The 144,179-nt window shown below is 39.6% G+C and overlaps 1 protein-coding gene across 1 annotated transcript; it reads left to right on the forward strand.

Moving 5' to 3' along the window:
- Positions 1 to 9,420: 9,420 nt before the first annotated feature.
- BARD1 (BRCA1 associated RING domain 1) lies at positions 9,421 to 100,997 on the forward strand. The gene is made up of 11 exons (XM_005909590.3): positions 9,421 to 9,689; positions 23,335 to 23,391; positions 28,354 to 28,502; positions 39,245 to 40,197; positions 54,525 to 54,605; positions 56,294 to 56,466; positions 75,453 to 75,561; positions 84,335 to 84,467; positions 85,224 to 85,316; positions 96,121 to 96,218; positions 97,599 to 100,997. The coding sequence occupies exons 1-11, from the start codon at positions 9,547 to 9,549 to the stop codon at positions 97,929 to 97,931; spliced, it is 2,322 nt and encodes a 773-aa protein (XP_005909652.1). The 5' UTR covers positions 9,421 to 9,546; the 3' UTR covers positions 97,932 to 100,997.
- The last annotated feature ends 43,182 nt before the right edge of the window (positions 100,998 to 144,179 follow it).

The raw sequence follows: 144,179 nt of genomic DNA on the forward strand, positions 1-144,179 counted from the left end.
CCAACCTAGGGATGAAACCTATGTCTCTTGTGTCTCCTATGTTGGCAGGCAGGTTCTTTACCACTGTGCCACTTGGGAAGCCCAAAGTAGAATTATAGATGGTAATCACAGTGAAGAGGGGCTGGGCGTGGAGAGAGCAGAATGGGTAAGTAGGCTAGAGCAAGCCAATTTGTATCATTCAGATTACCTCCTGGTACCAGAGTGTTACACTGGGGTAGGATGAATAATTTTGGAAGAGTCTAAGGTTCTGGGGAATAATGCTTAATTGGAAGAAGAGAATGAAAGACTAGGAGTGAAATGAAGCAGCAAACCTAAACTCAAGAATTCAGGAGGTCCTTGCAGGGAAACAGAAAGGGACATAAGATACTATTTTGTTGTTCAGTTGCTAAGTTGTGTCTGACTCTTTGTGATTCCATGCACTGCAGCCTGCTAGGCTTCCCTGTCCTTCACGTCTCCTGGAGTTTTCTCAAACTCGGGTCCATTGAGTTGGTGATGCCCTCCAACCATCTCATCCTCTGTCATCCCCTTCTCCTCCTGCCCTCAATCTTTCCCAGCATCAGGGTCTTTTGTAATGGGTTGCCTCTTCGCATCAGGTGGCCAAAGTATTAGAGTTTCAGCTTCAGCATCAGTCCTTCCAGTGAATATTCAGGGTTGATTTCCGTTTGGATTAACTGGTTTGATCTCCTTGCAGTCCAAGGGACTCCTTGTCTTTTCCAGCACCACAATGCAAAAACTTCAATTATTTGCTGCTCAGACTTCTTTATGGTCCAACTCTCACATCTGTGCATGACTACTGGAAAAACCATAGCTTTGACTATACAGACCTTTGTCAGCAAAGTGATGTCTCTGCTCTTTAATACGCCATCTGCTGCTGCTGCTAAGTTGCTTCAGTCGTGTCCGACTCTGTGCGACCCCATGGACTGCAGCCTACCAGGCATGGGATTTTCAAAGCAAGAGTACTGGAGTGGGGTGCCATTGCCTTCTCCGTTAATATGCCATCTAGGTTTTCATTTCAGAGAAGGCAATGGCACCCACTCCAGTACTCTTGCCTGGAGAATCCCATGGATGGAGGAGCCTTGTAGGCTGTAGTCCATGGGGAAGCTAAGAGTCGGACACGACTGAGCGACTTCACTTTCACTTATCACTTTCATGCATTGGAGAAGGAAATGGCAACCCACTCCAGGTTCTTGCCTGGAGAATCCCAGGGATGGGGGAGCCTGGTGGGCTGCCGTCTATGGGGTCGCACAGAGTTGGACACGACTGAAGCGACTTAGCAGCAGCAGCAGCAACAGGTTTTCATTTAGGTTTGTCATAGCTTTTCTTCCAAGGAGCAAGCATCTTTTAATTTAATGGCTGCAGTCATAGTCCGTAGTGATTTTGGAGCCCAAGAAAATAAAATCTGTCACTGTTTCCTTTATTTCCCTGTCTATTTGCCATGAAGTGATGTGAAGATACCATTTCGCCCTTTTAAAGCAGAGAAGGGATATTGTTAATGCCCTAAGCTAAGACTCCACTGGAATCCTATAAGTGGACTAGATTTCCCAGGGGAGGTTTTCTTTGGGAGCAGAATTTCAGGATTTCACACATTGTTCGTGGACCTCATCCTGAAAGGTTGCTCATCTTTTTACCTGCACGCCCAGTGGACGTGTGAGAAAAAACTGGCTCTTGAAATTCAGGATCCAGGGCTGGGAGGAAGAATTGGTTTAAAAACACATATCCCATCTCAACTAAAAGCTAAGTATCAGCCAGCTGAACTGCAGAACTGCAGGGTTGGGAGTAAGGGAATGGAAGGGGAAGTGGCTGATGGAAGAATAACTTTGCCTATTCTCTTGACCAGTTAACTGTGGCCACCACAAAACAGCTGCCAATAATTTGTGAGGTTAGAGGGTGGGAGGTATTGGAGCAGTGGTGGTGGTTTAGTCACTAAGTTGTGTCCAAATCTTGTGACCACATGGACCGTAGCCCTCCAGCCTCCTCTGTCTATAGGATTTCCCAAGCAAAAATACTGGAGTGGGTTGTCTTTTCCTTCTCCTGGGGATCTTCCTGACTCAGAGACTGAACCTGGGCCTCTTACATTGCAGGCAATCTCCTGCATTCCTGGGAGATTCTTTACTGACTGAGCCACTGGGGAAGACCTATGGAGCAGTGGTAGAGGGAAGGAAAAAGGAAACAAATAGGAGAAAGAGCTCATTGCACCTACATCATTATTCACTTAATAGCACTATGAATAGACCAGTAACAATTATTTGGTTCTCAAAGCATTTGACCAAAATGTGAAATCTTCATTTACACTGATCACAAAGTAAAGTATGCTCTGATAAAAAATAAAAGGCATCTGATAAAAGTATTCAATGTGTTTTAGGATAAAGGCAAAATGATAGGATACTGAAAGAGAAACTCCTCAGGTCAGTATGTGCCCAATATGCTACTGGAGATCAGTGGAGAAATAACTCCAGAAAGAATGAAGGGATGGAGCCAAAGCAAAAAGAATACCCAGCTGTGGATGTGACTGGTGATAGAAGCAAGGTCTGATGCTGTAAAGAGCAATATTGTATAGGAACCTGGAATGTCAGGTCCATGAATCAAGGCAAACTGGAAAGTGGTCAAACAAGAGATGGCAAGAGTGAATGTCGACATTCTAGGAGTGAGCAAACTAAAATGGACTGGAATGGGTGAATTTAACTCAGATGACCATTATATCTACTACTGTGGGCAGGAATCCCTCAAAAGAAATGGAGTAGCCATCATGGTCAACAAGAGTCTGAAATGCAGTACTTGGATGCAATCTCAAAAACAACAGAATGATCTCTGTTCGTTTCCAAGGCAAACCATTCAATATCACAGTAATCCAAGTCTATGCCCCAACCAGTAACGCTGAACAAGCTTAAGTTGAACGGTTCTATGAAGACCTACAAGACCTTTTAGAACTAACACCCAAAAAAGATGGCCTTTTCATTATAGGGGACTAGAATGCAAAAGTAGGAAGTCAAGAAACACCTGGAGTAACAGCCAAATTTGGCCTTGGGATACGGAATGAAGCAGGGCAAAGACTAATAGAGTTTTGCCAAGAAAATGCACTGGTCATAACAAACACCCTCTTCCAACAATACAAGAGAAGACTCTATACATGGACATCACCAGATGGTCAACACTGAAATCAGATTGATTATATTCTTTGCAGCCAAAGATGGAGAAGCTCTATACAGTCAGCAAAAACAAGACCAGGAGCTGACTGTGGCTCAGATCATGAACTCCTTATTGCCAAATTCAGACTGAAATTGAAGAAAGTAGGGAAAACCACTAGACCATTCAGGTATGACCGAAATCAAATCCCTTATGATTATACAGTGGAAGTGAGAAATAGATTTAAGGGTCTAGATCTGATAGATAGAGTGCCTGATGAACTATGGATTGAGGTTCATGACATTGTACAGGAGACAGGGATCAAGACCATCCCCATGGAAAAGAAATGCAAAAAAGCAAAATGGTTGTCTGGGGAGGGCTTACAAATAGCTGTGAAAAGAAGGGAAGCAAAAAGCAAAGGAGAAAAGGAAAGATATAAGCATCTGAATGCAGAGTTCCAAAGAATAGCAAGAAGAGATAAGAAAGCCTTCTTCAGCAATCAATGCAAAGAAATAGAGGAAAACAACAGAATGGGAAAGACCAGACATCTCTTCAAGAAAATTAGAGATACCAAAGAAACATTTCATGCGAAGATGAGCTCGATAAAGGACAGAAATGGTATGGACCTAACAGAAGCAGAAGATATTAAGAAGAGATGGCAAGAATACACAGAAGAACTGTACAAAAAAGATCTTCACGACCCAGATAATCACGATGGTGTGATCACTGACCTAGAGCCAGATGTCCTGGAATGTGAAGTCAAGTGGGCCTTAGAAAGCATCACTACGAACAAAGCTAGTGGAGGTGATGGAATTCCAGTTGAGCTCTTTCAAATCCTGAAAGATGATGCTGTGCAAGTGCCGCACTCAATATGCCAGCAAATTTGGAAAATTCAGCAGTGGCCACAGGACTGGAAAAGGTCAGTTTTCATTCCAATCCCAAAGAAAGGCAATGCCAAAGAATGCTCAAACTACCACACAGTTGCACTCATCTCACACGCTAGTAAAGTAATACTCAAAATTCTCCAAGCCAGGCTTCAGCAATAGGTGAACCGTGAACTTCCTGATGTTCAAGCTGGTTTTAGAAAAGGCAGAGGAACCAGAGATCAAATTGCCAACATCTGCTGGATCATGGAAAAAGCAAGAGAGTTCCAGAAAAACATCTATTTCTGCTTTATTGACTATGCCAAAGCCTTTGACTGTGTGGATCACAATAAACTGTGGAAAATTCTGAAAGAGATGGGAATACCAGACCACCTGACCTGCCTCTTGAGAAATCTGTATGCAGGTCAGGAAGCAACAGTTAGAACTGGACATGGAACAACAGACTGGTTCCTAATAGGAAAAGGAGTTCGTCAAGGCTGTATATTGTCACCCTGCTTATTTAACTTCTATGCAGAGTACATCATGAGAAGCGCTGGACTGGAAGAAGCACAAGCTGGAATCAAGATTGCCGGGAGAAATATCAATAACCTCAGATATGCAGATGACACCACCCTTATGGCAGAAAGTGAAGAGGAACTAAAAAGCTTCTTGCTGAAAGTGAAAGTGGAGAATGAAAAAGTTGGCTTAAAGCTCAACATTCAGAAAACGAAGATCATGGCATCCGGTCCCATCACTTCATGGGAAATAGATGGGGAAAGAGTGGAAACAGTGTCAGACTTTATTTTATGGGGCTCCAAAATCACTTCAGATGGTGACTGAAGCCATGAAATTAAAAGACGCTTACTCCTTGGAAGGAAAATTATGACCAACCTAGATAGCATATTCAAAAGCAGAGACATTACTTTACCAACAAAGGTTCGTCTAGTCAAAGCATTTATGGATGTGAGAGTTGGACTGTGAAGAAGGCTGAGTGCTGAAGAATTGTTGCTTTTGAACTGTGGTGTTGGAGAAGACTCTTGAGAATCCCTTGGACTGCAAGGAGATCCAACCAGTCCATTCTGAAGGAGATCAGCCCTGGGATTTCTTTGGAAGGAATGATGCTAAAGCTGAAACTCCAGTACTTTGGCCACCTCATGCGAAGAGTTGACTCATTGGAAAAGACTCTGATGCTGGGAGGGATTGGGGGCAGGAGGAGAAGGGGACGACAGAGGATGAGATGGCTGGATGGCATCACTGACTGGATGGACGTGAGTCTGAGTGAACTCCGGGAGTTGGTGATGGACAGGGAGGCCTGGCGAGTCGGACATGACTGAGTGACTGAACTGACTGAACTGAAAGCATTCACAGTACCAGTCATCTTCACATTGGTTTTGGGTACTTATGATGTAGGTGATTTTACATTTATCTCATTTAATAATCTGACAATTCTACAGGATAAATCCCTATTTTGCAAATAAGGAAACAAATTCTCAGAGAACTTAAGACTTGGTTTAAATCACACAATTATTCAGTATAGGAAGTGGGATTAGAAGTAGGATTGTTTGAGATGAATGGAAAAAGATGGGCTGGTACATATCTACAATGGAATATCACTCAGCCATAATAAAGAAAGCAATAATGCCATTAGGAGCAACATGGAAGGATCTAGAGATCATCAACTAAGTGAAGTCAGAAAGAGAAAGACAAATATTATATGATAACACTTTGTGTAATCTAGAGTACAACATAAATGAAACAGAAACAGGCATTAAGAACAGTCTTGTGGATACCAAGGGGAGGGGGTTTGGGGGGAGGGACTGAGACTTTGGGGTTAACAGATGTAGATGCAAACTATTACATATAGAATGAATAAACAATAAGGTCCTACTTCATGGCACAGGGCATTATACTCAGTATCCTGTGATAAACCATAATGGAAAAGAACATAAAAAAGGATATATATATATATATGAAAAGTGTGGAAAGTGTCAGTCTCTTTCCAAATGTGTTCCACAGTTGTGTCCGACTCTTTTCCACCTCATGGACTGGAGCTGCCAATTCCAGAGTTCCTCTGTCCATGGAATTCTCCAGGCAAGAATACTGGAGTGGATAGCCATTCCCTTCTCCAGGGGATGTTCCTGACCCAGGGTTCAAACCTGGGTCTCCTGAATGACAGGCAGATCCTTTACCTTCTGAGTCACCAGGGAAGCCACAGAAGAAATTAATACAACATTGTAAATCAACTATACTTCATTAAAATTTTTAAAATTATAATAAAAAAAAAAAAGACTGGCTCCTGAAATTGCCAACTAATTCTCTAAGTTCATTTAACATTTTAAGTTTGCTAAACAATAAACTGTGGCAAATTCTGAAAGAGATGGGAATACCAGACCACCTGACCTGCCTCTTGAGAAACCTGTATGCAGGTCAGGAAGCAACAGTTAGACTGGACATGGAACAACAGACTGGTCCAAGTAGGAAAAGGAGTACGTCAAGGCTGTATATTGTCACCCTGCTTGTTTAACTTCTATGCAGAGTACATCATGAGAAACGCTGGGCTGGTGGAAGCACAAGCTAGAATCAAGATTGCCGGGAGAAATATCAATAACCTCAGATGTGCTGTGATTCATGGGCCCGCAAAGAGTCGGACACGACTGAGCGACTGTTCTGATCTGATCTGTTGCAGATGACACCATCCTTATGGCAGAAAGTGAAGAAGAACTAAAGAGCCTCTTGATGAAAGTGAAAGAGGAGAGTGAAAAAGTTAGCTTAAAGCTCAACATTCAGAAAACTAAGATCATGGCATCTGATCCCATCACTTCATGGCATATAGATGGGGAAACAGTGGAAACAGTGGCTGACTTTATTTTTGCTGCTGCTGCTAAATCGCTTCAGTTGTGTCTGACTCTGTGCGACCCCATAGACGGCAGCCCACCAGGCTTCCCCGTCCCTGGGATTCTCCAGGCAAGAATACTGGAGTGGGTTGCCATTTCCTTCTCCAATGCATGACAGTAAAAAGTGAAAGTGAAGTCGGTCAGTCATGTCCGACTCTTAGCGACTATTTTTGGGGGCTCCAAAATCACTGCAGATGGTGATTGCAGCCATGAAATTAAAAGACGCTTGCTCCTTGGAAGGAAAGTTATGACCAACCTAGACAGCATATTAAAAAGCAGAGACATTACTTTGCCAACAAAGGTCCTTCTAGTCAAGGCTATGGTTTTTCCAGTGGTCATATATCGATATAAGAGTTGGACTGTGAAGAAAGCTGAGAGCTGAAGAATTGATGCTTTTGAACTATGGTATTGGAGAAGACTCTTGAGAGTCCCTTGGACTGCAAGGAGATCCAACCAGTCCATCCTAAAGGAGATCAGTCCTGGGTGTTCATTGGAGGGACTGATGTTGAAGCTGAAGCTCCAATACTTCGGTCACCTGATGTGGAGAGCTGACTCATTTGAAAAGACTCTGATGCTGGGAAAGATTGAGGGCCGAAGAAGGGGACGACAGAGGATGAGATGGTTGGATGGCATCGCCGACTTGATGGAAATGGGTTTGGGTGGACCCCAGGAGTTGGAGATGGACAGGGAGGCCTGGTGTGCTGTGGTTCATGGGGTAGTAAAGAGTCGGATACGACTGAGCAACTGAACTGAACTGAAAGCTTGTTTTGTCTGTAAATTCTAAACAATGCCTAACATGGTTAAAAATCAAGGATTAACTTCTTGGCTACCCGTAAACTTAAATATATTAATAAATGCATGCTCAATTGCTCACTTGTGCCTGACTGTGCAACCCCACAGACTGCAGCCCACCAGGCTCCTCTGCCCATGGGATTATCCCAGCAAGAATACTGGAATGGGTTGCCATATCCTCCTCCAGGGTATATTAATAAATGTTTTAGGCCACAATGGAAAAAATTATTATAAGAAAGAATATACTTATAAAATTTTTGAAATTTATAACATATATAATGTAAATATATACTTATAAACAAATGAATAATAATATATTTTACATATACTTTATATGGCTTCCCTGGTGGCTCAGACAGTAAAGAATCCACCTTCAATGTGGGAGACCTGGGTCCGATTCCTGGGTTGGGAAGATCCCCTGGGGGAGGGCCTGGCTACCCACTCCAGTATTCTTGCCTGGAGAATCCTATGGACAGAGGAGCCTGGTGGGCTACAATCCATGGGGATGCAAAGAGTCAGACAGGACTGAGTGACTAAGCACATAATTTATATATATTCAAATGTGTGTATATTTATATATATAATATGTGCTTAGTTTCTCGTGCTATCATAGGTCAGTTAAAATCTTCAGTTTTCTCCTTCCAGTTCTACTAACCATGGGTTTATTTGGGAATGTTTTAGACAGTTGCAGTGTAAAGATTGAAGGGGACTTGGGGGGACACCGGGGAATCAGCTAGAAGGTGATGGGGAAAATCTAGGCTAAAATGATACAACTGGACCTGTTGTGAAGACAGAAATGGTAAAATTTGAGAGTAAGTTGGGGGGGAAAATGCAAAGATTTGGCAGTGGAGTGGATGGGGGCGGGGTGAAGGGGTGAGTAGTAGTTAGTGTCTGTGTATATCTAAGTGAAGTTGCTTAGTCGTATGCAACTCTGTGCAATCCCATGGACCGTAGCCTAACAGGCTCCTCTGTCCGTGGAATTTTCCAGGCAAGAGTACTGGAGTGGGTAGCTATTTCCTTCTCTAGGGGATCTTCCTGACCCGGAATTCGAACCCAGGTCTCTCGCATTGCAGGTGGACGCTGTACCCTCTGAACCACCGCTAAGCCCCTCTGTATGTAAGGCGATCACAGATAAGCCTGGGGTGGGGGTGGAAGAGGAAGTAGGGAAAGAAAAGAAAGATACTTTCTTAGGAATCAAGAGTGGCATCTTCAGTGTCACAGCAAAGCTTTTCCAAACAAAGCAACTGTCGAAATAGCACTCCTTATAGGGCTTCCCTGGTGGCTCAGACGGTAAAGAATTCGCCTGCCAATGAGGAGACCCAGGTTCCATCCCTGGGTCCGGAAGATCCCCTGGAGGAGGGCATGGCAACCCACTCCAGTTATCTTGCCTGATAAATTCCATGGACAGAGCCTGGCGGGCTACAGTCCACGGGGGTTGCAAAGAGTTAGATACGACTGAGCGAGTAACATAGATAATACTTAAAACTTCTCGGCTTGTGACTTTCCATTGATTAAATTCAGTTAAAGTTCCTTAGAATCTTCTCAGTTTTTTTGCATTTATACCTCCTGATGGCCTGTGGCCCCGCCCCCTTTCCCGCCAACACAAGGGTCCTGCGGCGGCCGCTCCCCCTGCTTAGGCCCCGCCCCACCAGCTAGCGTGCCCTGGCTTTTGGCGCGTTTCGGCCTTGCTCCGCCCACCCCGCGCGCCCCGCCCACCCGCGCGCCCCGCCCCCTAGGCGTCCCTCTGGCCCAGACCTAGGAACTGCTTGGGCTTGGGTCGAGGAGTCAGGTCTCCGGTGTCCGGTGTCTCGGAGGCTGCCCGACTTCTTTCAGCCTTCTGCCTTCGGAGGAGCCTACCCCGCGAGGCCGGGGCGATGCAGGGGAACCGGCAGCCGAGGGTCCGCTCCGGGAACCAGCCTCATCCCGCGCCCGCCATGAAGCCGGCCGGTCGCGGGGCCTGGGCCCACAGCCGCGCCGCGCTTGACCGGCTGGAGAAGCTGCTGCGCTGCTCACGCTGGTAAAGACCGACTCTCGAGGGGGCTTGCCGGGAGGGCCGCGGCGCGGCCAGGGGTCTCCTTCAAGCCTCCGATTTCCTCCTTTCATTCCCGCTCCCCTTCCCGCCCCCTATTTGGGCGGGCGAGTATGTTAATACCTGCCCAGGGATCTGGCCTGCTGCAGTTTAGGGGGTCGCAAAGAGTTCCACGTGACTTACGACTGAACAGCAACAGGGATCTGGTGTTCGTTCTCCCCAGTCTGGCCCCCATTCAATCCTTTCCGGGCGACTTTCTGCCTTTCAGTTGCACCAAACACCATCTAAGATGGTAGTTTTTGAACTTTAGCGGGCAAAAGAGTCTAGAGGTGTGGCTAAAGAGGAGGATCCCAGTTCCCGCCTCCAGAGTTTGAATCGGTTGGGCTGAGGCATCTGCACTGTTCACCTTGCCCCTGGTTCTTGCGTCCAGGTTAATTTCAGAACCTTAGTCCCAGGGCTGTAATGTTTGAAGAGGCCCGCTAAATATAAAGCAGCAGTCACTTTGCTGAACTGGCTCTTTTGATGAGTTCTCCGCCGCAGCCTTATTTGGGGAGGGGGAGTTTTGGGTACCCTTGTTGGGAATTGACTGGAAGATGCCAGTGTAATGGACACTGCCAATTGCGCATTCAATTCCACATTTCCTTGGTTTGATCAAAGACTGTGTGGCTTGGGATTCCAGCTCCTAGAGATGCTGTGTGTTATTAACTTTTGCTTGTTTTCCTTCATACTGTTAGACACCATGGGAATCCTTTCATTTCAAGGTTTTCATTCCATCATTTTTATGACTGGTACTCCTTGCTTCTCCTTTTCCTGTAGCTTCTCCTAATATAGAGGTCAAGAAGGTTTATAAAACCAGAAAAGGGTTTATGTCACTTTTCCTGCTCAAAAATCATTTATTGAGCCCCTACTGCGTGCACAGCTCAGCATTTCTGCATCACTATCACTCTGGCAGCTTTTCTTTCTGCTTGTGACTGTTCTATCATATTTCTTTTTTGGACTTTGTTTTCTCACTGTGATTTCCAACTTGGAGAACTTAGTTGTACAGAAAGCATAAGTAATATAGCAACTTTTTCAAACTGAAAGGACTTAACTGTCAGTTTTGTACTTACATTTTGTTTTACAAAAACTTTAAAACGTGATGAAATGACATCGTGACACTCTAGAAAAGTGGCATGTTTGTATATGAAGACATTCTGATTGTGTGTATTTTCCCATAGCTCACAGGTCATCCATCTGAGAATAAAAAATTTCAAACAAACCGGCTCTGCCGGCTGTTAAAACAGAAGCAACTGTAGTCACACCTTTAAAAGTCAATGAAAGTTAGACATTCAGATGGTACATTTCAGTATGGAAGGCTCGAGTGTAGCAGCATGTTGCTTCACTAGACAGAGTTCCAACTGTTGGGGTGGCCATTGTGGTGATTATCATAGAACAAGTGATTGACAGTAGTTGCCTTTTTTTTTTTTTTGGCTACATTCGGTCTTAGTCGCTTCATGTGGGACCTTTTTCTTTTTTCGTTTTGTTATGGGAGATCTTTCCTTGGTGGCACATGGGGTCAGTAGTTGAGTCACTTGTGGGCTTAGTTGCTGCAAAACTTGTGGGATCTTAGCTACCCAACCAGGGATGGAACCACATTCCCTGCATTGCAAGGCAGATGCTTAACCACTGGACATCAGGAAAGTCCTACAAGTGTCTTATAAAAATACAAAAATACAGTCTGCTTGCTGAATGGTTTGGGAGGAAGGTGGACAAAAGAGGTAATCTATAGGAATAATCTATTGGTTGTCCTGAAATCTAATAAAGCCAGTTTTAGTTTTGTACCCTACCATTATTTTTCCAGTTTTACTAAAGTGAGCAAACAATAAGAGCCAAAAAAGACTGAAAGTAGACATCAGTAACTAGGTCCAGACTTTTAATACAACTCATCCTGCATGGTTAATAATATTTAACTCCAGTGATTGAAAACACAAAATTAATATGTAAATGACTGATGGATTAACTAAATCTTAGCTATTCCTTTTGTGCTTATTTTAACATAGGGCTCTGCAAACTCTCTAAGGGTCATATGGTATATATTTAAGGCTTTGCTGGCCACACTCTGTTCTTTTGTTTTTTACAACCCTTAAAAACATAAATTCTTAGCTCAAAGGCTGTACAAAAACAGGCTTGATTTGGTGCATAGGCAATAGTTTGCAAAACTATTTTAAAACATCTTAAGGTTAAAAAATCCTTTTTGATGGAAAATTTAGTGTCAAATGGGGTTTAGAGTTTAGAAATGATTGATGTTCCTCTTCCTGTCACTGCACATTTGACATTGTCTGTCTTGCCTGGAAAATCCCATGGATGGAGGAGCCCGGTAGGCTGCAGTCTATGGGGTCGCTAAGAGTCGGACACAACTGAGCGACTTCACTTTCACTTTTCAATTTTCTGCATTGGAGAAGGAAATGGCAACCCACTCCGGTGTTCTTGCCTGGAGAATCCCAGGGACGGAGGAGCTTGGTGGGCTGCTGTCTATGGGGTCGCACAGAGTCGGACATGACTGAAGCAACTTAGCTGTAGCAGTAGCCGTGGCGAGTAAAGTATGGGAGAAAACCAGCCCAGTCTTCCCACTTAATGCTTTGCCTAGTGGCTGTATCATAGCTTGAAAGGAGCAACTCAGGATGCCCTGTTTCTTGCTTTTGCTAGGCATCATTCAAAACAAAGTCATATTATCTGCAATTGTATGTCAGTATGTCCTTTTTATAGAGCTTCACAGTTTTGCTCAGTGGGCTAGTGATTACCCCAATTACCCTCACATTCAGCTTGCAGCTGTTATCCATCTCCCGTTCCCAGCTGTCACCTGTCCTGTGTAGAACATTGTATCTCTTTTGGAGAACGGGCATTACTGGTGGGTGAGGGTGGATTGGCTACATTACAGGGCATCCTTTCTTGACCTTTAACATGAGTATGACTTCAAGGCAAAGCTGATGAAATTGTTTAAGAGGCCAGATGTGACATTGGTGTTAAGTGCCTGCCTCGCAACCAAATAGTAGCTATTTACAGATTTGGAAAAATGCAACAGGAAGACTGTCATTTGAGAGGCTGACAGAAAGCATGAGAATAATGTGTTCCTAAAGAAAGCAGGAATTAGGAAATGTAGTGTGAAAGCCCAGGTGTCATTTGACGCTATTTTGTGAGTTAAAATAATAAGATACCTCTTGATATATTTTTGGTGGGGGTTGGAGTTTAGCATCTACCACAATTTTAACTTGGAATTCTAGTGACTTTTAAAAAAATTGAAGTGTAGTTGATTTACAGCGTAGTGTTAGTGTCTGGTGTACAGCAAAGTGATTCAGTTATCATATATGCACATTTTTTTCATATTTTCCATTATGGTTTATTACCATAAACCATTGATATTGAATATTCTCTGTGTTGTACTATAGATCCTTAATCTAATGATTTTTTAAAATCAACTTTTAGTAAAAAGTAAAAATGTAGTTTCGTGTTTTTTAAGATAGGCGATTTTATTTTTCTAAATTACCTCTGGTCATTTTACTAATAGTAAAGGTGATTGACATTGTTTTGAAGTTGCATAGCTTAGTGGTTAAGAGAATGGATTTTGGATCCTGGCTTCAAATCCTGGCTCAGCGATTTTGGACAAATTATTTCATCTTTATATGTTTCCTTTTCTTCATCTGTGAGATGAGTTAGTAGTTTTTACTTTGTAAGTTTGTTAAGGAAATTAAATGAGTTAATATTTATAAGGTACTTAGAGCAGTGTGTGTTCTGTTTGAATTGCTATACTGATGCTTGTAAAATAAAGGATAGAATTCCCGATGCCAGCATCAGGAATTTGTCTTTCTTCATTAGTTCTGATTGTTCAGAGGCGTTTTTACAGGCCATTGATCCTTTGTTGGGATGATTCTTGCCTTCATAGTTAGGACAATGAGCAACCGCTGAGGTACTACCTGTGTGTTCTGACGCCCTGAGGCTTTCCACCCTCAAGGAGGGTATCTTGAGCTGTAAGAGGTGAAATGTGTTACCCTAACACACAATCACATCTGAAGTGACTTACCTTACCTTACCTTACCTCACCTAACACACAATCCAGGGTAAATTAGGGGATGCAGAAATGAGTACTTGTGTGGGGCTAATGGAGGAAAGCTTCCTGGGCTTTTGAATTGGGGTTTAGATAGATTTTTATAGGTGGAGCGGATAGAAGATTATAGCAAATGAAAATATGCTGAAAAGTAAATAGAATAACAAGGGAGTGAGTCAGGTGGGCAGAGTTAAGACAAGGTCAGATCCTAGATTAGAAGCATTGTTACTCCCTAAGGAGAGCTGCCTGTGTAACTTTCCCTGAACTCTGGCCTCCTCATAAGTAAAATGAGGAAAATGGATGACTTGATTTTTCAAACTCTTTTCTGTTCTCAGATTCTGGAATTATTAGCATGTTTTGGATACAAAATATCATTTAAAACTTTAGTTAAGTTGGATATACACATAGAAAAAGGCACAAACCATTGTACCATGTCCTCCAAATTGTGGGATTTATTTACTTCTGTGGTATTTTGATTTCTTTGATTGGCACTTTTCTCTTTCAGTTGTACTACACATTTCATACGGGTAGGTTCACATTTGCAGCCACAGTGTTGGACATATAGTTTCTAAGTGTTTGTTAAATTAAGATATTAAAGCATCTAGGTTAAGATTACATTGCAGGTGGAAGTCCCGGAGGACCTGGTTAGTCCATTTGAAATGCCAGGAATCCTCCATAGGTTCCTGGGGGATAATTACCCATAATAAACAGTGACTAAGGCTTCATCATCACATCTGGTCCCATCATTTCATGGCAAATAGATGGGGAAACAATGGAAGACAAGGACAGACGTTATTTTCTTGGGCACCCGAATCACTGCAGATGGTGACTGCACTTACGAAATTAAAAGGTGCTTGCTCCTTGGAAGAAAAGCTGTGACAAACTTAGACAGCATGTTAAAAAGCAGAGACATTACTTTGCTGACAAAGGTCTGTATAGTCAAAGCTATGGTTTTTCCAGTGGTCATGTACAGATGTGAGAGTTGGACCATAAGGAAGGCTGAAAGCTGAAGAATTGATGCTTTTGAATTGTGGTGCTGGAGAAGACTCTTGAGAGTCCCTTGGACTGCAGGGAGATCAAACCAGTCCATCCTAAAGGAAGTCAGTCCTGAATATTCATTGGGAGGACTGATGCTGAAGCTCCAACACTTTGGCCATCTGATCCAAAGAGCCCAATCATTGGAAAAGACCCTGATGCTGGGAAAGATTGAGGGCAGGAGGAGAAGAGGACAACAGAGTATAAGATGGTTGGATGGCATAACAGACTCGATGGACATGGGTTTGAGGGAGTTGGTGATGGACAGGGAAGCCTGGCATGCTGCAGTCCCATGAGGTTGCAAAGAGCTGGACAGGAGTTAGCAACTGAACAAAACAACAACAACAAGGCTTCAGGGCAGATGTAAAGGTGCAGGTCTTCCCCCTAGGGATTTAGAGCTAGAACCAGGACATGCACAGTCCTGTAACAGGCTACACAGACCTGGTGTTATATAGGGCTGCTGAGGAAACTTACCAGACACATTGAGCACCTTTTAGTTACTGACCTCTGTAGCAGAGGAGATGGTCTTGCAAGTAAAGTTACTGTTATGCAGGTCTGGGCCTGAGGAGTTTCAGGCTCAGAGTGCAAATTTGAAAGTTACCAGCAAATACATGGCAATTGAAAACATACTCCTGAAGTAAGTGGGAAAGAGGGTATAAAAATGTCGACTTAAAAAATAGTCACAACCTAGAATTTGAGAGTTTTGTTTTATTCGGTGGGAATTTTTAGGACTTCAAGCACAGGAGACGGCAGGTCAGGTAACCCTGAGAGAATTGCTTGGGGGCTGGGAGGAGTCAGTTTACACAGAAGTTTGCAACAAAAGGCGGGTAGTCTGAATATCAGAAGTATTTTTGTGAATTAAAACCAGATATCTCAGGTTAAGGAATTTAGCACTTTTCTATGTATGGGAAGATGCAAGTCTGGGCTCACTGAAGTCTTTCCTTTCAGAGGCATCTCAGCTATTTGGGGCCAGTAGCCTCTGGGCTCGCTGTAGGGAGTGGCTGCAGGCTACTGACTGCTGGGTTGGAGGTATTGTTTTCCTTCCTGGTTGCCCTTCAGGCTCAGACATTCAGGGTTGAAATCGCTGATGACTGTGATTCTTGTTTACTGATGTGGCAGGAATAGTTCATCTATCAAAGGTGAATGCCTGTGTCTAAGCCTTGAAACTCAGTATTTAAACATCAAGTAGGGGAAAGAAGTGAAGTGAAGTCAAGTCGCTCAGTCGTGTCCGACTCTTTGCAACCCCACTGACTGTAGCCTACCAGGCTCCTCTGTCCATGGGATTTTCTAGGCAAGAATACTGGGGTTGCCATTTCCTTCTCCAGGAGATCTTCCCGACCCAGGAATTGAATCTGGGTCTCCCGCATTATAGGCAGATGCTTTACCGTCTGAGCCACCTGGTAGGGGAAGTGATACTTTACGAACAGGAGTATCAGCAGTTTTAGATACTGTTTTGTTTCGATAGAAAGGGAATATATGGGAAGACAAAATAACCGAAACTATTTGAGTTGGATATACATGATATTCTCTGTGGCTTATCTGTCTCATAATAGTAGATTCTATTCTGTTAAGACATTAAGGTATAGAATTCTATTAACCCCTTTGATGTTTGACTCATTGATTTATTCAGTATTTATTGACACTAAATAATTAGATATGCAGATGACACACACTTATGGCAGAAAGCTAAGAACTGAAGAGTCTCTTGATGAAAGTGAAAGAGGAGAGTGAAAAAGTTGGCTTGAAGCTCAGCATTCAGTAAACAAAGATCATGGCATCCGGTCCCATCACTTCATGGCAAATAGATGGTGAAACAATGGAAACTGTTGGGGGGAGAGACTTTATTTTGGGGGGCTCCAAAATCACTGTAGATGGTGACTGGAGCCATGAAATTAAAAGATGCTTGCTCCTTGGAAGAAAAGTTAAGACCAACCTAGACAGCATATTAAAAAGCAGAGACATTACTTTGCCAGCAAAGGTCTATCTAGTCAAAGCTGTGGTTTTTCCAGTAGTCATATATGGATGTGACAGTTGGACTGTAAAGAAAGCTGAGTGCTGAAGAATTGATGCTTTTGAACTGTGGTGTTGGAGAAGACTCTTGAGAGTCCCTTGGACTGCAAGGAGATCCAGTCTGTCCATGTCCATCCTAAAGGAAATCAGTCCTGAATATTCATTGGAAGGACTGATGTTGAAGCTGAAACTCCAATACTTTGGCCACCTGATGCGAAGAACTGACTCATTTGAAAAGACCTTGATGCTGGGAAAGATTGAAGGCGGGAGAAGGGGACGACAGAGGATGAGATGGTTGGGTGGTATCACCAACTCAATGGACATGAGTGTGAGTAAGCTCCGGGAGTTGGTGATGGACCCAGAGGTCTGGTGTGCTATAGTCCATGGGGCCACAAAGAGTCGGACACAACTGAGCAACTGAACTGAATAATTAGACACGAATTATTATTTTTCCCTGTGATTTACTTGAATCTGACATACAGAATAATTGTGCAAAGTAATATGCTTTCCTGTCATTGTCCATATTCCTTTATTTGCTAACAATTTTATTTTTTCCCCTTAAGAAAAAAACCCAGATTGTTTAATTAACTTGGTGAGCCTCTGTATTTTGGTAAGTGTGTTGGTCTACGCTTAAAAATAGCATGGGGATTTTCTGAAATGCATGAGCACTGTAGTAGCTGTCTAAATCAGCTAAATCAGGTCCAGCTCTTTTGTGACCCCATTGACTGTAGCCCTCCAGGCTCCTCTGTCCATGGAATTTCCCAGGCAAGAATGCTGGAGTAGGTTGCTATTTTCTCCTCCAGGGCATCTTCCGGACCCAGGGATTGAACCCAAGTCTCCTACTTGTCAGGCGGATTCTTTACCACTGAGCCACCAGGGAAGCCCAGTAGCTATCTTGCCTAATACTAAATAGCAGTTGATATCTCATGGAAATTTAGGGACCAGTTCAGTTTAGAAATAGGTCTGCCTCAGTATTGTGATCTCAACTGAATTTACTTTCTTTTTCTTCTTTGCAAAGAAAATTTTCTGTCAGTAAGACCTTAAAAAAAAAAAAGTCTGTTTTCCCTACTTATTTCTTCACTTAGTTATAATCCTCTGATTACAGGTCTTTCTAAATCAACTACATGTAAAGTAACAAAAGTATGATGGCAGATGGAAAAAAGTAAAGTAGCTGAATTTTCAAGGTGCAGAAATCCTGTTACCATGCAAATGTATTTTCTTATTCCTCTGGACTTTTTCCCCTGTGTATCAGACAAAATACAGGGTGAGGATAAAATAGAATTGCTAATATAAATGCATTTTTGTATGTAGTCTTCTGCTTGATTCATTCACTAAGGATTTATTGAAATCACATAGCACCATGCTAGGTAGGTAATGGTGTGCTGGGGAGCTCAGAAAAAATGAAAGTCAAGATTTCTTGTCCGTAGGACTATGATCTATTTGGAGACTTAAAAAAAAAAAAAAAGGAAGATAAAATATAGAATACTTAGTTTTCAGCATTGGTTTCCAGAGCCCCCGCTTGATGCCACGTGTGGAACTTTAGAATATTTTGTACTTAAGACACATGTTAACTTGGCTTATAAAGCTACCTAACTAGATTAGTAAGCCACTGGTGACTCAGACGGTAAAGCGTCTGCCTACAATGTGGGAGACCCGGGTTCAATCCTTGGGTCGGGAAGATCTCCTGGAGAAGGAAATGGCAACCCACTCCAGTATTCTTGCCTGGAAAATCCCATGGATGGAGGAGCCTGATGGGCTACAAGTCCAAGGGGTCGCAGAGTCGGACATGACTGAGGGACTTCACTTTCACTAGGAAGGAGTATAATGCAGTCAGCTTTGTGTCCTGTGCGTGTCTGCTGCGGGGTCCAGATTCTGCAGAAGAGAATGGTATGGAAACAAAATTCCAAGTGTTTCTATGCTTCTTTGTTTAGTGTCACTTTTATTCTGTCATCCTGGAGAGTATTTGGAAAATGTGTTGGAAGAGGAAGAACTGTTGATATATTCTAGACTGGGGACAGTCTGAGCAGTCCTGGGCTTGGCACTGGACTTAAGGTGTTGGAGAAATGTTAACAGACACTGACAGGTGTGATAAAAGCAGTTTTTGCTTTGGAGTAACCAAATTGTGAAGCACTGTTTAAAATTGGGTTTTAAAACCTGAAAGTAATACATGTATGTGCCAAAGAATTAAAATAACACAGTATACAGTCATTCAATATTTGTTAAATGAATGACAAGTAAGTCTGAACCTTCTTCAAGGACCCACTGTGATCAATTACTTGTGTGTCCCTTAAGTGGTTCTCTATTTGTATAAGCACTTTGTACCCCAGATGAGAGGAAACCAATGATCAGGTAGATGTATCATGATTTATTTAACCATTTCCTTGGTAGAAATTTAGTTTCCAGTCTTGTGTTATGTAAACACAAGACTTTGCCTAGCGTGAATGTCCTTGTCCATGAGTCTTTACATTTAAAACTTTTAAATTGAAATTATGCCTGAACACGGTTGACAAAATCAGTGGGACAAAGACTGTACTACTGTAATGAAACATTCTTTTGCCTCATTCCTATTACCTTTGAGTTCTGTACTCTAGGTACAGCCTCTTTCATCTCTTAATTCTTTTAACTTCCACATGACCAAATGTGTTTCTATTGCTAGTTCTAGATTTTTTTTTCTGTTTTGGACATTATTTGTTAATTCCCTAACTTCCTACTCTGAAAGATGACTTTTCTGATTACAGTGATCAACTTTCTACTGTGGAAGATGACTGATATCGTATTCAAAGTACAAAATAATTTTTAGTCATTCACTGTGAAGACCTAATGTCCATTGTCTCCCTTGAGATGACTTATGCTATTCTGAATTCTTTAAAAAAATATGTATGTATATATATCTAATATTTTATCTTAGTCTCTGGAAGCTTTTGGTGTCTTATTTAGATAGATATCTTTACTATTTTGAAGTTTCAGTTTTGGAAGCATCTGAGATTATCTGAAAAATAAATTTCTGGCAGTAGAATAGTTGAGTTAAAGTTTGGCACATTTAAAATTTTGATAGGTATCGTCTGGTTGTAATAAGGATTCTTTTATTCCAGAGCATCTTCTCAGCGAAGCTCTAGACATTTGAGAAAGTCTCACTTTTGACAGAAATCAGTGTCACCCTCTGTGTATCGAATCTATTGTTTGAGCTCTTCCGTTAGAATTCTTTTGAACTACTCCCAGCTTTGGCTATAACACTCCTCTCCCTGCTCCTTGCCCTAACTCACACATGCATGTACTTTTCATTCACTCTCCCAGTGTCTTTTCTCATTTATTAGTAGCAATAAAAAATATTTTCAAGGTCATTAATTAAAATAATTATTATAGTTGACCAGTTATTCATAGTACTAGATTCATTGCTAATTGCACAGTAGTATCTTGTTGCTAGGGTAAAGGGTTAGAACTGTAGATCAAGAAATTCAGAGTCATTTTAGGCAGGAAATTTAAGTTTATAAATAGAATCAAGTGATTGAGTCAAGTATTGGCAGAGAGAGCCAGAAGGCTGTGGGCTGCATCCTGAGGGTACACCTCCATTGAGAAATAGGAAAAGAAGCAGCTAAGGAAGTATTGAACTCAGCAAATTAAGAAAATTAAAACTCAGGGAAGGTTTCAGGAAAGAAGGTGAAGTTGATGTTATTTCACAGGAATGTTGGGAAGAATGAGGACCAAAACATGTTTTGGTGAGCAGTGTGAACAGTGATGGGAGTTAAAGCTAGGAAGAAAAGGCAGATTAGCTAAGGGGTCCCCGACCTCCAGGATCTAATGCCTGATGATCAGATATGCAGCTGATGTAATAATAATAGAAATAAAATGCACAATAAATGTAATGCTCTTGAATCATCCCCAGACCCCACCCACTCCCCGACTAGTGCATGGAAAAATTGCCCTCCACAAAACTAGTCCCTGATGCTGTAAATGGTTGGGGACTCCTGGATTTGCTGGTGAAAATGAAAGTGGGAGTGAAATCACTCAGTCGTGTCCAACTCTTTGCGACCCCATGGACTGTAGCCTACTAGGCTTCTCCGTCCGTGGGATTCTCCAGGCAAGAATACTGGAGTGGGTTACCATTTCCTTCTCCAGGGGATCTTCCAGACCCAGGGATCAAACCCGGGTCTCCCACATTGGAGGCAGACGCTTTAGCCTCTGAGCCACCAGGGAAGCCAGGGAAGGATTTGCTGGTGAGATTCTTTATTTAAGATCTTATACAAGAAAGGGAAGAGGTAGGGCGGAAGGTAGAGTGGAGGGTGGGGTCTAAAGGGTTTTTTTTTTTAATGTTGCAGGAGAGATTAACTTTGCATGTTTAGATGCAGCTAGAAGATGGCAATGGCACCCCACTCCAGTACTTCTGCCTAGAAAATCCCATGGATGGAGGAGCCTGGTAGGCTGCAGTCCATGGGGTCTCGAAGAGTCCGACACAACTGAGCAACTTCACTTTCACTTTTCACTTTCATGCATTGGAGAAGGAAATGGCAACCCACTCCAGTGTTCTTGCCTGGAGAATCCCAGGGACAGGGGAGCCTGGTGGGCTGCCATCTATGGGGTCGCACAAAGTCGGACACGACTGAAGTGACTTAGCAGCAGCAGCAGCAGCAGATGAAAGGTGGCTATAGTCATGTGAATTGACTCTTTTAGAAAGCAGAGAAGATATGGGATCCAAGGACAACTCTGAACCTGGAGGGTGGGGAAGTAGGAATAAATCTGGTGGCTTCAGTAAGCTTAATGGGATTTAGAGCTTGGGCATTGCTTTAATAGTCTATTCATTTGTTTACTCACAGAACATCTACATCATTTTGGTAGAGATACAAGGTGAGGAAACTACCTGATGAGTTTTAGAGACAAGTTTGTATATATTTCTGTCTTTTTATAGTGGTTATTCAGAGCCTGAGTGCCGGCATAGAAAGAGCTGACTGGGGGGCCTGTCTAGCATTGTAGATCGGCATTCTTGAGTGTCTGAGAGGTTAGTAGAATTAGGGTGATGATGCTGAAGCATGTAAAACTCTGTGGCCTGGGCTGGTAGGGAATCCAAGCAGCTAATACTGAATGGAAGTCTCTCCAGATGGAGAGCAATCTGAATGTGGAGGTTTGGTCAGGGTGAAAGAGAAGGGGGATATTATGATAAGAGGACTTTTGGTCACACCACTTTTGATATCTCAGAAGCAGAGCTTGTAATGAAGTAGAGTTTAACACACTTATTCGGAGATCAGAGGTTAGGTTTTGTAGCTCAAAGAATGAACAGAAATTATAGGACTAGCATGAGCATTGTAGCAGAGATGTTCTGAATTGCCAGAAGTTGCTGGCACAAGTCATATTTTTATCACTATGTTCTATGTAGTGTGATAGAGGAATCAGATATTCTGAGTTTTTAAAAAGTGATGGGTTTTATAATGTCAGTGAGCACCATTTTTCAATATCTTGAGAATAACATTGTGGGTGTGCTCTGTTTTTAGCACTCTTGCTGAAAACTCAATTTCACTTTAATGTTCATATCTATTAAAATGTGCAGTGTGATGCATCTGATCTTTCAAGAAATGTAGAAAACTATTTTTATTGATATGTGAGATGTGTGCAGAGATAATTGTATAATAATGATGTAAATACCTAAAGGTCCTAGGGTTAGTGTAATAAACCAAAAAAAGTTCATTTTTAAAAAGCTTTACTTCTCCTGATTTTTCTTGCCACATTACACCCTCTGACTTTAATGACTTGATCTGTGTTTATTAGTTAAGTAGCTTTACCTTCTTAGGATTATCAAACTTAGCAGGTGTTTTTTGATGGACAATGCTGGGGATACTTAATTTTCTGCAGACTGCCAACCTGATGATTCCTATTCCCAGTTGCTTTAAAGAATAAAACAATTTCCTGTAAATAGAAAGAATAGCTGCAATTCTGAAAAGACATCTGTAAAAAATAGATGTCTACTTGACAACAACTGGAAAGCAATTTTTTTTTTTTTTAATGGGAAACCATAAATTTTTATGGTCAAGGGGACCAGATGCCCTATTTTTCTATGACAGTCTTGGTTTCCACCTGCTATTCTATCCAGTTATCACTACCCTTTACTCTCAGAAGTATTTTCATTTGGACAGTTCAGTGTATAGTCATTCTATTTGTGAGTCTCATTTTGAGATTTATGGTCTACACTTTGAATCATGAATTGAAAGAAGTGGCCAGTGGTTGGTTTTACTTGAAAGAGATACTGAGCAAAGTTGCTTCTTTCTATGATTTCACAGCATATGCATTATAAAAAGTGTTACAGTTTGTCCTGAGTTTGGTAGTTGCTATTTGAATTCAGCAGATGTGTGATGATACAATATTTAATCGGGGAGTTACAGCCTTTCAAATGAATATGACCTTAATATCTTATGTTTTGAGAAACAAGTACAGTAGTGTTGGGTCTTGGACTTGTGAAATGTTGGGTAAAAAATGTTTAACAGTGACCTAAGTCTTGATTATTTTTCTTTCTTCAAACAGCACTAATATTCTGAGGGAGCCTGTGTGCTTAGGCGGATGTGAGCACATCTTCTGTAGGTAAGTAATGATGGCTTATGATAGATAGACACACACATTTAATGTAAGTGTATTTTTTACTAAGGTAATAGTCACGTGACCATGTTGATACTGGTATTACTTTCTGTTGTATAATTCTCATGGACTGCAAAATGACTTACTGTACATTATCTCCTTTTGATCCTTTTATCTGTCTTAATTTACAAATCAGAAGCTAAAAGGTCAAAGAGGATAACTTATTGACAGGTACAAAGCTTAGAAAATAGCTTTACTAAGTTTGGGGAGAAAATTAATTACTATATAATTCAAATATGCCTCTCTTACTCTTCCAGTTAGTTTTAAATCTAGGCCTCTGCAAACTGTGAAACCTAAGTTCTTATCATTTACTGTATTAGTTTCTGAAGGCTGCCATAACAGGGTGCCAAAAACCGGGTGACTTTGAGAACAACAGAAATTTATTGTCTCACAGTTATGGAGGCTAGAAGTCTGATAGCGAGGTGTTAGTGAGGTTGGTCCCTTCTGAGGGAGGTAAGGGAGTATCTGTACCATGCCTCTCGCCTACCTTCTGGTAGAAAATCTTTGGTTTCTGGCAATGATCCTTTTAGAGATACATCACTCTGCTGTTAGCCTGCAAGTTCACACGGCAGTCTCCCTTGTGTGCCTTTTGTTGTTGTTGAGTCACCAAGTCGTGTCCGACTCGACAATTTCATGGATTGCAGTAGGCTAGGCCTCCCTGTCCCTCACCTTTTCCCAGAGTTTGCCCAAGTTCATGCCCATTACATTGGTGATGCCATCCAGCCATCTCATCTTCTGTCGCCCTCTTCTCCTTCCACCTTCAATTTTTCCCAGCATCAGAGTCTTTTCCAATGAGTGGGCTGTCCACATCAGGTGGCCAGAGTAGCCTATTTGTGTCTAAATGTCCACTTTTTATAAGACTAAGAATCTGGTTATATTGGATTAGAGTGCTCACCCTAATGATCTCATCTACCCTAGATCATTTACGAAGACCTTGTTTCCAGATAAGATCACAGGTCCTGGGGTTTAAGACTTAAGCATCTTTATGTGGGGGGACACAATTCAAGCCATAACAGTTGCTATGAAATTATATCCACTAAAGCCCTGGCTGAGAGGTTAGAGATTTTCATCTCATCTTATTTCTTATTCAAGAGGAAATCAATTAAAGGAGTGAATGTCTTGGTTTAATTGTCTGTGAGACAGGCTTAATATAGCCTCCTTTGAATCAACCTTTTAATTATTTCAAGTTACGACTGTGATTATCTGGCATGAGCAAACTGTGATATGAAGTTTAAGCACATATGAAAGTAATTTACCGTGTGACTTGGGTGCGCTGGGGACTGTGGGAGGCGGCTATGGTTAGGGTCTGGATTTTGTTTCTATGTAGAAACATAGGTCTGCTCCATGGGGCACATCCAGCAGGAGGATGGAGTAGGAAAGAGTATCTCTTGCCTACCTGATAACTCCATTTGGATGATGAAGTGGGATTCCAGGCTTGGTATGTTGAGAGCAGATCTGTTGCTCGTTCTTGTCTTTACCCTGTTCCTGCCTCGGTAATCTTCATAGCAGTAAACGGTGCCATTGGAATAAATGGTACCAAAGTTGCTCAAAGCAGAAACAAGTAGGCACGCCTGGCTGCTATTTTTCTTGCTTATCCCATATCATAAAGTTGTCAGTTTCACCTGAAAATGTACCCTAAGTCTTTCATTTTCCCACTTTTCTATTTCCTGTTTATGCTTTTGTCCAAGCCACCATCAAATGATCTCTCCCTGGCCTATTGTAAAAACGCTCAGAACTGGTCCCCTTCTCCATTTTCTACATTCTTGTGATTGATCTTTTGAAAATCTGAATCACATTCATATCATTAAAATATGATAACCACTCTTAAAATCCTTCAGTGGTTTCCTTTTATAATCAGAATATTCTGCTGGGGTCCACAAGACTCTGCACAGGGCAGAGTCTCTGACTGCCTCTCGGACCACACTGTTCAGCCACCTTCTCCTTTTGGTTCGTTAAACATGTCAAAATCACTCCTGCCCCAGGACTTTTGCACTCACAGATTTTTCCATCTGAACTGCACTTCTGCCAGATTTTTGTGAGGCTAGATTTTCATCAGTTGTATTTCAGCTCAAGTATTACCTCCTCCAAAAGGCCTCCCATAATGCCTGTCTAAAATTTGTCTGCTCCCTGCCTCCACTCTGGAATAAGCAGATTTATTTCATTTCAGGATTGTACTCACTGTATATAATAGATCAGTTACACATCTAGAGCATAACAAACTTGAAATTGTATGTAGAGCATGTGTATATGTGTGTGTTCCATACCTTTAATTGGATTCTGAAGGGATCTGTATGTAAGACACCTGTTTGTCTGTGTTCCATACCTCTAATTGGATTCTGAAGGGATCTGTGATTTAAAACAACCAATGAAAGATTAAGAGAGACATGAGAACTATCTTAAAAGAGAAAATGGTCATCTGTATGTGAACAGAAGAAAGAACTGATTCAGTGTAGTTTTGATTCATTTTCATTATATGTTGCCAAGAATTAGGGTAGCTGTTTGTGTTTCTTGAAGATATTAAAGCTGTTGACCAGTGCTGTAAATGCCATGTTTTGTTTTCATTTTGGGGCGCTGTTCTATGTGGAATCTCAGTTTCCTAACCAGGAATTGAACCTGGGCTGTGGCAGTGAATGCCTGGAATCCTAACCACTAGGCTACCAGGGAACTCTTGCCATGCAGATTTTTTAATTAATCAATTAATTTTAATTGGAGGCTAATTACAATATTGTGGTGGTTTTTGCCATGTATTGGCATGAATCACCCACGGGTGTACATGTGTCCCCTGATCCTGAACCCCACTCCCTTCTCCCTCCCCACCCCATCCCTCTGGGTTGTCCCAAAGCACTGGCTTTGAGTGCCCTGCTTCATGCATCGAACTTGCACTGGTCAACTGTTTTACATATAGTAATATACATGTTTCAATGCTATTCTCAAGTCATCCTACCCTCGCCTTCTCTGACCGCCATGAGGTTTTAAAAGATGGCTTTAATATGTCGCAGTGCAGCTGAAGCCTTGGAGTCAAGGGAAGGTTGGCAGAACACAGGTCTTTATCTTACTGACACGTTCTGGCAGCTTCAGAATATCATACTTTCATGCCAGTCCCTGATAAAAGTAGTTCATGAACTCTCAGATGTAAGTCTTCAAGATATGTGGCAGGAGGACCCAGACATTTTGGGCTCAAACCACTTTGCATTCTTGAAAATTGAGCCCCTCAAAGAGCTTTTGTTTATGGGTGTGTGTTTTTCCCATGTAAAACTGAGACATTTAAACAATACTAATTCATTTAAAAATAACGATAATAAAAACATTGCATAGTAATATTAAAGAACCCTTTTTAAGGGAAAATAACTTTGGCAAACCAAAGAAAAAATGGCAAGGTGGCACTGTTTTTACGTTTTTGCAAATTTTTTTGTTTTGCTGAGTAGCTGGTGCTAAGTCGCGTCAGTCATGTCCAACTCTGTGCGACCCCGTAGACGGCAGCCCACCAGGCTCCGCCGTCCCTGGGATTCTCCAGGCAAGAACACTGGAGTAGGTTGCCATTTCCTTCTCCAGTGCATGAAAGTGAAAAGTGAAAGTGAAGTTGCTCAGTCATGTCCGACTCTTAGTGACCCCATGGACTGTAGCCCACCAGGCTCCTCCGTCCATGGGATTTTCCAGGCAAGAGTACTGGAGTAGGGTGCCATTTCCTTCTCCTTTGCTGAGTAGAAGACAGGTTAAATATTCTGAAGGGGGCTCCTGTGGGAGGAGTCCTTTGCCTGCAGACAACAGGGTCATAGGAAAAGGGGTGTGGTGTTTGGAGGAGATGTGGCTGTTACGGCTATTATTTCACCCCTTCCTGCTGCAGCCCATCTGGTGAAGCTAGAGAAGGTGTGGAAGGTTTTTTTTTTTTTTTTTTTGCTGTGCTGTACAGCTTGCAGAATCTCAGTTCCCCAACCAGGGACTGAACCTGGGCCCTGGCAGTGAATGCCTGGAATCCTAACCACTCGGCCACCAGGGAACTCCCACCATGCAGAGTAGACGGTTCTTGTTTCCGGATTCACAGATAGGTTTCAGGGGGGAGTTGTGAACAAAAGTTTGTGCACATCTTCATCAGAGTCATAAATGGTGGTGTTGTGTTGTGTTGTGTTTAGTTGCTCAGTCTTTACAACCCCATGGACTGTAGCCTGCCAGGCTTCTCCATCCATGGGGATTCTTCAGGCAAGAATACTGGGGTGGGTTGCCATGCCCTCCTCCAGGGCATCTTCCCAACCCAGGGATCAAACCTGGGTTTCCCGCATTATAGGCGGATTCTTTACCGTCTGAGCCACCAAGAAATTTAATAAAAGCCTTTCTAATTATGAGATTGTAACTCTTGGACAGATAATCTGAGGTCATTTAACTGAATCTACAGATTAAAAATACCTGAAAGAACCAAAATCTTTTCTCAAAAACTACTTTAAAAGCCTTTAGACTCTTGTACACAAATAAAAGAAAAAATACCTTTACCTTTGTCTTTGCAGTAATTTTGGAAATTTCTATGAAGCACAGTGTTCGGTTTAGAATAGGCAAGGTTCATATGCATGGCTTGTATGCATTAGGGACTAAATTTTTTTTTTTTAAATCTCCCTCTGTATTCTCTTTAGAAGCTCTAGATTTATTTACAGGGAAAAGTTATGCAGACTCTTGTCTGACCAGGTATAGTCTCTTCGTAGCAAGTTACGTAAGCGACTTTAGATGTGGATTGCATGATGTGTATGTAAGTGTGATATACTCTTTCAAAAACACTGTTTTAACTAATATTTCATGATGGACAAATGTTTATTAGAACAGCCTCTGCTTCATTTACTTCTGTTCATACTGTTTATTTTTTTGAATTTAGATCCTGCTGAATGTGTGTTGATATCTATGTATTTTTTGATCCTTTTTAAGTAATTGCATAAGTGACTGCATCGGAAGTGAATGTCCAGTGTGTTATACCCCAGCCTGGATACAAGATGTGAAGATAAACAGACAGCTGGACAGCATGATCCAGCTGTGTAGTAAGCTTCAGAATTTGCTGCACGACACTGATCTTTCAGGTAAGAAGGAAGTATCACTGTCTCTCTTAAATAACTGAGGTTCATATTGATTTTATAAATGTATAAAATATGAATGACTTATTTCAGATTTGAAGGTTTATAGTGTTATGAATCAAGAGGTGATAGGTACCTCAGAGATAATTAAGTCTGACTTATTTTATGGATGAGAAGCCCTGTACCATTTATTAGGCAGGAATTCTTAATCAAGAGTCCACGCAACTTTAGCAGTGTTGAGGGTGGGGATTAGTGATTCTCTTAAGTGTGTGATATGAAAAATGTCATGTCTCTGTGAAAGTGGCTTGCATCAGGTTCTTAAAGACGTGTGGCCTTTTAGGAATGTTGGCCAGGCATTGAAATTTGGGTGCTATTTTGTTTGTGGCTGTCATGATGTTCTGATTTGATTCTTCTTCAGCTGCTGTATAGTCAGATATTAGCTTGCTAGGACTGCTGTAAAAAGTCCCACAGACTGGATGGGTTAAACAATAGAAATTTACTGTCTCATAGTTCTGAAGGCTAGAAATCAAGGGGTGCGTTAGTTTGGTTACTTTGAGGTCTGCAACAAAAAGATGAGTGCCAGGCTTCTCTCTTTGATTTGTAGAAGGCGATCATGTGTTCTCCATATATGCATGTTTGTGTCAGATTTCCCTTTTTTGTTTGATCATGGTTCATATTGCATTAGGGCCCCATCTTCCTCATCTTAACTAATTATATATACAATGACCCGGTTTCCAAATAAGGCCATGTTCTAAGGTAATGGGATTAGGACTTCAAACTGAATTTTGGGAGAGACACAGGTTAGCCCATAAAGAAGCGCTGTGATACCTCTGATGGTACTAATGAGGGAGCAGAATAACCTTCAGTGGGTCGCTTGTAGTCACTTCGGCTCACTGAGGTCTGTGTGCCATGTGATGCCAAGAGGAATCGGGGCTCCTCAAGACATTTTACTATTAGTTAGTGATGTTTGAGTTATCAGTATGGTTTTCACATTTCATGGACCTTGGAATATTAAATGCCTTGATATTTCATCATTAAAAAAGAGATGTAGGAAAATTGCCGAGTAGAGAACAAGTTTTCGTGTGGAAGCTGAGGCCTTCTGGAATTCTGTTTTTCTCATATAAGAGCAGAAGTGGAGTGTGGGGAGTGAATTACAGTGATTCACTTTCAAAAGGCCATTTTGTGTTTATTTTCCTTATTATAATGAATGATGATTACGTTAGTCATTATCAGACTTCAGCTGTGCTGGCTTTAACATTTTACTTATTTTAAAATGAATTGAAATTTTACTGTTTACCTAACCTATAATCATAATTTTAGGATTTTTATTCTATAGATGAGGAAACTGAGGGCCTAGGTCATGCAGGATGGTCATATTGTCAGTATCTTGCCTATTGTTTTATCATTTAGCACCATACTTTTGTTAGAAGTGTGGGTAGTTTGTTGACTTGTGTTAGGAAAAAATTGGCAGTGTTAAGACTAATTCATATCCTAGAGACTAAACTTAATTAAAACAATATTAAAACAAATTCTTACATTTTGGTTTCAATAATCCATTTTATAATGGTAACATCTCTTTTGCTATATTTAGAGAAGATGAAATGTATCTAGAATATAAATATATTGAAGTGTAAATTTCTATCTGGATGTGTTATTTCCATGGTACAAAGTATTTTCTACTTCTTGTAAGTTGCATCATTATCACCTTTTCCTCTCAAGGTTTAGCCACCCAAAACAGATTTAGTCTTGAAGGGAATTGAGGTGGTTTCTTTTGGTATATCCCTTTGTGTCTTTATAGTTTATTCCATATATTTTTTATCTAGTAAGTACGTCTAAAGCCAAAATATTATAAGGCAAACAAGATGACTATGTAAAGGGAGCTAACAGTTGGTGACAAATAATGGTTCATCCTCTTTGTAATGAGGAACTTGGAAAATAATATAAGATAAAGGTATTAGATTAAGTGATTCCTAAGTTCTAGCTCCAAAATCATGTGGTTCTATTAAATGGTAATCTGTTGAATATGATTAAGTGGAATGGTTGGACATAGCCACATTTTCTCTATTTTTTTTAAACCTGTAATTCACAATTTATCTTCCGAATGAACCTTGTTACTTTCATTTACTATAAAATATATAATTACTGTAATTAAAATGGGTAATTAGGAAGACCTTGTCAAATCATGGACATGGTATATGGTATACTGGAGACAAAGAAGCCTAATTCATAGTAATACTTTCTAAAATGAGCTTTTAAATACTTGAACAGATTTTTCTTGGTTCAGTGTTTTGTAAAGAGAAGAGATTGTCATAAATTTTTCTGACAACCATTTATGGGTAATTTTACCTTATTCTTTAAAACATAATCTGCTTTCTACGAGTGGCATTAAACTTTAAAGTTTTATTTTCTCTTGTCCCCCATCTTATTAAATCAGACATTGCAGGTGCTGGTCAGGTTTTGTGAAGCATATGTTGGTGTTGGTGACATTAAAAAAAAAAAAACAGCAACACTTTGATTATGCTTTCATGGGTCTCAATTTTCCTTTCTGTTAGGAAAGGTTTTGGGAGAGATGCTGGTCTTTCTGTAGCGAATTGCATAGTGTTTCATATATGCTATGACTTTTTTATAATAGATGGAGATGAGCATTTGAATAGCTGTGTCACTGCTGTTTTGTTTTAAATAGAACTGAATACTTCTTAACTTACAAAATAATCATTCTTTAGTGAAGGCGTTAATGTTGCACAGATGGTAGCAAAGTACTTTCCTTTGATTTTTAATAAGGGACTAGTTTGTCAAAGAGATTTCTCAACTTCTGTTGTGAAACCTATAATAGAGAATAATTTGAAAGGCACACAATGTACATCATTATAATCCTTTGATGTAGATTAATGATAGCTAGATCACATTTGCTAATTGCTTCCCTTTTCTATAGTTTATTATTAAATTTTAAGAAAAACTCTTGGCTAAGCAGCTCCTTAGCAGCATGTACGTCTCCGTTCCTCGGGGTTTTGTGGAGTACTCAGAAATATTTAAATTCAGAGAATAGAATTCTTTTAAATGTCATTAAGAAATTTACTATGTAGAGGAAGAACCAATATTTTCTTCATGAAATGAATATGATAATTTATGCTTAAAAGCATTCACCCATAAAACCTGTTGTAGCTGTTGAAAGTTTGATTTATGTTCCAGCAGTGGTGGTGTTTTCTCTTTTTACGCTCTTAGTTATGCTGTGTAACTTAGTCATGCTGTGTAAAATCCAAAACTTAAAATCGTGTTTGCTGTAGTCATTCTTGCTTAGTTAGGACAAGATGCATAATCAAAGTCATCCTGAGTAAATTTATTACTGGATGATTAGTGAGATTAGTAAGATTATTGTGTACATGTAAATTGCATGAATATATGCTATCTTCATTTACTCCTTTATTTGTGTTCCTCATTTTAAAGTCTGTTGTTGATTATGTTGTTACTGAAGAAAATACGTGCTCCTCAGTTTGAAGTTCTGTTGTCTTTTTAGGTTTAGATTTTTTTTTAGTTAATTATGTTATTACTACCTGCAAGTCTTAATTTTCCTTTAAAATGCCTAATTCTACATTTTGTAAGTTTTATAACTGTTAAGGACTTCAGAATTCAATGTTTTTAATTGAAAATGTCATCAGCTGTGTTTAATATTAAATTTAAAAAATCAAGTATGAGTTTTTACAGACTAGCAAAGGATTAACCTTTAAGTCTTTGTAATTCTGAGTCTTTCTTAAAAAATTATCCTGATAACATTTCATTTTGACCTTTTCTCTCGTCTCCAGATTATGTTGGAAAGGACTTAGTTTTGAAATCTGTTTGTCACTGCAGAGAAAAGTGACATTTAGATGTTGAATTTAGATGTAAAGTCTGTGTGAATGGATCTTCATTTGGATTGCCTTTATTTCCAAGATCCTGTTTTAATTGCACTTTTCTGAGCATCAGTTCAGTTCGGATGGAAAAAGAGTGTGAGAGGGTCTGCTCTGACTCCGATACCCTCTTCTCCTTCCAGCTGGCTTGTCGTTAACTGACTTTTGAGTTTGGGTAAACCCTGGGAGTTGGTGATGGACAGGGAGGCCTGGTGTGCTGTGATTCATGGAGTCACAAAGAGTCGTACACGACTGAGCGACTGAACTGAACTGAACTGAATGGGCTTAAGGGCAAAAACAAAGCAAGAGAGCTTGAAGAGGGACCACTGCCAGAATCAGAAAGTGAAATGCTGTACAGTTCATTCTCTATTTCTGGAGCCTCTGTTAATAGGCAAGATTGGTAGGTCTGAAAAAATAAAATACACATAAAGATTATAAGTTGTGTAAAGAAAAGCTCTCTTTCCCTTATGTGTCCTCAACTCACCCTACTGGGTTTCCCTCATAGCTCAGTCAGTAAAGAATCTGCCTGCAATGCAGGAGACCCAGGTTTGATTCCTGGGTTGGGAAGATCTCCTGGAGAAGGAAATGGCAATCCACTCCAGTGTTCTTGCCTGGAAAATCCCATGGACAGAGGAGCCTGGTGGGCTACAGGTCCCAAGAGTCGGACACGACTTAGCGACTAAAGCACCACCACCACTCACCCTACTATTACATACAGTAAGTACTGTTTCACTTCTGCCGCCAGATGTGCAGGTTTTCCACACATCAAGCAATGATGTGCCATCAGCTGGGTGTCAGTTTACCCAGTTCTTACACTGTCTGCCTGGAGAGAGTGTCAAATCTTACAGGTTAGGAGTCCCATAAGACCGCCCCCACATCCTCCTAGGTGCCACTCTCAGGTCCAGTTTGTGCTTCTGACCCACTGCCTATAAATTGTAGGCTCCTGTCAACACCTCCAATTTAAATAATTTGCTAGAGTGTCTCACAGATCCAGGCATGCATTTTACTTACCAGATTCCTGGTTTGTTGTAATAGGATATACCACAGGAACAGCCAGACAGAAGGAGGTGCATAGGGCTAGGTGTGTTGAAGGGGCAAAGGGCTTCCATGTCCCTTCTGGGTGTCCAGCTTCCCCAGCACCTTCACACGTTCATCAGCCCGGAAACTCTCCAACTGTGTTTTGGAGTTTTTTTTTTAAATGGAGACTTCTTTGTATAGGGGTGTGTGTGTGTGTGTGTGTGTGTGTGTGTGTGTGTGTGTGTGTGTTGAGAGTCATTTCCTAGGCAGGTTGATAGGGAGTCTAGGGGTCCCCAAGGAGAGAGGGGTCTGGAATTTTCAAGGAGGAAGAAAGGACAAACTTTTTTCTTTCTCCACATTCCTTAGGATTATATAACAATAATGTATCCTGCCTAAGGACAGTCTTTGGATTCAACCTTCTGTTATCTTAAAATGTAAATTATGGGAGTAGACCTGGTCTTTACAAGGATGTATCTTGCCTGAGGACAGTGTTATCTTAAAATGTAAATTATGGCAGTAGGTCTGATGAGGTCTTTACAACCTCCAGACATTCTTTGGATCATATAACCTCATTGTTAACACTAGCAAGCGGGTACTCTTTCTGCCCCCTTCTGATGCCTATGTCAGAAGCTTTCTCTATCTCCTTTATACTTTAATAAAACTTTATTACACAAAAGCTCCGAGCGATCAAGCCTCGTCTCTGGCCCCGGATTGAATTCTTCTCCTCCAGGGGCCAAGAATCCCGGTGTATTCGCGTGATTCAACTACAACCTTTCAGTGTTAGTCGCTCAGTCGTGTCTGACTTTGTGACACCATGGACTGTAGCCCACCAGGCTCCTCTGTCCCTGGGATTCTCTGCATAAGAATATTCGAGTGAGTTGTCATTTCCTTCTCCGGAGGATCTTCGCAAGACAGGAATTGAACCTGTGTGGATCACAATAAACTGTGCAAATTCTGAAAGAGATGGGAATACCAGATCACCTGACCTGCCTCTTGAGAAACCTATATGCAGGTCAGGAAGCAACAGTTAGAACTGGACATGGAACAACAGACTGGTTCCAAATAGGAAAAGGAGTACGTCAAGGCTATATATTGTCACCCTGCTTATTTAACTTCTATGCAGAGTACATCATGAGAAACGCTGGATTGGAAGAACCACAAGCTGGAATCAAGATTGCCGGGAGAAATATCAATAACCTCAGATATGCAGATGACACAACCCTTAGGGCAGAAGGTGAAGAGGAACTAAAAAGCTTCTTGATGAAAGTGAAAGAGGAGAGTGAAAAAGTTGGCTTAAAGCTCAATATTCAGAAAACTAAGATCATGGCATCTGGTCCCATCACTTTGTGGGAAATAGATGGGGAAACAGTGTCAGACTTTATTTTTTGGGGCTCCAAAGTCACTGCAGTTGGTGACTGTAGCCATGAAATTAAAAGACACTTACTCCTTGGAAGGAAAGTTTTGACTAACTTAGACAGTATATTAAAAAGCAGAGACATTACTTTGCCAACAAAGGGCTGTCTAGTCAAGGCTATGGTTTTTCCAGTAGTCATATAAGGATGTGAAAGTTGGACTATAAAGAAAGCTGAGTGCCGAAGAATTGATGCTTTTGAACTGTGGTGTTGGAGAAGACTCTTGAGAGTCCAGCCAGTCCAGCCTGGGTGTTCATTGGAAGGACTGATGCTGAGGCTGAAACTCCAATACTTTGGCCACCTCATGCGAAGAGTTGACTCATTGGAAAAGACTCTGATGCTGGGAGGGATTGGGGGCAGGAGGAGAAGGGGACGACAGAGGATGAGATGGCTGGAATGGGATTCATGGGGTCGCAAAGAGTCGGACACAACTGAGCGACTGAACTGAACTGAACTCCTGCATTGCAGGCAGATTCTTTATGGTCTTAGCTACCAGAGGAGCCTGATCAAAGTTTTGATTGATTAAATCATTGGCCTTCGGTTATGCTCAACCTCTGTCCCTCTCTTCCTGGAGGTCAGGGGGTAGGATTGAAAGTTCTAACCCTTTAATCCAAGTTGGTTCCCTTGGCAACCAGCCTCCAACATTAGGGACTTTCTGATATCTTATTAACATAAACTCAGGTGTGGTTGAACCAGGGCTTGTTATGAATAATAAAAGACACCCATTTTATCTTTTTTACTGGAGCTGTTTAGGTAACTAGGAACACAATTAAATGTAACAAAAGATGCCCCTGTGGTTCATATAGGAAATTTCAAGGGTTTTAGGAACTCTGTGTCTGGTACAGTGGGCTTCCCTGGTGGCTCAGTAATAATTTGCCTGCCAATGCAGGAGACACAGGTTCAATCTGTGGGTTGGGAAGATCCCCTGGAGAAAGAAATGGCAACCCCCTCCAGTATTCTTGCCTGGGAAATCCCATGCACAGAGGAGCCTGGTGGGCTGTAGTCCATGATGTCGCAAAAGAGCTGGATACAATTTAGTGACTACACAGCAACAACAAGGTGGACAAAGGCCAAATGTATATTTCTTATAAGTCACAGTATTACATATTGTATGTATTTAGTGAAAAGTGTTAGTTTTTACTTAGTGAAAACTTAGGAATTCAAATGCCAGCTCAGTCACCAATTAGGTATATAACTTGTATTATACAAGTTTTATTTTCTTTTTGTTTAATTTACATAAGAAATATAAGAGAACATTCTCTTAGCAACTTTGTAAGCAGTATGAAAGTGTGTAGAGTAAAATGTGAAAGTCCCCCTCTACCCTTTCAATTCAGTTCAGTTCAGTTCAGTCGCTCAGTCGTGTCCAACTCTTTGCGACCCCATGAATCGCAGCACGCCAGGCCTCCCTGTCCATCACCAACTCCCGGAGTTCACTCAGACTCATGTCCATCGAGTCAGTGATGCCATCCAGCCATCTCATCCTCTGTCATCCCCTTCTCCTCCTGCCCCCAATCCCTTCCAGCATCAGAGTCTTTTCCAATGAGTCAACTCTTCACATGAGGTGGCCAAAGTATTGGAGTTTCAGCTTTAGCATCATTCCTTCCAAAGAACACCCAGGACTGATATCCTTTAGAATGGACTGGTTGGATCTCTTGCAGTCCAAGGGACTCTCAAGAGTCTTCTCCAACACCACAGTTCAAAGGCATCAATTCTTCGGCGCTCAGCCTTCTTCACAGTCCAACTCTCACATCCATACATGACCACAGGAAAAACCATAGCCTTGACTAGACGGACCTTTGTTGGCAAAGTAATGTCTCTACTTTTGAATATGTTATCTAGGTTGGTCATAACTTTCCTTCCAAGGAGTAAGCGTCTTTTAATTTCATGGCTGCAATCACCATCTGCAGTGATTTTGGAGCCCAAAAAAATAAAGTCTGACACTGTTTCCACTGTTTCCCCATCTACTTCCCATGAAGTGATGGGACCAGATGCCATGATCTTCATTTTCTGAATGTTGAGCTTTAAGCTAACTTTTTCACTCTCCTCTTTCACTTTCATCAAAAGGCTTTTTAGTTCCTCTTCACTTTCTGCCATAAGGGTGGTGTCATCTGCATATCTGAGGTTACTGATATTTCTCCCGGCAATCTTGATTCCAGCTTGTGCTTCTTCCAGTCCAGCATTTCTCATGATGTACTCTGCATAGAAGTTAAATAAGCAGGGTGACAATATACAGCCTTGACATACTCCTCTACCCTTTATTCCCAACCTAAAAACACAAAATCTTTTTCAGACGTACTGTTTTTAGTTAACTTTCCTAATCTTTCTTTTATGAATTTATGAAAATATTTGAATATAAACACAATAGAATTTTTAAAATGTAAGTAGGATTGTACTACACTTAAAGTGTCTTGATGATCTTTGCATGTTAGTTGATGTGTATAGCAGCTCCATAAGATTTTGTAATATAAATCCTCCACAGTTAACTGATTTCCAGTTGATAAACACTGACTTTTTTCCTCATTTGGGGTATTAAAAATATTGCTGCAGTTAACACTCACACATTCAGATTTCTAGGCACATGTATGAATATTTTGTATATTTTGTAAGATAGGTTACTAGAGGTAAAATTGCCTTGTGAAAGAGTACATGCATTAAAAAATTTGCAAATATTTTATCACATTGCCATTGAAATTCCTCAGTGCACCTTTGCATCTGTGATGATACTTGGCAAAGGGCCCATCATGGATTCCTACACACACAGGTGGTTGCCATACAGGAAAGGAACTCAGAGCTTTGGAGAATTGACTGTATATAACACTAGTACTCTTACCTGGAGAATCCCAGGGACAGAGGAGCCTGGTGGGCTAGAGTCCATAGGGCTGCACAAAGTCAGACATGACTGAGTGCCTTAGCATGCACAGAGAAAGCAGAAATGGGCCTGCTTTTTTCCCTGGGGAAACACTGCTGCTCCCTCAGGGTTGCTTGCTGCACACACAGTCCTGAGAAATGGCCTGGGTAAAAAGCATCCAGGGCCTGGCCTTCTTGGGACACCCCACAGGAGCATGTTGGTGTGCTCGGGAGCCTGAGCAGATTGTCCCTGCCAGCATGAGTGTTTTTACTCTAGGTGCATCCAGTGCTATAAGCCAGAAACATATGCATTGTTTTTGTCACCTTCTTCTTTCTTCATTTCATCCCCAAATCCTGTAAATCTTATCTCCTAAATATTTTTCAAATGATTCTACTTCTTTCTCTACTATCACCTCACTAGGCTGTTATCTTCTACTTATATTACTACTTTGCCTCTTAGCGATTAGTCTTGCATCCACTCTTGCCCTCTTCCAACCTATTCTCCCACACTCCAGCCAAGTCATGCCACCTGATTGATATAAAACATTTTCGTGGTTTTCTTTGGCTGTTAGCATAGTTGAAGTCTTTAACATTGCCAACAAGAATTTGCATTGTCTGGTAGTTTACATATGTTCATTTTTAGTATATAGAAATACAGTTGCAATTGAATTTGGTATATTGATTTTGTATTTTATGACCTTGAACAGTCACTTGTTTTTTTTTAAGAGATTCTTTGGGATATTCTATATCACTAATCAAGTTAGCTTTGAGCAGATAACATTTTTATATCTTCTAATTCATGTGATTTTTATCTTTTTCTTAACCTTGGTGTGCTATCCAAGACTTCAGTGTGATGTAGAATAGGAATGATGAGAGTGGACATCTTTGCCTTGTCTTGATGACAGAAACAAGATAATAGGAACAAAATAGTAGTCCAGGTTTTCTTCATTAAGGATGGCACTAGCGGTGTGTAGTTTTGTAGATGTCCTTAGCAGGTTGAAGAAGTTTCCTTCTATCCCTGATGCTGAGCCTTTTTAAAAATAATGAATGGATACTGGATTTGGCCAGTGTATATATTTTTCTATATCTTTTGAGAAAAACCACTTGTTTTTCTTTTTAGTTTGTTTTATAGTGAATTATATTGATTAATTTTCAAAAGTCCTCTTTTAAAATTAAGCATCAGCTAATACGTCTGTTTTTTTTTCTTGACTTTATTCCCTCCCCAGCTAATAAGTCTTAATTTTTTTTGACTATTGTTTATTAAAAGTCTCACCTGTTAATCTGTTTATTTAATATAGCTTTTCCCCATGGCTATGCTTCCATACAGCAGACTGTATGTTCTAATTATTTGTTTGTATATTTTGTCTTTCCCAGTGGAATATAAGTTTCTAGAACATGGTCTAAAATCAGATAGGACTCTAAATATTTGTTGAATGAGAATATCTGCTTTCATAATCTGGGAAGGAAGGAAGAGGTACACAAATAAAAGGTGATACACCTTAGGAGAACTATCAACACAGTTCTTTGGGAGCTCAGGATGGGAGAGATTAAGTTCATGTAACAAATTTCTTTTCCTTTTTCCTATCAGATTTGAAAGAAAAAACATCTAGGAAGAGTTTATTTAATGATGCACAAAGTAAGAAGAATTCAATAAAAATGTGGTTTAGTCCTCGAAGTAAGAAAGTCAGATATACTGTGAGTAAACTTTCAGTGCAAACCCAGCCTTCTGTGAAAAATGATGAAAATGCTCACCAGACCTCCATGTACGAATTTGTCTCTCCGAGCCCTCCGGTGGAGGTTTCTGAGGGACCTAAGAAGCCTTCCACAAGATCTAGAAAAAAACAGAAAAAGAAAACTTTAGCTGAAGTCAACCGAAAATGGAATTTAGAGGCAGAAAAGGCAGATGGTGACCTTGACTGCAAAGGGGAAAGTAAGGAAAAGCTGGTATCCTTCTGTAGCCAACCATCTGTGATTGCTAACCTGCAGATAAATGGTGAAATAGACTTACTAGCAAGTGGGTCTGTAACAGAATCTGAATGCTTAGATGAAGTCTTTTTACCATTGGCTGAGCATATAGAATCTCCAGAAATTGAGAGCAAGAATGAAGTAGTGACTCCTGAGAAGACAGTCTCTGCAAACTATCTTCCGTCCAAGAAATCTTTGCCATCAGGTCGTAATGGGAAGCGTGGGCGTCACAACAGAATTTCCAGTCCTGTTTCTAAGAGAAGCAGAAGCAGCAGTCAGAGCACTGGTGGAAACTCTGTTAAGCAAACAGTGCTCTTAGAAAACATGCCATTGCTTGGCTGTTCTTCACCACCTTCAAACAAACTTAAAGTTGGTGACACATTAAGTAGGAATAGCCGTACTATATTGGATGAATCCATTAGCCTTTCACCAGATACGCCGCCTTCTACACTGAACAGTCCAAGTTACAGACGAATGATGTGTAGCCCCTCAGCAACAAAGCTGTGGCCCATTAGCCATACAGCTGTGAAGAGAAATCATCGAGGAGAGACTTTGCTCCATATTGCTTCAATTAAGGTAGGATGCTTACTGTGAAATACAGCTTCACAATGAGACCCAGTATAAAATGGTTTCTTTGGAGTTTGTGAAAAATGACATGATTACTAGGCGAATTAACCTGACCATAAGTGGTACTTCCTGTGAACCGGGGAAGCAAGAATTGATAGGGACTTGAACCCTACCTCAAGCAGGGTCCCTGGGCCAGAGGACTGTGACCTTGCAGGAGAAAACCAGTATTTCCATATTTCAGCTTCAACTTTGCCAAGTGCTTTTGTTTTTTTCTATTCCATAATGATTTTGTTTGGGCTTCCCTCATAGCTCAGTCAGAGAAGGCAATGGCACCCCACTCCAGTACTCTTGCCTGGAAAATCCCATGGATAGAGGAGCCTGATAGGCTGTAGTCCACGGGGTCGCTAAGAGTCAGACACGACTGAGCGACTTCCCTTTCACTTTTCACTTTCCTGCATTGGAGAAGGAAATGGCAACCCGCTCCAGTGTTCTTGCCTGGAGAATCCCAAGGACGAGGGAGCCTGGTGGGCTTCCGTCTATGGGGTCGCACAGAGTCAGACACGACTGAAGCGACTTAGCAGCAGCAGCAGCATAGCTCAGTTGGTAAAGAATCCGCCTGAAATGCAGGAGACCCTGCTTGAATTCTTGGGTCCGGAAGATCCCCTGGAGAAGGAAAAGGCTACCTGCTCCAGTATTCTGGCCTGGAGAATTCCATGGACTATGTAGTCCATGGGGTCACAAAGAGTTGGACATGACTGAGCAACTTTCATTTTCACTTTCAATGGTTTGTTCAGTTTTCACCATTTTTTTTACCCATTCTTCTCATGCTTTATGGATATAGACACACCATTGCCAAGTTTACTGCTGGCAACATGTCTTTTACCCAGCTTCTGAGCTCAGGGCAGTTCGAGAAGGCATGAGCTTCTGTATGTTTGACCCTCCTGGCGGGTACGTGCAGAGTCCGGAAGGTCTCACTACATGGCCCGTAACATTCCTCCAGTGACTGGAAATTTGAGTGTGGTTCACCACAGAGGGACTTCTCTGGGCCCCACAGCCAGCCTCTTCCTTTCAATAGCCCATTCTTTGAGTTATGTCTGTTTATCGCCTCTGTACCTCGGAAGTGGCAATATTTGTTTTTTGGAAGCTACCTCTTTTGCTGAGCATGAGGCATACTTGCAGTGGTTACTCTTTGAAATTGACACAAGTGCTGGACATAGAGGGAGCACTTAGCCCCAGCTTTTTAGACTTTGGTTTGTGAATTCATGCAGGTGTTATGAAATGATAATATAGGGAAGATTAGTACTGAATTTAAGATAGCTTTTTTTTTTTAATCTTACAGTAAATTCACTGGGAAACTGAGGTCTTTTGCGTGGGTAGAGAACTTTGGGAGATCTGGAAATAACCCTTCGAGACCCATGAGCATGAAGGTGGTGAGAGTCATAAAATGTTTGGGAGGAACATGGAGTAGGCCAAGTCCGGATATATTCTTTCTGTGTAGAAAGGGAAAAACACAAAAATGAGTTTCTTCTAATGGTTTTCATTTCTTGTTTATCTTCTAATAAATGATGAATGTAGAATGCTCTTTGTCTGGTTCCCCTGTAAGATGACTATTTTCTAGGCAGTCCATATACTTTGAACAACTTGAATTTTTGGAGTTAGCTCTAGTTCCATTTTAGTCTGCTTTTTGCAAGGTATGGTTTTAAAAAATCAGACTTTATTTTTTGTCTTCTTTGTTTTATTTATATATATATGTGTATGTGTGTTCATGTGTGTATTAGGTACAACAGTATTAACATTATAGTGTTATTAATGCTTCATAGATATAAGTAGCTAGCGTAGTAATCAATGTCTTTTGTTCATTTTTCTAGCTAGTATATGAATGTAGACTGCTTTAGTTTCTACATTCTGCTTTCTGGGAATTATTTTCTGACCACTAGTTAAGCATTCACTTACTTTGGTAGAGAATTTTTCTTTCAATCATAAGAATTATTTATCTTTATTAGTGGGGATCTCTAGGATCTAGTCCAAGCCGTGGCTTGTCAAACTCTTTATTAAAGGGGAAATTAAAGTGAATATTTTCAGCTCTGTAGTAATATGGTTTTAACTATTCAATTCTATTTTAGTGCCAGAGTAGTCATAGACAATATCATAAACCAGTAAAGCTCTGTACACAAAATTGGCTGTCGAGCCTTCAGGCCATAGTTTATCTATGCTCAACATGGGCCATAGAAAAAAGCCCAGGGGAATCTTCAGATCAGATCAGATCAGATCAGTCGATCAGTCCTGTCCGACTCTTTGCAATCCCATGAATCGCAGCACGCCAGGCCTCCCTGTCCATCACCAACTCCTGGAGTTCACTCAGACTCATGTCCTTCGAGTCAGTGATGCCATCTAGCCATCTCATCCTCTGCCTTCCCCTTCTCCTCCTGCCCCCAATCCCTCCAGCATCAGAGTCTTTTCCAATGAGTCAACTCTTCACATGAGGTGGCCAAAGTACTGGAGTTTCAGCTTTAGCATCATTCCTTCCAAAGAAATCCCAGGGCTGGTCTCCTTCAGGATGCACTGGTTGGATCTCCTTGCAGTCCAAGGGACTCTCAAGAGTCTTCTCGAATACCACAGTTCAAAAGCATCACAGGAAAATATGGTGGCATGATGCTGCCTTGGTGAATTTTCTCCATTGATAATGTTCAAGATTGCTTCAATGCAAGTTTTGTCAGATTGTCATTTTACTTAGAAATTGTAATGCCAGAACTAGAATTTTGATTCTCTCCAACTTATTAGATACTGTTTTGTCACTCACTGGCAGATTCTGATACAATACCTTTAAGAAAAGTTATTTGATTTCTATTGTTTTTTAAATACCTATTTAACAGTAATGTTCTTTGAAAAATTTTTTATAAGTAAAATGTATGCTCCCATCTCAGATTGATTTTAATAGTCAAAACAAATACTTGAAGAAAAATCAAAGAATTTATCAGTATATTTACCTTTTTATAAATAGTATTCATTTCACTTACTATCTTGATTTTTTTGTTTGCAACCCAGAATGAATAATCTGTGCGTACTTGAAAACTGATTGCTGCGGTTCCGCTGTCTTGTTTATGCTTTCTATCCACCTACTTCAGAAAAGGATTTGAGGTGACTCTAAAGTTAAAACTGCAGTTGACCCTTGAACAAGGCAGAGGTTAGCAGGGCTGACCTCCACACAGTCAAAATCCATGTATAACTTTGGATTCTTTAAAAAGTTCAGTTCAGTTTAGTCGCTCAGTCATGTCCTACTCTTTGTGACCCCATGAATCGCAGCACGCCAGGCCTCCCTGTCCATCACCAACTCCCGGAGCTCACCCAGACTCATGTCCATCGAGTCAGTGATGCCATCCAGCCATATCATCCTCTGTTGTCTCCTTCTCCTCCTGCCTCCAATCCCTCCCAGCATCAGAGTCTTTTCCAATGAGTCAACACTTCGCATGAGGTGGCCAAAGTACTGGAGTTTCAGCTTTAGCATCATTCCTTCCAAAGAAATCCCAGGGCTGATCTCCTTCTGAATGGACTGGTTGGATCTCCTTGCAGTGCAAGGGATTCTCAAGAGTCTTCTCCAACACCACAGTTCAAAAGCATCAATTCTTCGGCGCTCCGCCTTCTTCACAGTCCAACTCTCACATCCATACATGACCACAGGAAAAACCATAGCCTTGACTAGACGGACCTTTGTTGGCACAGTAATGTCTCTGCTTTTCAATATGCTATCTAGGTTGGTCATAACTTTCCTTCCAAGGAGTAATCGTCTTTTCATTTCATGGCTTCAGTCACCATCTGCAATGATTTTGGAGCCCAGAAAAATAAAGTCTGACACTGTTTCCACTCTTTCCCCATCTATTTCCCATGAAGTGATGGGACCAGATGCCATGATCTTCGTTTTCTGAATGTTGAGCTTTAAGCCAACTTTTTCACTCTCCTCTTTCACTTTCATCAAGAGGCTTTTTTTAGTTCCTCTTCACTTTCTGCCAGAAGGGTGGTGTCATCTGCATATCTGAGGTTATTGATATTTCTCCCGGCAATCTTGATTCCAGCTTGTACTTCTTCCAGCCCAGCATTTCTCATGATGTACTCTGCATATAAATTAAATAAGTAGGGTGACAATATACAGCTTTGATTTACTCCTTTTCCTATTTGGAACCAGTCTGTTGTACCATGTCCAGTTCTAACTGTTGCTTCCTGACCAGTGCATACAAAAAATGCATACAAATTTCTCAAGAGGAAGATCAGGTGGTCTGGTATTCCTATCTCTTTCAGAATTTTCCAGTTTATTGATCCACACAGTCAAAGGCTTTGGCCTAGTCAATAAAGCAGAAATAGATGTTTTTCTGGAACTCTCTTGCTTTTTCCATGATCCAGCAGATGTTGGCAATTTGATCTGTGGTTCCTCTGCCTTTTCTAAAACCAGCTTGAACATCAGGAGGTTCACGGTTCACATATTGCTGAAGCTTGGCTTGGAGATTTTGAGCATTACTTTACTAACGTGTGAGATGAGTGCAATTGTGCGGTAGTTTGAGCATTTTTTGGCATTGCCTTTCTTTGGGATTGGAATGAAAACTGACCTTTTCCAGTCCTGTGGCCACTGCTGAGTTTTCCAAATTTGCTGGCATATTGAGTGCAGCACTTTCACAGCATCATCTTTCAGGATTTGAAATAGCTCAACTGGAATTCCATCACCTCCACTAGCTTTGTTCATAGTGGTCCTTTCTAAGGCCCACTTAACTTCACATTCCAGGATGTCTGGCTCTAGGTCAGTGATCACACCATCATGATTATCTGGGTCGTGAAGATCTTTTTTGTACAGTTCTTCTGTGTATTCTTGCCATCTCTTCTTAATAGCTCTGCTTCTGTTAGGTCATACCATTTTTGTCCTTTATGGAGCCCATCTTTGCATGAAATATTCCCTTGATATCTCTAATTTTCTTGAGGAGATCTCTAGTCTTTCCCATTCTGTTGTTTTCCTCTATTTCTTTGCATTGATTTCTGAAGAAGGCTTTCTTATCTCTTCTTGCTATTCTTTGGAACTCTGCATTCAGATGCTTATATCTTTCCTTTTCTCCTTTGCTTTTTGCTTCCCTTCTTTTCACAGCTATTTGTAAGGCCTCCCCAGACAGCCATTTTGCTTTTTTGCATTTCTTTTCCATGGGGATGGTCTTGATCCCTGTCTCCTGTACAATGTCACGAACCTCATTCCATAGTTCATCAGGCACTCTATCAGATCTAGGCCCATAAATCTATTTCTCACTTCCACTGTATAATCATAAGGGATTTGATTTCGGTCATACCTGAATGGTCTACTGGTTTTCCCTGCTTTCTTCAATTTCAGTCTGAATTTGGCAATAAGGAGATCATGATCTGAGCCACAGTCAGCTCCTGGTCTTGTTTTTGCTGACTGTATAGAGCTTTTCCATCTTTGGCTGTAAAGAATATAATCAGTTTGATTTTGGTGTTGACCATCTGGTGATGTCCATGTGTACAGTCTTCTCTTGTGTTGCTGGAAGAGGTTGTTTGTTAAGACCAGTGCATTTTCTTGGCAAAACTCTATTAGTCTTTGCCCTGCTTCATTCCGTATTCCAAGGCCAAATTTGCCTGTTACTCCAGGTGTTTCTTGACTTCCTGGTTTTGCATTCCAGTCCCCTATAACGAAAAGGACATCTTTTTTGGGTGTTAGTTCTAAAAGGTCTTGTAGGTCTTCATAGAACCATTCAACTTAAGCTTGTTCAGCGTTACTGGTTGGGGCATAGACTTGGATTACTGTGATGTTGAATGGTTTGCCTTGAAAATGAACAGAGATCATTCTGTCGTTTTTGAGATTGCATCCAAGTACTGCATTTCAGACTCTTGTTGACCATGATGGCTACTCCATTTCTTCTGAGGGATTCCTGCCTGCAGTAGTAGACATAATGGTCATCTGAGTTAAATTCACCCATTCCAGTCCATTTTAGTTCCCTGATTCCTAGAATGTCAACATTCACTCTTGTCATCTCTTGTTTGACCACTTCCAATTTGCCTTGATTCATGGACCTGACATTCCAGGTTCCTATGCAATATTGCTCTTTACAGCATTGGACCTTGCTTCTATCACCAGTCACATCCACAACTGGGTATTGTTTTTGCTTTGACTCCATCCCTTCATTCTTTCTGGAGTTATTTCTCCACTGATCTCCAGCAGCATATTGGGTACCTACTGACCTGGGGAGTTCCTCTTTCAGTATCCTATCATTTTGCCTTTTCATACTGTTGATGGGGTTCCTAAGGCAAGAATACTGAAGTGGTTTGCCATTCCCTTCTCCAGTGGACCACATTCTGTCGGATCTCTCCACCATGACCCGCCGGTCTTAGGTTGCCCCACGGGCATGGCTTAGTTTCATTGAGTTAGACAAGGCTGTGGTCCTAGTGTGATTAGATTGACTAGTTTTCTGTGAGTATGGTTTCAGTGTGTCTGCCCTCTGATGCCCTCTTGCAACACCTACCGTCTTACTTGGGTTTCTCTTACCTTGGTCGTAGGGTATCTCTTCACGGCTGCTCCAGCAAAGCGCAGCCGCTGGTCCTTACCTTGGACGAGGGTTATCTCCTCACCGCTGCCCTTCCTGACCTTCAACGTGGGATAGCTCCTCTAGCCCCTCCTGCGCCTTCGCAGCCAGGGCTCCTTGGGCGTGGGGTTGGTCCTCCTGGCCGCCGCCCCTCGTTTCGGGTGTGCGGGCATGGGTAGTTCCTCTCGGCTGCCGCCCCTGACTTCGGACCCTGGGTAGCTCCTCTCGGCCGCCCCCCCGACCTCGGACGTGGGGTAGCTCCTCTCTGCCGTTCCTGCATCGTCGCAGCCTGGCACTCTCGGCCGCTGCCCCTGACCTCGGACGTGGGTAACTCCTCTTGACCGCGCCCTTCGGGCATGGGGTCCTCCCGGCTTCTGCCCCTGACCTCGAACGTGGGGTAGCTCCTCTCGGCAATAGCCATCTATTGACCAGAAGCCCTTACTGGTAATATAAAAAGCCAATGAATAGATATTTTCTATATTATAAGTATTATATACTGTATTCTTACAATAAAGGAAGCTAGAAGTGAAAGTTGGTCAGTCGTGTCTGATCTTTGCGACCCTGTGGACTAAACAGTCCATGGAATTCTCCAGGCCAGAATACTGGAGTGGTTAGCCATTCCCTTCTCCAGGGCATCTTCCCAACCCAGGGATTGAACCCAGGTCTCCCACATTGCAGGCGGATTCTTTACAAGCTGAACCATAAGAGAATCCCAAGGAAGCTAGAGATAAGTATTAATTAAGAAAATCATAAGGAAAACATTTATGATACTGTGCTGCTTTTATACAATACAAAGTAACATTGGTTTATATTGTCTGTTTATGAGATGAATAGTCAGTACATACATCAGTGCTGTCTTGTACGATATAAAATAGTTTACTTGGTATATGCAGTAATAACACTAGACATCAAAAATGAAAAGATATTGTGAAAAATTCATATTTATTAACAGGTATAATGATTCATGCATTGATAGTGAAGCATCAATGTGATTGCTTTATGGTAGACAAGTGTAATTGATACAGTTGCATCACTGTAGCCAGGCCTATACTCTGTAAGTGAATCATAAGATTTTTATGGCCCACAGTGTCATACTCATAATACTCTATTGGAAATATTGTTACATTTTTTAAAAAATGACTTACCTGTGATGATAGACTGATGTGCAGTTTCTCCAGTTGCAAGGGAGAGGCATACTGTACAGAGAGGCATCTTGAATGGTAGTGTAGTTCTTTGAGAGCAAAGTTATAAAAGTGTAAGAATACTAATGCATGATTAATTTAATTTAAATATCACCATAGATCAGGGTAAGGATCGACTGTTATCTGCATATATTTTATGCATTCATGACATACATAACTTTTCTTAGTTTTTTCCACAGTTCTTTGCTACCTGGTGGGTCTGCAAGTTCTTTCAAAATGTCACGAACTTTGAAAATTTTTCCAGTATATTTATTGAAAAAAATGTGTGTTTAAGTGGACCCATGCAGTTCAAATCTGTGTTACTCAAGGGTCAGCTATACTATAACATGGAACAAAGAGCAGGGAAAAGGAAAGAGTTACAGCAGCCGAGTGATGAATACAGATCTGATGACGTTGCAGGTCGACAGAACAGATGAAGTTTTTTGCTGTCAGAGATAGATTTGGTTGTTGTTGTTGTTATTTTCTCCAGGAACATCTTGTAAACGTGCAGTGCCCACGTTTTCCTTGTTTCCCTCGGATCCTCAGAGTGCACTGCTGCACTGTGTACACCTGGTGGGTGTGCTGAAGTCCGAGAATCCATAGTAGTTCTCCTCTTCTGTTGGGCTGGTAGCATCCCTTGCTACAGTGATGGCTTTACGGAAGGACCTTTGAGCTTGGCCACATCATTACTAAAATTCTGTAATATCTTGCCGCATACCTACCTCCGGGCATCTTTGTTGGCCATAGCTATCACCCTAGTGGAAGTTACTTGTGTTTTCTTGTCCTAGCCATTTGAAATAGCTTCCTGTTGCTGTCATAGCTAGTAACCACAAATTTAGTGAATTAAACAAGGCAAATTAATTTTCTTACAGCTTTCTAGGTCAGAGTCTGGTATGAGTCTCACCAGACTATAATCAGTTTATCAGCTGTGTTATTTTCTGGAGGTATTAAGAGAGAACCCATTTCCTTGCTTATCTGGGTTATTCGCAGGAACTGTATACTTGCTTGTGGTTGTAGGACTGAGATCCTGTTTTCTTGCTGGCTTATAGCTAAGAGCTGTTCTCAGGTTCTAGAGACTCATATTCCTGGGTATGTAGCCCTTTTCCTCTATCTTCAAGCTGGCAACAACAGTACTTAATTGCTAAAAGGAGAAATTTTAGGTACCTGGTTAGTTCATTTATGTGTAAAAACCTAACCGTTTTGGCTGTTGCTGTGTGTAAGTACTCAGTCATGTCCGACTCTTTGTGACCGCATGGACAGTAGCCCACCAGGCTTCTCTGTCCATGGGATTCTCCAGCTAAAATTACTGGAGTGGTTTGCCATTTCGTACTCCAGGGAATTTTTCCGACCCAGGTATTGAACCCACATCTCTTGCATCTATCGCATTGGCAGGCAGTTTCTTTACAACCAGTGCCACCTTGGGTAGGTCATTATTATTGTACTTAACTGTACTGTCCTGTACTATTTTTATACAGATATTTATTCTAAAAAGCTTACCTTTATAAGAAAAAAGTTTTGTTTGTGTGTGAGTGTATTTGTTTTTGAAAAGTTAACTTATATTGATGCCATATGCATGAATATGTGAAGAATATTTCCTTTGAATGAAAGGTTAGCAATAAGAAGATTCATTGTGACACATGTTCCCTTTAAGGTATTATTTGAAAGCATCAAGTCTGTTTAAAAATTTTTACAAGCTTTGGTAAATACTGTTTCCTCTGATTTTTCTTCCTTCTGTGGTTTAAGAGAATCTCAATTATTCTTGTCAGTTGTGAAAAGCCTAGAAGTGAGTTCTTATTGCTTAGAAAATATTCTGTTTGAGAGATTTCTGTTTTAAAGTAATTCCAAGAAATCAGACGCAGAAGTTAATTTATTTCCTGGAAACTATATATTGGTTCAAGCTTACCCCCTTACTGTGGACCCTATCTAATTACCATAATTTTATTTATGTGCATGACATTACATCTACGTAAAGGAGAAGAAGAAAATATGACAAATTTTCAGAACTAGGGAGGAAAATACAGATTGAGTATAAAAAACAAGCAGTTTGCAAATCAGCTATACATTTCAGGGTTCAGTTCAGTTCAGTCGCTCAGTCGTGTTTGACTCTTTGCGACCCCATGAACCGCAGCATGCCAGGCCTCCATGTCCATCACCAACTTCCAGAGTTTACACAAACTCAAGTCCATTGAGTCGGTGATGCCATCCAACCATCTCATCTCCTGATGTCCCCTTCTCCTCCTGCCCTCAATCTTTCCCAGCATCAGGGTCTTTTCAGATGAGTCAGCTCTTTGCATCAGGTGGCTAAAGTATTGGAGTTTCAGCTTCAACAACAATGGACACCCAGGACTGATCTCCTTTAGAATGGACAGCTTGGATCTCCTAGCAGTCCAAAGGACTCTCAAGAGTCTTCTCCAACACCACAGTTCAAAAGCATCAATTTTTCGGCACTCAGCTTTCTTCACAGTCCAACTCTCACATCTATACATGACCACTGGAAAAACCATAGCCTTGACTAGATGGACCTTTGCTGCAAAGTAATGTCTCTGCTTTTTAATATGCTGTCTAGGTTGGTCATAACTTTCCTTGCAAAGAGTAAGCGTCTTTTAATTTCATGGCTGCAATCACTATCTGTAGTGATTTTTAGAGCCCCCCAAAATTAAGTCATCCACTGTTTCCCCATCTATTTGGCATGAAGTGATGGGAGCAGATGCTATGATCTTCGTTTTCTGAATGTTGAGCTTTAAGCCAACTTTTTCACTCTCCTCTTTCACTTTCATCAAGAGGCTCTTTAGTTCTTCTTGGCTTTCTGCCATAAGGGTGGTGTCATCTGCATATCTGAGGTTATTGATATTTCTCCCGGCAATCTTGATTCCAGCTTGTGCTTCCTCCAGCCCAGCATTTCTCATGATGTACTCTGCATAGAAGTTAAATAAGCATGGTGACAATATACAGCCTTGACATACTCCTTTTCCTATTTGGAACCAGTCTGTTGTTCCATGTCCAGTTCTAACTGTTGCTTCCTGACCTGCATACAGGTTCCTCAAGAGGCAGGTCAGGTGGTCTGGTGTTCCCATCTCCTTCATAATTTTCCACAGTTTATTGTGATCCACACAGCCAAAGGCTTTGGCATAGTCAATAAAGCAGAAATAGATGTTTTTCTGGAACTCTCTTGCTTTTTTGATGATCCAGAGGATGTTGGCAATTTGATCTGTGGTTCCTCTGCCTTTTCTAAAACCAGCTTGAATATCTGGAAGTTCACGGTTCATGTATTGCTGAAGCCTGGCTTGGAGAATTTTAAGCATTACTTTACTAGTGTGTGAGATGAGTGCAATTGTATGGTAGTTTGAACATTCTTTGGCATTGCCTTTCTTTGGGATTGGAATGAAAACTGACCTTTTCCAGTCCTGTGGCCACTGCTGAGTTTTCCAAATTTGCTGGCAGATTGAGTACAGCACTTTCACAGCATCATCTTTTAGGATTTGAAATAGCTCAACTGGTATTCCATCACCTCCACTAGCTTTATTCATAGTTTTCAGGGTAGTCTAGGGGTAACATGTTAACAGAAGACACCTTTGATAATATGAAGAAGTGACTTGAAAGAAAAGTACCACCGGCTGCTGCTGCTCCTAAGTCACTTCAGTCGTGTCCGACTCTGTGCGACCCCATAGATGGCTAGCAACTTTAAAAGAGATTCTGCTTTTAGTTTCCAAATTGTCGCTCTAATTGCCTATGTGACTTCCATATGACTCTTCCACTGCACAGGTGTGTTTATATTATTTTACAGGCTTCCTTAATATGTTTTTGTGACTGCAGTGTAGAATTAGATTGAGGATATTTTTGAGAAGGTTTTTGTGTATTTTTTGTGTATACTTTCATTTTGAAGGTTGGGAATGTGTGTGGTTCTGGCAGTTCATCTGCCCCTGTGTTCATGGGATTGTTTAAAAAAATCAAATTTGTATCTTGACACATGTTCCTGAAGTCATTTGGAACTGACTTAAACATAGTGCAAAAGTAGCTAAATGGACGCTATCTTGTACCACAGGTGTAGAATTGCTCCTCTGAGGAACTATGGGAAATATTTTTTTAATGGACGTGACGCAACTGATTTGAAACATGTAGAGTGCTTACTTTTTAGGCCCATTGAATATTTAAGGTCTCTTTGGTAATCTAGGGACTTAAAAATATATATTGCATGAAGATTTGTTTTTGTTTTTAGAAAACTGAGTAAGCTACCATTTTAGATTTGCTGTATTTGAGAGGTAGTCTGAAACAGCCCAGGAAAAGCAAATGTTACTCTTTTGAGGGGATTTAATGACTTCTATATTTTCCAATCAATACAGAATAGCCCCAACAGGAGTTGGGGCTGCTTGTTGTAGGAGAGAGATTTCCTTTTCCCTGAAGAAGCTCTTCTCGAAACACAACATTGGTGTATGTAATTTTTATCACATGTAACTTTTATTTATTCAGCATTTCAGAGTAAGCTGTCAGTTTTTCTTTCTTTCTTTCTTTTTTTTTTTTTGAGAAAATAAGCCTTGCCTTTGCCTGAAAAATAACTTTGAGAAAATAAGGTGAATGTGATCACTCACACTCACATAGAGTCAGACATCCTGGAACTTGAAGTTGTGGGCCTTAGGAAGCATCACTACGAACAAAGCTAGTGGAGGTGATGGAATTCCAGTTGAGCTATTTCAAATCCTGAAAGATGATGCTGTGAAAGTGCTGTACTCAATCTGCCAGCAAATTTGGAAAACTCAGCAGTGGCCACAGGACTGGAAAAGGTCAGTTTTCATTTCAATCCCAAAGAAAGGCAATGCCAAAGAATGTTCAAACTACCGCACAATTGCACTCATCTCATACGCTAATAAAGTAAAGCTTAAAATTCTCCAAGCCAGGCTTCAGCAATACATGAACCGTGAACTTCCAGATGTTCAAGCTGGTTTTAGAAAAGGCAGAGGAACCACAGATCAAATTGCCAACATCCTCTGGATCATCAAAAAAGCAAGAGAGTTCCAGAAAAACATCTATTTCTGCTTTATTGACTATGCCAAAGCCTTTGGCTGTGTGGATCACAATAAACTGTGGAAAATTCTTCAAGAGATGGGAATACCAGACCACCTTACCTGCCTCTTGAGAAACCTATATGCAGGTCAGGAAGCAACAGTTAGAACTGGACATGGAACAACAGACTGGTTCCAAATAGGAAAAGGAGTATGTCAAGGCTGTATATTGTCACCCTGCTTGTTTAACTTATATGCAGACCACATCATGAGAAATGCTGGGCTGGAGGAAGCACAAGCTGGAATTCATATTGCTGGGAGAAATATCAATAACCTCAGATATGTAGATGACACCACCCTTATGGCAGAAAGCCAAGAAGAACTAAAGAGCCTCTTAATGAAAGTGAAAGAGGAGAGTGAAAAAGTTGGCTTAAAGCTCAACATTCAGAAAACTAAGATCATGGCATCTGCTCCTATCACTTCATGGCAAATAGATGGGAATATAGTGGCTGACTTTATTTTTGGCGGCTCCAAAATCACTGCAGATGGTGATTGCAGCCATGAATTTAAGGGACGCTTACTCCTGGAAGGAAGGTTATGACCAACCTAGACAGTATATTAAAAAGCAGAGATATTACTTTGTCTACAAAGGTCAATCTAGTCAAGGCTATGGTTTTTCCAGTGGTCATGTATGGATGTGAGAGTTGGACTGTGAAGAAAGCTGAGTGCTGAAGAATTGATGGTTTTGAACTGTGGTGTTGGAGAAGACTCTTGAGAGTCCCTTGGACTACAAGAGATCCAAGCAGTCCATCCTAAAGGAAATCAGTCCTGGGTGTTCTTAGGAAGGAGTGATGTTGAAGCTGAAACTCCAATACTTTGATCACCTGATACAAAGAGCTGACTCATTTAAAAAGATCCTGATGCTGGGAAGGATTAAGGGCAGGAGGAGTGGGGACGACAGGATGAAACGGTTGGATGGCATCACTGACTCAATGGATATTGGTTTGGGTGAACTCCGGGAGTTGGTGATGGACAGGGAAGCCTGGCGTGCTGCTGTTCATGGGGTCGCAAAGGGTTGGACAGGACTGAGCGACTGAACTGAACTGAAACTAAATTAATGTTGTAAGGATAAGTAGATTAACTACGAATAAGGCAGCAGTTTGGGGTTTAACATTCACTTCACCGAGATGCCCTCTTGGCTTTAATTTTGTTTTAAATGATAATCAGAAACCGTTTTCTTGTATGTTCAAAAAGGATGTTTTTCACAAATAAAATGGTGACTTTAAAAACTTCATCTGATCAGATGAACTTTGGCTACTGTCCTTGGTGTTTTGACTTGACTTTTGATACAGGTTGCTAATTGCAGAGATATTGGAGTCTGTTCAGAGATGGACTACATAAGTTTGAGTTGGTATCTCAGAACAATCCATGAATGAGTAACTTATTATTTATTGACTCATGAGCAATGGGCATAGAACAGATTTAAATTTTATCTTGAAGAAGACAAAATCTTAAAGAAATACAAAATCATGAGTTTCTTTTTTCTTTCCTTTATAATTTTTAATTTTACTTTCTCATTGTTCTACTAGGGCGACATCCCTTCTGTTGAATACCTCTTACAAAGTGGAAGCGACCCAAATGTTAAAGACCATGCTGGATGGACACCATTGGTAGTTTTCTTCTTGTTTGTTTTTTATTATCTTTCTGTTTATGGTTTATAGTTATTATAGTTATGTAGGTGTCTATATATCCCCCTCTGCCATATATATAGTCTCTTTTTAATCTGAAGAACTTATGTTATAAACAAATAAGGGTAAACATCATGTTTCATCTAGCTTTTCAGTTGTGACAGGTGAAAAATTGCCTACCTTTTGACTGACTGCTTCTAGATTTAAGAGTCTGGTTCTACTATATTGAATTTACCACATGTATGGAAAGCTAACTGCTAACAACAGACATCAGGCTCTATTCTGCAGCACTGCATGTCACTGGAACCACAATTTTCAGGATAAAGAAGTCAAGAACTGGGTATAGGAATGTAGTACACGGCAGTGGTTGTTACTGAGGATCTGTCTTGGCCTCACTTACACCCTGTCCAATTACAGACACATAGAGGTAGTAGAAATCTTTGCTCACATTAAATAATTTTTAAAGTCTTTGCTTTTTATTGCTAAAAATACAATGTAAAGAACAGTCTGGAAAAAGAATGGCACAAGTACATAGAAACAACTGCTATATGAACCATTAGGACAGTTAGCATGTGGTTTGAATGCAACCATAGAATATCAAGAGGTGAGATGGATACCCTTATTCTGTGAACTGTAAATTCAAAGAAGTGGAGAGATTCTCATTAGACCAGGTGCAAAAAAGGTTTTAAACTTGTCTATAATGCCTTCTCCCTGCAATTTTTTAAGCTGGGAGTGTTTATTCTGGATTAGAGTCACTTTGTTGTTTGGACTCCACACACAGTCTGGCTAACCTTTTCAAAGAAAGGTTAATTTTTCTTTTAAGCAACTAAGGCAAACTTTAATAAAAATTGGTGAATAATTTAGGGGACATGAGACCTAATTTGTAGTCCTTTCTCTTAGAAATAGACCAGAAGCATTCAGTGTGGTGTTTTGCCTATTAAGATTTGAAGGTATGTACTTAAAGGCATGCTATGCCAGAGATTTCTTAGAGTACAACACAGTGGCATCATTAGCAGATGATTAAACCTAAGGAAGATTTGCAGTGTGAAGCATCTTTGAACATTCCACCGTTACCGGTTATATCATTCATTAAGTTCCTTCTGAGTACCTCCTCTGTGTTATATCTTTTGTCACTGACACCAGCCATACAATATCTGTAGCTTCCACAACTAGAGGCTTGTCTCGCCAATTCTTATTCTAAGATATTCACTTTGCTGGGTGCTTACGTGTATATATGCCACTTAGCTTATGGCTAAGCAGTTGATTTAGTGAATACTGTTCAGCCTTGAAGGATTTCAGATTTTATGCATGATCTGGTTTTGAAATATTTTCTATGTTTTTTTTTCACTCTTGTTTTAATTTCTTGCTATAGAGCAATTTAGGAGCTGTAATTGGACTAAAGCTACTTTTTCTTCCAAGTAAAGAGCGTTTGACCCAAGGCTCAAATGAGAAAGGTCTTTTTTCATGAATTGCATAAATCTTGATTGCAGCCTATCTTACCTTAAAGACTATTAAGAGTTTTTACTTTGTCAATAACTTAAGGTCTGCATGAGTATTTAGGTAAGAACTGGTTTTCTGATAGAGGTTCATATTATTTTTCTGAAGTGTGGCTTTGTTATGATATTATTCATTGGTCTTCCTCATTGCTCTTCTCACTCTCCTTTAATCAGCATGAAGCCTGCAATCATGGGCACCTGAAGGTGGTGGAGTTGCTGCTCCAGCACAAGGCATTGGTGAACACCACTGGGTATCAGAACGACTCACCTCTTCATGACGCAGTGAAGAACGGGCATGTGGACATTGTCAAGCTGTTACTCACCTATGGCGCCTCCAGGGAGGCAGTGTAAGTAGTTCACCTTAAAGCCTATTTTTTTCCGCTGACTTTTTATTGAAACAAGGTCTTTGATGAAGCAGAGACTTTACTACCTAAGTTGATGACTGTTTTTTTTTTTTTTTCCACAACTATATTTAAATGTGGCCAATATATTCTAGACTTAAAATCAGCATTCATGCCCTTTTCCTTTATAATTCTTACGTGTTGAAGGGAGGTATACTCTTAATTCAGAAACAGTTTTCAGATTAATTTTGGAAGCTTCGAGTTTCTGGAAAAAGTCATTCAGTTTTTATATAGATTGATTCATACTTATTAATAAGGCAAGAATTAGAAGCCTGTAAATAACTACTTTGTATGTTCCCTAGTACTTTAGAATTGTTGTAAATCTTCTATTCCTTTTCTTCTTTTCCTGAATATTTAGTATAACCACATTTAAAATATGTAAGAATTCAGATGTTAGGCAAGTGCAGTCAAATTATTTCTTAGATTTTTCAAATCATTCAAGTGAACCTCCAGGTAAATTGTTTCCCAGTATTGGAGAACGGAGACACATCAGTGAATGCTGGCGGCTGCATTTTAAAGTTGCTGTTGTCAAGAGTGTCACAAGTAAATGCTGTATGTGGATTTTGTATCTGTAATCTCTAACTTGGTTCATGTCTCGCTATATATTATTTTATTCTTTTTAGTTAATGAAGTAGTTGGAATGAAAATGCAAGAATTGCCTCTCTGTTTACCCATTACTTTTGCAGGTTTGGAAGTAGCACACAGAAGTCAGGACTTGCTCTGTTTATAGAAGGGAATAAAGATTCCAAAATGCAGATCTTATAGGTTTCATTTTTTTTAAAAATAGGGAATCATATAATATAGTTGAAAGATAAATAATGTAGGAAATGACTATACCTTGGTGCTGTTAGTTTTGGTGTTTTTAATGTCCTTTATTTCTCATCACGTGATAAGATGGTTGGAGCAAACTCAGAAAACACATCTTTTCTATTTTTTAAATTTTTCTGTTTTTCTTTTTTTTTTTAATTTTTTACACACACGTGTATTAGACTAGGCCGTGTGTTTGTGTGTATGTATACATATACACATGTCTAGCAGGTATGACCCTCTTGGGATAGCGATCCATTTGGTAGAGCAGGTGGTTGCTTTGTTCAGGTAAAACAGAATAGTTCCTGTTCATGGGCGCTTAAATCAGCCATGACCACTCTAACGAATGGAGCACTGGTCAGGGTGTTAGGGATTCCAGCTTTTATTTGTGATTCCATTATTGCCTTTATAGCTTCAGTCAGGTTAGTTTCTGTGCCTTGGTGTCCTCACCTATAAAACATGGGTGATGCCTGCTGCTTTTCTATTTCTTCAGAGTATAGTGGGGATTAATGAGCCAAAACACAGGGTCTGTCGTATGGTTTGTACACCATGATTCTTCACTACACTGTGAAGCTCATTAATACACAAGGTGTGGGTCTGAGACGGTTAGTGGGTCTGCTTTCAGAGGTGCCTTCTCAGATGGCTGTGTTGTTCCCAGTAGGCTTATGGGGTGAAGCAGCAGGTGTGGGTGCACCACCAGCCAGTACTGTCCAGTGGATCTTTCTGCACTGATGGAGACGCTCCGTGACAGTTGCAGGCACTCAGGCGCCACTGGACATCTCTTATTATTCAGCACTTGAAATGGAGCTGTTGCTACTGAGGAAATACATTTTAAAATATATTTTAATTAATATAAATAGTCACATATGCCAGATGGTTACTGCATTGGAGAGCTGGTTGGTACCGTTTGGATAGTAGGGAAGGCAGGTTTATTTGGTGACTGAAATCAGGAATGATTTTGGGTAGAGGATACTAAGGCAACTGTAGGACAATTGCAAGAGTTGATTTAATTTAAGGTGTAACAGACCGGGAGCTGTTTCTAAACATCGTTATTCCTTCTGTTCTGGACTGTTGGTCATCATACTTAAGTGTTTTCTGTATTTTTTGGTTTCTGTTTTATCTTGTGATCATTGCTGTTGACCTGATTAGCCTCACCATTTCCTAACTGATCTCCTTTTCAGATTACTCTTCATACTACACAGCCCAAGAGCTTTCAAAATATACAGTTATGGCCAAATGACTTATTTGCTTAAAACCCTTCCCGGTAACTCTTAATGTTTTAAAAATAGAAGTCAGACTTAAGAACCTGATGTGTAGGGCCTCAGGTGGTCCAGCTTTCCTCATCTCTCCAACTCCATCTCTCTGGTCCCTCCTGTCTCCCTTCTTCAGCCTTTTTTGCACTAGTCTTTCTCAATTTTTATTTCCTTAAGATATGCAAAGCTATTTTGCCTCCTAACCATCAAATATGCTTTTGCATTGTGTGGTATATTCTTCCTTTGGGTTTCATCTTAGGTATGGTTTGTTTTTGGCTGGCTTTCGTGGGTCCTTTGTATATGGTGCTTCCTCCTGGTTATAAATGGAAGTGGTAGTGTACCTGCTTCTTACTATCTTCTCGTTAGGTTGTATGCTCTGTGTTCCAGGGATCATGCCTGTTCTCCCAGGCCCTCCTGAGTGCCTGATGTAGTCTGTTGTTGTTCAGTCACTAAGTCATGTCCAACTCTGCGACACCATGGACTGTAGCATGCTGGGTAGTCTGTACCCACAGTTATTTGTAGAGTGAATTGGTCAGTCTTTGAATGCATAAAGGGTTTCCCTTGTGGCTCAGCTGGTAAAGAATCCTCTTGCAATGTGGGAGACCTGGGTTCAATCCCTGGGTTGAAAAGATCTGGAGAAGGGAAAGGCTACCCATTCCAGTATTCTGACCTGGAGAATTTGATGGACTGTATAGTCCATGGGGGTGCAAAGAGTCGGACATGACTAAACAACTTTTACTTTCACTTTTCTGAATGCACAAAAGGGCTTCCCTAGTGGCTCAGATGGTAAAGAATCTACTTGCAATGCAAGAGACCTGGGTTCAATCCCTGGTTGGGAAGATCCCCTGGTGAAGGGAATGGCAACTCACTCCAGTATTCTTGCCTGGAATATCCCATGGAGAGACTGGTGGGCTACAGTCCACAGGGTCGCAAAGAGCCGGACACGACTGAGCGACTAACACTTGCACTTTTCTGAATCCATAAAATGATGATACATTTTTTCATCTCTTGGTTAAAGGGACAGACAAGATGAAAATAGGAATTGCCTCCCTCTGCTCCCAACTTCGCTGTAACTATGAAGAGAATGTGTAAATCCAAGTTTCTGTAAGCTGCACCTTATCTCGGATGGTAGAACTGGTTCCCCGTATTGATCGGAGTGAACGAACGATGTATGCTCCCTGGGCAGAATTGTTAGTCTCTTGCCCATTGGGCATTCCTGTTCCCTTTTGTGCGATCAAGGCCACCCAAAGTAATTCCTCTAGCCTTGACATTTTTAAGGTCTATTTTTCTTTCTGCCAGTGTTCTGTATATTTTTTTTTAGAGTTAAGTATTAACAGGTGAGAACAGATGAAATTTGTTCTTGTGCTTTCCTCCATATCTGAAATAGAGCATGGGGAGGGCGTCGTGGAGACTTTGTAGGGTTCTTACTACTCTTTTGTTTTTTTTCCGCCTGAAGTTCATTTTCCGTTTAAGCCGTTAATATCTCAGACTCTGAAATCTGAGTTGACAGGTGTGCTTCCATTTTTTTTCTCTGCTTACCGTGTATTTTACTCTTAATATATCTTGTCTCAGAGTAACCAGGACTAGACTTTTTCCATCTCTAGAAGAAGGGTAGAGATGAGAAAGAGCAAAAACTGTTCTTTATCCTTCCTTCTTTGGCCCTTGGTGCTTCGGCTAATTGAAGTTGTAGATAAGTAGTGTCCTTTTGCCTATTCTAAATTTCTAAATGCCATTCTTTAGCTCTAGAAGAGACATTTTGGAATCTTCATTATCTCAAAGCTAAAGGCTTCTTTCTATTTAGATGCCTTCTTTTCCTGGATTTCCAACGGAATGTGTGTTAGATTTTTCTCTTACACTCTTCTCCTTTGCCCCCTTTACATCTTCATCTCCCCAGTTGTTTTATCTGCTACTTGTATTCTAGTAGATGTGAACAGACAATTACGGTAGTGGTTACAGAATAGTATGATACATGTCTTCATAGCTCAGTGCCCCCAAGATTCTATGAATATCTAGGATAGGGGCTAAAAATAATGACTAGAGGAAGTCATGAAAGGTTTTCTAGAGGATGTAGCACTTCAACTGAATTTGAAGAAAAAGGATAAGAGGGTGGACTTCGCAGAAAGCGGATGATGGTTGCTAAGGTACTAGGCACTTGTTTTACTTCTAGGAGCTGATGCAAGACTGGAATGAAGGGAGGGAGGACGGTGAGATAAGAGGCCAGAGAAGGTGGGCAGAGGCAGTGAAAGGCCTTGTGTGCTAAAGAGTTCACATATGAAGCTGAAAATGTTCACCTCCACACTGGGAAGGAATCCAATTGAAAAGGTCTGTTCAATAATCAAGGGGAGAAGTAAAGAGAAAGAGCAAATGATCATATGTTAACTTTTATTTTGTATTACATTTGTCACAGTTTCCAGAGCCATATTATAAAACAATAGTGATATACCTGGCATACTTGCTTTATTCTCATTTTATAAAAAATATTGGCTGTAGGTTTACAAGTCAATATTAAGGTCGTATTAAAAACAATGATCTTATCATACAGATGGCCAACAGAGACATGAAAAAATACTCAAAATCACTAATTATTAGAGAAATGCAAATCAAAACTATAATAAGGTACCACCTCACACCAATCAGAATAGCCACCATAAGAAAAGTCTATAAATAGTGAATGCTGGAAGGGTGTGGAGGAAACACTGTTGATGGGACTGTAAATTGGTATAGCTACTATGGAAAGCTATATGGAAATACCTTAAAAAAATAAAACTAGAGCTGCCATATGATCCAGGAATCCTACTGCTAGGAATATATCTGGAGAAAACTTTAATTGAAAAGATACATGCATACTAGTGTTCATAAAAGAACTATTTACAGTAGCCAAGACTTGGCAGTAAACTAAATGTCCATCAACATAGGAATGGACAAAGAAGAGGTAGGATATGTATACAGTGAAATATTAAGAGCTGCAATATTAATGGAATATTACTCTGAAATAAAATAGAATAAAATAATGCCATTTGCAGCAGCATGGATGGACCTAGAGATTAACTTCAGTTCAGTTCAGTTGCTCAGTCATGGCCAGCTCTATGACCCCATGGACTGCAGCACGCCAGGCCTCCCTGTCCATCACCAAGTCCCAGAGTTTATTCAGACTCATGTCCATAGACTCGGTGATGCCATCCAACCATCTCTTCCTCTGTTGTCCCCTTCTCCTCCTGCCTTCAATCTTTCCCAGCATCAGGATCTTTTCAAATGAGTTATTTCTTCACGTCAGGTGGCCAAAGTATTGGAGTTTCAGCCTCAGTATCAGTCTTTCCAATGAATATTCAGGACTGATTTTCTTTAGGATGGACTGCTTGGATCTCCTTGTAGTCCAAGGGACTCTCAAGAGGCTTCTTGAACACCACAGTTCAAAAGCATCAATTCTTTGGCTCTCAGCTTTCTTTATATTCCAACTCTCACATCCATACATGACCACTGGAAAAACCGTAGCCTTGACTAGACAGATATTTGTTGACAAAGTAATGTCTTTGCTTTTTAATATGCTGTCTAGGTTGGTCATAAGTTTTCTTCCAAGGATCAAGTGTCTTTTAATTTCATGGCTACAGTCACCATCTGCAGTGATTTTGGTGCCCCCCAAAATAAAGTCTGTCATTGTTTCCATTGTTTCCCCATCTATTCGCGCATGAAGTTTTGGGACCAGATGCCATGATCTTAGTTTTCTGAATGTTGAGTTTTAAGCCAAAATTTTCACTCTTCTCTCTTTCACTTTTATCAAGAGGCTCTTTAGTTCTTCTTGGCTTTCTGCAATAAGGGTGGTGTAATCTGCATATCTGAGGTTATTGATCTTTCTCCTGGCAATCTTGATTCTAGCTTGTGCTTCATGCAGCCCAGCGTTTCTCATGATGTGCTCTGCGTATAAGTTAAATAAGCAGGTTGACAATATACAGCCTTGATGTACTCCTTTCCCTATTTGGAACCAGTCTGTTGTTCCATGTCCAGTTCTAATTGTTGCTTCCTTCTCAAGAGGCAGGTCAGGTGGTCTGATATTTCCATCTCTTGAAGAATTTTCCACGATTTGTCATGATCCTCACAGTCAAAGGCTTTGGCATAGTCAATAAAGCAGAAGTAGATGTGTTTCTGGAACTCGCTTGCTTTTTCCATGATCCAGCGGGTGTTGGCAATTTGATCTCTGGTTCCTCTGCCTTTTCTAAATCCAGCTTGAACATGTGGAAGTTCATGGTTCATGTACTGTTGAAGCCTGGCTTGGAGGATTTTGAGCATTACTTTGTTAGCATGTGAGATGAATGCAGTTGTGCGGTAGCTTGAGGATTCTTTGGCATTGCTTTTCTTTGAGATTGGAATGAAAGCTGACCTTTTCCAGTCCTGTGGCTACTGCTGGGGTTTCCAAATTTGCTGGCATATTGAGTGCAGCACTTTCACAGCATCATCTTTTAGGATTTGAAATAGCTCAACTGGAATTCCATCACCTCCACTAGCTTTGTTCGTAGTGATGCTTCCTAAGGCCCACTTGACTTCACATTCCAGGATGTCTGGCTCTAGGTGAGTGATCATACCATCGTGATTATCTGGGTCGTGAAGATCTTTTTTGTATAGTTCTTCTGTGTATTCTTGCCACCTCTTCTGCTTCTGTTAGGTCCATACCATTTCTGTTCTTTATTGTGCCCATCTGTGCATGAAATGTTCCCTTGGTATCTGATTTTCTTGAAGAGATCTCTAGTCTTTCCCATTCTGTTATTTTCCTCTATTTCTTTGCATTGATCACTGAGGAAGGCTTTCTTATCTCTCCTTGCTCTTCTTTGGAACTCTGCATTCAAATGTGTGTATGTTTCCTTTTCTCCTTTGCCTTTAGCTTCTCTTCTATTCACAACTATTTGTAAGACATCCTCAGACAACCATTTGGCCTTTTTGCATTTCTTTTCCTTGGGGATAGTGTTGATTCCTGCCTCCTGTACAATGTCAGGAACCTCTGTCCATAGTTCTTCAGGCACTCTGTCTATGAGATCTAATCCCTTGAATCTATTTCTCACTTCACTGTATAATTGTAAGGGATTTGATTTAGTTTATACCTGAATGGTCTAGTGGTTTTCCCTACTTTCTTCAATTTAAGTCTGAATTTGGCAATAAGGTGTTTATGATCTGTGCCACAGTCAGCTCCTGGTATTGTTTTTGCTGACTGTATAGAGCTTCTCTGTCTTTGGCTGCAAAGAATATAAACAATCTGATTTTGGTACTATCATACTGAGCTAATTATCTTAGATTATCATATCAGAGGTAATCACAGCAGAGATTATCATAGAAAACAAACTTACAGTTATCAAAGGAGAATGAGGATAAGAGAGGAATAAATTAGGAGTTTGGGATTAGCAGATACAAACCACTATATATAAAATAAAGAGCAAGGTCCTATTGTGTAACACAGGGAACTCCTGTAATCAATATCCTGTAATTAACCATAGCATAAAATAATATGAAAAAGAATATATATATGTGTATATATTTATAAATGTATGTGATGAAAGTGAAAGTAGAGAGTGAAAAAGTTGGTTTAAAGCTCAACATTCAGAAAACGAAGATCATGGCATCCGGTCCCATCACTTCATGGGAAATAGATGGGGAAACAGTGGAAACAGTGTCAGACTTTATTTTTTTGGGCTCCAAAATCACTGCAGATGGTGACTGCAGCTGTGAAATGAAAAGACGCTTACTCCTTGGAAGGAAAGTTATGACCAACCTAGATAGCATATTGAAAAGCAGAGACATTACTTTGCCAACAAAGGTTCGTCTAGTCAAGGCTATGGTTTTTCCTGTGGTCATGTATGGATGTGAGAGTTGGACTGTGAAGAAAGCTGAGTGCCAAAGAATTGATGCTTTTGAACTGTGGTGTTGGAGAAGACTCTTGAGAGTCCCTTGGACTGCAAGGAGATCCAACCAGTCCATTCTGAAGCAGATCAGCCCTGGGAGTTCTTTGGAAGGAATGATGCTAAAGCTGAAACTCCAGTACTTTGGCCACTTCATGCAAAGAGTTGACTCACTGGAAAAGACTCTGATGCTGGGAGGGATTGGGGGCAGGAGGAGAAGGGGACGACAGAGGATGAGATGGCTGGATGGCATCACTGACTCGATGGACGTGAGTCTGAGTGAACTCTGGGAGTTGGTGATGGACAGGCAGGCCTGGCGTGCTGCGATTCATGGGGTCCAAAGAGTCGGACACGACTGAGCAACTGAACTAACTGAACTGATGTGTGTATAACTGAATCACTTTGCTATATACCGGCAACTAGCACATTGTAAGTCACCTACACTTCAATTTTAAAAAAAAGATCTTCCTTCCAGTTATTTTAGCATTTTTAAACAAGACTGGATTTTATTTTATTAAGTGATTTTGGGATGATCTTGCACTTTTTGCCTGTTGATGGTATTAACACATTTAAAAATATTACTCCATGTTGTATTGTTGGGATAAACTTAGTGTATTGTGTTAATCTTTGCACAAATAGTTCACATTAGTTTCCTAGGATTTATTTAAAACTTTTGCATCTATAGGTATAAATTAGAATAATTTGTTGTTTTAACTTCCATTTTTTACCCTCAGGTTTTGATGTTAAAATGATACTTACAGTTCTTAAAAATAATCAGGATGCTTTCCACCTTCTTTGGTCTTGGGTATGTGAATAGAGTATCTAACAGAAATAATTCCCACCCTACTTCCTGTTTCCCATCCCCTGTCCTTTGTCCCCAACCTGACATAACATTATTTATTTTGATCACTTTCATACTGTATATTTGGAGATATCTCTCAATTTGATTACTACTAGTTGTTATCACTCTGAAATTCTAATGTATTAACAGTAGAATATAGGTACTAAAGAGAAGATGGACTTTTTGTTATCCTTTTAATTTATCCTGAAATTGTCTCTGTGAACTATAAAACAAAGTTACCTATTTTGTAGTTAAATCTGAGACCATATATATATATGTATATTTCTTACTTTAAATTTTATTTTGATTTAATTTTAATATTCTATTTCTTTACTGTTTTCTTACAGTCACATTTTGCTTAGAATACTTTCTTAATGCTCTTTGAGCTTTTGCTGTGCAAACTGGCATTTTATAAATGCCTCTTGCATTTGAATATAGTATTAATTTGCTTTTACAAATCCTAAAAGATGATGCTGTGCAAGTGCTGCACTCACTATGCCAGCAAATTTGGAAACCCCAGCAGTGGCCACAGAACTGGAAAAGGTCAGTTTTCATTCCAATCCCAAAGAAAGGCAATGCCAAAGAATGTTCAAACTACACACAATTGCACTCATCTCACATGCTAGTAAAGTAATGCTCAAAATTCTCCAAGCCAGGCTTCAGCAATATGTGAACTGTGAACTTCCAGATGTTCAAACTGGTTTTAGAAAAGGCAGAGGAACCAGAGATCAAATTGCCAACATCTGCTGGATCATGGAAAAAGCAAGAGAGTTCCAGAAAAACATCTATTTCTGCTTTATTGACTATGCCAAAGCCTTTGCCTGTGTGGACCACAATAAACTGTGGAAAGTTCTGAAAGTGATGGGAATACCAGACTACCTGACCTGCCTCTTGAGAAACCTGTATGCAGGTCAGGAAGCAACAGTTAGAACTGGACATGGAACAACAGACCTTTTCCAAATAGGAAAAGGAGTACGTCAAGGTTGTATATTGTCACCCTGCTTATTTAACTTATATGCAGAGTACATCATGAGAAACACTGGGCTGGAAGAAGCACAACCTGGAATCAAGATTGCTGGGAGAAATATCAATAACCTCAGATATGCAGATTACACCACCCTTATGGCAGAAAGTGAAGAAGTAAAGAGCCTCTTGATAAAAGTGAAAGAGAAGAGTGAAAAATTTGACTTAAAACTCAACATTCAGAAAACTAAGATCATGGCATCTGGTCCTAACACTTCATGACAAATAGATGGGGAGACAATGGAAACAATGACAAACTTTTTTTGGGGGGCTCCAAAATCACAGCAGATGGTGACTGCAGCCATGAAATTAAAAGACGCTTACTCCTTGGAAGGAAAGTTATGACCAACCTAGATAGCATATTACAAAGCACAGATATTACTTTGCCAACAGTGGTCCGTCTAGTCAAGGCTACGGTTTTTCCAATAGTTATATATGGGTGTGAGAGTTGGACTACAAAGAAAGTTGAGCGCCGAAGAATTGATGCTTTTGAACTGTGGTGTTGGAGAAGACTCATGAGAGTCCCTTCAACTGCAAGGAGATCCATGTAGTCCATCCTAAAGATCAGTCCTGCGTGTTCATTGGAAGGACTGATGTTGAAGCTGAAATTCCAGTACTTTGGCCACCTGATGCAGAGAGCTGACTTATCCTGGGAAAGATCGAAGGCTGAAGGAGAAGGGACGACAGAGGATGAGATGGTTGGATGGCATCACCGACTCAATGGCCATGGGTTTGGGTGTACTCCGGTAGTTGGTGATGGACAGGGAGGCCTGGCATGCTGCGGTTCGTGGGGTCACAAAGAGTTGGACACGACTGAGCGAATGAACTGAACTGAACTGATTAATCAGTTTTGCTCTGAATTTACTGTGTTTTGCATGAGACATTTACCCCTTGAGGGCTAAAATAAGAGTCTGTTACCCAGGAGGGAAAATTCGTTCTATTTTTAACTTCATATATGAAAATAAATTTCATATCTTCTGTGTTTCTTTGTTGCTCAGAAATATGTTGTTAACTGTTTAAAACCTCATAGGCTATACTTAAGGAGAAGGCAATGGCAACCCATTCCAGTACTCTTGCCTGGAAAATCCCATGGATGGAGGAGCCTGGTGGGCTGCAGTCCATGGTGTTGCTGAGAGTAGGGCATGACTTCACTTTCACTTTTCACTTTCATGCATTGGAGAAGAAAATGGCAACCCATTCCAATGTTCTTGCTTGGAGAATCCCAGGGATGGGGGAGCCTGGTGGGCTGTCGTCTATGGGGTCGCACAGAGTCGGACACGACTGAAGGGACTTAGCAGCAGCAGCAGGTTATCCTTTCCCGTGGCTTTCTATGTGTCTCAGACTGAACTTAGAACTATTCTAGTCACATCAGAAGTATACGGGTGTTTGGAGCATATCATAAGCTGTTTTTTTTTGTTTGTTTGTTTTGTTTTTTTTAAGAGAAATATAGAGTTCAGGATTTGATACTTAGTCTTCTATTAACAGAGTTTTCTTTCCAAGGATGTAGAATTCTTAGTTAGAATATAGTATATACATTGAACTTATTATTCCACTACTGTTGTTAATTTTTCAAATATTCATCTTCTGTAACAGATAATTTATATTTTATAGCTGTTAAGAATCATGTTGTTCTTTTGAATTTCTCTGCTGTTTCTTGTTTCACCACAAATTAAGTGACTTGAAAAATTAAAATCTATGTGTTACAGTTTCATAGTTGTTCATAAAGGATTTCATCGTGGACCGTCTTGGTATCTGTCGTATGTTGCAGGTTTAGTATTAGTAAAAATGCTGTTTCATGTGTTATTTGGGATAGACTGATTTATATGTGCAAGTGCAAGTTTAAATTAGCCCGTCTCTCCTTATCCCCTTGTACTAGTGGTCAAGTTCATTTCAGGGACAGCTGTAGATATGTGTCTATTCATCATTTTTTTTTTTTAAGTTTTTATTGGAATATAGTTGATATAAAATGTTGTGTTAGTTTCTGCTGTACAACAAAGTAAATCAGATATACACATACATATTTCTTGTTGTTCAGTCGCTAAGTCATGTCTGACTCTTTGCTACCCCATGAAGTGTAGCCCACCAGGCTCCTCTGCCCTTCACTAAATTTCAGAGTTTGCTCAAAACGTATACATATAACCACTCCTTTTTAGATTCTTTTCCCATTGAGAAGAGTTCCCTGTGTGATACAGTAGGTCCGTATTAATTATTCTGTCATTCATGAGGGGGAGGACACTGAAGGCCTATACTGTATTCTGATCTCTGCCTTTGGGGTAAAACTGAAATGTTAAAACACCTGAAAAGAAGGCTGAAGTGTTACAACAGACTCCAATAAGTACTTTTTATTAGCCTTAGTGATGAAAAAGAATCCAAGTGAGGATTGTACCTTTCATTTTTTTTTATCCTTGTATTGTGTCCTGTGCGTGTGTGCTTAGTCACTAAGTTGTGTCCAACTCTTTGTGACTCCATAGACTATAGCCCGCCAGGCTCCTCTGTCCATGGGAATTTCCAGGCAATAGTCCTGGAGTGGATTGCCATTTCCTTCTCCAGGGGATCTTCCCAACCCAGGGATCGAACCTGGGTCTCCCGCATTGCAGACAGACGCTTTCTGAATTCAGGCTGTCTGGTTGTGTAACCCCAGCTCTCAGCTGGCCTGCTCTGTTGATGCCTCCCCCCTGCTGATAGCCGTTCAGGGAGCTGATCAGGGTCCTTAGAAGACAGTCCACCTCTTCAGCTCCTTCCTTTTCGTTTCAGGTCACAATTTACATTTCCAGAACACTGCATTCTTTGTCTTCTCTGTCTTTCTCCCTCTTCTTTTCTTCTTTCTCGCTCTTCTCTTTGTATTTTTTGGTGTTTCTCCTTTTCCACACTAGCTTATGTCAAGGCCTTCACACAAGCTTTTGTCTGTCCTGGGAGATTCTTATTCTACTTCTGTATCTCCTTTTATTGTTTCTCCCTTGATGTCTAAGCAGCTTTACCAGGCTTTAAAGTTCTTCCTGTTTTCTTTCCTTGGCCTTTGCCCCACTCAGCTCTGTGAGGCCCTTTTATCTCATTGGTTCTTTAGTGACTAAGAGAACTTAGAAGTACTTGAGTGCATGTTTGCCAAACTTATTACAAAATGACGTTTGTAGCTTTTCCCCTAGGTGTACAGAATTGCCTCTTGGTGTCCACAAAGGACTTGGAACCAGTCCCCCCATGGATACCGAAATCTCGTACTCAGGTCTCTTAAATAAAGTGGCATGGTATTTGCATATAACTTACGCATGTGCGTGCCTGTGCATGTCAAGTTGCTTTAGTCGCGTCCAGCTCTTTGTGACCCCATAGCTTGTAGTCCACTAAGGGCTCCTCTGTCCATGGGAACATCCTGGCAGAAATACTGGATTGGGTTGCCATTTCCTACTCCAGGGATCGAACCCAGGTCTTCTACATCTCCTGCATTGGCAGTCAGATTCTTTACCACTAGTGCCACCATGCACTGTCTTCAATATACTTTAAATCATCTCTAGATTACTTATAATACTTAATACAGTGTAATGCTATGTAAATAGTTGCTAGTACATGACAAATTTGTTTTGTTTCTGGAACTTCCTAAAAAAAAATTTTTTTTTTCTTTTTTAGTATTTTTGATCCACTCACTGTTAGTTGAATCCATGGATATGGAACCTGTGGCAATGGCGGGCAGGCTGCATGCACATATTCTCAGTCTATGTGTGTTAAATAAATAAATGATTATTACTAGTTGTGATATATATACATTATGTATATTACTACATATATGCATTTTTATGTTGAATCTATTAACCTTGGTCAGTTACAGGTCAGTAACAATGACCCTCCAACATTCCTTATTAATTTTTATGTAGTAAAAAAGCAATAGTTTATGGACACTTAGATTGTCTGTCAAGATTTTAAACTAAATTTTTGAAAAGAAATTTAAAATCTTCAGTCATACCTTCAAAACTTTTATGTGAAATACATTTAAAATTATTTAAAATCAGCACCAAAAAAATACAGCAGGAATATATCAGAGGGAAAAAAGTGGTAAAATTTGCTAATATAATGTGTTGTGAAGAAACAGAAAAAAAATTGGAATCAGAAAGATACTTCCCTGGTTAGTGACTGTATAAAATGTTTTACTTATCAGTTTTTATGATTTAGTATTGATAAAGTATGTTATCTATATGTAGTCATTTGCCATTCACTGAATCATAAAGAGATTTCTTTGATAGGTCATAAGAGAACTGTCAAAAATGGTGCATATGAAAGTTGTTAATATACTGTCATGCACTACGTGTAAATTCTGCACTGAAGATATTGAGGTTTTCCTATATTCTGAAAATAGTTTTAATTATATTGGTGTTGCATTGACCCATAGTTTAGCCAGTAGACATATATGTTTTTCTGTTTTCACAGCTACATACTGTCTTTGTCTCTAATGACTATTGCTTTATGCCTTATTTGTGGCATTCATTTGCTCAGTCATATACGACTCTTTGCAACCCCATGGACTGTAGCACTCCAGGTTTCCCTGTCCTTCACCATCTCCTGGAGTTTGCTTAAACTCATGTCCGTATCATCCTCTGTTATCCCCTTTTCCTCTTGCCTTCAATCTTTCCCAGCATCAGGGTCTTTTCCAGTGAGTTGGCTCTTTGCATCAGGTGGCCAAAGTGTTGGAGCTTCAGCATCAGTCCTTGCAATGAATTCAGGGTTGACTTCCTTTAGGATTGACTTGTATGAACTTGCAATCCAAGGGATTCTCAAGAGTCTTCTCTAGCACCACAGTTCGAAAGCATCAATTCTTTGGAGCTCTGTCTTCTTTATGGTCCATCTCTCATGTCTGGACATGACTACTGGAAAAACCATAGCTTTAACTGTACAGACCTTTGTCAGCAAAGTGACGTCTTTACTTTTTAATACACTGTCTAGGTTGGTGATAGCTTTTCTCCCAAGGAACAAGCATCTTTTAATTTCATGTCTGCAATCATCTTCTGCAGTGATTTTGGCACCCGAGAAAATAAAGTCTGCCACTGTTTCCATTATTTTCCCATTTGTTTGCTGTGAAGTGATGGGACCAGATGCCATGATCTTTGTTTTTTGAATGTTGAGTTTTAAGCCAGCTTTTTCACTCTCCTCTTTTACCTTCATCATGAGGCTCTTTAGTTCCTCTTCACTTCTGCCATTAGGATGGTGTCATCTGCATATCTGAGGTTACTGACATTTCTCCTGACAACCTTGATTCCACCTTGTTCTTCATCCACCCCGCATTTCGCATGATGTACTTTGCATATAATTTAAGTAAGCAGAGTGACGGTGTACAGCCTTGACGTACTCCTTTCCCTATTTGGACCCAGCCCATTGTTTCACATTTGGTTCTAACTATTGTGGTGTTGGAGAAGACTCTTGAGAGTTCCTTGGACTGCGAGGAGATCCAACCAGTCCTTTCTGAAGGAGATCAGCCCTGGGATTTCTTTGGAAGGAATGATGCTAAAGCTGAAACTCCAGTTCTTTGGCCACCTCATGCCAAGAATTGACTCATTGGAAAAGACTCTGATGCTGGGAGGGACTGGGGGCAAGAGGAGAAGGGGACAACAGGGGATGAGATGGCTGGATGGCATCACTGACTTGATGGATGTGAGTCTGAGTGAACTCCTGGAGTTGGTGATGGACAGGGAGGCCTGGCGTGCTGCAATTCATGGGGTCGAAAAGAGTCGGGCACGACTGAGCGACTGAACTGAACTGACTGACTGCTTCTTGACCTGCATACAGTTTTCAATTTTCCATGTTCTATTTGGCTCAGACACATGAGCGTATAGTAATTAGGTTCTTCAGCCCTGATAGAAAGCTTTCTTTCATTAATTCCATCCATTTCAATAATCACATTGCTTATTCCCCCAACAAGCCCTTCACATTCATCTTCCAAATTCTAGTTTCTAGTCCTGAGTTTGAGTTCGTTTTATTTGCTACTGTGTGTTTTTTTTTAACCTCCTGTAAAATCCATCTCACATTTCACCTCATTATTTGTGCCTTGATTAATACTTTTTAGTTTTATACTTACCTATTGAAAGAGTATTTGTCCTCAATAGGATTACAGGCAAAGACAATGTTTTCTAAGTATTGTGTATCCCTCCAAAATAATCTGTTTTAAGGTTAAGGTTTTAGATTAAAGTATGTCAGAAAATAAGGTGCTATATTTAAGAACATTTAGGAAAAAAATCGTTCTATAAGCTCCCTTGGTAACCCATTCTAATAGCAAATTATTGATACTTATTCTGCTCCATGATATTGCAGTAAATCTAAAGCAAACAAAACACTTCTTCCTTATATAGTGATGGGGAATAATTGATTTATCATGTCTTCAGTTAATAATTGATCACATCAAAAGTCCCTTGTGGCTTTTCCTCTATGTATTACCTATTTTTTTTTTTAAAGAAGATAATCTAATTATATTTTAAATTGATTTTTGACATAAATATGTAAGCACAGTATTCATTCAAATATATCGTTATGGGGAAAAAGTTTTATGCCTTTTTTGTGCCCACATAATAAAGGAGAAATCTTACATATGCTCTGTCTTCTCTTGCTATGGTTTTTTAAGGTGTCACATGAAAACTTGTGTCTAATTCCAAATTTCAGTGGTCCATGGCAAAGCAGTATCATGACAGGATTTAATAGACTGCATCTCCCATGATGCAGGACTAAGGGTTAACTGATTATTTCAGTAGCATTTTTAATGTGCCATTCTCCAGTTCATTAGCAATGCAGGAAGGCTAAGCGTTTAGCAAATTGTGTATAAGCAGAAGCCATCCATAATCCAGGTAGAGAAATCACATGTTTAAAAACCATATTGAGGTAGTAAGCTTTGTGTAGTAAGGGCTCTAAATGACTAGAATCTTGCTAGTCATTTTATGAAGCAGTTTTTTTAACATCGTAAAAGCATCTTCCTTGTTCAGAGACCATTGTTTATTTTTGATTTAAAGCCTTTTTAAGCTGATTTGGTTCTTTGGAAAGTACTTTCATTTAACATTTTTAAATGTTGTCATGGTTCTCTTTAGTTTGTATTTGTGTAAAATAATTATGCTGTAGTTACTGTGCATTAAAGTACACTTGATTGGGCTCTTAAATTTCATTTCCTTGGAGAAATCTACATTTGTCTTTGATAAAAAGTCCTTATGTGTGCACTGATTGATTTTTTTTTTTTAATGCATATAGTGTGACTTTTTTTGTTTATTTTTGCATCTGGGGATATAAGACCTAGCATATTGATTCCTTTTTGTCATACTTAGAACGTTGGTATGTGAGGAGATTGTGTATTTGGTACATGGCCATAACAGATAATAAAATTGAGAAATGTCAAGTGTAGTGGATGAGATCAGCTCCCTTTTGAAAGAAAATGACCTTACCTGCTTTGAGAGTGAAAGTGAAAGTCACTCAGTCGTGTCCAACTCTTTGCAACCCCATGGACTATACAGTCCATGAAATTCTCTAGGCCAGAATACTGGAGTGGGTAGCCTTTTGCTTCTCCAGGGGATCTTCCCAACCCAGGGAACGAACCTAGGTCTCCCTCCTTGCAGGCAGATTCTTTACCAGCTGAGCCACAAGGGAAGACCCCGCTCCTGCTTTAAATATATAATAATTTGGGAGGACCCAATTTCCAGTGTAGTAACTGGTGTCTTTTTTTTTTTTTTTTAATCAGAAAGTTGAAATACAAGTAACTGTATTATACTTTGGTTTGAGAAAAACTTTTCAGAAGAAAGACACATGCTGTAGGACTTGGGCATGTAAGGGAATCTGAGAATACACGTTGATCAGAGTTTATGTAGCACTTGGCCAAGGAGAAAGAGTGACTGAACCTGATAGTCGTGAATAGCAGTCATTAGAGAAACATTTGCTGTGCTTCATTTCTTTTCCCACTCTGCCATCATAACAGCTTTCTCTAAGGTCATTAATGACCTTGACTCTAAACCCAGTAGGTGCTCATATCTCTCACCCAGTGCTCTCAGATTTGACACCTTCTTCCTTTCTTTCCCTCTTAATGTTTCCCTGTTCCCATCCAGATCTTTTCCTGCACATTTGATACAAATTTGAAAGCTCGTATTATACCAAGTTTATAATTTTATATCCTGTTTAACACATTGCATTTTTTTTTACATGAACAATAATGACTGTTGTATGGATATCCTGTAATCTAAAAACCAGAGAAGATTTCAAAAGACAGGTTCAGTGTAAAAACTTTTCGGCCATGATATAATGCATTAAAATCATTTTGAAACTGTATGTCAAAAAGTGGACTATTAGACAAAGTGCTATAATTTCAACAGTGTCCTTATGATTGAAAGACTAATCATGGGCGATATGGAATATTGTTAGAATGAATAGAAGGAAAGTGAGACCTTTGTCAAGTCAGTGGAAGCTTTCTCTCAGTGAAGTAACAGCCATACCATGTGTCTGAGGTCTCTTCCCTTGTGATGTTCTGTGACTCTAGAATTGGTGCAGCAGGGAAGTCTGGGTCGCTCTCTGAACTCCCATCAGTTTATTCTGTGATGGCTATAATTATTGTAGATTGTAGTGTACATACATATCAAAAATTAATTTTAAAATGCCCTTTTTACCACTTTATTAAATTGTCATGTGACATACTTTTCCTTCTAGTGAATCTAAATACCCATCTTGTGAATTTATCTAATTTCTGTATTTGTTTATGTAGACTATAGAGCCTGTAACAGCTACAGTAAGTGATTTTTATTTGCATTGAAAGTATGTAATCAGCCCATAGTGATTAATGATTATGAAGCTATATTTTAAAATATGAATTTGAATACCAATATGGAGTTGTGAAAAAAAATCATGTTTAAGTAACAATATATTCAGTTAAGAATAGTCCCTGTAATGGTCTGGTGTTAAATTGAAATTTCACATCTCTTTTTCTATTTTCACATATTTTTTCTATTTTTCAGCAGCTTGTAGTACTTGATTCTTATGCCTGATGTGAATTCTTGAGTCATTTATTTTCAAAAAATTGTGTCTTATTAGGGAAGTTGAAAAAATTGTTCCACTAGTGTATTCATTTAGTGAAAAATCAGATCACACATTTTATTTACTTAAACCCATCTGTACTTATTTTACCAGCAACATATTTGGTCTGCGGCCTGTGGATTATGCAGACAGTGAAAATATGAAATCACTGTTGCTGCTACCGGAGAAGAAGGAATCCTCATCAACCAGCCATTGCTCAGTAGTGAGTATGGATGTAGCCTTGGGACATTTATGTGTTTTATTGAATTCAATTATAAAATGAACAAAATGGCAAAATTTCTAGTTAGTGAACTGCTTTGATTCACCAGTTGAGCACTTTCTATGTAGTAGCTGTTGTGATTTCAAAGACATAATCAGAATAAATCAACAAATACTTATTGTTGTTTTTCCCCCTCCATATTTTAGGTAGCATTCATATAGCAATAAATAAGACTAATAGAACTCTTATTCTCAAGAAGTATACTTTCTAATGAGAGCTAGGAAAGATACAGACTGTGGATATATAAACTAATATAAATAAAATAATTTTGGAAACTTACAAATGAGTTCTTTGATGAAGACTTTATAGAGTGTAATAGACTGGAGGTTGTGGGCTTCAAGAAAGGTACCATTTTACCTGGGTAATCAAGGAGAGCCTTTAAAGAACTGATATTTGGTCTGAAACCTGATTGATGTCAAGGGAGCACCTAGGTGAATATCTGGAGGACAAGTGTCCTAGTAGAGGGAACAGCAAGTGTGTAGGTCCCTCAGTGGGTGACCTTGGTGTGTTTGAAGGTTAGAGAGAAAGTCATTGTTGCTGGTGACTCAGTTCTGTTCAGTTTAGTTCAGTCACTCAGTCATGTCCGACTCTTTGTGACCCCATGAATCACAGCACGCCAGGCCTCCCTGTCCATCACCAACTCCCAGAGTCTACCCAAACCCATGTCCATCGAGTCAGTGATGCCATCCAGCCATCTCATCCTCTGTCGTCCCCTTCTCCTCCTGCCTTCAATCTTTCGCAGCATCAGGGTCTTTTCAGATGAGTCAGCTCTTTACATCAGGTGACCAAAGTATTGGAGTTTCAGCTTCAACATCAGTCCTTCCAATGAACACCCAGGACTGATCTGCTTCAGGATGGACTGGTTGGATCTCCTTGCAGTCCAAGGGACTCTCAAGAGTTTTCTCTAACACCACAGTTCAAAAGCATCAATGCTTCAGCTCTCAGCTTTCTTTAGAGTCCAACTCTCACATCCATACATGACCACAGGAAAAACCATAGCCTTGACTAGATGGACCTTTGTTGGCAAAGTAATGTCTTTGCTTTTTAATATGCTGTCTAGTTTGGTCATAACTTTCCTTCCAAGGAGTAAGCGTCTTTTAATTTCTTGGCTGCAATCACCATGTGCAGTGATTTTGGAGCCCCCAAAAATAAAGTCTGTCATTCTTTCCACTGTTTTCCCATCTATTCGCCATGAAGTGATGGGACCAGATGCCATGATCTTAGTTTTCTGAATGTTGAGCTTTAAACCAACTTTTTCACTCTTCTCTTTCAATTTCATCAAGAGGCTCTTTAGTTCTTCTTCACTTTCTGCCATAAGAGTGGTGTCATCTGCATATCTGAGGTTATTGATATTTCTCCCAGCAATCTTGATTCCAGCTTGTGCTTCCTCCAGCCCAGTGTTTCTCATGATGTACTCTGCATAGAAGTTAAATAAGCAGGGTGACAATATACAGCCTTGATGTACTCCTTTTCCTATTTGGAACCAGTCTGTTGTTCCATGTCCAATTCTAACTGTTACTTCCTGACCTGCATACAGATTTCTCAAGAGGCAGGTCAGGTGGTCTGGTATTCCCATCTCTTTCAGAGTTTTCCACAGTTTATTGTGATCCACACAGTCAAAGGCTTTGACATAGGGCATGTCTAAGAGTAATGGGGAAACCACTGAAAGAATTTAAAGCAAGGAATGGTATAATCTGATTTACACTTTAGAAAGTTCACTCTGGCAGCTTTTAATCAAAAGATGGAGTGGCAGCAAGAGTGGCAGCAGGGAAATTACTTGGACTGTTTCTTGGTAAAGAAGAGAGAGAGACCATGATGACCTGAATTAAGGGAACAGCAATGGAAGTTGTGAAAAGTTATGAGATTGGTATGTATTTTTGAGTTAGTGCCAACAGAACTTTTGGATAGATTATAGACGAAGTATGGAGAAAGAGTAGAATTAATATGACTTAAGCTTCACTGTTTTCTCAGATGGTACTACCTGCAGTGTGGGAGACCTAGGTTTGATCCCTAGGTCAGGAAGATCCCCTGGAGTAGGAAATGGCAACACACTCCAGTATTCTTGCCTGGAGAATTCCATGGACAGAGGAGCCTGCAGGTTACAGTCCATAGGATCGCAGAGAGTCAAACACCACTGAGCTACTAACACATCCACTTTTTACTTTACCAATGGAGTAGATGTGGGTGCCATTTGCTGCCTTGTGGAAAAAATGCCTATTTCTTAGGAGCCTGTAGTTTAGTTGGGAATATGGATGTAAAAAAAATTATTACACACTGCAGTGTATTTGTAATAGATGCCATACAAATGTACAGTAGAGTCTTAAAGAAAGAAGCTGATTTTAGGAGGGATCAGAAGAGAAGGTAACATGATGTCTAAGTAAGCCTTTGAAGGTACAAGTTTTAGCAAGATATCTAATACTGTGTTATATTGGCTTTTATTTGCAAATAACAGAAAACATTCATTCAAATACTTAAAGAGTATATTCTCTTATATAATCTCAATATATGACAGTTCTTGTTATAATTTGGCTTAGCAATTACAAGGCTGCACCAAAGATCTAAACTTTTTCTGTTCTTCTGCTTCCCTGTCTTCAGTGTGGTGGTTGTGTCCTCACTAATCTCCCTGCTGGTGATTGTAGGATGATTGCCACAATTCCAGATACAACAGTGTCCAGTATTAGGACTAAAACCTTTCCCAGAAGCCTTCCAATGGACTTCCTCTTACGTCTTATTGGTCAGAACTGGTCACATAATTGCTTTTGACATACATTGTGGTTGAAGATAGGGTCAATCCTTGAAGACATGAACAGCATTAGGACTCTATTAGAGTCTAGAAGGAGTGAGGAATGGATTTTCATTGGCCACTGCAATCAGGTACACAAAACAGAAATAGAAGCCCAGATCTCAGGAACAGCTGCCCAGAGACAAGGAGATATAAAGGACCTTAGAAATTTGAGAAACTAGAATTTAGTGTGAGACGAGCATGAGGTGTATTAAAGAGGAACTGGAAGTAAAGACCTGGGTTGGGATCAGATTGGGAAAGACCTTGAGCTCTCTGTGGAGGAGTGGAGACTATTCCCCAGTTAGTGAGGCACCCTCAGTGTCTCTTTCAGTGGAATGGGACTCTGGGGGATAGCGAGGGCGGGCTGGGACTGAAGACTGGTGAGGAGGCTGTTGTTGTGTGTCCTTATGAAGTAGAGAGGATTGAAACTACAAGTGGTGTTGGGGATGGGTGTGTGAAGTGAAGATGAGAGGCTTTAAAGAGAGGGGTGATGGACTCAGTGTATCTTTACTGCTCAGATGGGGCAAAATGAGAGAAAAGGGTAAACACATCTAGAACCGTTCAGAGAAGGCTTCTTGTCCAGTAGAGGCAGCAGATACTCAGTGACTGACCTGATTGTTTAAGATAAGGAGGTAACTGAAGATGTTTCTAATTTGAGGTGTTCGTTTCTTGGGCTCCAGAATCACTGCAAATGGTGACTGCAGCCATGAAATTAAAAGACACTTGCTCCTTGGAAGAAAAGCTATGACAAAACTAGACAGTGTATTAAAAAGCAGAGACATCACTTTACCAACAAAGGTCCATGTAGTTAAAGCTATAGTTTTTCCAGTAGTCATGTACAGATGTGAATGTTGGACCATAAAGAAGGCTGAGCACCAAAGAATTGATGCTTTTGAAGTATGGAGCTGGAGAAGACTCTGAGAGTCTTTTAGACAACATGGAGAACAAACCAGTCAGTCTGCAGTCTGCAGTCCATGGAGTCACTAAGAGTCAGACATGACTGAGCAACTGAACTAAAACTGAAAGGAAATCAACCCTGAATATTCATTGAAAAGACTGATGCTGAAGCTACAATACTTTGGCCATCTGATGCAAAGAGCCAACTCATTGGAAAAGATCCTGATGCTGAGAAAGATTGAGGACAAGACGAGAAGGGGGCAACAGAGGATAAGATAGTTGGGTGGCATCATCACCACAGTGGCATTCAGTTCAGTTCAGTTCAGTCGCTCAGTCGTGTCCAACTCTTTGCGACCCCATGAATCGCAGCACGCCAGGCCTGCCTGTCCATCACCAACTCCCGGAGTTCACCCAGACCCACATCCATCGAGTCAGTGATGCCATCCAGCCATCTCATCCTCTGTCGTCCGCTTCTCCTTCTGCCCCCAATCCCTCCCAGCATCAGAATCTTTTCCAATAAGTCAACTCTTCTCATGAGGTGGCCAAAGTACTGGAGTTTCAGCTTTAGCATCATTCCTTCCAAAGAAATCCCAGGGCTGATCTCCTTTAGAATGGACTGGTTGGATCTCCTTGCAGTCCAAGGGACTCTCAAGAGTCTTCTCCAACACCACAGTTCAAAAGCATCAATTCTTCAGTGCTCAGCCTTCTTCACAGTCCAACTCTCACATCCATTCATGACCACTGGAAAAACCATAGCCTTGACTAGATGAACCTTTGTTGGCAAAGTAATGTCTCTGCTTTTGAATATGCTATCTAGGTTGGTCATAACTTTCCTTCCAAGGAGCAAGCGTGTTTTAATTTCATGGCTGCAATCACCATCTGCAGTGATTTTGGAGCCCAGAAAAATAAAGTCTGACACTGTTACCACTGTTTCCCCATCTGTTTCCCATGAAGTGATGGAACCGGATGCCATGATCTTCGTTTTCTGAATGTTGAGCTTTAAGCCAAGTTTTTCACTCTCCTCTTTCACTTTCATCAAGAGGCTTTTTAGTTCCTCTTCACTTTCTGCCATAAGGGTGGTGTCATCTGCATATCTGAGGTTATTGATATTTCTCCCGGCAATCGTGATTCCAGCTTGTGTTTCTTCCAGTCCAGGGTTTCTCATGATGTACTCTGCATAGAAGTTAAATAAACAGGGTGACAATATACAGCCTTGACGTATATTTGGAACCAGTCTGTTGTTCCATGTTCAGTTCTAACTGTTGCTTCCTGACCTGCATATAGATTTCTCAAAAGGCAGATCAGGTGGTCTGGTATTCCCATCTCTTTCAGAATTTTCCACAGTTTATTGTGATCCACACAGTCAAAGGCTTTGGCATAGTCAATAAAGCAGAAATTGATGTTTTTCTGGAACTCTCTTGCTTTTTCAGTGATCCAGAGGGTGTTGGCAATTTGATCTCTGGTTCTTCTGCCTTTTCTAAAACCAGCTTGAACATCAGGAAGTTCACGGCTCACATATTGCTGAAGTCTGGCTTGGAGAATTTTGAGCATTACTTTACTAGTGTGTTAGATGAGTGCAATTGTGCAGTAGTTTGAGCATTCTTTGGCATTGCCTTTCTTTGGGATTGGAATGAAAACTGACCTTTTCCAGTCCTGTGGCCACTGCTGAGTTTTCCAAATGTGCTGGCATATTGAGTGCAGCACTTGCACAGCATCATCTTTCAGGATTTGAAAGAGCTCAACTGGAATTCCATCACCTCCACTAGCTTTGTTCATAGTGATGCTTTCTAAGGCCCACTTGACTTCACATTCCAGAATGTCTGGCTCTAGGTCAGTGATCACACCATCATGATTATCTGGGTCATGAAGATCTTTTTGTACAGTTCTTCTGTGTATTCTTGCCACCTCTTCTTAGTATCTTCTGCTTCTGTTAGGTCCATACCATTTCTGTCCTTTATCGAGCCCATCTTTGCATGAAATGTTCCCTTGGTATCTCTAATTTTCTTGAAGAGATCTCTAGTCTCTCCCATTCTGTTGTTTTCCTCTGTTTCTTTAGTACGTGCAAACTCCAGGCGACAGTGATGGACAGAGAAGCCTGGCATGCTGCAGTCAGTCCATGGGGTCGCAAAGAGTTGGACATGACTGAGCAACTGAACAACAGTATATGCTATCACAGGCTGGTTACCCTTATTCTTTGAAAACTCTTAATCTCCTTGCTCCAGGCATCAGCCTAGTAAGTGTGCCCTATCTGTAGACCTGGAAGAGAACCTAGAAATCAGCAGTTTAATTTCCTTGTTTTATAGATGAGAAAACTAACATGTAGTTCAATTTGCTCAGGGTTAGCCCACCATAGGAAAAAAAAAACACAACACATTTTTTTCCAATAGATGAATTAGAAGTTGAGTGAATTCGGAATATTATGAAAATTTTAGGTCAGTATTCATTCGGTCCTATTGTACTTAACTATAAATTGATCCTTACTCTATTCATTTGGACTTGGATTCTGATGGCAGAACATAATGTAACTAAGTTGTCATTTGCCAATATTTCTTTTATGTAAACATCAGGAAAAGGATTATTTTAGATGTGTCAAAAATAAAGATACGGTCATGGTATTATTGGAATCTGAAAGTGGCACTCTTGCTCTTAATTTGGCCTTCCAGTTACTCTTGTGTTTTTGTTAAATGTAAGAAACCTATACTTCCTGCATGTCACATGAACACTGCCCGTGAGTGAATATCATTATTTACTCTCTTAATGGTAGCTACTTGGCTAAGGAAATGATCATGAACAGTAACAGTTCCTTAAGTTGAAAAAGTTGCTTCTTTGTGTATACTCACTAAAGACAAGATCTGGGATCTTCTTCCACAGATGGCATCAGACTCCCTTTCACTCGTCTCTTTCGGCCACATAGGCTGCCTTGCTGTTTCTTGAATCCCCCAGACACTTTCCCATTTCAAGAACTTGGTGCCACCAGGGACAATGTAGGGAGCCAGATGTACACATGGCATGCTTCCTCACTCCCTCTGGCTCTTGTTGTAGTTTTTTAAACTTTGTTTTTGGTAAACTCATTAATTTTGATGAATTCAGAGTAACTAATTTTTCCAAGAAAAAGTTTCATATCAAATTATTCCTTAGATAAGTTTATTTAATGTCAATGTACATAGTATCTAATATCTCTAAAAACAGATTATTGAACCTTTGGATTATTTTCTGAACAGCTTTTGAATCTCCTGATTCTGAGACCTCTGCTTACTCAAATCAAATGCCTCCAAACTCCCACCTCCTGCCCCAAATTAGATATGTGGCTTTGACAGCTCTTTGCTTGATTTTGTTTATTTATTTTTAATAGCTTTCCTTAATTATGAGAAATTAGTGCCAGTTTCTATTTTTTATTCAAACTTAGAAACTAGATAGAAAAATGCTTGACCCACTTTGGTGCTTTCCTGAAATTGATGGAAGTAGTATCATAGGCTATATTTACAGTTGATATCTTTTCACTTTTTATTTTGTGCAGAGAACTCATTTAGCTGAAGTGGAGTTATAAAAATGGAAAAGTAATGTGTTCCATATAGAACTACTTTATGATGCTCATTTGTAAACTGACAAGAATATTTGAAATGCTGTTTTTTAATATGATTATAATATAGTAATTGATAAAGTAGACTGAACTATTTTCATGTTATGGAGTATTTATAAGATGGTTACCTCATCTTATAATTGAGTGAATAGGAAAGATAAATGGACAGATATGTGATGTCAGTATGTGTGTGGTGTGTGCACGGCACGTGCAGTAAAACCTCTATAACTTGAACCTTCAAGAAAAGTAGTTCAGGAAGCGGAAACTTTTAAGTGCTGAATATTGTCATTAAAAAAACTTTATAGAAATGTTTTTTAAAATGTCATGAATACATTCTTGCTTAATATATAGTAGAATCCTATTTAATGCATTTTGAGTGAATGAATTATTGAGATCAGTCTGTTTAGAGATGTAGCCAGCAATTTACATGTAATATTGTAGGGCATCAGACCAGATAAATTATCATTATTCAGATATGTGAAGTGAATATTTAAATATAAATTTCCTCCAGTCTAGTTGCTGAACTATACTGGTAATTATACTTGCAGTGTTTCACTCATGTTCTGTGAACTTCTGAGAGGCCAGAGGTCCAGAATACTTAGACACTCATACATGTAGGAGGGTCCTTTGTGTTGTATTTGAAAATTAAAGTATTATGTCTTGCTTTTTATCTTGTAATACAGTAGTGCTCATTTACCCTTTCTTATCTGTTGGATCATTGCTTTTTTTCATCAGGTAGCTTTTGGCTAACTCTCATTCCAATTTCTTGGAATTAAATTTCTTGTCTTTTTTTGTATCCAGTAAATTCTAAGTCTTTCTATTAAAGTGAAAACATTAATCTTTGTTAGAGCACTTCCTTTTCATAAACTCCAGTGACTTATTTCTGTTGGTGAATCTGATATAATAACTTCAGTATTCCCTTGTCTGTTTTTACTTTGTTGGTTTGGAAAAATAATTCTTTCATTGTTAAAATTTTGTTTTCTGTCTTCGAGATCAGTGCTGTTCTAGAAGCCTTGGTGTTTTTTCATTTTTTATGTAATTTCATTTTAAATTAAACACACCAGGTTGGGTTTAGCTCTGTTGGAGTAAGTTAGTTTGGGCGGGGTAGAGAATTAATCATTTTAAGTGGGTATTTGGGGTTATTTTATAAAAAGGTGGGGCTTACTGGTAACCGAATGAAGTTAGAAAACCCTAGAGAGATCCACTTTGGAATCGAGGAAACAAGACACCCTAACTATAGAGAGGTATCCCAAATGGTGTTTTATTAGGGGCAGGGGGTAAAGAAATAGAACCAGATGCATTGTGCTTTAAGCTTCTGAGTGACGATTCAATGGAAATTATTGGGAATTACTAGATAAAGTAGAGAAATCCGAGCTCATATCAATTGAAACGCAGTTTAATCTTTCTCTAGCCTTTAAATGTTTTTGACACTATGGCATCACCTCTTCTATTGACAGGTAAACACTGGTCAGCGTCGGGATGGGCCTCTTGTACTTATAGGCAGTGGACTTTCTTCCGAACAACAGAAAATGCTCAGTGAGCTTGCAACGATTCTTAAGGCTAAAAAATGTGCCGAGTTTGACGGTACAGGTGAGGATTATTTATTTATTTAGTTTTGGTAGAAGAGAATTTTAAATGGGTAATTCCATTGTAGAACTCACCTTGATAATTTATACATTTTACCCACTGGAATCTGACTATATACTTTGAATCTGGTAATAATTCTAAAAGGTTTCTATAGTTGTAAATTACTTACAGTCTTCATTTAGTTAGGGAATATAAAGTTTAAAGCTTTGCCCCTGTTTTAGGGCATATGTCAGAAGAGCAATTTTATGAGTTTGCTAATGACAGATAAATGGTCGAACAATGTAATGCTTTATTTAATTCCTTAGTTGTAATTGGAAATAGAAAAGAAATTTGCTTTGGCCAATGTGGCTTTGGGCTTCTCAGGTGGCTCAGTGGTAAAAAAAATCCACCTGCCAATGCAGGAGATGTGGGTTTGAGTCCTGAGTTGGGAATATCTCCTGGAGGAGGAAATGGCATCCCATTCTAGTATTGCCTGGAGAATCCGATGGACAGAGGAGCCTGGCAGGCTATAGTTCATAGCATCACAAAGACCCAGACACGACTGAGCACACACATACACTCTGTGTGGCTTTAAGGTTTATGATTTGTGATCTAACTTTTCATATTGGTAGCCATAATAGAGAATGAAATTAAATAAAGAAGTCTTTACCAAAGTATAAAAATTGTTGCCTTGGAAGAAAATTCAGATGTAAGTGGACTAGTTAAATAATTATTTTGGTTTATATTTCTGTTTCTCTTACTGCTTTTTTTGTATTGTAGTAACTCATGTCATTGTTCCTGGTGATACAGTTCAAAGCACCCTGAAGTGTATGCTTGGAATTCTCAGTGGATGCTGGATCCTAAAATTTGAATGTAAGTATTGGATTTGGGAGAATTACAAAGGGAATTAAATAGACTAATTTCATTTTTTTATTGCAGTATTGCCAGTAATTATTTAAGGACCTTATGCTAATGTTTTTTACCTCTGTTTAGTCCCTACATTTTGAAAAAGCTTTTCATATTAATGGTATCACTTAGGTGTTCTTGGTAAATATATACAAGTATGTTCTCATTTCAAAATCTTCCTGTCATACCAACTATTTTAATCCAGAGTACATGGATCCTGTAATAGACCTGTAAGCTTAAGCAATCTGTGTTACCATTATTGTTGTTGTTGTTTTGTTGCTCAGTCATATCAGACTCTTTGTGGCCATGGACTGTAGCCAGACAGGCTCCTCTGTCAATGGGATTTTCCAGGCAAGAGTACTGGAGTGGATTGCCATTTCCTTCTCCAGGGCATCGTCCTGATCCAGGAATCAAACCCACGTCTCCTGCTTGGCAGATGAATTCTCTACCACTGAGTCATCTGGGAAGCCCATATTACCATTGTATGATATATTTAACTCAATAAATGCTTGTTTTAAATATATGACTATTAAATTAGTTTATTGCTTTTCCTTGTGATGTCTAAAAACTTATCTGCATAACTCTCTTTAGCTCTCTCAGCTAATATCATTTGTTTTAGGAAGGTCTTTGAAAATTGAGACTGCCTTGTACCACCTGCTGCTGCTGCTAAGTCGCTTCAGTTGTGTCTGACTCTGTGCGACCCCATACACGGCAGCCCACCAGGCTCCCCATCCCTGAGATCCTCCAGGCAATTGTACCACCTGATTGGGGGCAATTACACTAGCTATTCTCTAAACCTCTGATGAAAATGTGTTCCTGTTACTCCTTTCTAGATGGTAGTCAACCACCTTCTCCTTTGATGCTGCCTCTCACCTTCCCAGCTCTCACCTGTTTGTTTTACCTAGGACTTAACAAAATAAAAAGAAAGCTTGTACAAGGTTATTTTCTACTCCTCAATTACAAGTGTCTTCTGCTTTTGATATGACAGCTAAAATAGGACAATGAAATGACCTTTTTGCTAACTGATTGTTTATAAAAAGAATAATGTCTGTTAAAGAGGGACCTGTGAAGTCCTGTTACAATATAGTTGAATATCTTGATCTTAGAGGTAGTTGTATTACATAGTCTACATATATGATTAAATGTCAGGTCTGTGTGTGCACACACACACACATGGTGAATGTATAACTGATGAAATCTGAGTAAGTTCTTTGGACTGTATCAATGTCAAATTCTTGGTGCTGATAATTGTGCTATTGTTGTGTAAGATATTAACACTGGATACTAGAAAAAGAGTGCATGAGACTTTCCTGTACATTTCTTTGCAATCACCTGTGAATCTATAATTATTTCAAATTTTAAAATTAAAGAATAGTGTTTTTCATGAAACTTTCTCTGTAAGAAGCAAATGATGGGTTAGAGTTAGTTTTGAAAAATCTTTTAAGATTTGTACTTTCAAGGTTTTATGGTAGAGTTGCTTGATTCAATCAAAGCCTGAATTGTATTATTAATCTGTTGTTTTAAATTAACTGGTTGGTAAAAACTTTTCTTTTAGCAGTTGATATTCATCTCAGTAAAACAGCTACCACTTTTCTTTTGATAGTTGTCTCCATTGATTTGGTCTGTGACATGTATAAGTAGCAGGGCCACTCTCTCTGTTCTAGTCTGTATCTGTTACTCTACTCTGCCAGTCAGCCAAGCTAAAAAGTATGAGAAGAAGTTGGACTGATTGGCCATTTATGTAGAAAAAAAGTTTTTTCTTTAGTCCCTTATTTTTGGACCTTTGTTTCCCTTTCAGATTTGTGTCAAGTCTTCTTGGGCCTCAGTATTTTAAAAATTGACCTAAAATGTTTCCATGATTATAGATGTTTTTGTACTCAACTTTTGCCAGAAACCTTGCCAGTGGTTATAGAAAGGAATGGATTTTCATAGTAGCAAGAATCTCAGTAATAAAGAAGCTATGTGAAATTTTAAATATTAAGGCACTTACCACTTACCCTGTAAGTCTAGTTCTTGTGAATTTGCTGAACTTGCATCTTGTTACATATACAGACTACAGTATTCATTTCCATAAAATCTGCCTTCTTTAAGAAATGGAAGTTTTGTCATTTTAATGGCTTGGCCATGTCATTTTTATAGAATCACTAATGGACTCAAGCTGACTTAATAGTGTGCTATTTGGTGATTGTCACAGTAGTGAATAACATACTCTTAATATCAGTGGTTCTTTTAGGATAAAAGGTGGATGGAATCTCTTACTGAATTTCACATCCCCATATTTTCTAATTCAAAATACAAAGAGGAATAGGTTCAGGGTTTGAGACAATGAATTTAAATAGTTGCTGGGTTTAGTTGCAAGAAATAGTTGCAAGAACACTTTCTATCCTAATATATTTTTCTATTATTTTGTGTTGTTCTTAATGTCAGGCAACTTAGTGTGATTTTTAAAAACATGTTCAGAGGTATTCAAAATTAGTTGAAAATCATCTATATTAAGGAATGATATGATGGGCCAAAGCTTTCAAAACTAATCACAAAGATCTATGAGTTATTAAAACTAAATTTTGTGTTTGAGATATTCACTAACTTGCCTGAAAGACAAAATCTTTACTGGCTGAACTCTGTAGAATGTTTAGTATTAACTTTTTCAGTATTTTCCATAAACCAAGTAGACTGAAGACGAAGTTTCATGTAAACTTTCTCTATAGGGAATTGACTTACTTAAAAAATTAAACAAATTTAAATAAATTAACAAAAATAATTATATAAAACAGTCTGGATTCCTTGGATCCAAATTTAACTGGAAGTTTTCTGTTTAAATGTATTTTTCTCTTAACTGGTTAATATCTCTTATTTTTCTATTTTATATATATGGAGCATCTTACAGGGTCATAGTTAATGAACTGTGCATGAACATTCTAAGAATAGGCCATAATTATGGTATTGTATCAGGCATTCTCTCTCATCATGTTTATTTTACAGATATTTTATTGGATGGTATTTATTTTATAGAAACAGGAGGCATAGATAGGAAAATTCCTTCTTCAAGATTGAGTTTGTGCCTGAGATTCTACTTTAGTCCTAGTTTTGGTGCCGATCCTCACAGGAAACTAATAACCATCCCTGTACAGGGTGATTTTGGTAATTAAAGAGGTGGCTAGAATGAAAAATAGAAGATGTATAAATTGTATTCATCTCTTAGAGAATGAAGAAGATGGAACTGCATCCTAAAGATGTAAACTAACCTTCAGAAAGAGAAAATGTATTTTACTGCACTGTTCTTTTCAGTACACTGCTTTCAAATCTCCTCTAGCCTAACCTTTTTTTTTTTTTTGAAAAAAAATTGAATTCTGCCTCTTCATTTCTTGTCTCATTGTGAAAGGGAGAGCAGATGACTGTCATCTTTTCTTTCATAATCTCTTCCCCACTATCATCTGAGTTGAAATAAAATGTAGAAGTTTTGAAAGACCTTAGCACCTAAGGAAATTGGTGTGGGAATGTGCCAAACATTTTACTCTGGACTTTCATCTGTGAGGAGAGGAAGGGCCAGATACAGTGTTGCTTTGTTTTTGTTTTAGATGTGGAAGATGGAACCTAAAAGACAATCACTACATCATCATTTTACAAATAACTTCATAATCAGATTAATTAACATGTTTTTCAATTAAAATTTTCTTTAAATGGATATTGAGAGTGCTGTGGAATTTTTAAAATAAAGAAAAATTTTATTCATATTTTGCTAATTACCAAAAAATAAATATACCAAAGCATTTCTTTCAACTAAGATTAGACAACTTCATGCTTACAGAAATATTTTACCAAATATTGTTTAAGAAAAAAAAATAATAACATCTGTTACTATACTAATAGTCCTATTTCTGAGCTACCCAAGCAAGTAATAGAGAGGGAAAAAAACATGATTTCTATTGTTATTTCTTATAACAAGAAATAGGGGGGAATAACTGGAGTGTTAGAGGATTAAGAAATTTCTGAAATGCTTAAAGATATTTTCTGAAAAAAATTTATATTTTTATATGATAACTTAGGTCTGAAATATGAAAAACAAATTTGTTTAAACTTTTTAAAGAGCATAAAACATTTGTATCTTTTCTGTCAATATTACATAAATGTGTGAATATGTACAGGCGAAGGAAGTAAACAGTCATGGATTGGATTTGGTAGAGGTCTATTTGTTTATAACAGTTTTAACATCAATATATGTCTCAAGTGTTTTAGGAAGAAATTCAAATTCTTAAATTCTAATAACAATTAGATCTTCTTTTTGATCTTTTCTCAAAATTTATTGAGGAGTTAATGGTTTCATTCTTAATCAGGGAAATTAGAACCTCTGTGTGTATATTGTTTGAATCTGATGCAATGAATTGTGTATACCTGTTATGCAGATCTAGCCAGATACAATTTAATATGGTTATTGTCCAATGAACATAGAAATCTTACATAAATAATTTGTGTTAAATATACAATGAAAAAAGAGCACCAAGTATGAGTTTTTAAAGTATTTTATTAGGAAAATTTTTGAACATTAGACTGACTTTGTTCGTTAACCACATTTATAAAGAGAAGGATTGATTTGATATTATTATTCATAATACAAGGTTTTAGAATTGATACCAAATTTTGCCTAAGCAAATTTTATCATACAGTAATATACTTTTGTGATAGAAGTTGACCTGCTTCTCAATATGCATTAAGTAAAATAAATAAACTTAGCACACTGTCTTATGAAGAAATATATTTTTATGTATAAATATGCTGGTAATTCCCTGGTGGCTCAGAGGTTAAAGTGTCCGCCTGCAAGGCGGGACACCCAGGTTCAATCCCTGGGTCGGGAAGATCCCCTGGAGAAGGAAATGGCAACCCACTCCAGTATTCTTGCCTGGAGAATCCCATGGATGGAGGAGCCTGGTAGGTTACAGTCCACGGGGTCGCAAAGAGTCAGACACGACTGAGCGACTTCATTTTCACTTTCATGCTTGTAATTAGAATATTGGCTTAAAATGTAGCCAAAAATAAATAATTGTTCAATGATATTTATATGAAAATGCAAAATCTAATGATTTGTGACAGTTGATTTCTAAATCCAAATGTTTATGATGGCATGAGAGGAGCATTTACCTTTTATGTTTTCAGCCTTCATTTTATTGTCCTTCCATCCTCACTGTGGAATTTCATAATATTGGTTTTAGCTCTTTTACTTGCCATCCAATTTTTTTAAAATTACAGTGAGAATAAAAGTTGTTTTCCCATTTTTGTCATTGTTGTAGAAAGTTTCCTCTTAAAAACAATTTCCTTTTGTCTAAAATTTAGTGATAAGATAGCCTATTTGACTAAAAGGCCCACTAGCATCTAAAAAATAATTTTTTATTTTGTTTTGTTTTTACAACTTTGGTGTTCATTTTTTTTTTTTTTTTTTTTTAAATTTAGTACCCGCCATCCTTAGGTTCACTGGCGTTTTCTAAGTCTGCACGGGCTCAGGTTCACTTCAATACTCCGGTGTTCATTTTTAATAGAATCAGAAAGGAAATTTACTAATATACAGTTTTCTTGAGTTATATTAGTGCCTAGTTTGGATCTAATGACATATTTATTAGGATTTTTGATTTTGACATAAAATTTTTGATTCTGTATTTTCATTTTATTTTTTTTAGAATACCATTTAGCCTTGGCTGAGAGTAATATTTAATTCTAATTGTCAATGCAAATAGCCACTGGCTCCAGAAGAATAACAGTTCTTTAAAATAAGAGTTTGTTTATTGCTCTGGCTTTTGAAGAGAGTGAGCATGTTCTGTGGCTTCATTGAGGGATCATTTCCCCTTTGGACATTTGGAATTTGGAGCATTTGACAGATTTCCATTTTAAAGCTTTATTCCATCTTCATTAAATTCTATAATCATTTGTGTGTAGCTGTGGATTCAGGAACCTACTCCCATTTATGTAATCCTTTTTCTCCTTCTAAAACTAGGAAAAGTGACTAAGCTTAATAGAAATTAATGAACATCATCAGTGGTTTATGTAGCTAAAATGAAAATACACATCCATAGATATGTATGGTTTTATGAAGTAGGAGGCAAGAGTGGTTACTGGAGATTTAAAATAAAGAAGTACATTTTTGGATGGTACAAGACTCTTTTTTTAAAAAAATCATATCCCAGAATTCATAAGCTGCATTAGTATGCAGGTTCCAGAGGTTTCTTAGGTAGCCGGAGCTGCCTTAATTAGTTAAGAGTTAATGACTTTGAGTTAAGCAGTAGTTTGGGAATTGGGCTGCTTACCTCTGTATCAAAAAGTAATAAAATCAGGGCACAAGGAAAGCTTACCTGAAATGGTAGACATGATCAGGAATACATCTGAACTGAAAAGAATCTGTGCGTTTTAGTAAGATAGCTAGTTTATTCCTATGTCTCTGCAAAATGATAGCTTTGGTCACAATCTTAAAATACTACATGTGACAAGTAAAGATGTTATAAAGCATACTTTTACAAGGGTAGTGGCTTGACACATTTTAAAGTATGTATCTTTCTGGCATATTCAGAAATCTGTGTTTATATAAGCAATATAAGTTACTCGTGTAAAGTCATTTCAGTTTGGATTCAGATCCTCCTGTTTAGCTGAGAAAGTTAAGCAGTGATCTTGCATAGATTTTTATTTCTGCTGAACTATGCAGATGATGAAATAATATGGACTTTATTAAGTACAAATACAAAATATAATTTGTTTCAGTTTTAGAAAGTAGTTTTATTGCAGTATAATTGGTTTACACTGTGCTAATTACTGCTTTACAGCTAAGTGATTCAGTTATATGTATATATGCATCCTTTTTTAAAATATTCTTCCCCATTGTGGTTTATCATAGGATATTAAGTATTGTCTCTGCTCTACAGTAAGGAAATGTTAAATTGGTGAAAATGGCCTGTTTTAAAGTCTTTATAGAGATTAAGGATTACAGTATATATTATTACTTTAGGTGAGTTTATGACTAGGAATATTTTGAAAGTTCTGATTGTTTAATATGGAAAATAGATTTAATAATTCTTGTTGCAGTTTGGTTAACTAACATAGTATTGAGTAATTAAAACTTTGATTATTCTCTATTATTAATAATTACCTTAATCTTAATAATAATTACCTTAATGATTATCTATTTAGGTTTGTTAAAGTAGTAATTTTAAATAGTATTTTGGCTTGTAGATTCATCCATTTCATTGGTTTGGATAAATGAAATTGGATTAGATAAATATCACCATTTAAGTTTCTGAAAGTTTAAAGTCTTCTTTTCATGTTGTAGTAAATCTGTTCAATTGGTGTATTGCAAAAAAAAGTCAACTAGGAAGTTGATATGAAGTGTAATTATAATTGTCTACTGACACATTGGAGACTATTCTGAAACTCAAAGGGTACAAATGAGAGAGTGGCAGCTTCGGTTTCAAATTAAACAAACTCATTGATTCACTGAGACAAAGGCAAATGCATTATTCTCCCTGCTCCCAAACTCCCAGGTAGTCAGCAGTTTTTGATGTTTTGGTACACGGCTGATCTCTTAAAACGGAGAAGGCAATGGCACCCCACTCCAGTACTCTTGCCTGAAAAATCGCATGGATGGAGGAGCCTGGTGGGCTGCAGTCCATGGGGTCGCGAAGAGTCAGACATGACTGAGTGACTTTACTTTCACTTTCATGCATTGGAGAAGGAAATGGCAACCCATTCCCCTGTTCTTGCCTGGAGAATCTCAGGGACGGGGGAGCCTGGTGGGCTGCTGTCTATGGGGTTGCACAGAGTCGGACACGACTGAAGCGACTTAGCAGCAATCTCTTAAAAATAGGGATCCTCCTATTTAGTCATCTGTTTAGTGGTTTGGCCATTTATTTTAAGAGAGATATAATATATTAAATCTGAGTAGAGAGTACCTGGCATTTCCTACAATGCTTTATTTTTTTAATAAAATAAAGATAGGAAAAAACTGATCTAGGAGTTGGAAAATATCTGAGTTTTTATCTCACTTATGTCACTTAAAGAATTTAACTTTCCTTTACCTGTGAAATGAAGAATTTGATTAGATGAAGCATCAGGAGTTTCAAATTGGTAGTCTTAAGTCCAAAACAGGTACAATTTATATGATTTAGTTCATCATAATCATTTAATTTCTGTGTCTTTAAGATGTGCATATGACCATTACAGTCTCCATAACTTCCTCCCACTTAAGACGAGATACCCAACATGATTATGTAATTTGCAAGGCCCTTGTAGGCATTATTCTCACCCAGGGTTCAAAAAATTCTCCACGTTTTCTGTGCAGCAATAATTCTACCATGTTATCATAGAACTGGAAACTGTTCCTTAGTTTTTGGGCAGGGCGGGGTTGCTGCTGCTGACGCTAAGTCGCTTCAGTCATGTCCGACTCTGTGCGACCCATAGACAGCAGCCCACCAGGTTTCCCATCCCTGGGATTCTCCAGGCAAGAACACTGGAGTGGGTTGCCATTCCCTTCTCCAATGCATGAAAGTGAAGTCGCTCAGTCGTGTCCGACTCTAGCGACCCCATGGACTGCAGCCTACCAGGCTCCTCCGTCCATGGGATTTTCCAGGCAGAAGTACTGGAGTGGGGTGCCATTGGGGAACTATATTTTCCTTCTTTAGTTGATATTAAGTGGCAGAGAGAGTTGGCAAAATGTTTCTCTTTGTAATAAGAGAATACCAGAGGAATGCATTCTTCATTTAGCTCAACAGTTATAATTAGAGCCTTGGATTTTTCTGACTACCTTTACAGAAATTTACTGAACAATTACTATAAGGCTGGAAGTTTTATGATTTGAGGCATATTTACACTGAAAAAGCTGCCCTCTTGGTGTCTGCTGTCTCATTTCTCTTGATGCCATGCTTGTCTCATTCTGCTATCTGTTAATGCTATATTCTGTTAATTGACTAATGCTGGCAAATCCCTTGGGTCAATTAAAATAATTTTAGTATGATTTTTTGATAGTTTAAATAACCAGTCACATAAACCCATAAGGTTGGTAAGCAGCCAGCATAGGCACAGTGTATTTATTTATTTTTGTAGTTATACATTAGCTGTTTACTTGTTACAGTTAGACGTCATAAGGGTATTCAGTGTTAAGTTCTTGGCTTTATGTACCGGCATGTACAGTTCATCTAAACCAGTATAAATGCTCTGCAAATATCATTAGGAGAAGGGGGCTACATATTTAAGTGACATAAAGTAAAAGGAATAATTTATATGTGAAATAATAAGTCTGAGGTAAGTCAGTTATTTGGTTATATTGGTAATGTTTTTTGTGTTGATATTTAATATACTATATCATGTAAGCACACTGTCAGTGTTTCTGGTATGATTTTGACCTAGTCATAATTTTTATTTTGAAATTCATTTTTTAATAAATGGTAAAATTGATAGTTTAGTATTAGCTTCATTGGAAAGATAGTTTTTTATACCCTGTGAGTGGTTATTAAAATTATACTTTTAAAATATAGTTTTTAATTACATACAAAAAAAAGTTTCTATAAACTATCATATTTATAAGTTATTGATCAGAATAAGATTCAGCATAGCAGACTTAGCTAAATAGGATTCTTGTATTGAAAACATTGGGGGAAAGGGACCCCAAAACACAGGCAAAACTAGCAGAAAATTAAGAATCACGTGATAGAGAATTACAGATATGCCAGCGTTGAACGTTGAATTGTGATATGTATTCATAGCTCCAAGTTAAAAAAATTCAGTCCCTTGACAAAGCTATGCTTTTGAAGAGATGGAGTATTCAGTCATTAAAATATTCTGACTTTTGTTATACTATATAATATCTTGGAACATCTCAACTGAAGCAGCTGTCAGTTCAGTTCAGTTCAGTTGCTCAGTCATGTCTGACTCTTTGCTACCCCGTGGACTGCAGCACTTCGGGCTTCCCTGTCCGTCACCAACTCCCGGGGCTTGCCTAAACCCACGTCCATCGAGTCAGTGATGCCATCTGACCATCTCATGCTCTGTCATCCCCTTCTCCCCCTGCCTTCAATCTTTCCCAGCATCAGGGTCTTTTCCAGTGAGTCATTTCTTCGCATCAGGTGGCCAAAATATTGGAGTTTCAGCTTCAGCATCGGTCCCTCCAATGAATATTCAGGACTGATTTCCTTGAAGCAGCTCTAAGGCATTTGAAGTACTCACCAGTCGTCCCTTGGTGACTGCAGTGTGTGCCTGTCAATTCCAAACATGTCGCAGACTCTGCTTTACTGTTTATTTTAACAAGTGCTATAGAGCCCCTGTTAGGTGGCCAGCTTAAATGAGGTGTTCTGGACTCAGGTACTTTGCTGAATGTCAGATCACTTATAGTCTAACAGGAGGTTAGACATGGGATTGCCAGGATGAGTGGGGCAGATGGTTAGATCTTGGGGTCAGATCATTGTGAGCTGAACTTCGTGGGACTTTTTATTCACTCTAATTTTGATAATGGCCATAAACTAAAATTTAGATTTTTACCTTGTACGTGGCATAATGTATTGATTTAGGTTTTTTACAAAGAAAACTCAAATTTATATTCAGTACTGCCTCATTGCTTAGTCTTGTGAAGGAAAGATCAGTTTTACTACCTTTTGTTTTGGCGTAAGTTAGGTTTCTTTTTCTGTTTCAGAGCAATACTTAACCATGAAGAGGAAAAATGGCTTAGGTAAATGGCTTCATTTCAATGTGAAAGAAATACTTTTCACTTGATATTTATTTTGCTTTTATCCTTGGTTTTTGCCAGGGGTGAAAGCATGTCTACAAAGCAAAGAATGTGAACAGGAAGAAAAGTATGAAATTCCTGAAGGACCACAGAAAAGCAGGCTCAACAGAGAACAGCTGGTATTTTCCTTTTGATTCTGCTTTCATTGTTCTTATCATAAATTAATACTGTTATTACCATGAGGAAAAACTTCTCCTGCCCTTTTAACAAGTACAGGTGACTGATTAAAATTTTTTTTAATTATGTATTTATTGGCTGTGTTGGTTCTTCATTGTTATACAGGCTTTTCTCTAGTTGCAGCCAGCAGGGGGCTACACTCTAGTTGTGCTCGGGCTTCTCATTGTGGTGGCTTCTCTTGTGTGGACCACAGGCTCTAGGGCATGCGGGATGCAGTGGTTGCTGCTCCCGGGCTCCAGAGCCCAGGCTCAGTAGTTGTGGCACACTGGCTTATTTGCTCCACAGCGTGTGGGATCTTTCCCAGTGATCAAACCCATGTCTCCTGCCTTGGCAGATGGATTCTTTACCACTGAGCCACCAGGGAAACCCCTGGTTAAAATTTTAATTGTGCTCATTTCAAGTGCTTGATTCTGAGAGATGATAACAATGAGCAGTAAAATCCAGAAGGTAATAATTTCATATGGTTACTGCATTTTGGGCATTTCAAACATTACCATAAACCTTTCAGAGTCTGAGGGAAGTCTTAGATGCAGGTAGTTTGAGAGAAGACAGCTGATGCTCAGGTTTAGTTAACCATGTCTTTATTACCACATATTGAGATTTTATTGAACAAAATTCCATTTTTCTGTTGACGTACAAGTGTATTAAAAATGTTGAAGAATTTTTGTAGAAGGGGCTTGTGAAGCTTTTTCTATAAAGCACACAGAAATGTGTTTATAGCTAAGTGGCTCTCTGGCCCTGGCTTTCTAATGTGTTGTGCTCTAAGGAAAATGTTTCTAGAACCCCGGAGGCCACCCTCCCAAGTGCTGCCCTGGGGGAACCTGGGTTGGTAGTATATAGGGATCTGAATGTGGATGGGCAGAGCTGGAAAGCTCCATGGACAAGCTGTTAGACTTACAGTTACGTTTAGCTTGGTATACCCAAAGCATATTTTAGATATGGTAGGAAGGAATTCTTGAGACTTTAAGTCCTACCAAGTATGAATAAAGATTCTGATACAAGAAGTTTGAGGAACAGATTTTAAATGTGTATGTGTACCAAACACACATATACACACACATTCATAGCACACCTAAAATGTGACAAGAGTGAAAAGGGCCAGAGTCTTCAGGAGAAAAAAATTATTGGAAACCTTTATTTTCATGAGTATTTTTCTTAACCCAAAGAGTTACTTAACCCAGAGAGTTCTTGAAGTGTGTCTTGTCCTTGCACCTCATTAAATAACTTAACTGCTTGTGACTTTTTATTTCCCTTATTTCATGTGCAGTGTTTTTAAATATTTTTGTCTGCTTTTAATGAGCTTTTTTTGTTTGTTTTTTCAGTTGCCAAAGCTGTTTGATGGATGTTACTTCTATTTGGGGGGAACCTTCAAACACCATCCAAAGGACAACCTTATTAAGCTTGTCGCTGCCGGTGGGGGCCAGATCCTCATTAGAAAGCCCAAGCCAGACAGTGACGTGACTCAAACCATCAATACAGTCGCGTACCATGCCAAACCTGATTCTGATCAGCGCTTCTGCACACAGTATATCATCTATGAGGACTTGTCTAATCATCGCCCAGAAAGGGTTCGGCAGGGCAAAGTCTGGATGGCTCCTTCCAGCTGGTTTATAGATTGTGTGATGTCCTTTGAGTTGCTCCCTCTTGACAACTGAACTCCCACAGTGTGATAACCTAGTGATTGCACTGTTTTCATCAGTCACGTTTTTACAAATAGGTAGACTCATTCATCACAGAGGGCGATGGCACCCCACTCCAGTACTCTTGCCTGGAAAATCCCACGGACGGAGGAGCCTGGTAGGCTGCAGTCCATGGGGTCGCGAAGAGTCGGACACGACTGAGCGACTTCCCTTTCATGCATTGGAGAAGGAAATGGCAACCCACTCCAGTGTTCTTGCCTGGAGAATCCCAGGGACGGGGGAGCCTAGTGGGCTGCCGTCTATGGAGTCACACAGAGTCGGACATGACTGAAGTGACGTAGCAACAGGAGCAGCAAGCAGCAGCAGCAGACTCATTCATATACTTTTTTCCCTTGAATTAATATATATATATTTAAATGTGTATGTGTACCAAACACACATATACATACACATTCATAGCACACCTAAAATGTGAGAAGAGTGAAAAGGGCCAGAGTCTTCAGGAGAAAAAAATTATTGGAAACCTTTATTTTCATGAGTATTTTTCTTAACCCAAAGAGTTACTTAACTTAATATATATATATTGTTTGCCAGATTAGGAATTCATTCTGTATTTACCATTTAGGTGCTGAGTGCTGAGATTGCTTTAAAGAATTTTTCTTTTTAAAACTAGCATATGTGTTGATTCATCATGTCTTTCTATTCACATTGTGCTCAGATGCTCAGTCATGTCCTACTCTTTGCAACCCCATGGACTGTGCCCACCAGGATCCTCTGTCCATGGGATTCTCCTCTCAAGAATACTGGAGTGGGTTGCCATTTTCCTCCTCCAGGGGATCTTCCGGACCCAAGGATAGAACCCACATCTCTCGCATCTCCTGCATTGGCAGGCAGATTGTTTACCCCCGGCAGCACCTGGGAAGTCACTATTCATGCCATCAGATATCAAAGATTAATGAGACGGCATCAGAACTCTTGGTTACATCTGCAAGTGGTATCATTATGTCTCTCACTTTTAATGTTCTTTGATGAAAAAAAGTCCACACCTGCCACCAGCAAAAATATTTGCCTTTGTTTAGTAAGCAGATAATATTGTCAAATAATTTATTCTGGTCTTAGTATAATGAAAATAGTTTACCTGGTCTAAATGTGCCACCATAGGTGTTAAAATACTTTTGCTTTCTACAGTTGTGTTTTAGTTACTTATAATTTACTTGGATGACTATTCCTACATTTTTATCCCCCTTTTCTAAAAAGAAAAAAAGTCTTTTAATCAGGAAATCATGATTTGAATCTTCATATTACCGTTTTTTGGTGAAAATCAACATTGGGCTCATGATATTTTATTGTATATACTTGCTTATTAATAATCAGCTTATAACTGTTAATAGCATATGTATCTAACTGTGTAGAACATTTTCTCTAACATATTTTAATTTCAGTATTTCTTAGGAGGTCTCACCAGACTAACAAATTTTTAGTCAAATATAAGTGACTTAGAATGCAGTCTTTCTGGTAGACCTTAACATATATCCTTAACATAATTTTTTCATAGGTCTTAATTTCTTTCTTCATAAATTGTTTTTCATGTTTAGGTTTCTGGGAGGGCAGAAGTTGGTAATTACTTGATTTCAAACTGAGTTTGTCCAGATGATACAAAAGGTTGTGACAGTAAGTTTAATGGTAGCAATGAAAAGGGCCCGCTCATGATCCCAGGACTGCCAGGGCTGCAAAGTAGTGCACAGGACATCAGCCGAGAATGGGGAGACCTAGGGAGGTTACTGTGGGCTGAGTGTTCTTATTTGTGAATCAGCAAGGTAGATTGGATCATTTAAAAACATTTTTCTAAGAAGTAGAATTCTTTAATAAGTCTTTCTAGAAATTTAATGTACTTATAATATTGAAAACATGGGGAGGGTGTTACTGTTGAGACTTGGCAGCTTTGTCCCTTTTGGTAACCATTAGGTTAGAATATGGACAGTCTGAAGTTCAGGAACATTTTAAGGTCCATTTATTTGAAGTTTGAAATTTGGCTGATTGTTTCAAAATAAAGTTTACTTTAATTTCTTCTTTGCAATGTTATTTTTCCATATTAAGAAATGTATTGTGTTAACACAATAATACTGCTGATCCTGACCTTCAAAGGGTGAATTAGCTCTGAAACACTCTATTCAACCAGTAATGTGTTTGTTTTGCATTTCATTCTAATGGAGAATGATGAACAACATATTTAGCACTAAGCAATTCTGAGGGGTTAGATAATGTCTGGATTAAATAATTTAAGACTCCCTGGGATTTTGGTTGTCATTTTTGATTTATAACTGACTTTTGGTTGCTTTCTGTTACCTCATTGGTCATATCCTAGACAAATTTGTGTTTTCTCTGATCTGAATCCCTGTTTGTAAAAACACTTCTGATATTTACATCTCTCCTTCCTTCGTTCATTCTCTTGGTTTGTCTTCCCTCTTTGTCATATGTTGTGCCCCACTATTAAGCATTTTTATATTAGGTTTCCTTAACTATTTTGACAGCAGCTAATTGATGTTAAGCTCTTGAAAACTTGTATTTTCTGTATAGATACACTTGTAATTATTTTCATTTTTCAGTCAGAGATTCACGCTTCCTTCTTAATTACCGTGAACCATTAAAGTTGTTTGTGCTTGCATATCTCTGTTTCTTCTATAGAAGGGGCCTATTCTGCACTGTTGAAGAATGAGGCTCAGCAAGATGTGTGAGGAAATCTTTCAGCTGACAAAAGCTTAATCTTTTTGAGTACTATATTTCAAATGTGTATTAAGTACTTTATTACTTAAATAAAATGTTTTGAATACAGTGTAATGTTGGTAATTTGGAATCGTCATTAAGAGTGTCATTTATTACACAGTGATTCCCTTGTGGTTTTTTTTTTTAATTGAAATATAATTGACAGTATTGTGTTAGTTTCATGTGTGCGTCAGTGATTCAATACTTACTTACATTTCAAATGGTCACCTTGTTAACTAGTTGCTGTTCATCACCACAGTTATTACAATACTATTGACTATATTTCCTATGCTGCATATTACATCCCAGTGACTTAAATTTCTTTTATAACTAGGAGTCTTTACTTCTTAATCCCCTTCACTGATTTTGCCTGACTCCCAACCCACCCACCCCTTTCCCTCTGGCAACCACTGGTTTGTTTTCTGTATCTGTGAGTCTTTCTGTTTTGTTTTTTAGATTCCACATATAAGTGAAATCATAAAATAATTATATTTCTCTGTCTTATTTCACTTAGTAAAATACCCTTTAGATCCTTCCATGTTGTCATAAATGACAAGATTTTATTCTTTTTTACTGCTGAATTTGTTAATATTGTATATTTACATTGTACATATATGTCACATCTTTTTCCATTATCTGTTGATGGGCACTTAGGTTCTGTATCTTGGTTATTGTAAATAATGCTGCAATGAACATTGGGGTGCATATATATTTTCAAGTTTAGTGTTTTTGTTTTCTTCAGATAAGTACCAGAAGTAGGATTTCTGGATCATAATGGTAGTTCTATTTTTAACTTTTGGAGGAACTTCCTATTGTTTTTTATAGTGTCTTCACCAATTACAGGGCTTCCCTGATAGTGTTGGTAAAGAATCCACCTGCAATGCAGGTAGACCCTGGCTCATTTCCTGGATCAGGAAGTTCCCCTGGAGAAGGCACAGGCTACCCACTCCAGTATTCTTGGGCTTGCATTGTGGCTCAGCTGGTGAAGAGTCTACCTGCAATTTGGGAGACCTGGATTCCATCCCTGGGTTGGGAAGATCCCCTGGAGAAGGGAAAGGCTACCCGCTCCGTATTCTGGCCTGGAGAATTCCATGGACTACAGTCCATGGGGTCACAAAGAGTTTGACATGATTGAGCGATGTTCACTTTTCACCAATTACATTCCCATCAACGTAGCACAAGTATTCCTTTTTCTCCTCATTCTCTCCAACACTTTTTTTAAAAATTAGGTTGGTACAAAAGTAATTGTGGTTTTGCATCGTTGAATCTTGCTGTTTAATATTAGAATACATTCTTAAATATTATACATCATTTTAATGAGCATTGCTTTATGTTTTTTGCTAATGACATTACTTGCTATGTATTTTATATGTATTTTAGGCTATAAAAATGATGTTAGAAAAAAAGCAAATTGGAGCAGTTTTCTTATTTGAGTTCAAAATGGATCACAAAGCAGTGGAGACAACTCAGTATCAACAATGCATTTGGTGCAGGAACTGCTAACAAATGTACAGTGCAGTGGTGGTTCAAGAAGCTTTGCAAATGAGACAAGAGCCTTGAAGATGAGTGTAGTGGCTGGCCATCAGAAGTTGACAAGGACCAAATGAGAGCAATCATCAAAGCTATACTCTTACAGCTATACTAGAAGGTGTCAGAGAACAACAGTTCTAAGGTCATTTGGCATTTGAAGCAAATTGGAAAGATTAAAAAGCTTGATAAGTAGGTGCCTTGAGCTGGCTGAAAATCAAAGATTGTCACTTTGAAGTGTTGTCTTTTACTCTATACAACAACAATGAATCCATTTCTCAGATTGCAATGCGCAATGAAAAGTGGATTTTATACAACTGATGATGACCAGATCGGTGGTTAGACTGAGGAGAAGCTCTCCAAAGCACTTCCCAAAGCCTAACTTGCACCAGGAAAAGGTCATGGTCACTGGTGGTCTGCTGCTGGTCTGATTCACTACAGCTTTCTGAATCCTGGCGAAAACATTACATCTGAGAAGTATGCTCAGCAAATCGATGAGGTGCACCAAAAGCCGCAAGGCCTGCAGCCAGCATTGGTCAACTGCTGCTGAGTCACTTCAGTCGTGTCTGACTCTGCGACCCCATAGATGGCAGCCCACCAGGCTCCCCCGTCCCTGGGATTCTCCAGGCAAGAACACTGGAGTGGGTTGCCATTTCCTTCTCCAATGCGTGAAAGTGAAGTTGCTCAGTCATGTCCGACCCTCAGTGACCCCATGGACTGCAGCCTACCAGGCTTCTCCATCCATGGGATTTTCCAGGCAAGAGTACTGGAGTGGGGTGCCATTGCCTTCTCCGGCATTGGTCAACAGAACAGGCCTAATTCTTCAGGACAATGCCTGACCACATGTTGTACAGCCATCATTTCAAAAGTTGAACAAATTGGGCTGTGATGTTTTGCCTTATCCACCATATTCACTTGACCATTCACCAACCAACTACCACTTCTTCAAGCATCTTGATAACTTTTTGCAGGGAAAATGCTTCCACAATGAGCAGGAGGCAGAAAACGCTTTCCAAGAGCTTGTTGAATCCCAAAGCACAAATTTTTATGTTACGAGAATAAACAAACATTTCTCATTGGCGAAAATGTGTTGATTTTACTGGTTCCTATTTTGAGTAGTAAAGATGTGCTAAGCCCAATATCTTTATTGAAGAAATTGTCTTTTCTCCATTATATATTCTTTCCTCTTGTCATAGATTAATTGACCATATATACATGGTTATTTCTGGGCCAGCATGTTTTGAAATCAGGGAGTATGATGCCTCCAGCTCTCTTCTTTCTCAAGGTTGTCTTGGCTATTTGGGTCTTTTGTAGTTCCATACAAATTTTAGGGTTCTTTGTTCTAGTTCTGTGAAACATGCCATGGGTATTTTGATAAGGATTGATTGTACATTGCCTGAGGTAGTATGAACATTTTAACAATGTTAATTCTTCAAGTCAATGAGCAAGGTATATTTTCCCATTGAATTATGTTGTCTTCAAATTCTTTTAAGGTACAGGTCTCACCACCTGGTTAATTTATTCGTAGGTGTTTTATTCTCCTTATGCAGGTGTAAATTAGACTGTTTTCTTCTATTCCTGGTACCTTGTTTTTGGTATATGGAAACACAACTTTTGATACCTGGAAGTTTCTATTAGAATGGTGATGAGGGAGAAGTGGGGAAAATACTTAACTGTTCAGACTCTGACCTGGTTTGTGACTAACACCCTAGCTTAAATAAGTATTACTTTGGCCACAGTGCTCCAGTTTGCCTGTGCAGGCCATTCTGAGAGGGGTCAATGAGCCTAATGACAGACATGAAGATTGGATTAAAGACCCAGGAAGGGCATGTCTCCTGCACAGGCTTTAAAGTCAGTTGGACTTTTTACCATATCTTTACTAGTTTAGTTAACCTGTGTCTACAATTATAAAGGTGGGAAAATGCTGTCTGTCGCCCATGGATGTCAAGGTGGATGAAAGTACAGCACTGTGCAGGCACTCACAGGATCACTTTTCATTCCTGTGTGAGCAGATGGATCAGACTTCTCTAAAAGCAGCTCGTTGAGAAGTCGGTTGGTCCTGGTCTTGGTCGTCTTGGTCCTGAATCATTCTGGCCATCGTCATCAACTCTAGCTTAAATGCTTCCTGTGCTGTCTTCACTTTACTGATGGTAGCCTTAACAGCATCCAGGACCTGGCTAATTTCTCTCTGACTTCTCTCCCTGGCTATGAGTGCAGCTTCCCCAGCTATGTAGATTCTCCTGCCCATTCAGGTGAGATTTTATTTAGCTTTCATTCCTGGAATTGTGTGTATTATGCTTTGGTTACCAAGATTGCTTAGGCTTCTATACTTATTATGTACACCTGGAAAGCACTGGCCAAACCTTTCCTGTTGGCTTTGTGTCACAATACTTTCTGGGCACCTCAGTCTTTGTGCTGTATGACTTTGGGATAACCTTACTTTTTGTACTCAGTCGCATCCAACTTTGTGACCCTGTGGACTGGAGCCTGCCAGGCTCTGTCCATGGGGATTCTCCAGGCAAGAATATTGGAGTGGGTTGCCATTTCCTCCTCCAGGGGATCTTCCCAACCCAGAGATTGAGCTCATGTCTCTTGTGTCTCCTGCATTGGCAAGTGGATTCTTTACCACTAGAACCACCTGGGAAGCCCAATCTTTACACATCCTCTTCAAAAAAGAAAATTGATTTTTTTCTACCTTTAATTAATAATTTGTGAAACTCATATTTTCATTATTAATATTACAGAATTTTTAAAATCACTCCTCGTTGCCTGCTGCTAAAATAGTGCCAAAATATTCTTCCATCAGTGAAATATATACGACTTTTTCTGAATTTTACCAGCATGACTACCTTCAAGTTTTTAAGTTCTTACAGAAATATTATATAATTACTGTAGAAAATTTGCAAAGTATAAAAACACAAGGAAGACAGTAGTAGCCAGATTCAGGAACCATAAGCTGACAAATTGGTTTTTGGCTTTCATAATGTAGGGGAAAAAAAAAAAGATTGAACGCTATTGAAAGGGCTTGAGTGGTTCAGTTTTCCACAGCCTCCATCATTCCTTACTCTCCTGCCTCTCCACTTCTTGGGCCTTGGGAATATTGAGTTAGTCCACAACTCAGAAGCAGAATTATTAACATTCTTTTCTATTCAAGCACACACACACAACTTTTATAACTAAGGATTTAAATCCTAAATATACTTCCCATATTTTCCCATATGATTAAATATTTTTATATGTGATTTCCTATAGTTGTATCAGTTCAGTTCAGTTCAGTCACTCAGTTGTGTCCGACTCTGCGATCCCATGAATTGCAGCACGCCAGTCCTCCCTGTCCATCACCAACTCCCAGAGTTAACTAAAACACATCCATCGAGTTGGTGATGCCACCCAGCCATCTCATCCTCCATTGTCCCCTTTTCCTCCTGCCCCCAATCCCTCCCAGCATCAGAGTCTTTTCCAATGAGTCAACTCTTTTCATGAGGTGGCTAAAGTACTGGAGTTTCAGCTTTAGCATAATTCCTTCCAAAGAACACCCAGGACTGATCTTTAGAATGGACTGGTTGGATCTCCTTGCAGTCCAAGGGACTCTCAAGAGTCTTCGCCAACACCACAGTTCAAAAGCATCAATTCTTCGGTGTTCAGCTTTCTTCACAGTCCAATTCTCACATCCATACACGACTACTGGAAAAACCATAGCCTGGACTAGACGGACCTTTGTTGGCAAAGTATTGTCTCTGCTTTTGAATATACTATCTAAGTTGGTCATAACTTTCCTTCCAAGGAGTAAGCGTCTTTTAATTTCATGGCTGCAGTCACCATCTGCAGTGATTTTGGAGCCCCCAAAAATAAAGTCTGACACTGTTTCCCCATCTATTTCCCATGAAGTGATGGGACCAGATGAGTTGTATAGTTGCCTACTAAAAATGTGTTATAATTTTATCAGATTCATGCTATTGAATATTTGGGTTATTTCTGTTACAGAGATTGGAGAAGGAAATGGCAACCCACCCAGTACTCTTGCCTGGAAAATTCCATGGACAGAGGAGCCTTGTAGGCTACAGTCCATGGGGTCGCAAAGAGTCGGACATGACTAAGTGACTTCACTTCACTATTACAGATAAAACTGTATAGTTCAGTTCAGTTGCTCAATCGTGTCCGACTCTGCGACCCCATGAACCGCAGCACGCCAGGCCTCCCTGTCCATCACCAACTCCCAGAGTCCATCCAAACCCATGTCCATTGAGTTGGTGATGCCATACAACCATCTCATCCTCTGTCATCCCCTTATCCTCCTGCCCTCAATCTTTCCCAGCATCAGGGTCTTTTCCAATGAGTCAGCTCTTTGCATCAAGTGGCCAAAGTATTGGAGTTTCAGCTTCAACATAAGTCCTTCCAATGAATATTCAGGACTGATTTCCTTTAGGATGGACTGGTTGGATCTTCTTGCAGTCCAAGGGACTCAAGAGTCTTCTCCAACACCATAGTTCAAAAGCATCAATTCTGCTCTCAGCTTTCTTTATAGTTCAACTCTCATACCCATACATGACCACTGGAAAAAGTATAGCCTTGACTAGATGTACCTTGTTGACAAAGTAGTGTCTCTGCCTTTTAATCTGCTGTCTCGGTTGAACGTGAAGTCGCTCAGTTGTGTTCGACTCTTTGCGACCCCATGGACTGTAGCCTACCAGGCTCCTCTGTCCATGGGATTTTCCAGGCACTAGTACTAGAGCGGATTGCCATTTCCTTCTCCAAGGGGTCTTCCCAACCCAGGGATTGAACCCAGGTCTCCCACATCATAGATAGACGCTTTACCGTCTGAGCCACCAGGGAAGTCCATGGTCATATATATATATATACATATTTATATAAACATTTTGGTCCTGGGGAAAGGGAGAGGATTTCTTTAAAATGTCAAGCTAAGTCACTATCATTATCATCTCTATAAAATGCAGTGCACACCCTACCTATTTAAATTAAGACTTACAGTTATGCTTAAAATATAAAAATTAAAAAGTGAGCCTTAGTTGATTGCTGCAATTTTCATGAGTTGATGAAGCTTTACATGTAAAGTTCAGAACACCCCAGCTCTTACAGGTTAGAAGCTAAAAGGAAAAATAGGAAAAGGAATTTTAGGCTTTTTGGTAGAGATCTTATGGATCACCTTGCCAGTGAGGGAGTTCCACTGGTAGCTCAGATGGTAAAGGATTTGCCTACAATGCAGGAGACGGGTTCGATCCCTGGGTCAGGAAGATCCGCTGGAGAATGGCAACCCATTCCAATATTCTTGGAGAATTCTATGGAAAGAAGAGCCTGGCAGGCTAAGGTTACAGTCCATGGGGTTGCACAAGAATTGGACATGACTGGGTGACTAACATTTGACCAGTGAGGAGCTCTTCTGTTAAGATGAGGAAATGGGTCTGGAGACCTTTAGGTCACATACCTCATTACTGGCAGGGCCCACATTAAAAGCATATGTTGTTCTGCTTCTGCCATCTCACCTTCCAGGGTACATTGTTTCTTTAAGAAATCCAAAGCATTTGCTGTTACAGAGCCTGTAATCTGATTTCTACTTGATTGAACTTTTCAAGCTGATCTAGAAGAGGAGATAGCATTCAGCCCTACCCACCTCCACCTCAGCAGTCATTGCATCTGTATTTGAGACCAAAAACGATCTTCAAATCTTTCTTATTACAGGCAGTCACGGCCAACTAGTCAAATTGGTTTTTCAGTTAGAATTATTTACCTTCACTAAAACCAGCCATGCTCGAAAAACTTAAGTAATCCTTATATGTGTGTTGCTTTCTCCACAGTGTATGGGAAGTATAGGACCCAGTCAGTAACTGTGGCTCAGTCTAGAAGTGATTCTCAACTGGGAGGCCATGCCCTCTTAGTTGGTCATTGAAGGGGGAAAAACAAGCTCAAAGGCAGCAAGAGAGTCGGAAGGAAGAAGATAGTTTGGAAAAGCTCTCTAGGTGATCTTTATGCCTGCACTTCCCACAGTTGCAAGTTACATCTTTGGTACCATTTCTTGTTGGAAACTTGTTATGTGGTCACACCATTTGGAGATTATTTTTTGATTCAGGCACCTATTGCAATGCAAATTGTGCATGGTGTAATTTGACTAAATGTAGTCATATCTTATGTATGTAATATAGCTGATCTCTCAAAACTCACGTTTGTAAAGCTAAGGTATGTGGAATTTGCTATAGAATGTGATTGATGCATGTGTCTTAAAATCATCACCGTTCTCACTGTAATATAATCATTTCATTTTTCCTGTAAGTTCTGGAGTTCTGATACCTAGTGGTAAATTCATATTATATTTCTTGACTGTGGAAGTAATGATAACAGGTATGATGTTTCAATTTCTTTTAAAAAGGAATTAATACATTCTGAAAAGTAAATGAAATCTGAAGCTATTTTTCACTGACCTTTCCTTTACAGATACACGACAAAAGCACAAAGGGCAGGCAGTTGACTTTTTCGGTAAGTATCCTCTTTTTTAAAAGTTAAGTTGAAAGTTGAAAGTTAAGTCAATCAGTCGTGTCCGACTCTTTGTGACCCCATGGACTGTAGCCCACCAGGCTCCTCCCTCATGGGATTCTCCACGCAAGAATACTGGAGTGGGTTGCCATTTCCTTCTCCAAAGGATCTTCCTGACCCAGGGATCAAACCCCGGTCTCCCGCATTTGAGGCAGACGCTTTAACCTCTGCAAAGATGCACTAGTAATTACACATATGCTGTTTATCCTTTTTCTTTTTAAAAATGTAGATCTCATTAACATTTTTAAAGGAGGCTGAACAAGAGTCTGATATTGATTCACTCACTAGTTTGTACATTGATGCATTAGAATATTTATTGGGAAACTGCTGGATATCACACCTCTTGGAGCAGTGAAAAGTGAATGATGTGGCCACAGTCCTCAAAGGGCTTACCCTTTAGTAGGACAGTCAAACAAGTAGACAGATGGCTGCACAGATACTGTGTCTGGCAAAGCAGGCCACTTTTACCAGTGCAGGAAGAAGGGCTTGGAGGAGCCATGTACCCTAGGGGGCATTTCTATGTCAGGACATCAGGAAGGCTGTCTCACACACAGCTACCAGTGACTTACTTGGCAAAAGAACCCACCAGTGTTTGCTCTGGACATGCAGCTTAATGCTTTGAAAAGGGTTCTAGGACTCATTCTTAGGATCAAATGAATTAATATTCACCATGATATTCACTAAACATTTTTTGATTCCCCTTGAGTGATATTTATAAGAGAATGACATTTTATCAATATTTTATTAGAAGGTTTTTTCTTTAATTAGAAAGTCAAGTCAGAAATAGGAAATGTATCTTACTGAAGCCATGAATAGGAAATGAGAGGTGTTTTTTTTTTTTTTTGGTATCAGTGTTTAATTTGCTTAGTTACCAAAGTTAATCTCAAGATAATTTAAACAGCAGTTAAAGCTATCCAGATTTATTTCATCTACCTTTTCCTCTCTGCAAATGTATGTTTTTAATATTCATGCTGGTTTTCTCTGAATTCAGATGTAGTCATTAAGAAGGTTTTTTTTTTTTTTTTTTGTATTATAAGAAAGCCGTTTAATATGGATCATTGGTGGTTAAAAGAATTTACATTTTGTAGAGGAGTAATGTGTGTACATAGTTTAAAAAGTCAAATAATACTAAAAAAGATTCAGATGAAAGCATCAGTTTCCTGAACTTCTCTCTCTCTCTCTCCCCAGAAGCAATCATTCTGCGCACTTTGAGCAGTTCACATTGGTATTTGCCTTCTCCATTAGTAAGTATGTATGCTCTGGGTTCTCTTGATTCATCCATTCTAGACATGTATTGATTTTCTCTTATGGTAGATGGTCGGTCATCTCTGCACTCCTGGCACGGTCTTTCCTCTACAAACCTTCCTAATAGGTGGCTTAAATCTCTCTTCAGGGTTTTCACCATAAGGACTGGAAATATTTCTTGCTCTTCCAAGTTATCTGCAGTGGTTGCATTTTCTTTTTGCAAACCTTTTTGGTTTTATTTTTATTCGTTTATAAAATTTATACCCAGATGTTTGAACCTATGTCTACATCATCCACTACTTCCTGAGATCTTTGAGAAAGGTCTCATGATATAATTTTTCTCCAAGAAACACCTGGTTGGGCAGTGGACTGGCTTCAGTGTTTTCCTGAACACTTCCCTCCTAAGCCTTCTGTCTTCCCCTCTTGAGTGTTGACTGCTCACTTGTCAGATCTGCTGCCAGCTTTCATCCTGAGACTTCCCTTTCACAGGTCCTGGGAAGCTGCCTGCTTCTTTTCTCTATTGGAGTCCCTGTTTTCTGCTTTACATCAATATTTTGATGGAGAATATCCTCCAGTAGCTTCATGAGAAAGAATGCAATCTCTAAATATTTTGTCTGAAAAATATTTTATTCTCCCATCACCACTGACCTTTGGCTTGGTAAATAATTCTTAGGTGGTAATGGACTTCCCTCAGAGTCGAGCTTTCAGGGATGAATCAACTTCTGCCTTCTTGTCTGTCTTCCCTCTAAGGCACTGGGGTTTGACCTTCTCCTATCTATGAAGTTATTTTCATGGGTTTCTCAGTGTGGTTTTCAGGCAAAAAAAGGGGCAGGCAAGGGTATAATGTCTTCAACATCTATTTACATTCCTCTGAAAACCAGAAATTTTTACCTTTTATGTATAGTTAATAAAACGGTGCTTTGGACTACTTCTTCCATTTGGAAATAATTGGACATACCCTTGTTTAGAAAGGTGTAGTCTAACCTTTTAGAGTAATATTTGACAAAATAAGCAGGCTAGTTGTGTGGGGCTTGGAGCAACTTGCCGACTGATATAAGTTCTACAGTTTCTTTTCCAAATGAGATTTGGGGCTTTGAATGATGATTTTAAATGGCTGACTCATTCTTTGCTCAGAAAAGTCCACTGATTCTATCTGTAATATTCTATATACAAAGTATCATGATATTCATGGTTAATCTTTTAAGCACTAAGCCCTCTTATCTAATGTTTCCTGGCCAGGCATGATTTTACCTTTATTGTTATTGTTCAGTCACTCAGTCATGTCTGAGTCTTTGTGACCCCATGGACTGCAGCACACCAGGCTTCCTTGTCCTTCACCATCTCCCTCAGTTTGCTCGAACTCATGTCCATTGAGTCAGTGATGCCATCCAACCATCTCATCCTCTGTCATCCCCTTCTCCTCCTGCCTTCAATCTTTCCCAGCATCAGGGTCTTCCAGTGAATCTGCTCTTTGCATCAAGTTTTTTCCTTAGGTAGTACTATTGAGATTTATAAGCCTCAGTGCCTCAAAGTAAAGGCTGTATTCACAGGAGATCTGGTAAAATGGAATGGGAAAAATCTGGAAAAAAAAATCTGAAATGGAAGTCATCTAGCTGTAGGGGAGGTGATGGGGATTTTAAAAGTGTGTATGAAGAGGAAGCTATCAGGTAATGATGATACAAAAATATAAGTCCAATTGGTGATGACCATTTGGACATTTTGGAAGATGGAAATACTGAGTGGAAAGTCTATCAATCTCCCAGGACTATGGTTGAGGGAAGAGGAAGAAGGAATAAACAGAATGAAGCATACACAATACTTGCTTTATGTCATTTTATGTTAAACTGTAGTTTCTTAAGGATTTGCAGATAAGCCAAGCTTCTTTATTCAAAGATAAGCTTGTGGTTTTGTAATTTTTATCTGTAAGAAAATAGTATTTCAATTCTGAGCATATCGGTACCTTGTGGGAGTTTAGGGCAATAGACCTCTTACCCTGTGTTGGATGATAAATAATCCATAGAAATATCATATTCAGGTGGTTATCTCTGGAGAATATTTTAATATTTTATAATAATTTTTGAAGGAAAAGAACCCATAGAATAACAAAAAAAAGTTTTTCAGGGTTCAACATGTCCTTGATGGGCTCATCCCTTGTAATACTGTCAGCTTGTATCAAGTGTCAGTAAACAGTGATTTAGAATCTTGGTCCTCAGCCGTTTCCTTCTCTTGTTTTGAATCTTTTCCAAAATTCTGTTCCATTATAAATCATTTCCGTTTGTAGGTGATCCTAAGGATCACTAAAAATAGCTTATTCTTTAAGTTGTCTTTGTGTTTAAAATGTTACATCACATGTAAACTGAAAGGTTACAGAGTTGGACCTCAGGGTTTTTTCCCCATTATTCGCCACTTTTTATTTGAGTGTTTTCTTACTGTCAGTTCTGCCACCAGATGTCTTGAATACATTCTTCCTTAATAGAAAGGTCTCTGCCTCTATCCCTGTGCTATACCTTGAGCAGAAGACTAATTGCATTGTCTTCAGCTAGACTTCCATTCCCTCTGTATCACCGTTCTCCTGCGCTCCATATTTTTACCCTTCATTGACCGTCAATGGCATTCAGTCTCAAAACTGAGCTTTGATGCTCTCCAGTTATTTTCTAGCTTTGTCATCTAAGAGTAAACAAGCTTCCACAGGATTCTTGGAATTGTCTAGTTTTATAAAGCCATCAGATGTTCACCCACTTGTGTAGATAAAACACTTTTTTTTGCCTTATGAATTATTAGCTTTTTTCCCTTCTCTCTTTTTTCCTCTCCAGAATTTAGGTTTTACTTCAACATTGACACAGTGTAGCTATCAGAAATTACCAAAAACTCTTATTTCCAGTTACTGGTGAAGGTCAATGGTCCTTTGGCTCTTACTAAAGAAACCATGACCTAATTTGTATAAGCTTCTTAAAGTCAGGACTAGATAGTAATGAAAGCAGTGAATGTCTTCTTGTTGCATGCCTACCATGATCAAACACCATTTTCATTGGTTTACATGTATTAAATAATTCTTGCAAAAGCCTTGATTTCCCCAGCACAATTTTTGTCCCATTTGAAAGATAAGAAAACAGGCATTGAAAGTTTAAGCACCTTGACCAAAGTCATACAGATAGCTTTAGTCCTGCTGAGAGTTGAGTCTACATAATCTGACTCAATAGTGTGAACTGTTTACTACCACCGCAGCCCCCTTCAACATCTCTGAACCCAGATGTGGCTCCAGAAGAATTTTTAGTGCAAAGAATCAATGCCTGAGCTCACTGAAGCAACTCACTAAGGAGGATGAACCAGGAAAAGCATGTGAAAGAGACGACGTAGTGTAGTGGTTCATAATGGGCTAACTTTAAATTATGAAGTTAATTTGAATGATTCATGTCTGGCCCTCAATTTCCTCATCTGTAAAATGAGGAGAAACATGTCTTGAAGGGTCATGAAGATAAATGAATACATATAAGTTGCTTATTTAGCTCAGATGGTAAAGCATCTGCCTACAATGCAGGAGACCTGGGTTCGATCCCTGGGTCAGGAAGATCCCCTGGAGAAGGAAATGGCAACCCACTCCAGTATTCTTGCCTGGAAAATTCCATAGATGGAGGAGCCTGCTAGGCTACAGTCCATGGGGTCGCAAAGAACAACTTCACTCTTCACTCAAGTTGCTTATTGTGAGAAGAGTAATAATTATACATGGAATCTGTCTTAGGAATAGATCTGAAAGGCAGCAGTCTAAACAAGGTAGGGAATTATTTTTATCTTACGTAATACAAAACCTAGAGGCAAATGGTCCAAGGCTGGTACAGTGGGTCCCATTCTCTACCTTCAGTTCAGTCGCTCAGTCATGTCTAACTCTATGACCCCATGGACTGCAGCATGCCAGGCTTCCCTGTCCATCACCAACTCCCAGAGCTTACTCAAACTCATGTCCATTGAGTCAGTGATGCCATCCAACCATCTCATCCTCTGTCGTCCCCTTTTCCTCCTGCCTTAAATCTTTCCCAGCATCAGGGTCTTTTCCAATAAGTCAGTTCTTCACATCAGGTGGCCAAAGTATTGGACCTTCAGCTTCAGCATCAGGGCTTCCAATAAATATTCAGGACTGATTTCCTTTAGGATGGACTGGTTGGATCTCCTTGCAGTCCAAGGGACTCTCAAGAGTCTTCTCCAACACCAAAGTTCAGAAGCATCAATTCCTCGGTGCTCAGCTTTCTTTATAATCTGACTCTCACATCCATACATGACTCCTGGAAAAACCATAGCTTTGACTAGATGGACCTTCATTGACAAAGTAATGTCTCTGCTTTTTAATATGCTATCTAGGTTGGTCATAGCTTTTCTTCCAAGGAGCAAGTGTCTTTTAATTTCATGGTTGCAGTCACCATCTGCAGTGATTTTGGAGCCCCCCAAACAAAAATCTGTCACTGTTTCCATTGTTTCCCCATCTACTTGCCATGAAGTGATGGGACTGGATACCATGGTTTTAATTTTCTGAATGTTGAACTTTCAGCCAACTTTTTCACTCTCCTCTTTCACTTTCATCAAGAGGCTTTTTAGTTCCTCTTCACTTTCTGCCATAAGGGTGGTGTCATCTGCATATCTAAGGTTATTGATATTTCTCCTGGCAATCTTGATCCCAGCTTGTGCTTCCCCCAGCCCGACACTTCACATGATGTACTCTGCATATAAGCTAAATAAGCAGGGTGACAGTATACAGCCTTGACGTACTCCTTTCCCAATTTGGAACCAGTCTGTTGTTCCATGTCTGGTTCTAACTCTTTTTTTCTTGACCTGCATACAGATTTCTCAGGAGGCAGGTAAGGTGGTCTCATATTCCCATCTCCTGAAGAATTTTCCACAGTTTATTGTGATCCATATAGTCAAAGGTTTTGGCATAGTCAATAAAGCAGAAATAGATGTTTTTCTGGAACTCTCTTGCTTTTTTGATGATCCAGCACATGTTGGCAATTTGATCTCTGGTTCCTCTGACTTTTCTGAATCCAACTTGAACATCTGGAAGTTCACGGTTAACATACTGTTTAAACCTGACTTGGAGAATTTTGGGCATTATTTTGTTAGCATGTGAGATGAGTGCAATTGTGTGGGTTTTTGAACATTCTTTGGCATTGCCTTTCTTTGGGATTGGAATGAAAACTGACCTTTTCCAGTTCTGTGGCCCCAGGAGAGTTTTCCAAATTTGCTGGCATATTGAGTGCAGCACTTTCACAGCATCATCTTTTAGGGTCTGAAATAGCTCAACTGGAATTCTATCACCTCCACTAGCTTTGTTCATAGTGATGCTTTCTAAGGCCCACTTGATTTCACATTCCAGGATGTCTGACACTGGGTGAATGATCACACCATCATGGTTATCTGGGTCATGAAGATCTTTTTTGTATAGTTCTTCTGTGATTTCTTGCCATCTCTTCTTAATATCTTCTGCTTCTGTTAGGTCCATACCACTTCTGTCATTTATTGTGCCCATCTTCGCATGAAATGTTCCCTTGGTATCTCTAATTTTCTTGAAGAGATCTCTAGTCTTTCCCATTCTATTGTTTTCCTCTATTTCTTTGCACTGATCACTGAGGAAGGCTTTCTTATCTCTTCTTGCTATTTAGAACTCTGCATTCAAATGGGTATATCTTTCCTTTTTACTTTTGCCTTACCTCCTTTTCCTTGTCTTGTTTGCCTTTCTCTCTACCTTACAGCATTGTTATTAATATAGGTGTTCCTTATAGCTCTAGCCATCATGTCTGCATTTTAGACTGAAAGGAGAGAGCAAAAGAACTGCTGGCTCTGTAAGGCACACCCCACATCTACTTCTTTTGTCTCACTGATCAGAAAGTTACATGATCACCCCATCTGCAAAGTGTTGACTGTAACAACAACAAAAGAAAATGGAACTGTTTGCAAAGAATCAGGAGCTAGCCAACATAGGTATGTGACTACATGTGTGTTCATACATGATGATACATGTGTTTATTGTGTACCAGAGGCCATAGGATCAAGAACAAACTACCCTAAAACTACATGTATGCAGGTCAGGAAGCAACAGTTAGAACTGAACTTGGAACAACTAACTGCTCAATACTGGGAAAGGAGTACGTCAAGGCTGTTTATTGTCACCCTGCTTATTTAACTTCTATGCAGAGTACATCTTGTGAAATGCAGGGCTCAATGAAGCACAAGCTGGAATCAATATTCCTGGGAGAAATATCAACAACCTCAAATATGCAAATGATACCACACTAATGGCAAAAAGTGATGAGGACTTAAAGAGCCTCTTGTTGAAGGTAAAAAAGGAGAGTGAAAAACCTGGCTTAAAACTGAACAGTCAAAAGATGAAGATCATGGCATCTTGTCCCATCACTTCATGGCAAATAGATGGGGAAGAAGTGAAAACAGTGACAGATTTCATTTTCTTGGAGGGGCTTCTCTGGTGGCTCAGATGGTAAAGAATCTGCCTGAAACGTGGGAGACACGAATTCAATCCCTGGGTTGGGAAGTTCCCCTGGAGAAGGGAATAGCAAGCCCCTCTGGTATTCTTGCCTGGAGAATTCCATGTACATAGGAGCCTGTCAGACTAAAGTCCATAAGGTCGCAAAGAGGTGGACACGACTGAGCTACTAACACAACACAAAATCACTGCGGATGGTGAGTGTAGCCATGAAATTAAAAGATACTTGCTCCTTGGAAGAAAATCTAATGACCAGCCTAGACAGTATATGACAAAGCAGAGACATTACTTTGCCAACAAAGATCCATAGAGCCAAAAGTGTGGTTTTTCCGGTTGTCATGTACAGTTGTGAGAGTTGTACCACAAAGAAGGAGGAGTGCCGAAGACATCCACCCTGAATATTCATTGGAAGGACTGATGCTGAAGCTGAAGCTCCAATATTTTGGCCACCTGAAGTGAAGAGCCAACTCATTGGAAAAGACTCTGATGCCGAGAAAGATTGAAGGCAGGAGGAGAAGGTGACAACGGAGGATGATATGGTTGGATGGCATCGACAACTCAATAGACATGAGTTTGAGGAAACTCCAGGTGATGGTAAAGGACAGGGAAACCTAGAGTGCTGAATTCATGGGGTTGCAAAGAGTTGGACATGACTTAGGGAATGAACAACAACCACCAAAAAACTAGGGAAGAATTGAAGCAGTAGTATCCTGTCCAGCAGCAAACCTGAGGAGCAGAAGCACTTCATAAAAGCTGAGGGAAATAAGTTAGAGAGGGTATGAAAAGATGTTCCTACTACATATGTTAAAATATTAAGACAAAAAATGTGCTTGACCATTGTAAAAGGATGACGTGTAAATGCCATTATATATATATATATATGTGTGCGTGTGTGTGTGTGTGTGACATATATAGATCTTAAGGTCATATCTAAAGGTTACATCCAGGTCTTAAGAAGTTGCCTTAATTGGTTAGGCAGAATTATCACAAAGCCTTGGTACTGGGCTTGAACTCCACAGAGATTAATTACCCATCCCCTTATCATCAGTCCTTGGCCAGCCTTCTCATAAATGAATGTAGTCCAGACAGTAATGAATGTAAGTTTTTTTTTCAACCTCTCTTCACTCCCATACCACAGAACATCCATTCAAATAGATAATGAACTGATAGCATCATCTTTGCTCTGAAGGACAAGAGGAGGTCTGTGGTAACAGAAGGCACAGTCCTGTGGCCACTGCTGAGTTTTCTGGCACATTTGCTGGCATACTGAGTGCAGCACCTTCACAGCATCATCTTTCAGGATTTGGAATGGCTCAACTGGAATTCCACACCTCCACTAACTTTGTTTGTAGTGATGCTCCCTAAGGCCCACTTGACTTCACATTCCAGGATGTCTGGCTCTAGGTAAGTGATCACATCATCATGGTTATCTGGGTCGTGAAGATCTTCTTTGTACAGTTCTTCTGTGTATTCTTGCCACCTCTTCTTAATATCTTCTGCTTCTGTTAGGTCCATACCATTTCTGTCCTTTATCGAGTCCATCTTTGCATGAAGTCTTCCCTTGGTATCTCTAATTTTCTTGAAGAGATCTCTAGTCTTTCCCCTTCTGTTGTTTTCCTCTATTTCTTTGCACTGATCGCTGAGGAAGGCTTTCTTATCTCTCCTTGCTATTCTTTGGAACTCTGCATTCAAATGGGTGTATCTTTCCTTTTCTCTTTTGCTTTTCACATCCCTTCTTTTTACAGCTATATGGAAGGCCTCCTCAGACAGCCATTTTGCTTTTTTGCATTTCTTTTTCTTGGGGATGGTCTTGATCCCTGACTCCTGTATAATGTCATGAACCTCTGTCCATAGTTCATCAGGCACTCTGTCTATCAGATCTAGTCCCTTAAATCTATTTCTCACTTCTACTGTATAATTATAAGGAATTTTATTTAGTTCATACCTGAATGGCATCTGGTCCCATCACTTCACGGGAAATAGATGGGGAAACAGTGGCAGACTTTATTTTTGGGGGCTCCAAAATCACTGCAGATGATGATTGCAGCCATGAAATTAAAAAGACACTCACTTCTTGGAAGGAAAGGTATGACCAACCTAGATAGCATATTCAAAAGCCGAGGCATTACTTTGCTAACAAAGGTTCATCTAGTCAAGGCTATGTTTTTTCCTGTGGTCATGTATGGATGTGAGAGTTGGACTGTGAAGAAGGCTGAGCACTGAAGAATTGATGCTTTTGAACTGTGGTGTTGGAGAAGACTCTTGAGAGTCCCTTGGACTGCAAGGAGATCCAACCAGTCCATTCTGAAGGAGATCAGTCCTGGGTGTTCTTTGGAAGGACTGATGCTAAAGGTGAAACTCCAGTACTTTGGCCACCTCATGCGAAGAGTTGACTCATTGGAAAAAACTCTGACACTGGGAGGGATTGGGAGCAGGAGGAGAAGGGGACAACAGAGGATAAGATGGCTGGATGGCAACACTGACTCGATGGGTGTAAGTTTGAGTAAACTCCGGGAGTTGGTGATGGTCAGGGAGGCCTGGCGTGCTGCAATTCATGGAGTCGCAAAGAGCTGGACGTGAGTGAGCTACTGAACTGGATGGAACTGAATGGTCTAGTGGTTATCTCCACTTTCTTCAATTTAAGGCTGAATTTGGCAATAAGGAGTTCATGATCTGAGCCACAGTCAGTTCCCGGTCTTATTTTTGCTGACTGTACAGAGCTTCTCCATCTTTGGCTGCAAATAATATAATCAATCTGATTTTGGTGTTGACCATGTGGTGATGTCCATGTGCAGAGTCTTCTCTTGTGTTGTTGGCAGAGGGTGTCTGCTATGACCAGTCGTTCTCTTGGCAGAACTCTATAAGCCTTTGCCCTGTTTCATTCTGTACTCAAGGCCAAATTTGCCTGTTGCTCCAGGTGTTTCTTGACTTCTTACTTTTGCAGAGTAGTATATGCAGAGTATGTCATGTGAAATGCCAGGCTGGATGAAGCACAATCTGGAATCAAGATTGCTGGTAGAAATATCAATAACCTCATATATACAGATGATACCACCCTTATGGCATAAAGTGAAGAGGAACTAAAAAGCCTTTTGATGAAAGTGAAAGAGGAGAGTGAAAAAATTGGCTTAAAGCTCAACACTCAAAGAACTAAGATTATGGCATCTGGTCCCATCACTTCATGGCAAATAGATGGGAAAACAATGGAAACAGTGAAGACTTTATTTTCTTGGGCTCCAAAATCACTGCAGATGGTGACTGCAGCCATGAAATTAAAAGATGCTTGCTCCTTGGAAGAAAAGCTATGACCAACATATTAAAAAGCAGAGGCATTACTTTGCCAACAAAGGTCCATCTAGTCAAAGCTATGGTTTTTCCAGTAGTCATGTATGGATATGAGAGTTGGACCTAAAGAATACATTGGAATCAGTTCTAATGAGGTGGATGAAACTGGAGCCTATTATACAGAGTGAAGTAAGCCAGAAAGAAAAATACCAATACAGTATACTAACGCATATATATGGAATTTAGAAAGATGTTAATGATAACCCTGTATGTGAGACAGCAAAAGAGACACAGATGTATAGAACAGTCTTTTGGACTCTGTGGGAGAGGGTGGGATGATTTGGGAGAATGGCATTGAAACATGTATAATATCATATAAGAAACGAATCGCCAGTGCAGGTTCAATGCAGGATACAGGATGCTTGGGGCTGGTGCACTGGGATGACCCAGAGGGATGGTACGGGGAGGGTGGAGGGAGGGGAGTTCTGGATGGGGAACACGTGTATACCTGTGGTGGATTCATGTTGATGTATGGCAAAACCAATACAATATTGTAAAGCAATTAACCTCCAATTAAAATAAATAAATTTATATTAAAAACAAACAATAAATAAAATGTTATTTTTACTATTTGGGAAAAAAATGTGGCTAGAATTTGGGGTTTTATAAGATTCAAGTTACTGAAATGTTTTCTGGTTCCGTAGAAATAATACCTTTTAGGTGGTACAATAGACATTTTGTAAACTTTTAGTAAAATTTTATCATAAAAGGAAAAAAAAATTAAAAAAACAAGGGAATGGTAGGTAGAAAACAGGGTAATTTGAATGATACTGAGTTTCTTTCTTTTTTTTGGCCACACCTGTGGCATGCAAGATCTTAGTTCTCTGACCAGGGATTGAACCCATGCCGCCCGCAGTGCAAGTGCAGAGTCATAGCCACTGAACCACCAGGGAGGTCCCAATGATACTTAGTTTCATTAAAAAAAATTTAGTCATCAATATTTAATAGCTAAGATTATAAACAATAGGTTTATACATTTTTTCAGCTATATATGTATGTAATGGGTTAAATAAAGAAGTCTTCAGGAGTGGCCATGCAAATGGATGGAATAGACAGAAGTAGAGCCGACAAAGAATAATGCCCAGGTTCACTGCTAATGGTGAATTTCCTAATGCTGGGAAACATCCTGGCTGAAAAAGATAACTGACTTTTTCTCCCTATCTGCTTTAAAATATGAAGGTAATGTGATTTCAACATGCCTGCATTTGAGAGAGGACAGTGACCTATATACATTTCTTTTGCCTTTGGTCCAAGCAATTCATTTTTACCCTTTCATGAGATAGGCCATTTCAGAGAAGATTCTTGCTTGTTTATACAAAACAAACTAGTGACAAAAGAATGCAGAAAAGAGGCAAACTTTATCCCATCTCGTGAACAAGGAACATTAAAAAAATTGAGAAATTCTTAAGTGCTGGGCTGTCTGGGGAATTTACTAAAAAATATTCTAGAACCAAGCCTTTCGTGTTTGAGTCATCATCGCTCTTGGAGGAAGACAGGAATATTTGTGTCCTGCAGTTATGAGTTGGGCCTGTTTCATGTGTCACTGATGGAGTTTGCTGGCTTCAGCCGCTGGATGTTTGCCATTATAAAGATAAGAGCTGATGCAGTCATACAGAAGCTCTGATATTTATGTAGATGTACTGTCTATGGCTTGAACGACTTTGCTTTACCTAATTTCAAATCACTGCTAGGCATGATTAGGCCAGGACAATGCTTCTCAATTTTTTTGAGCTTTGCTACATATTTCTGCCACACAAAACTCAAGAATTTATGAAACTAAATCACCACCTCCTGATAATAAGATCTGCGACTGCCACTCTTGTGAGCACACTCACGTATCCATCATTTAAGATGTCAAGCATTTCTGTCTCTATAAGAACAAATTCAAGTATTTCTGAAACAAGGCTCAAATACAACATTTTGCCAAATGTTTTCATTTTATATATTAAAACATAACACTGAAACCATTTTTTTTTAACAAAAATTCTTTCGGCTTATCTATCGTTGCCGAAAATGGCGACTGAAATCAGAATTTAGGCAGCTATATTTTTGATTTGTGAGGCAGAATAGCATGTATTTTGCTCTTCTGTAGCAAGATTGGTAGTAAAAAATTTATTTTTTCTGAGTAAGCTAAGCAGATGTGAATCAGAAGGCACATGGGGAAGAAATATATGTTCTTCTGAGGTGCTGTTTTTGCAAAGGCTCTTTTTGACAGTAACCACACTTTATGTTCCTGTCTTTTACAATATTCTATAATTTCTAATAAAACATAAAATAAATTCACACTCCTCTTTTAGAGTCAGCAGTTGTAGGTTCTGCTATCAATCCCTCAAGTTAAAGTATATTGTGTCATCAAGAACAACATGATACAGTAGCGAGTGCATTAGACAAGGTGTTAGATATTCTGGACTGAGTTCCCATTGGGCCATTTACTAACTGTCGATTTGGACAAGGCTTTTCACAGCCTCCTTTTCTTGACCTATATCACAAGAATAATCATCTTTGCCTATCCCATGGGGTTGCTTTGTACATGAAGTAATAATGTAAATGTAAATTGTTAGTTCCTTTATAGATATAAAAGAATTCTAAGTGGTTTTTAACACTACACTAGCCTTTCTAAATTCAGGGTTTATTCTATCAAGGGAAGAAATTCACTGATAGATATAGAAAACAAAGTTACTGGCTGTAGAAGAAATGGGAAGAGTTTTTGACATCAAATAGGTATGATGTTTTAGAAATGGATAATGTCTCCAGAAGCTCTCTAGTCTCAAGACATAGAATTGCAATAATTGTAAAATTATTATCAGAATATTAGCCACCTGTCTAAATTTGATATATGTTATAGATTTCAGGTAATAAAAACTAAATAAAAATCAATGGTAGTTTTAAATGAATGCTATATACTATCAAAATTATAGGTACATATATTGTTACCAAGATACAACTATTATGCAGTTCTGATAATCAGATTTATGGTCGTGAGTTATTTCTTGAAAAAGGTTATTTACATTCTTAGGTAAGGAGAAATGCTTAGGCAAAAATGTTTTATTCCTATCCCTTACATTTTTTTTTAACCTTATAGAATAGAAAGAATATCTTCTTGAACTGTTCTTCATAATTGCATACTCTTACTGGTACTGAATAATCTTAAATTGCAACCAAGGTTAATCTTTACATTGGATTCTCAGTCATACATAGATTCATCTTCAAGAATTAAAAAGGGGGACTTTGATGGCATTGACTATTGAATTCACAAAGTAATCACATGAGAATCGTCTAAAAAATGCATGTATTCTTGTTCATTTCAGTGTAGTAAAATAGGTGAATTTGAAATTTGGATCTGAACTTAAAAACTTGCAAGACTCTAATGGTACAGGAAATATGCTCTCAAAAGTAGTCAGCCATCAGAGGTCAACTCAATATGACTACTGCTACTGCTGCTGCTAAGTCGCTTCAGTCGTGTCCGACTCTGTTCGACCCCACAGACAGCAGCCCACTAGGCTCCCCTGTCCCTGGGATTCTCCAGGCAAGAACACTGGAGTGGGTTGCCATTTCCTTCTCCAATGCATGAAGGTGAAAAGTGAAAGTGAAGTCGCTCAGTCCTGTCCGACTCTGAGCGACCCCATGGACTGCAGCCTACTGGGCTCCTCCATCCATGGGATTTTCCAGGCAAGAGTACTGGAGTGGGGTGCCATCGCCTTCTCCGCAATATGACTAACAGATTACTAAAAGTCATTTTTTTTTCTTTCTTCCTTTTTTTTTGAAGGAAATCATTCTATGTGTCATTCTTAAAATGCTCAAAATAATTTCCAAATGAATGTTTTTTATTGAGATTTTTATGCTGCTTGTATAAAAAAATCTTCATTCTTTACACCCCATTTACTTTTGAAATTGTAAGTGTATACTTTTTGAATATCCTCATTTCTTAAATAAATATTTACATGATGACCAGGTATACTATTGGTCAAGACAGTATGGATTTAAAGATAAAACACAATTTTTGATTTGTGCAGATAAATTGTGTTTTCCTGATGATTTAACAAACTTAAGAATCATTTAAAAAAGACAAGAAATATTTTAAGTCTAAGTCAGATGAAAGCAAATTATGTATTTTGTCCTCAATCTAACATGGGAGGGTGTGTGTCAATTATTATTACACTAAAGAAAGACTTAGTGGCTATAATGTGTCATATTTTATGAAGCTGTGGCTTGATTGGACTCAGCTGGGTGGTTCTATTTCACATAGTATCAGCTGGGACTGCAGATATCTGTAACTTTGAATGGGCTGGCCTATTCAATTCATGTCACTCACAGAATGGACAGCCGCTATTGGCTGCATAACCTCCTTGTGTGTTGGTTCTCTATGTGACCTCTCAACTTAGACTGCTAAGACTGTGTCAGCTGGGCTCCAAAGAGAATAGATTTCAAGCAGTGAAGGAAAAAACTGCAGACCTCTTGATGCTTTGTCTCAGAAATTACAGCATCACTTGTGCTGCATTCTGTTGATCAGAGCATATCCCGGGACCAGCCCAGGTACAGGGGAGGGAAGACAGAGCCCATATGTCAATGGAAGGAGGGACTGAAGGATTTAAAACTATCTTCAATCCCCAGCAGGGGGAGAAGTCTCCATGTTTGGTGAGAAATTGTCATGGCATCCTATAAAGAATTTCAGATGCTGTCATTACTTAGATGGTTATTTGCTTTTTCTAAATGTCTGTCCTCATTGTGTAATGATTCAAAACAAGAACTCATTGTATACATAGAACATTATGACTTTTTCATCTAGCACACAACTTTGGAAAAAATATATGTTTGTAAATGGCTGTAGAGTAGTTACCATCACTGCATAAAAACAGAAGAAAAAACTTAAACTGTTTATGCTTGTTGTTTGCTTAGACTTGGTGAGCTGGCAAATTTTCATCATTGTTTCACTTACTCTTTATGGCAGAGGCTTCTAGATGTTGTCACCTTTTATGCATTATTCCTTCTCTTAGTATAGATTTGCCATCTTTGAATCTAATCAAAAGACTACATTTCCTAGTGTCCATTGAAGTTTTTTTTCCTGTGATTAAGTGCCAGCAATCAGTCAAAAAAGTGTTGGATGAGCTGTTTTTGTCTTCTTTCATTTTACTGTTGAAAGTGGATAGATTTGCTGGTAGCTTCATTGAAATAAACATTGTGTAATCACACATGGTCATTTTATGCAAGGAAAATTAAGAAAACCTTAAAGCTGGCCTCAGATAATATCCTACTTTGTCATGGTAAATAATCCTTTTTATGTGTTGCTGGATTCTTTTTGCTAGTATAGTGTTGAATTCTGTGGCTATATTCATAGGAGGTGTTGGCATGTGATTTTATTTTCTTGTGATGTCTTTGTTTGGTTTTGATATCAGGGAAATTCTGGGCTCAAGAGTGAGTTGTAAAGTTGCTTTCTTTCCTAATTTTTTTGGGAAGGGTTGGTAGAAGACAAATGTTAAGCCTTCTTTAAATATGTGGTAGAATTCACCAGTAAAGTCATCTTGGCCAGGGATTGTTCTTTGTAGGAAGTACTTTGATTATTAATTTGATCTCTTTTCCTGTTATGGATATGTTCAAATAAAAAAAAATCTTGAGTTAGTTTCGGTAGCTTATGTTTTTCCAGAAATCTGTCCATTTCATATAGGGTATCTAATTTTTTTGTCATACAGTGGTTCCTAGTATTCATTTTAAATCCTTTTTATTTCTGTAATCTTGGTAGTAATGTACCCTCTCTCATTCCTGATTCTAATAATTTTAGTCTTCTCTCTTTTTTCCCTTGGTCAGTCTAAACAAAGATTTAGCCAATATTGCTAATCTTTTCAGAGAACCAACTCTTGATTTTATTGATTTTCTTTCTTATTTTCTGTTCTTCACTTCTACCCACTCTGACCTTTATTATTTCTTTCTGCTTGTTTTTGATTTAGTTTGTTCTTTTTCTAGTTTTTTCAGGTATGAAGTTAAATTATTGGTTAAAACATTTTCTTTTTGTAATACAGAAATTTATAGCTATAAATTTCCCTCTAAGTACTAGTTTATTTGCATCCCATAAATTTTGGTATGCTGTATATTCATTTTCATTAATGTCCAAGTATTTTTTAATTTCCCTTTGCTGCTGCTGCTGCTAAGTCACTTCAGTCGTGTTTGACTCTGTGTGACCCCATAGATGGCAGCCCACCAGGCTCTGCCATCCCTGGGATTCTCCAGACAAGAACACTGGAGTGGGTTGCCATTTCCTTCTCTAGTGCATGAAAGTGAAAAGTGAAAGTGAAGTCGCTCAGTTGTGTCCGACTCTTCGAGACCCCATGGACTGCAGCCTACCAGCTTCCTCCATCCATGGGATTTTCCAGGCAAGATTACTGGAATGGGTTGCCATTGCCTTCTCGAATTTCCCTTTGAATTCTTCATTAATCAATTGATTATTAGGAGTATATCTACTCTTGATATCAAAGTATAGGATAAGAAAGGGAAAAATAAATATTTAAAGAAAAGTTAATGATTTATAGTATGAACCAGATCCTACTCTAAAAGCCATTACTTGCATTTAATAGAACATGCCATTGTTCTTTTTCTTTTTTTTGCCATTGTTCTTTTTCATCTTACACCTCCATTCCTTTATTATTACATATTCCAAGATGGTATGCATGGATCTTCCCAAGGTTTTGTCATGTTTTCTATGATACTTTATATTTCTTCACCTATGATCTCGGTTTTCCTGATTGTTTAACAATCAGTGAAATGTAAGTTTTTCTCTTTCTCCCTCTTATGGAAGCAATATGGACAGCAAAGAAAGTTAAGTGTATATTATATCTCTTACTTTCAGCATAACAAGAATTGCAGGAAAAGAACTGACATTTAATGGTCTTGTATCCTTTTTTGTGTGTATTACTTTAATTAATTATTGTCGTACCATGTGGTAAGGCAGGTTGTTCTTATTTTTCATATGAGACTCAGGAAAATTAAGTAATTTTGCATTATATTACCTTGATAAATAATGTGTCTGGGGTTTGAATGCAGTTCTGACTATGTCAGAGCCCGTTCTCTTTCCACTGATCTTCTTTGCAAGAAGCAAAGGAAATAGCTCCTCCTGACTACATTCTGGAAGTTTTTGTAATAGGTAATAAGGATCTATTAGCCACAGCCAGGCTATACAATGTGTTCTCTACTTTGATCTCAAACTCTCACTTGTTCTTCTTTTAATTTTCACTTGAATGTTTTCCATCAAATGGTCCCACTCTCTTTGATACCTTCTTTGTATATTACATCTGATTATTGTATTATCCACATTCTAGCCATAATTTCCATGCCAGCAAAAGATAACATATATAATTTTTCTGTACAATTCTATCTCCATTTTTTCATGTTATATCCCAGTACACTTGAAATTAATATGAGTATTTTTTTTTTTATCATTTACCCTCTTATTTTTTTTTTTTTAAATTGGACTTCCCTGGTGGCTCAGACGGTAAAGCTTCTGCCTACAATGCGAGAGACCTGGGTTCAATCCCTGGGTCGGGAAGATCTCCTGGAGAAGGAAATGGCAACCCATTCCAGTATTCTTGCCTGGAAAATCCCATGGACAGAGGAGCCTGGTAGGGCACAGTCCATGGGGTCGCAAAGAGTCAAACATGACTGAGTGACTTCACTTTTTTTTAATTCTTAATCTTTTTGTCGCAGCTGTTGACCTTCCATCATCTCATTGTCCTATTATTAACAGTATTTTCTCCATTTCCATTGTCAGCTTAAAACTAACAAGTTTTAAGTAAAGTTTAAATAAAAATTCTTTGAGCAAAGAGGGTAAATTCTGAAGTCTGACTGTTAGATTTCAGACCCTTTCTGCCACTAATCAATCCTAGCTGCAAGAACCTGGAGATATTACTTCATCTCTTAAAACCAACCTACCTCTTAGGATTATGGTGAGCTGAAATAAGTAGATTCATGTCAAGTTCTTGGACAGAGCCCAGCGTAAACTTTATGTGGCATAAAAATTATGCCACAACATTATTAGTTTTTTTATTAGTATTATTTATTGTTAGCCACTATTGATCCAAATATATATAGTATTTTTTTCAATGAAGGCATAGCTGAAGCCTAGCTTTATAATATTTTTGAAAGAATTTCTGCAAGTTTAGTCATTAATTTACCCAGTTCCTTCGTTTTTTTCACTATTGTATTCATAGCTTTTCCTGAAGAAATTAAGAAAAATATTCTAGGAGGTGGCATGCCAAAATGAAAGAAGCTCCACTTTGGATTTTGAGAAGAGTTTTATAAACTTAATAGGGTCTAATTCTTCTTTGTCTGTCAAGTACAGCACTATCAATGATCCTTCAGAAGATGTGAGTTACCTTAATGGAGAGGAATGCATCCTCATATAGTACTAGGAGGGCCCACCTCCTTCCCTTTCCCCTAGTCAACCTCTTCACAATATTTTGATTTTCTCATTATGTAAATTGCCAACATCAGCTGGATCGTTGAAAAAGCAAGAGAATTCCAGAAAAACATCTATTTCTGCTTGATTGACTATGCCAAACCTTTTGACTATGTGGATCACAATAAACTGTGGAAAATTCTTCAAAAGATGGGAATACCAGACCACCTTACCTGCCTCTTGAGAAATCTGTATGCATGTCAGGAGGCAACAGTTAGAACTGGACATGGAACAACAGACTGTTTCCAAATAGGAAAAGGAGTACGTCAAGTACGTCAAGTATATTGTCACCCTGCTTATTTAGCTATATGCAGAGTACATCATGAGAAATTCTGGGCTGGAAGAAGCACAAGCTGGAATCAAGATTGCCAGGAGAAATATCAATAACCTCAGATGTGCAGATGACACCACCCTTATGGCAGAAAGTGAAGAAGAACTAAAGAGCCTCTTGATGAAAGTGAAAAAGGAGAGTGAAAAAGTTAGCTTAAAGTTCAAACTTCAGAAAACTAGGGCTTCCCTGGTGGCTCAGATGGTAAAGTGTCTGCCTGTGATGTGGGAGACCTGGGTTCCATCCCTGGGTTGAGAAGATCCCCTGGAGAAGGAAATGGCAACCCACTCCAGTACTCTTGCTTGGAAAATTCCATCGACTGAGGAGCCTGGTAGGCTACAGTCCATGGGGTCGCAAAGAGTCGGCCATGATTGAGCAACTTCACTTTCACTTCAGAAAACTAAGATCATGACACCCAGTCCTATCACTTCATGGCAAAAAGATGGGGAAACAGTGGCAGACTTTATTTGGGGGGCTCCAAAATCACTGTAGTTGGTGACTGCAGCCATGAAATTAAAAAGACGCTTATTCCTTGGAAGGAAGGTTATGACCAACTTAGACAGTACATTAAAAAGCAGAGACATTACTTTGCCAACAAAGGGCCGTCTAGTCAAGGCTATGGTTTTTCCAGTGGTCATGTATGGATGTGAGAGTTGGACTATAAAGAAAGCTGAGCGCCAAAGAATTGATGCTTTTGAACTGTTGCACACTAAAGCGCAGGTGGCTGTGACGGGCGCGCTAAAGCGCGGCCGAGAGAAGCTGGGAGGACCCCATGCCCGAAGGGTGGCGGCCAAGAGGAGTTACCCCACCTCCGAGGTCAGGGGCAGCGGCCGAGAGTACCAGACTGCGAAGGCGCAGGAACGGCAGAGAGGAGCTACCCCGCATCTGAGGTCGGGGGCGGGGGGCAGCCGACAGGAGATACCCAGAGTCCGAGGTCAGGGGCTGCAGCCGGGAGGAGATACCCCATGCCCCAAGCCCAAGGCCAGGGGCCGTGGCCGGGAGGTCCAACCCCACATCCAAGGAGCCGTGGCTGCGCGGGCCCAGGAGGGCCTAGAGGCGCTATCCCACGTTGAAGGTCAGGAAGGGTGGCGGTGAGGAGATACCCCTCATCCAAGGTAAGGAGCAATGGCTGCCCTTTGCTGGAGCAGCCGTGAAAAGATACCCCACACCCAAGGTAAGAGAAACCCAAGTAAGACGGCAGGTATTGCGAGAGGGCATCAGAGGGCAAACACACTGAAACCATACTCACAGAAAACTAGTCAATCTAATCACACTAGGACCACAGCCTTGTCTAACTCAATGAAACTAAGCCATGCCCGTGGGGCAACCCAACACCGGCGGGTCATGGTGGAGAGATCTGACAGAATGTGGTCCACTGGAGAAAGGAATGGCAAACCACTTCAATATTCTTGCCTTGAGAACCCCATGAACAGTATGAAAAGGGAAAATGATAGGATACTGAAAGAGAAACTCCCCAGGTCAGTAGGTGCCCAATATGCTACTGGAGATCAGTGGAGAAATAACTCCAGAAAGAATGAAGGGATGGAGCCAAAGCAAAAACAATACCCAGCTGTGGATGTGACTGGTGACAGAAGCAAGGTCCAATGCTGTAAAGAGCAATATTGCATAGGAACCTGAAATGTCAGGTCCATGAATCAAGGCAAATTGGAAGTGGTGAAACAACAGATGGCAAGAGTGAATGTCGACATTCTAGGAATCAGCGAACTCAAATTGACTCGAATGGGTGAATTTAACTCAGATGACCATTATATCTACTACTGTGGGCAGGAATCCCTCAGAAGAAATGGAGTGGCCATCATGGTCAGCAAAAGAGTCCAAAATGCAGTGCTTGGATGCAATCTCTAAAAAGACAATGATCTCTATTCATTTCCAAGGCAAACCATTCAATATCACAGTAATCCAAGTCTATGCCCCAACCAGTAACACTGAACAAGCTGAAGTTGAACGGTTCTATGAAGACCTACAAGACCTTTTAGAACTAACACCCAAAAAAGATGTCCTTTTCATTATGAGATCAGATCAGTCGCTCAGTGGTGTCTGACTCTTTGCAACCCCATGAACCGCAGCATGCCAGGCCTCCCTGTCCATCACCAATTCCCAGAGTTCACTCAGACTCACGTCCATCGAGTCAGTGACGCCATCCAGCCATCTCATCCTCTGTCGTCCCCTTCTCCTCTTGCCCCCAATCCCTCCCAGCATCAGAGTCTTTTCCAATGAGTCAACTTTTCGCATGAGGTGGCCAAAGTACTGGAGTTTCAGCTTTAGCATCATTCCTTCCAAAGAAATCCCAGGGCTGATCTCCTTCACAATGGACTGGTTGGATCTCCTTGCAGTCCAAGGGACTCTCAAGAGTCTTCTCCAACACCACAGTTCAAAAGCATCAATTCTTCAGCACTCAGCCTTCTTCACAGTCCAACTCTCACATCCATACATGACCACAGGAAAAACCATAGCCTTGACTAGACGGACCTTTGTTGGCAAAGTAATGTCTCTGCTTTTCAATATGCTATCTAGGTTGGTCATAACTTTCCTTCCAAGGAGTAAGCGTCTTTTAATTTCATGGCTGCAGTCACCATCTGCAGTGATTTTAGAGCCCAGAAAAGTAAAGCCTGACACTGTTTCCACTCTTTCCCCATCTATTTCCCATGAAGTGATGGGACCAGACGCCATGATCTTCGTTTTCTGAATGTTGAGCTTTAAGCCAACTTTTTCACTCTCCTATTTTGCTTTCATCAAGAGGCTTTTTAGTTCCTCTTCACTTTCTGCCATAAGGGTAATGTCATCTGCATATGGAATGCAAAAGTAGGAAGTCAAGAAACACCTGGAGTAACAGGCAAATTTGGCCTTGGAATACGGAATGAAGCAGGGAAAAGACTAATAGAGTTTTGCCAAGAAAATGCACTGGTCATAACAAACACCCTCTTCCAACAATACAAGGGAAGGCTCTATACATGGACATCACCAGATGGTCAACACCGAAATCAGATTGATTATATTCTTTGCAGATGGAGAAGCTCTATACAGTCAGCAAAAACAAGACTAGGAGCTGACTGTGGCTTAGACCATGAACTCCTTATTGCCGAATTCAGACTTAAAATGAAGAAAGTAGGGGAAACCACTAGACCATTCAGGTGTGACCTAAATCAAATCCCTTATGATTATACAGTGGAAGTGAGAAATAGATTTAAGGGCCTAGATATGATAGATAGAGTGCCTGATGAACTATGGACTGAGGTTCATGACATTGTACAGGAGACAGGGATCAAGACCATTCCCATGGAAAAGAAATGCAAAAAAGCAAAATGGCTGTCTGGGGAGGCCTTACAAATAGCTGTGAAAAGAAGAGAAGCAAAAAGCAAAGGAGAAAAGGAAAGATATAAGCATCTGAATGCAGAGTTCCAAAGAATAGCAAGAAGAGATAAGAAAGCCTTCTTCAGCGATCAATGCAAAGAAATGGAGGAAAACAACAGAATGGGAAAGACTAGGGATCTCTTCAAGAAAATCAGAGATACCAAAGGAACATTACATGCAAAGATGGGCTCGATAAAGGACAGAAATGGTATGGACCTAACACAAGCAGAAGCTATTAAGAAGAGATGGCAAGAATACACAGAAGAACTGTACAAAAAAGATCTTCACGACGCAGATAATCACGATGGTGTGATCACTGACCTAGAGCGAGACATTCTGGAATGTGAAGTCAAGTGGGCCTTAGAAAGCATCACTATGAACAAAGCTAGTGGAGGTGATGGAATTCCAGTTGAGCTCTTTCAAATCCTGAAAGATGATGCTGTGCAAGTGCTGCACTCAATATGCCAGCACATTTGGAAAACTCAGCAGTGGCCACAGGACTGGAAAATGTCAGTTTTCATTCCAATCCCAAAGAAAGGCAATGCCAAAGAATGCTCAAACTACCGCACAATTGCACTCATCTCACACGCTAGTAAAGGAATGCTCAAAATTCTCCAAGCCAGGTTTCAGCAATATGTAAACCGTGGACTTCCTGATGTTCAAGCTGGTTTTAGAAAAGGCAGAGAAACCAGAGGTCAAATTACCAACATCTGCTGGATCATGGAAAATGCAAGAGAGTTCCAGGAAAGCATCTAGTTCTGCTTTATTGACTATGCCAAAACCTTTGACTGTGTGGATCACAATAAACTGTGGAAAATTCTGAAAGAGATGGGAATACCCGACCACCTGATCTGCCTCTTGATAAATTTGTATGCAGATCAGGAAGCAACAGTTAGAACTGGACATGGAACAACAGACTGGTTCCAAATAGGAAAAGGAGTTTGTTAAGGCTGTACATTGTCACCCTGTTTATTTAACTTATATGCAGAGTACATCATGAAAAACGCTGGACTGGAGGAAGCACAAGCTGGAGTCAAGGTTGCTGGGACAAATATCAATAACCTCAGATATGCAGATGACACCACCCTTATGGCAGAAAGTGAAGAGGAACTAAAAAGCCTCTTGATGAAAGTGAAAGTGGAGAGTGAAAAAGTTGGCTTAAAGCTCAACATTCAGAAAATGAAGATCATGGCATCTGGTCCCATCACTTCATGGGAAATAGATGGGGAAAGAGTGGAAACAGTGTCAGACTTTATTTTTCTGGGCTCCAAAATCACTACAGATGGTGACTGCAGCCATGAAATTAAAAGACGCTTACTCCTTGGAAGAAAGTTATAACCAACCTAGATAGCATATTGAAAAGCAGAGACATTACTTTGCCAACAAAGGTTCGTCTAGTCAGGGCTATGGTTTTTCCTGTGGTCATGTATGGATGTGAGAGTTGGACTGTGAAGAAGGCTGAGCGCCGAAGAATTGATGCTTTTGAACTGTGGTGTTGGAGAAGACTCTTGAGAGTCCCTTGGACTGCAAGGAGATCCAACCAGTCCATTGTGAAGGAGATCAGCCCTGGGATTTCTTTGGAAGGAATGATGCTAAAGTTGAAACTCCAGTACTTTGGCCACCTCATGCGAAGAGTTGACTCATTGGAAAAGACTCTGATGCTGGGAGGGATTGGGGGCAGGAGGAGAAGGAGACAACAGAGGATGAGATGGCTGGATGGCATCACTGACTCGATGGACGTGAGTCTGAGTGAGGTCCGGGAGTTGGTGATGGACACGGAGGCCTGGCGTGCTGCGATTCATGGGGTGGCAAAGAGTCAGACATGACTGAGCAACTGATCTGATCTGATCTTAACTGTGGTGTTGGAGAATACTCTTGAGAGTCCCTTGGACAGCATGGAGATCCAACCAGTCCATCCTAAAGGAAATTAGTTCTGAATATTCATCAGAAGAACTGATGTCGAAGCTGAAACTCCAATACTTTGACCTGATGGGGAGAGCTGACTCATTTGTAAAGACCCTGATGCTGGGGAAGATTGAAGGCAGGAGGAGAAGGGGATGACAGAGGATGAGAAAGTTGAATGGCATCACCAACTGAATGGACATGAGTTGGAGTAAACTCCGAGAGTTGGTGATGGACAGGGAAGACTGGCGTGCTGCAGTCCATGGGGTCACAAAGATTCGGACATGACTGAGCAACTGAACTGACTGAACATTATTAAACAAAGCATAAAAACTACAAGATATTGGTCTACCTTGGTTCAGCCTTAATGTGAAATATAAACTTTTATGTTTCCTCATGGATACAGCTTTCAAGCATTTAAGGAATGGGGGGTGGCAGAAATGCTTTTGGGAAGAGTACTCATTAGCTTTTCCAGGTTTGTCAGTTTTCTTCTCTTTTCTACATTTATTTCTACCCAAACTTGCAACTGAAGATCACTCCAAACAGTAATAGCCTTTTTCAGCAACTGCACTAAAATCAAAATCACTGAGGCGCTTGTAAAATTATAGTTGCTGAGGTCTGACCCTTGATCTCCTGAATCAGAATCTCTGAGTACAGGGTTGTGCAGTTAAGTATTTTTTAAAATATCATTCAGCCACATCTTGTATTCTTTTTTTTCCTTCTTTTTGATATGCCCATCAGTTCAAATGTAAACTCCAGGTCCTTTTTCTTCTTTTTTTTCTTCCTTCTTCTTTTCTTTCTTTCTCTTCCTCTCCCTTCCTTCCTTCCTCTTTCTTTCCTCCTTTTTTACTTTCTTCATAATTTTCATACTTGTGTCTTTATCTTCTGAGAGATTTTCTTGTATATTTCAATTTATCTATTGAAAAATTTATTTCAAAAATATTGAGATTGTTTAAGTGCTTTTGTTTTCTAAATATCATAAATTACTGTTCTTTTTTTTCTTAATGGTATCTCAAGTGATACCATAAATTGATTTGGAATTAACATATTTCCTTGAAGTTGTAGAATATTTAAAACAATGCTGAAAAAAATACATAAATTTGAAACCCTAAAGAAAGCTTCTGACTTTAAAATTTTAGTGAAAAAATTTCCTTTCAGCTTTATTATTAAAAATGATAAGACTTGAAAAAAATCATGACACCAATTTTGCTTGTATTTTCTGCATGCAATATCTTTGTGAATACCTTCAAAGATACAAAATCCCTTTCATTTTATCTGGAGTTACTTATCTTGGTTTTCATCATTAATATTTTAGATTTTTCACAGCTTTTGATGACCTTGGATATTAAGTAAAATTCTAGAAAAAGGGATTGATAGGTGGGAAGCTCTATGTATAAGGGCGCTATTAGTATTTATACCACCAAGCTTTTTTTGTTTTGTTTTTTTGTCTCCTTAGGGACTGCTGAGGCAGCTATCTATTACTGCCAAGTGTCAGATTTAGCAGAACTATCCTCAAGGGCCTGAATACATTCACTAACTACCCTAGTTATTCCTACATCTCAAAAAAAATTGTCTAGGAATTTTCCCTGCTTTTTCTTTTTTCCCTTGGAGGTAAATACCAGCCACCTTTACTCTATATGCAAGTGCAGAATGTGAGGGTAAGTGGGCAGTGAATCAACTTTTCCATGGTGCACACAGACCAGCAATCAATTACCTATTTTCTGCTTTCTCTCTCCCTCCTGTCCTTTGTCCTACCTGCTTTTTGTCTTTGTCCTAAGTCTGGAGATTTGATTATCTCTACTGCGCTGAATCCTACTTTGTTTGAACTCTTACAGGTCCCATAATTTTATCTCATTTGTCAACACTCTTTCATCTGCTTTTTCTATTCTAGAAATATATTGAAATAGCTCATCTGCTGAAGGCCTCATCTAGTCTTAGAAGACTTTTCTCCTTTACTATCTTTTGAATGGTAAGATAAGCTGGTCCATTGGTCCTTTCAGCAGATTTCCTTTAAAGCTTTTAATTGTGGTAAAATGCACAAAACATAAAATTTACCATCTGAACTATTTTTAAGTCAACTCCTCCACAGAATTAAGTACATTCGCATTGTTATGCAGTCAATCTCCAGAGCTCTGTTCATCTTACAAAACTGAAACTCTATATCCATTAAAATGATTACTCCAGAGTTCCCTTCTAGTGGTTAAGATTCCAGGCTTTCACTGCTGTGGCCTGGGTTCAGTCCCTGGTCAGGGAACTGAGATCCCACAAGCTGCACAGTGTGGGCAAAAAGTAAAACAAAATGACAACTCGACACTCCACCTTCCCCTGAATTCCTATCTCAATGAATTTTACCCCCCTAAGTCCCTTGTATAAGTGGAATCATACAGTATTGGAGACTGGCTTATCTCACCTAGCGTGTTCTGAAGCAGTTCTTATATAATGGGATTCCATCCCAGTCACTCTTGTTTGAATTCTTTCTTGTTTTTCCACATCCCATTCAAGGAGGTGAGGTACAAATAGCACATATTAATCTTGGGAAAGACCCTGATGCTTGGAAAGATGGGGAAGAGAAGGGGACAACAGAGGATGAGATGGTTGGATGGCAATACTGACTTGATGGACATGAATTTGAACAAGCTCTGGGAGTTGGTACTGGACAGGGAGAACTGGTGTGCTGCAGTCCATGGGGTCATGAAGAGACACGACTGAGTGACTGAACTGAACTGAATCTAGGTACAGTGTGCAAGGCAGAGAAAGAACTCATTCTGAATATTACATTTCTAATAAAGAATGTATGAGATTTTGTGATTGCCTCCTATTGCTGTTGACTCATATTGAGCTTTGCTATCAACTCAGACTCCTAAATACTTTAAGCCATTTCTTCTCTGGTGCCCTTCCCTCACCATTTTGTCTCACCAGGCACAAGGAACATTAGAAATTGCATATTAAGGTCATAATGAGATTTTGAAAATCTGCATAAGATCTGCATGATGAATTAATTTTCTTATGCAATTTATCCTATAATAACATTTCACATTTTCATTAAAATCTAGTCCACAGGTAGAATGAATGCTGTGACTTTGGGAGATAGAAAATAATAAAAATTATTAATACACACTGACCCTGTTCTCCAAATGCATGTTCTATAATGATCCAGAATTACTATGCTGAGCATGTCTTTTTTTCCCTGAAGGCACAAGCATATGAAATCGAATTTTTTCTTTACAAACACTTTAGTCTGCCTTTAATAGGCTAGCAGTTCTCAAAAATGATGTCAAGCCACACTTACACATCTGTGATAAAGTGGATTGTGAACCCAAGTATAGGTCATTTATTACTAACAAGAATACTAAAGTTTATACATGAGTTATCTTTTGTTGAAAATTAAGGTGTACCCCAAGCTCTTCTCTTATCAGCTTTCTAATATGGGAGGAAAGGAGTTGAGTTGTAATTCATTAGTTGGGTGGGAAGTGTTCATAATTCACAGCCTTGTCCTTGAAATGCAACTGCTATTACTGTGCTCATAATATGTGAGTGATTATGAGTCATTTAAATCCTTAGAAGTTGTAATTTTAATGATTATTGTTTAGTTTTACCACTAAGGAAGAATATAAGGATAAAGAAAAGATGAATAAAAATATGAATTGTAACTGCATTACATCCAGAGGTCCCAGCTATTTCTTTCTTTGTATCAGCAAAATCTGTATAACGAAGGGAATGAAACTTGTGAACACTGTCCATTACATATGTTAAAGCTGAAAAAAAATGTTGAGAACCACTAATGTAGGCAATTAGGGTAAAATACATACGCATATAAGATGTATATGTATAACTGAATCACTTTGCTGTAAACTTGAAACACACACATTGTTAACTAACTATACTTTCAAAAACATATCTGAGTACACAAATATAGTTTTTACATTAAAAACTTATGCCTGCTAAGTCAGTTCAGTCGTGTCCAACTGTGCGACTCTATGGACTGTAACCTGCCAGGTTCCTCTGTCCATGGAATTCTCCGGGCAAGGAAACTGGGGTGGGTTGCAATGCCTCCTCCTGGGGATCTTTCTGACACAGTTATCAACTTGTGTCTCTTATGTCTCCTGCATTGGCAGATGGGTTCTTTACCATTAGTGCCATCTGGGAAGCCAGTTTGTATTTTATGAGGCACCCAAAGCATTTGTATTTAGGCAAGCAATTATGTTGTACTGCTGAAATTCCATAAGGCTGAAATTTCCTGAGGATGTAATTCACTGGTCCCTGCTAGAGTAGCACTTTTGTAAAGTAGTCCTTAAAGTGGATTACATTCCATAAGAGCGTAAGAAGACTCCCCTCCAAGTAACACCAACAGAATTGCTTTCCCATCTCAATGGTCAGAACTGCGTTGTTGGACCCGTTCTGAAACTAGTCACTGAGGAGGGAAATGGACCTGCCATGACCGACTTATACTAAACAAGGATTTTTCCCCGATCTGGGATGGGGCCCAGCTTCCACTAAATACAAGGGTACAGATGCTTGCGCAGAATCAAGATTTTCTTAGCAAGAAGTCAGGGATGGGATTGGCTATTGGCTAGGCCACAACTCTATCTTCTATAGGAATGAAGACATTTGACTGAACATGACTAGTTTCAAATGGGGGCTTCCCTGGTCACTCAGACTGTAAAGAATCTGCCTGCAATTCAGGAGACCCAGGTTCTACCTCCTGGAGAAGGGAGTGGCAACCCACTCCAGTATTCTTGCCTGGAGAATTCCATGGACAGAGGAGCCCAGCAAGCTACAGTCCATGGGTTTGCAGAGTTGGACACAACTCAGTGACTAACACACACACACACACACAAGGCCAAATAACAAATTCAATTTGAGAAACTATTGTGTCTAAAGGTGTTTCTTTCAGGTCAATTAAGGTCCTTTTGATTCCTGAAGCAATTGTTGATATTATAATACTCACTGACACTTAGCATGTCTGAACTTTTAGAGTTAATTATACTCTCATTTATGTCTATGTTTTTTCCCCCCCATCTAGATGATAGTGGTAGGTAATATTTTGACACATGGAAATCAAAAAAAGGACAATTTAGTGGTTAAGTTCATGACCTTGTTCCTAATCTCAGTCACACTTGCAGAACAGAGATTAGCTCAGTCAGAGTACTGAATGACTGACTCTTGCCTTCTTCTCATCCATCCAGAGGCTGCAGACTGCCAGCTGTGGGTGTGTCAAGTTCACAGACATGTTTTGTTTCAAAATAACAGTGTTTGGGGAATATATTTTGAGTTTTTTATATTTACAAATTGAGAAATGTTATAAAAAATTCCTGATTTCTCATTTTTTTTGAAAAATCTGATGCTATGATACCATTGGGTCTGCATTCTTCAGGGCCACAATTGGCTTGGGCTGCCCATTGCTGCAGATGGTGACTGCAGCCATGAAATTAAAAGACGCTTACTCCTTGGAGGAAAAGTTATGACCAGTCTAGATACCATATTGAAAAGCAGAGACATTACTTTGCCAACAAAGATCCATTTAGTCAAGGCTATGGTTTTACCAGTGGTCATGTATGGATGTGAGAGTTGGGCTGTGAAGAAAGCTGAGTGCCGAAGAATTGATGCTTTTGAACTGTGGTGTTGGAGAAGACTCTTGAGAGTCCCTTGGACTGACTGCAAGGAGATCCAATCAGTCCATTCTGAAGGAGATCAGCCCTGGGTGTTCTTTGGAAGGAATGATGCTAAAGCTGAAACTCCAGTACTTTGGCCACCTCATGTGAAGAGTTGACTCATTGGAAAAAACTCTGATTCTGGGAGGGATTGGGGGCAGGAGGAAAAGGAGACAACAGAGGATGAGATGGCTGGATGGCATCACCGACTTGATGGACGTGAGTTTGAATGAGCTCCGGGAGATGGTGATGGACAGGGAGGCCTGGCGTGCTGCAATTCATGGGGTCGCAAAGAGTCAGACATGACTGAGCGACTGAACTGACTGAACTCATGCCCATTGCTGGCCTTTTGAGAATGGAGCCTGTGTTTGCCTGTCCTCCCAAGATGGTGTTCTTTATATTTTTTTCAAACTTTAAACTTTTTATTTTGTACTGGGGTATATCCAATTAACAATGTTATGGTAGTTTTAGGTGAACAGTGAAGGGATTCAGCTGTACTTATACATGTATCCATTCTCTCTCCCCCAAGCCCCTGTCCCATCCAGGTTGGCACATAATACTGACTAGAGTTCCATGTGTGTTCTTTTTATACTAGGAGCATTTCATTCACTTAAGGTACCTGATTGGCCGGGAGAGCATTTATATTTGCAACTCTTATTCCAAATCATTCCTTACAACTCTGTTATATTAATTTTTAAAAACATTCTTCTGTTCTACACTTTTATTGCATTCAGTTGTCTTTAAATATTTTTCAGCCTCCCTTGTAGCATTTTGTCCTACTGCTTGTCTGGCCTCTACTGCATAAACTCTTCCCTAATCATTCCTCCAGGGGCAATATCCCCATCTGCTTGCATGCTTTTCATCAGAAAGCGTTGGTGTCCTGGACCACTTTGTGGTAGGCTGAATAATGTCTTCCCTACCCTTGAAGATGTCCACATCCTGATCTTTGGAATCTGTGACTGCGTTACTCTCTATGGCAAAGGAAACTTTGCAGATGTGGTTTAGTTAAGAATCTTGGGATGGAGAGATTATTCTGCATTACCCAGGTCGGTCTCATGTATGCACAGGGTCCTTATAGAAGAGACACAGGATATCAGATTGGGAGAAGGTGAAAGGAAGACAGAAGCAGTGATTGGAATGATGTTACTATGCATTTAAAAAATGCTGAAATAGCCTTGAAAAGATGGAAGAGGCAAGGATTGGATTCTCCTCTGGGGCTTCCCAGGTGGTGCTAGTGGTAAAAAGTCCACCTGCCAGTTCAGGAGATGCAAGAGACTGGGGTTCAATCCCTGGGTGGTAAAATCCCCTGGAGTAGGGAATGTCAACCATTCCAGTATTCTTGCCTGGAAAATTCCGTGGACAAAGGAGCCAGTGCGTTCAGTCCATGGGACTACAGAGAGTTGGACATGACTAAATGCATACTGGAGCCTCAGAAAAAACTGGCCTTATCAACAAACTTGATTTTAGCCTTCTAACACATGGTGAATTTCTGACTTCCAGAACTATTTACTATGAGACTGTATTTACTATAAGTTTGTTCTGTTTTAAGCCACTAAGTTAGTGATCAATTGTTACAGCTGGAATTAGAAAAAAATTACTGTAACCTCCTTTTCTATCTTTCCTTATAAATGTTACCTTCTTGAAACGCTGGTAGCCTATCAAAACAATGCACAATCTCTCACTTATTTTGTGTGGATGTATTTCTTAGTTCCCCTATTGAGTTCCAAGCTCACTGACAACAGGCCCTTAGTGATTGATTGCTGTTTTTTCCCCTGGGATTTATTGAGTGTTTGAGCCCAGTTAATAATTAAGAACTCTTTGATGAGTGAAAAGATTAAGGATCAGTTCAGTTCAGTTTAGTTCAGTTGCTCAGTGGTGTTGAGTCTTTGCGACCCCATGGACTGCAGCGCGCCAGGCTTCCCTGTTCATCACCAACTCCTGGAGCTTGATCAAACACATGTCCACCAAGTCAGTGATGCCATCCAAACATCTAATCCTCTGTCCTCTCCTTCTCCTCTGGCCTTCGATCTTCCCACCATCAGCTTTTCAAATGAGTCAGCTCATTGCATCAGGTGGCCAAAGTATTGGAGTTTTGGCTTCAGCATCAGTCCTTCCAATGAATATTCAGAACTGATTTCCTTTAGGGTGGACTGGATCTCCTTACTGTCCAAGGGACTCTAAAGAGTTCCTTTTGCAACACCATAGTTCAAAAGCATCAATTCTTCAGCACTCAGCTTTCTTTATAGTCCAACTCTCACATCCATACGTGACTACTGGAAAAAAGATAGCTTTGACTAGATGGATCTTTGTTGGCAAAGTAGTCTCCGCTTTTTAATATGTTGTCTAGGTTGGTCATAGTTTTTCTTCTAAGGAGCAAGCGTCTTTTAATTTCATGGCTGCAATCACCATCTGCAGTGATTTTGGAACCCCCAAAAAATAAAGTCAGCCACTGTTTCCATTGTTTCCCCATCTATTTGGCATGGAGTGATGGGAACAGATGCCACGATCTTAGTTTTCTGAATGTTGAGTTTTAAGCCAGCTTTTTCATTCTTCTCTTTCACTTTCATTAAGAGGCTCTTTAGTTCCTCTTCCCTTTCTGTCATAAAGGTGATGTCATCTGCATATATGAGGTTATTGATATTTCTCTTGGCAATCTGGATTCCAGCTTGTGCTTCATCCAGCCCTGCATTTCGCATGATGTACTCTGCATAGAAGTTAAATCAGCAGGGTGACAATATACAGTCTTGATGTACTCCATTCTTGATTTGGAACCAGTCAGTTGTTCCATATCCAGTTCTAACTGTTGCTTCTTGACCTGCATACGAATTTCTCAGGTGGCAGGTCAGGTGGTCTGGTATTCCCATCTCTTTCAGAATTTTCTACAGTTTATTGTGATCCACACAGTCAAAGGCTTTGGCATAGTTCATAAAGCAGAAATAGATGTTTTTCTAGAACTCTCCTGCTTTTTTGATGATAGAACTCATGTTGGTAATTTGATCTCTGGTTTCTCTGCCTTTTCTAAAACCAGTTTGAACATCTGGAAGTTCATGGTTCACATACTGTTGAAACCTGACTTGGAGAATTTTGAGCATTACTTTGCTTGCTTGTGAGACGAGTGCAATTGTATAGTTATTTGAACATTCTTTGGCATTGCTTTTCTTTGAGATTGGAATGAAAACTAACCTTTTCCAGTCCTGTGGCCACTGCTGAGTTTTCTAAATTTGCTGGCATATTGAGTGCAGCACTTTCACAGCATCATCTTTCAGGATTTGAAATAGCTCAACTGGAATTCCATCACCTCCATTAGCTTTGTTCATAGTGATGCTTTCTAAGGCCCACTTGACTTCACATTCCAGGATGTCTGGCTCTAGTTGGGTGATCACACCATCATGGTTATCTGGGTCATGAAGATCTTATTTGTATAGTTCTATGTGTTTTTGCTACCTCTTCTTAATATCTTCTGCTTCTGTTAGGTCTATACCATTTCTATCCTTTATTGTCTCCATCTTTGCATGAAATGTTCCCTTGGTATCTCTAATTTTCTTGAAGTGATCTCTAGTCTTTCCCATTCTATTGTTTTCCTCTTATTTCTTTGCATTGATCACCTAGGAAGGCTTTCTTATCTCTCCTTGCTATTCTTTGGAACTCTGCATTCAAATGGGTATATCTTTCCTTTCCTCCTTTGCCTTTTGCTTCTCTTTTTTTCTCAGCTATTTGTAAGGCCTCCTCAGACAACCATTTTGCTTTTTTTGCATTTCTTTTTCTTGGGGATGGTCTTGATCACTGCCTCCTGTACAATGTCATGAACCTCTGTCCATACTTCATCAGGCACTCTGTCTATTAGATCTAATCCCTTGAATCTATTTGTCACTTCCACTGTATAAACCTAAGGGATTTGATTTAGGTTACACCTGAATCGTCTAGTAGTTTTCCCTACTTTCTTCAATTTCAGTCTGAATTTGGCAATAAGGAGTTCATGATCTGAGCTGCAGTCAGCTCCTGGTCTTGTTTTTGCTGACTGTATAGAGCTTCTCCATCTTTGGCTGCAAAGAATATAATCAATCTTGTTTCCGTGTTGACCATCTGGTGATGTCCATGTGTAGAGTCTTCTTTTGTGTTGTTGAAACAGAGTGTTTGCTATGACCAGTGCATTCTGTTGGCAAAACTCTGTTAGCCTTTGACCTGCTTTGTTTTGTATTCCAAGGCCAAATTTGCTTATTACTCCAGGTATCTCTTGACTTCCTACTTTTGCATTCCATTCCCTATAATGAAAAGGACATCTTTTTTGGGTGTTAGTTCTAGAAGGTCTTGTAGGTCTTCATAGAACCGTTCAACTTCAGCTTCATCAGCATTACTGCTCAGGGCATAGACTTGAATTACTCTAATACTGAATGATTTGCCTTGGAAATGAACAGAGATCATTCTGTCATTTTGGAGATTGTATCCAAGTACTGCATTTTGAACTATTTTGTTGACTATGATGGCTACTCCATTTCTTCTAAGGGATTTTTTTCCCACAGTAGTAGACATAATGATCATCTGAGTTAAATTCACCCATTCCAGTCCATTTTAGTTTGCTGATCCCTAGAATGTCAATGTTCACTCTTGCCATCTTCTGTTTGACCATTTCCAATTTGCCTTGATTCATGGGCCT

This window comes from Bos mutus, chromosome 2, assembly GCF_027580195.1.
Source record: "Bos mutus isolate GX-2022 chromosome 2, NWIPB_WYAK_1.1, whole genome shotgun sequence".
Classification (NCBI taxonomy): domain Eukaryota; kingdom Metazoa; phylum Chordata; class Mammalia; order Artiodactyla; family Bovidae; genus Bos; species Bos mutus.

Excerpts from the sequence above, each read along its gene's own strand:
- BARD1 (XM_005909590.3), top strand. The coding sequence starts at position 9,547 with ATGCAGGGGAACCGGCAGCCGAGGGTCCGCTCCGGGAACCAGCCTCAT. Across the intron at positions 23,392-28,353 it reads TGTGAGCACATCTTCTGTAG|TAATTGCATAAGTGACTGCA; the intron begins GTAAGTAATGAT and ends ATCCTTTTTAAG. Across the intron at positions 40,198-54,524 it reads TCCATATTGCTTCAATTAAG|GGCGACATCCCTTCTGTTGA; the intron begins GTAGGATGCTTA and ends TTGTTCTACTAG.